At 40.7% G+C, this 142,622-nt stretch overlaps 1 protein-coding gene and 1 long non-coding RNA gene across 2 annotated transcripts; one reads left to right on the plus strand and one right to left on the minus strand.

Moving 5' to 3' along the window:
- The first annotated feature begins 5,718 nt into the window (after window positions 1-5,718).
- Window positions 5,719-80,543, plus strand: lbhd2 (LBH domain containing 2). Its single transcript, XM_062968513.1, has 5 exons — window positions 5,719-6,197; window positions 50,740-50,846; window positions 64,042-64,129; window positions 74,678-74,873; window positions 76,161-80,543. The coding sequence occupies exons 1-5, from the start codon at window positions 5,739-5,741 to the stop codon at window positions 76,226-76,228; spliced, it is 918 nt and encodes a 305-aa protein (XP_062824583.1). The 5' UTR covers window positions 5,719-5,738; the 3' UTR covers window positions 76,229-80,543.
- Window positions 80,544-89,519: 8,976 nt separating this feature from the next.
- LOC103279630 (uncharacterized) lies at window positions 89,520-114,864 on the minus strand. Its single transcript, XR_506898.3, has 3 exons — window positions 114,713-114,864; window positions 111,787-112,044; window positions 89,520-90,459 (listed from the first exon to the last, which is right to left on the minus strand). It is a non-coding gene; the product is annotated as an uncharacterized LOC103279630 (long non-coding RNA).
- Window positions 114,865-142,622: the final 27,758 nt, after the last annotated feature.

The raw sequence follows: 142,622 nt of genomic DNA on the forward strand, positions 1-142,622 counted from the left end.
GCTCCTGGCTGCCCCTGCCATTTTCCTTCCAAGACATTCAAAAAGGCCAGAGATGGTGCCACAGCAGAAAGAGTAAAGGGGTCAGTGTATCTTTTCTGTTCTCCTAAGATAGACTACGTTTTTGCCTTTCGCCACTCTACTCAGAGGAGATGATTCCTTTTTTTGAGAAGAGTTAAGGTATAATACTCACACAGATCCAGGTATTTCGGTTTGAGTCTAAAATGTTTAGACCTATACATGAGTATATAGGGTAATTCTTTGCAGACCTTTCCTAGCTGACACTTCAATCCCCCTGGATGGCTAAACAAGGTGCCTCTGGGCTAGAGTGCATATGCCACACCATTGAGCGAGGACAGCAGAAGATGGATTCCCAAGGGCTATATAGCGCAGAAGCAAAGAAAATAAATGCAAAGGCTTAGCTGTGTTTTCTGGAATCAGTATGCAAAGGGAAAACAGAATCATAGAATTAGAGAGTTGGAAGAAACCAAAAGTGACAAACCCTTGCCATGCAGGACCAGCCCCCACCCCATGGCACCTTAAATACTATCCCTTTCTTTGTTCTGGAGACCAGGAAATGGAGCAATGGATTCAAACTTCTGGAAAAAAGATTCCACCTAAACATTAAGAAGAACTTCCTGCCAGTAAGAGCTGTTCAACAGTGGAATATGCTAGTTTGAAGTGGGTTGGAGTCTTCTTCTCTGAAGGTTTTTTAAGTAGAGGCAAGGACTCCAAAACCTATCTGCCTGGTGGCAAAGCTATATTCTAATATTATTTGACCCTTGAAATGACAATCTGAAAGATCAGGTTCTACTCGGAAACTGCAGTTAGTGCAAAGGTTGGCAGCCAGATTAACAACTGGGGCAAGCTTTAGTGAGCATACCATTCCCCTTTAAAAGCAGCTCCACTGGATTCTGACAAGTTTCCAGGCCCAATTCAAAGTAAAGGTGATTACCTATAAAGACCTCTACGCTTTGGGTCCAACCTATTTTCCAGACCACATCTCCTTCTATGAACCAGTTTGGGCATTTAGATCTGCTGGGGAGGCCCTTCTTTTGGTCCTGCCACCATCTCAAATACCGTTGGTGGGGATGAGAGCGAGGGCCTTCTCAGTGGTGGCTCTGGAATACCCTCCCTAAAGAAATTAGACTCACCCCCGCCCTTCAAGACTTTCAGGTGGGTTTAAAAACATGACTCTTCAGGCAGGCCTTTGACCCTGTGTAATCTGGTCAGCTCGGTAACCCACTGATTGTGCCACTCCGCACTTTGTTACTGCAGATAGCCAGCTCATTCGCAGGTTCTATTAGGAAATGTTAGGGTACGTTAGTAAAGGTAAAGGTTTCCCCTGACTTTAAGTCCAGTCGTGTCCGACTCTGGGAGTTGGTGCTCATCTCCATTCCTAAGCCGAAGAACCGGCGTTGTCCGTAAACACCTCCAAGGTCATGTGGCTGGCATGACTGCATGGAACGCCATTACCTTCCCATCGGAGGGGTATCTATTGACCTACTCACATTTGCATGTTTTCGAACTGCTAGGTTGGCAGAAGCTGGAGCTAACAGCGGGCGCTCACCCCACTCCCTGGATTCGAACCTGCAGCCTTTTGGTCTGCAAGTTCAGCAGCTCAGCGCTTTAACACACTGCGCCACCGGGGGCTTTAGGAAACGTTATAAATTTATAATTCTTACAATTTTCTTCTGGGATTATGTGTGCATTTTGGCTTTTATACTTATGTGTGTATTGTCATTTTTATGCGGCACTCGCAGTGCTTCTGTGAGCCGAGTCCCTTTGGGGAGATGGTGTACAAGTAAAGATTATTTATTATTATTTGAAACACAACAAGATGAGTCCACAACAGACACTCTGCTGGCTGTTGTATTAGATCACACTTTGGACACTTCCCAAGTGTCTAGGACTGTGTGATGTATCGGCGAATAATGCGTGCAGATCCCAGTAAGGTGGCCTTCTGCAGCTGGCAGGTGGTAATTTTGTCAGCGCCGATTGTGTTCAAGTGCAGGCCAAGGTCCTTAGGCACTGCAGCCAGTGTGCCGATCACCACTGGTACCACCTTGACTGGCTTGTGCCAGAGTCTTTGCAATTCCATCTTCAAGTCCTCATATTGTGTCAGCTTTTCCAGTTGTTTTTCTTCAACCCCGCTGTCCCCTGGGATTGCAACATCGACAATCCATACTTTGTTTTTTAACACAATTGTGAGGTCAGGATTATTGTGCTCCAAAACTCTGTCTGTCTGAATTCCGAAGTCCCAGAGTAGCTTGACATGTTCATTCTCTGTAACTCTGTGTAAAGATTATGTGTAATTCTGTGTAAAGATTATTTATTTATTTATTATTGTTATTATTATAAGTATGAAACAGCAAACAAGATAGCTATGCTGGATTTGGTTTCACAAAATCACAAGTCGAACACTTCCCAAGTGTCTAGAACTGTGTGATGCATTTTCTGATGATGTGCCAGTTTTCACATGCTCATGCTTGATGTTGTCCAGCTGTAATATGCCCAGATATTTATAGGCCTCTGGCTGGTGACACTGGGGGGGCTTAACCACTCCAATGATGACTGAGGGCTGTGCTGGTGGTAGTGTAACTACCGGCAGGTCCAACCAAGCCAGAGAGGCCTCAGCTGAGGAGTGGAACTAAGTGCACCTAAGCCATTAGCATTATGGAGAATCAAACCCAAACGAAGTCTATACTGGCTCGGTCGTCGCCCAGGATAAAAAGGGTGGATGCTGCTGATTCTGGACATCCATCGACAAGTGGGCTATGGAATCAAAATACAAATGAACAGTCACAGAAACAGCAGAAATGTACAATGCCAGAGAACCGCACAATTGCCCCTCCCCCCCACCACGTCAAGGTGGCACCTCCATCGACAAGTGGGCTATGGAATCAAAATACAAATGAACAGTCACAGAAACAGCAGAAATATACAATGCCAGAGAACCGCATAATAATTATTATAATTATTATTTTATTATGACACAGCAAACAAAATAGATATGCTGGATTTCGTATCACAAAATCACAAGTCGAACACTTCCCAAGTGTCTAGGACTGTGTGATGTATTTTTGGATGATGTGTGCAGATCCCAGTAGGGTGGCCTTTTGCAGTTGGCAGATCGTAATTTTGTCAATTTCTATTGTTTCCAAATGCTGGCTGAGATCTTTTGGCACGGCACCCAATGTGCCAATCACTATCGGGACCACCTGTACTGGTTTCTGTCAGAGTCTTTGAAGTTCAATCTTGAGGTCCTGATAGCGGCTGATAATAATAATAATAATAATAATAATAATTCTTATTATTATTTTATTATGACACAGCAAACAAGATAGATATGCTGGATTTCATATCACAAAACCACAAGTCGAACACTTCCCAAGTGTCTAGGACTGTGTGATGTATTTTCGGATGATGCGTGCAGATCCCAGTAGGGTGGCCTTTTGCAGTTGGCAGATTGTGATTTTGTCAATGTCTATTGTTTCCAAATGCCAGCTGAGATCTTTTGGCACAGCACCCAGTGTGCCCATCACCACCGGGACCACCTGCACTGGTTTCTGCCAGAGTCTTTGAAGTTCAATCTTGAGGTCCTGATAGCGGCTGAGTTTTTCCTGTTGTTTTTCGTCAATGCGACTGTCACTTGGGATGGCAACATCAATGATCCAAACCTTTTTTCTTTCCACAACTGTGATGTCTGGTGTGTTGTGTTCCAGAACTTTGTCAGTCTGGATTAGGAAGTCCCACAGTATCTTTGCGTGTCCATTTTCCATGACCTTTGCAGGTTTGTGATCCCACCAGTTCTTTACTGCTGGGAGGTGGTACTTGAGGCATAAGTTCCAATGAATCATTTGGGCCACATAGTTGTGCCTCTGTTTGTAGTCTGTCTGTGCAATTTTCTTACAGCAGCTGAGGATATGATCAATGGTTTTGTAGGTTTCCTTGCACAGTCTGCATTTTGGGTCAACAGCTGATTTTTCGATCTTGGCCTTAATTGCATTTGTTCTGATGGCTTGCTCCTGTGCTGCAAGGATCAGGCCTTCTGTCTCCTTCTCCAGGGTCCCATTTGTGAGCCAGAGCCAGGTCTTCTCCTTATCAGCTTTTCCTTCAGTTTTGTCAAGGAACTTTCCATGCAATGGTTTGTTGTGCCAGCTGTCAGCTCTAGTTTGTAGTGCGGTTTTCTTGTACTGTTTTTTTGTCTGCTGTGCTTTGAGGAGTTTCTGAATTTTGACTTCAATCAAAGCAGGTTCTTCACTTTGCTTTACATATTCTGCCAGGGCATGTTCTTCTTCTTTGACTGCTTGTTTTACTTGCAAGAGTCCTCTGCCCCCTGATCTTCTAGGCAGATATAGCTGGTCAACATCACTGCGAGGGTGCAGTGAGTGATGAATGGTCATGAGTTTTCTTGTTTTTCTGTCCAAATTGTCCAGTTCCGCCTGTGTCCAATTTATGATGCCAGCAGTATATCTTATGACAGGTATGGCCCAGGTGTTTATGGCTTTGATGGTGTTGCCTCCATTGAGCTTGCTTTTGAGAATTTTTCTGACCCTTTGCGTGTATTCTTTGCTGACCACAGTTTTCACATGCTCATGCTTGATGTTGTCCAGCTGTAATATGCTCAGATATTTATAGGCCTCTGGTTGGTGACACGTTATTGTTTGGCCATTAGGCATATTTATGCCCTCACTTTCAATGATTTTTCCCTTCTTCAATGCCACTGTAGAACATTTGTCCAAGCCAAACTCCATGCTGATATCAGTGCTAAAATTTCAGACAGTGTTAGTCAGAGACTGGATTTCAGTTTCCATTTTCCCATACAGCTTCAGGTCATCCATGTACATCAAATGCAGAATTTTGTGAGATTTCTTAGATGTTTGATAGCCGAGATTTCTTTGTTGTTGTTGTTGTTGTTGTTATTATTATTATTATTTTATTATGACACAGCAAACAAAATAGATATGTTGGATTTCGTATCACAAAATCACAAGTCGAACACTTCCCAAGTGTCTAGGACTGTGTGATGTATTTTTGGATGATGTGTGCAGATCCCAGTAGGGTGGCCTTTTGCAGTTGGCAGATTGTGATTTTGTCAATGTCTATTGTTTCCAAATGCTGGCTGAGATCTTTTGGCACGGCACCCAATGTGCCAATCACCACCGGGACCACCTGCACTGGTTTCTGCCAGAGTCTTTGAAGTTCAATCTTTGAGGTCCTGATAGCGGCTGAGTTTTTCCTGTTATTTTTCGTCAATGCGACTGTCACCTGGGATGGCAACATCAATGATCCAAACCTTTTTCCTTTCCACAACTGTGATGTCTGGTGTGTTGTGTTCGGATTCGGAAGTCCCACAGTATCTTTTCGTGTTCATTTTCCACAACCTTTGCAGGTTTGTGATCCCACCAGTTCTTTACTGCAGGGAGGTGGTACTTGAGGCATAAGTTCCAATGAATCATTTGGGCCACATAGTTGTGCCTCTGTTTTTAGTCTGTCTGTGCAATTTTCTTACAGCAGCTGAGGATATGATCTATTATTATTATTATTATTATTATTATTATTATTATTATTATTATTATTATTATTATTATTATTATTATTATTATTATTATTATTACCACAACTGCTGGGGTTCCATAGCCTTGAGCCAAGGCAGATTACAGTGGTGCCAAACTGCATTGGTTCTCATGTTGTGATGGGGGTAAGAAGAGCTGTGGCCACAAGGAAACTTCCCTTGGATGGAAGTGAAACTTCTTTGGGAGGGAAGGAGGGCTCCCCGCTTTGCCAAAGGCGCCTTGAGTGGGCTTCGAAAGGGGCGAAGGGGCGAGGTGGGAAAGTCCACTCCCAAAGAGGGGGGTCCAAAGGGAGGGAGGGAGGCAGAGAGGGAGGGGTTTGCGCTCTCCTCCCTGCGCTTTCTCTCTCCTCCTCCTCCTCCTCCTCCTCTTCGCTTTCCTGGAAGTATCTGCTTTGCATCGCCGGCGGCAAGGAGGAGGGAGGCAGCCCCAGGACCCGGAGATCGGCGGCATGAGGCGGCTCTGGTGCGGCTCCTTCTCTTCCTCCTCTTCCTTCGGCTGCAGCAGCGACTGAGGCTCCTTCCCTTCCCTTTCCTCCCGTGCATGGGAGCTCCCCGGCTCCGACCCGGCTCGCACCTCTGCTTCTGGGCTCCGCTCTTTCAGAAGCGCCTCGGATTCCAGCAGGTAAAACTCTCCGGCAACACAGTTTCCCCGAAAGCGGAGAGGTCGCGGATAGGGAGGTCTGGTGGGGACGCCCCGTGGCATCTTTGGGGGGCAAGAAGGGGGAGATCGGGGGGCAAAAGGAGGAGGGTGGAGGGAGAGGAAAGAGGTCGGAGGAAGCCGGGGCAGAAAGGGGATGGGATGGCTGGAAAAAATGAGAAAGGACTGAAAAGAAAGGCGAGGAAAAGAGGAAGCGGGCGAGAAAGAAACCCCTCTGCCGCTTCCAGTTGCCCCTCCAAAGAGAAGGAAGGAAGGAAGGAAGGAAGGAAGGAAGGAAGGAAGGAAGGAAGGAAGGAAGGAAGCTTCTCTTGAACCCATCTGGTCTACTGCTCTGTCCTGACGAGGGAGGTTCCCAGAAACGGGATGGAAAGAGAGAGAGGCACTTGGCCACTTTGGGAGGGAATTAATCCCATGGGCATCTTTCTCCCAAAGAGAGGGAAGGTCAGATTGAGATCCTCACAACCTCAGAGGATGCCTGCCATAGATGTGGGCGAAACGTCAGGAGGGAATACTTCTGGAACATGGCCACACAGCCCGAAAGACATACAACAACCCTGTGATCCCGGCCATGAAAGCCTTTGACAACATACTGAGAAAGAGAGAGTTTGTGGAAGGCTTTCATGGCCGGAATCACTGGACTGCTGTGAGCTTTCCGGGCTGCGTGGCCATGTTCCAGAAACATTCTCTCCTGACGTTTCGCCCACATCTGTGGCAGGCATCCTCAGAGGTTGTGCGGTCTGTTGGAAACTAAGCAAAGGGAGATTTATATATCTATGGAATAATGTCCAGGGTGGACTCTTGTCTGTTGGAGGCCAGTGAAGATGTTGCAATTTATCACCTTGATTAGTATTGAAAAGACTTACAGCTTCAAAGCCTGGCTGACACCTGCCTGAGGGAATCCTTTATTGAGAGGTATTAGCTGGCCCTGATAGTTTCCTGTCTGGAAATCCCCTGTCTTCCGAGTGTTGTCCTTTATTTAGCTAAAACCTCCCGGCAAAGGATTCCCCCAAGCAGGAAGCAGCCAGGCTTTGAAGCTGCAAAGCTTTTCAATACTAATCAAGGTGATTAATTGCACTATTCACACTGGCCTCCAACAGGCAAGAGTTCTTTCTCCCATGTGGGACCTTCCACAGATATATAAACCTCACTTGCTTAGTTTCCAACATGCCTCACAACCTCTGAGGATGCCTGCCATAGATGTGGGCAAAACCTCAGGAAAGACTGCTTCTGGAGCATGGCTATACAGCCTGGAAAACTCACAGCAACCCAGAGGCACCTTTGCTCTGAACTCATCATGGTATCCTGCTCCTTGCTATGGAGGTTCTTAGATAGAAGGGAGAAGCATTAATTCTCCTGCCAGTTTTGGGGTGACAATCTCCAGCAAGGTCCTTTGACCAGTTGCCCCTCCAAATAGAGGGAAGTAGAGAGAGAGAGAGAGAGACTCCTGTCCCCTGAACCCATGATGTTCTGCTGCTCCTGAATATGGAGGTTCTTCCTCAGGACTTATCCTAAGAGAGAAAATCTCACACTTTGGCTCTCTCGGAGAACACTGAATGGGTTTCAGGTGAACAGGGTGGACCTTACTTACTCCAAGTCCAAGAGTAACAAACATGACTTCTACACCACAGAAGTCATGCAGTTTGACAGTATTTTAACTGCCATGGCTCAAGGCTGTGGAATCCTGGGTTTTGTCGTTTTGCAAGGGCATTCACCTTCTCTGCCTAACAAGAGTGGTGATGCCTCTTCAAACTACAACTCCCAGAGCATGGGAGTGGTGTCAAACTGCATTCATTCTGCGGTGCAGATGCGCCTCAAGATCCAACAGCTAGAATTGGGTACAAGAGACAACAATCATCAGCCTAAGAGTTTGATTCCAGTAACATACCTGAGTGAAGCTGTCAGTCCTTCCAGAAACAATTTCTTAACAATCAACTTGGGATTTGGGTTGCATGGCCATGTTCCAGAAGCATTCTCTCCTGACATTTCGCCCACATCTATGGCAGGCACTCTCAGAGGTTGTGAGGTATATTGGAAAGCTAAGCAAGGGAGGTTTATATATCTGTGGAAGGTCCAGAGTGAGAGAAACAACTCTTGTCTGTTGGAGGCCAGTGTGAATGTTGCAATTGATCACCTTTATTAGCATTGAATAGCCTTGCAGCTTCAAAGCTTGGCTGCTGCCTGCCTGGGGGAATCCTTTGTTGGGAGTGGATTTTCATAGTTTCCTCCTTTCTGTTGAAATTATTGACATGAAATTGTTCACATGCTTGTGGATCCAAACGTGGACAATTTAAATAGAAAGGAGGAAACTATGAAAATGAACAAATCTGGCTACCCACTATTAAAAAAAACTCTTAAATCAGGACAGTAAATAAAGAACAACACTCTGAAAACAGGGGAATTTCAGACAAGAAACAATCAGGGCCAGCTAATCATCTCCCAACAAAGCATTTCCCCCAGGCAGGAAACAGCCAAGCTTTGAAGCTGCAAGGCCATTCAATGTTAATCAAGATTCACACCTGCCTGAAACAGACAAGAGTTCTTCCTCCCACCCTGGACATTCCACAGATATATAAACCCCACTTGCCTAGTTTCCAATAAACCTCACAACCTTTGAGGATGGCTGCCATAGATGTGGGTAAAACGTCAGAAGAGAATGCTTCTGGAATATAGCCATGCAGCCCGAAAAACTCATGGCCATACAGCCTTCGACAACATTTTAGGATTTCAATCCCATATCTTTGTGAGGGGTTGGGGTGTTCATTTTGTTGCTTGTATTTTTAAATAATGGAAAGCAAGAAATCCATTCTTATTGTACTGCAAATCAATCAAGAGATGTGCCAGCAGATCTTGATCTACCTTTTCTTCCTTGCCTGTTTGAAACAACAGCCATGCACTCTTGACAATGGCTGGAGCTGTGATGGTACTGATGGAGAGGCAGATTGGGACAAAAGGTAGCCACAGGAATTGGGAAGAAGCTTTCGGCCCATTGGTTGGTGTATTTGCTCAGAAGTTAGTCCTGTTGATTTCTGTAGAGTTGGTCTGAGTTGAAGGATGGAAAGAAAGGCAGTGAACAGGATGGGGGCAGAAGCGTGCTGGCAATGACTTGTTATGAATGGAAGGGAAGAGAGAGATGAAGCTGAAAAGCATAGACAGTGTCGTGCTCGAGTGTAGGAGGATGAAACCGGAGAAACGAAGAGCCTTCTCAGTGTCTTTAATCCAGAAATAGAGTTCTTTGATGAACACATTTGTTAAGGCACAAAGAGCTTAACAGTTAGGAATTGTAGTTTGGGAAGACACCAGCTCTTTTTGGAAGCAAAGGCTAAAGTGTTGTTGAAGGCTTTCATGGCTGGAATCATTGGGTTGTTGTGAGTTTTCCGGGCTGTATGGTCATGTTCCAGAAGCATTCTCTCCTGACGTTTTGCCCACATCTATGGCAGACATCCTCAGAGGTTGTGAGGTCGTTGGAAACTAGGCAAGTGAGGTTTATATGTCTGTGGAGTGTTCAGGGTGGGAGAAAGAAGTCTTGTCTGTTTGAGGCAAGTGCGAATGTTGCAGTTGACCAGTTTGATTAGAATTGAATGGCCTTGCAGCTTCAAAGCCTGGCTGCTTTGCAAGGCTAAAGACCTTGTAAAGCTACAACTCCCAGGATTCCATAGCCTTGAGCCATAGCAGTTCAAGTGGTATCAAACTGTATTAATTTTACAGTGTAGATTCACCCATTTACACTGCTACCGTAGTCCAGGAACCCACAGCTTAAGCCTTGCCGACAGGTGGCTGTGGAACCTTGTTTAAAAGTCTCCAACAAAGGAGTTTATCATCATCTAAGGCAGTCTGTTTTGGTATGAAATAGTGCTTTACTGTTAGGATTGAAGGAAATGTGGAAAGCATTAACAGCAGGAGAAAAACAATGGGATTCCTGGAAATTGAACATCCAGTAGATTAGGGGACTTCTTATTACTGTTGAGTTTCTTTTTGCAGCCAGATAGGAATGTTGTGGAATCTGTTCATTTTGTTCCTCCCAGTGCCTTATCTTTCAAAAAGTTAAAACAGCACAGTTTCCTTTTCTGATTGAATGTTGGGTTTTGCACTTCTGTGCTAATTTGCTGCATAGATTGAAGTGAAGTCAAAAGGTTTGCAGAGAATTAAAATTTCACCATTGCCCTTCAAGCAAAAATCCATTGGCATGTGACACTTTCCTTAAGAAAAAAACAACTGGAATCTTATATGCACTAACCTGGGAGTAAATCCAACTTAAAACATTGTGACTTGCCTTTGAGTAGACATATAGAGTGGCATTGCCCTTGGAGGTATAAAAGCCCAAAGCGGGCCATGGTAAGTGGACAATTGGAAGAACAACAATGTAGAAAACTTTGCATAAAACACGTGTAGCTTCTCTCTCCAGTTTCTGAGTTTATCCTTTCATTCATGGAAATAAAATGTATCAGTTTTCCTTTGGGTATATAAGGGTTGTGTATATCCATCTCTTTTCAGTAGGAGTGCTGTAGTGTTCACACATAACTTAAGAGAATTGTAACCTGAGCTGCAATCTATGACTTTTCACTCCCACGTATGAAATACCCTATGTACCACACAGAGAAGAAAGAAGAAACAATTTTCAAATCAGAAGAAATCTCTAGCAATGTTAGAGAAAACAAAATAATTACAGTTGTAAGCAGGGGAGGAAGCAATCACTGTCTATATGAATCTAGTGAAATGATTATATGCCTTTGTTTGAACAAGGGTTCCTCTTACACTCATATATTATGTTTCCATGGCCTTCTTTAATAATCCAGGATATTCATAAACCTGTAGGTAGAATTTTTGTTTTTTATATGTGGGAACAAGAAATCAAGCCAGGAGCCTCTGGTTCACCGGAAACAATGGTCAAGGGCTTTAAAGCTAAGCAAAATACAATAATATTGTTTAAATTTGGTTTCCAAATCCTGGCTTGCAAAAATGATCTAACAGAATGTTACAGTTAACTGTGGTTTTCTGGCTTTGCTTGCTTATGTGAAGGGAGAACTGAAATGGCAGCAAAAAAGTTGCCTGCAGGTATGTCTTGGTTTTTAGCCAGCATATAATGGACCAATATGACAATATGTACTCCTAAAAGTAGTTATCAGTTACTATTCCTGGTACCATATACCTAAGCCAAAAAGCTGACAATTTGTTTAATGGAGTAACTATTAATGAAAGTAGAATCATTGAGGTGGAAGAGACCACAAGGACCATGCAGTCCCAACTCCTTGCCAGGTGGGAACAAATATGCAGGAACATAGAATTATGGACCTTTTCTGAATGTTTTGTGTAATACAGGCTGTGCATTCCCAATGCTGAATTCTGAAACCCAAAATACTCCAAAATTGTCCACATGGGTAGATGATATAATGACATCTCTTCTCTCCGATAGTTAAGTGCATACAAACTTTATTTCATACATTTTTAAAAATTATATAAATTACTATCAAGCTATGCACATAAGATATATATGAGCATAATTGGATCTCATATTTAGACTTGAGTAACATTTCAAGGTATGAGATGTTATATATGCAAAGATAGGTACTGTATTCTAAAATCTGGGGGGGAAATCCAAAATACTTTTCAACCTGTATTCTTGAAGCTGCCTCCTGTTTGAGCTATTGCTTAGTGCTTGGATATTGTGAGGATCCTGTCCCTCTTTTAGCAGTGATTTAGTTGATTCTCTTGACTTGTGTTCTAGCTTCTTAGAGTAAGGTAAAGGTTTCACCTGACGTTAAGTCCAGTCATGTCTGACTCTGGGGGTAGGAGCTCATGTCAATTTCTAAGCCGAAGAGCCGGCGTTGTCCGTAGACACCTCCAAGGTCATGTGGCCAGCATGACTGCATGGAGTGCCGTTACCTTCCTGCTGGAGCGGTACCTATTGATCTACTCACATTGGCATGTTTTCGAACTGCTAGGTTGGCATAAGCTGGAGCTAACAGCGGGCACTCACTCTGCTCTGGGGATTTGAACCTGGGACCTTTTGGTCCGCAAGTTCAGCAGCTCAGTGCTTTAACACACTTCGCCACCAGGGCTCCTTAGCTTCTTAGAAGATGTGCTGTATTCATTATTGCACACTGGAGCCCCTGAAGGTTGGGTTGCTGAACTGAAGATTTGCAGTTTGAATCCGTGAGACAGGGTGAGCTCCCATTTGTCAGCTCTAGCTTGTGGGGACATGAGAGAAGCCCCCCAGCAGGATGGTCACACATCCAGGCGTACCCTGAGCAATGTCTCTGTAGATGGCCAATTCTCTCACACCAGAAGTGACTTGCAGCATGTTCTTAAGTCACTTCTGACATGATAAAAAAAACTGTTAGGTGTGGATAGAACATTAAATATCAAAAGAAAGAAATGAAGAGAATTACATCTTACTTGCAGAATGAGTGTGGGTGAGTAGGAAGAGGTAATTTTAATTGTAGAAAATGGCATTAGAGGTGGTTATTCTAAGAAAAGAAAAAAAAGAATTAGTCACCTGGAGATCTCAAGTACAAAAATTCCTACAGTGAGTAACCAGAGATGTTTAAAAGGTGACCTTTGATTATATTTTAATGTTAGGTATCTGAGAAGCCTGTCTTTTGACCCCTCCAGATGATTCAATACACCCTTCTCTGGTCACAAAAGGAATATATATTGGGTTGCCAGGTGAAATAAGGGAAGGTACTCTATAACAGTTGTTTAGAAGAAATTTCAGCAGTTGTTGCTTGTTTGACAATTCCTGCTACTTCACAGCTATTAAAAGGCCATTAGTGCTTCTATCGATCCAGCCTATAGTGGTCACATTAAGATAAGCTGTAGAGAAAAAAACTGATGTGATAGAAGAAAACTAACTAGTTTTGAAATTAGCATACCTATTTAAGTCCAAAACAGCTGAAAAATCAAACTCAATGGAATTATGTTAAAAATGTTCCCCAGTTATCTGTCTCTTGTTTTGCTGTCTTGGGATCCATCTACATTGCCATATAATGCAGTTTCCAACTGGATTATATGGTCAATATAGGTTCATATAATACTGCTCCATACAATTAAACTGTGTTATGAGTCTACACCAGGCATGGGCAAACTTCAGTCCTCCAGGTGTTTTGGACTTCAACTCCCACAATTCATAACAGCCTACCGACTGTTAGAAATTATGGGAGTTGGAATCCAAAACACCTGGAGGGCCAAAGTTTGTTCATGCCTGGTCTACACTGACAATATAATGCAGTTCCAAACTAGATGGAACTTCTTTATATTCTTACATATATATACATTTAGAGCAGGGGTCCCCAAACTAAGGCCCGGGGGCCGGATGCGGTCCACCGAAGCCATTTATCCGGCCCCCACGGCACAAGGGCAGAAGGGACTAAATGACCCAAGGGTTCTCTTCTTCTCTTACAACCATTTTTATTATTATTATTATTAACATTAAGGCTGGGTGGCCATCTGTCAGGGGTGCTTTGCTTGTGCTTTCGGTGCACAAAGGCAGAAGGGGATTGGACTCAATGGCCCAAAGGGTCTCTTCCAACTCTCTTTTTATTATTATTGCTGTTATTGTTGTTGTTGTTGTTGTTGTTGTTGTTCGGTGGCCAACTATAGTCCGGCCCTCCAATGGTCCGAAAGATTGTGAACTGCCGCCCTGTTTAAAAAGTTTGGGGACCCCTGATTTAGAGTATAAGAGTTCACACAACTAGGTTGTATTGTTTCCTCCTTTCACACTTAGATGAAATTAGACAGATTCAGTCTGAGATAGTTTTCCATATGAGAACAGCCATAATTGTGTCACTAACTGAACTACCATTGCACCTATATTTAGTAATAACTTGTTCCACCTTTTCCCAAGTTTCCATTGGAGACTTCAAAGAATCCACTTTTTTTGGTATGCCCAAGTTTATCATCACACTCTTCTCTTTGCAGTGAGGCTGGTGGTGTGATAGAACAAGCCCTATTTGTGTGCTTCACTGTGTGTGAACGTTTGACGTTTTTCCATCGGGTTGGTTAAGATCACACCTACAATTACATTTATAGAAATAATGAATCCATTATGCCTAGCAAAACTGGCACATTGAGAGGAACGTGTAAAGTTTCCTTCCTAAGTTTGGGAGTCTGATTGGCAACCAGAAGCACTGTAAGGATTTTCATGTTGGTGAATGTAGAGATTTATTTGAATATTTCTCTCTTTTCTTTTCTTTTGCTAGGGGAAAGGGTTGTATTTTTCTCACGAGATATAGGGAAGTTAGTGGGTGGAGGATTAAAATTAATACTTATTAAGAATTAATGAGGATTTGAGTTAATTGAATTTAATTGGTAGGATTTAAAATCATTAAAACCAAGTTGCAGCAGTTTAATTCTGCTTAATTGAAATAATCAGGAACCATTTCTGTTTCTTCAGCTAGAGACGGATGAATTTTTCCCCCTTTTGTACAACTGAAAGTAGCATGAATGAGGCATTGCTAAGCATGTTAAGCACACTAATTTCACTAAAATTTAATCCTTGTATTTTCAACCATGTGAGGCCTTAATTAGGGTTGCAACTTGTTTTTTTTTCTACCACCTTTACAGCAAACAAGTTCAATTGTGACTCTTTCCAGGCTGGGAATAACTATGCAGATTAAATTTGACTCCATGGGCCCCATCTAAACTGTAGTTTAACTGCATTGTATGTACAGTAAAGTCTCACTTATCCAAGCCTCGCTTATCCAAGTTTCTGGATTATCTAAGCCATTTTTGTAGTCAATGTTTTCAATATATCATGATATTTTGGTGCTAAATTTGTAAATACAGTAATTGCAACATGACATTACTGCGTATTGAACTACTTTTTCTGTCAAATTTGTTGTACAACGTGATGTTTTGGTGTAAATTTGTAAAATCATAACCTAATTTGATGTTTAATAGGCTTTTCTTTAATCCCTCCTTATTATCTAAGATATTCACTTATCCAAACTTCTTCCAGCCTGTTTAGCTTGGATAAGTGAGACTCTACTGTATCTATCCCAGGCATGGGCAAACTTTGGCCCTCCAGGTTTTTTGGACTTTTACAATTCCTAACAGCCGGTAGGCTGTTAGGAATTGTGGGAGTTGTAGTCCAAAACACCTGGAGGGCCAAAGTTTGCCCATGCCTGATCTATGCTGACCATATAATACAATTTCAAAACTGAATTCTATGGCAATGTGGATGGGGTCGTTGAGAAGTAGTTTATTTCAGGACTTTTTGGCAGAATTTACCAAAATTTGCAAATTTCTTCATATTCAAGATGGAAAGAACTTGGATTTGGAAACTAAATCTGAATATAGTTATTAAAATGTTAGAAACAGGTTTCCCCATCCCTAAAATTTAGTGGCTGTCCCACCCAGTGTCTGGTATGTCCCCAGTCCCTACCTTATTTGCTGTTGCTAAAAATCCACCCTTTAACTAAGCACAATTATATAATAGCTGTTTGGCAGGAGCCAGGAACCCGAAATAACAGTTTTCTCCACTGAAGTGCCTTGGGAGAAGAGGAGGTGGAGGAAAAGAGCAAGGAAGCTTGCGCCTTGCCCACCCACACATAATCTGGACAAAGGCAGTGTTTTATGTCCTTGAGCTTGGCAAGCGGTACATTTTCGCGCTTGGTGGAAAAGGTGGAAAAAGTTCCACACAGTATAACCTTTTAATAACTAATTCCTGTCTTTAAAAGGGGAGAGAGAAAAAGACCTGGAGCTAACTTTAGAGTCAATATTATGGGTACAGAGTTAGTTGGCAGTTTGGTGTTAAACAGCTTGGTTGGTTTTTGTGCTCTCCAGCCCAACCCAGCAGCTATAGCATGGCGAAACGGCCAATTTAACATAAAGATATGAGGCTTCATTTATACTCAATTGGGGCATGCCCATGTGTATGTGCTGTCAAGTTGCCAGTTGACTTAAAGCAACCCCGTTAATTTGATAGGATCTTCTTAGGTAAGGAATAGTCATACTTTAGACGACCTGTATACCAGAGCTTTCCAACCTGTGCGTCACAACACATTAGTGTGTTGGCTGAGCCCCTGATGGCACAATGGGTTAAACCCTTGTGCCGGCAGGACTTCTGACTGAAAGGTCGGCAGTTCGAATCCAGGGAGCAGGGTGAGCTCCCTCTGTCATCTCCAACTCCTTCCAGGGATATAAGAGAAGCCTCCCATAGGATGATAAAACATCAAAACATTTGTGCATCCCATGGGCATTGTCTTTGCAGATGGCCAATTCTTTCACACCAGAAGCGACTTGCAGTTTCTCAAGTCACTCCTGACATGGAAAAAAAAGTGTATCATCTGCAGCGTGTAGGTGTGTTGTACAACCATAACGAGAAACCCCTGAGTCTATGTGAAATAAGCAATGAATGACATACATACAATATATATGTATGCAGGCCTGTAGCGAGGGGTTTTTTTAGGGGTTCAACCCCCCCCCCCGAAATTTGTCAAGTTATAAAAAAAATCTCGTTTACTCATGAATTTTAACTGGTTAACCAAATCCCCATGCTAAGTCTATGAGACACAAAACATTAAGAGTCCCTCCAGGCACTATCTCAAGCAGATATTGACAGGTTTGTAGCGGGGAGGGGTATGTGCTAGAGGTTCAACCCCCCCCCCCCCCGAAATTTTCAAAACCCCTCCCGAAATTTTTTTCTGGCTACGGCCCTGTATGTATGTATGTATGTATGTATGCATGTATGAAAGGTTTTCATTAGGTATGTTGTGTCCCCATACATTTCATCATGTGTATATATCTCTCAAAGGGGTTTGTTTAACTCCATTTGCTCATGAAACTGAATTACCGTGTCGCAAAATGATGCATATCTAATAAGTGAGTAAACCAACATAAAATGTTGGAAAGCTCTGCTGTAGACTTTTATATGATTCAATATTCTGTTCTTTGGTTTCCAAAGGCATCTTTCTTGAAATTCTTTCATTAAAAATGATGGAATTTGAAATTACAAGTGAAACTTTGCAGGGTATATGATCCATCACTGATTTGTGTAGCTATTTTCATTTTACCAGGCTTCAAAGGGTCATTAAATCCATGGATGGAGACTCCATGGATACAGAGGGCCAACTAGATTTTTTTACATAGTAATTCATGCTCTTTAGTTTTTACCCAAATTGGGTCCCCAGATTTATTGAACAACTACTCCCATCCCTTCTGCTTGTCCCCCATGCAGACTGGAGATGATGGGAATTGCAGCCCAACAGTACTTGTGACTTTGAGATTTGGGAAAGAACATTTTAAAGTCACGCATCATATCCATAAGCCTTGTATCTACGTTCTAAGTTCACTCTCCTGATTAAACAGAACAAACTGTTACATATGCTACTGTATCACAACTCCCATCAGCTCTAGTCATGATATCTAATGATGAGGAATATAGGAGTTGTAGTCCTGCATCTGGAAAGCTGCACAAAATGACATGAAGGGCCATAGTGTGCCCCCGGACCTTGTGTGTTAGTGTGTTGGCTGCATTGATTAGGTGTATTACGTGAAGGTAACAAGAAGCCTCTGAGTCTATGTGAAATAAGCCATAAATCGTATATTTTGAATAATACAAATGGGATATGTTATGTCCCATACATTGCATTATCACAATTTATGTTTGTGTCTGTATCACTTATAAGGGATTGGTTTAATCTCCACTTTTCTAGTAAATTTACTGTGTTGCAAAATTATGCATGCCTAAAAAGCGTTCCATCAACATGAAATGTTTGGAAAGCTCTGCTCTATATAATGGATCCACTTTGTATTTCACTGCTATCCTTCCTGCAGTTGCGTCAGTTTTTGTGTACCATATAGATTTTCTTTTATGCTGATGACATAAATAACTTCAAAATTGTCACATCATGTACGGTTTTTGATAAATTGCCAATTTAGTTTTGCAATTATTGCAAAATGTTGAAATATTTTTTTGCTCAAAAGTCGCTTGCATGACTTTTTAGATTGCTCATATCTTTAACAGCCATAACCAACATTATGTTACATATAACAGAGATTCAGTATGTTAAAATACCACAAGAATAAATTTCTGATCGCATAAAGACTTAATTGGGTATGCCAGAGACATGGACACTAGAGGATGAGGAGGTAGACGATAGTGGCAGTCAGATGCAGATGGAAGCTGATGCTGATCCTGACTTTGTGCCATCAACATCCAATGATCCTCATTTTATATCTGGTCAGAGATTTGGGTCTAGGCTACAAGGATGAAATCTTTTGTCACCCAGTATGTAAATCTCAAAATTTCTCCACCATGATGAAAATTTGAAAAAATATTTTAGCCAAGCTGACAGCCTGACCTTTTGCTGTGACATCAAAAGATTGTTTTGTGCTCTCAGATGCAACCACGACCCAACAGAATGGTGATTGTTTATTGACTCATCATTCATAGACTCATAGAATAATAGAGTTGGAAGAGGCCACATGGGCCATCTAGTCCAACCCCCTGACATGCAGGAAAAGCACAATCAAACACTTCTAACAATTTTTTTAAGTTTGAAGACTGTTTTGTTGCACAACAGCAATATCTACTCTTCTATACCTGTTGGTCATGCCATTCATATGAAAGAATCATTTGAAAAAATTCAACTTCTGCTGAACTGCCTTCAACCTTTGAAGCACAACTGCAATTTGTGTGGTGGACTTAAGGTAGCTGCAATTCTACTGGGTATTGCTGTTCCCTTTGTGAGTGTGATAGTCAAGCAAGAGATTTGAATTATATCAGAAAAGACTAGCCTCCCTGCAATAAATTGGTTCCAGGGCAGAAGAATGTTGCATATGACCTATTGGTTGATCCAAAGAAGACATTTCTTCCACCTTTACAAATTGCCCTCGGGCTGTTGAAAAACTTCATTAAGGCAATGAACAAGCAAAGTGAAGCCTATAAAGCACCTGATTATGTCCAACAAGTTGATAGTCTGCTCCAGACATACAAATCAATGAGGTGCAACATATTACTGAAGATACATTTTCTTAATTCCCACATGAGCTTCTTTCCAGACAATCTGGGTGCTGTGAGTGATGAACATGGTGAAAGGTTTCATTAGGACATTGCCAAGATGGAGAAATTGTATCATGTCAAGTGGAGTTAATCTATGTTGAGTGACTATTGTTGAACTTTGTGTTGTTGTATTGTTGGACTGCTATCCACAAAGCATCAGACAGTGATTACAAACAAAAATATCCAACAAAACATTATTATTTTTGTTTCCCAATGACATCATTACTGTCATAGTGTATGCCACTATAGACCTAGAGCAATGCTTACATTGTATCGCCTTTTTCTGGAGAACTGTACATGATACAGACATAATACATAGTCGTGTTCAGTGTGTTAAAATCTATTTGGTTTGCCCAAAATTGTGGAGAAAACAAAACATTCCCCAACATTTGTTGACCAGTGTAATGTAAGATATCCTGCATGTGAGATTCAGTCTTAAGGCTGCGTAAACAACTGTCATCACTTGAAGAAAATTTTGCCTTGTAACTCACATGTGAAATTCCTTCCTATCATTTGCATGGCCACTGTTTTGCCGTATGTTCCTATTGCAGCCTCCCTCTTAGGTTAAACCCTTCAGGAAATTGGCAAGGAGCGATGCTTGGAATGCATGAGTTAGAAGTAACGGATCCTGCCAATTTTTAAATCTTAATTATGTTTTATCAGCCTCTCTCACCTTTTACACCTTCCTTCCTTTTGAGAATTAGCAACCATTGTTGTTACTTGGCTCGGGACAGAAGAATATTGGCTTCAGTTCTCTGTTGTGCTTTATGTTGCCCATAAAAAGACTTGGGCAAGTGAGTCCCTTCAGGGTGATAGGGAGGGATATAAATAAAGTTGATTATTATTATTATTATTATTATTATTATTATTATTATTATTATTACTTTCCTGTAAGTAGGAGTTACTATCCTTCCTACAGGAGAAAATAAACAATTTCCCAGGCATAGTCATTTGCATGTGATAATTGAGATGTATGTATATGTGTGTGTATGTGTGTGTATATATATATATATATATATATATATATATAAATTATCTATTGACTTGCAGTGAAGAAAGATGTAGAATAAAGAACAAAAAAAATGCTGGCAGAATAAGTATAAAACAGTCCAGCTGGAAGCCCAGCAGGGTTTAATTTTCAAAAGAAACACAGAGTGCAGAAGAAAGTCCTATTGAGTTACCAGGCTGGGAAGAGAAGAATATAAGATTGTAAATGTAGTTGAGTCTAACTCTTGCTGCTAGTTCTGAGCTTTACTGCTCTATACAGTTTGAATCCTGTATCCATGGTACTTGTATTGGCAGTTTCATTTATCCATCAACAAAATATGCCCTCTCTGGAGGCGTGTATATGCACACACACACACATATTGTATATACATAGCATATGTATATACTATGTATATATACAAAGTATGTGCATCTCATGTACTACGGTGTTCTTGGTCTGGAAATTCTTCATTTCAATAGGATTCACTATTATTCACAGTTTTGTATATCTACGCAAAGTGCAGAAATGCATCATCTGCTCATTGTATTGTACGTGGTTTGGGAATCAGCGTAAAGGTTCACATAACTACCTCACTAATCTACTTCACTATTTACAAAACATTTTTCTTGAAATTGTTCGAATATTTCTGCTATCAGATAGTGATTAGTGAGAAGAATTTTATACTTCTGACATGTTGGTTTTGGTCCTCCCCCCCCCAAGGATCACACCTTGTGCCTCCTATGTTACCACGCTCCCAGCCAGAGCATTTCGCTGAATAGCTCTTATTATCAGGAAGTTCTTCCTAATGTTTAGGTGGGATCTTTTTTTCATGCAGTTTGAATCCACTGCTCCACGTCCTAGTCTCCAGAGCAGCAGAAAACAAGCTTGACTCTCCTCAATGTGACATCCTTTCAGATATTTAAACATGGCCATCATTTATTTTTATTTATTTATTTTGTTTATTTATATCCCGCTTTTTCTCTCCATAGGGAGACTCAAAGTGCCTACAACTAAAAGCATTTCAGTGCAATTTAAAATATAAAAATATTAAAACAGTATTAAACAATGCTGAAAGTAATGCATCACTCACTTATGGCCATGAATAGTTCCACTAGACAGTTCCAGGTTCTACTATTATGAGATCGTGAATGGTTGGTTGTTGTATTTTATTGCTTTTCATTTTAACTCTCCCTTTAATATACATTGTAAAGAACCCCGTATAACTCCTTGCCATGAAGGGGAATCAATACAAATGATTCAAATGAACATTGGGTGGAAGTGAGGAGCATGCGGACCATCATCCGCTATGTGGCAGTACTTTGTCCTGGTGCCATAGCAACCACTCAGCCTCCTTTGCATGGGGCTATAGGTCTGCGCCATTCACTAGGACTCATACTGATGGCATTGTATCTGAGCTGGGCCATTAAGCAAATCTACCTCCGAAGTGGTTTGTCATATTGAGCATGTGCTTTGGTTTGATTGAATTAGGAAAACTTGAGTGTGTTCTTGGATCTGGGTTTCCCTCCTTCCAGGTTTTTAATATATGAAAGCTATTCTAGGATGCCATCTTTCTTGTAAGCTACACATCTGTGGTGGAGGCTCCTTCTTTGGAGGCTTTTAAACAGATGGCTGGACATCTGTCGAGGGTGCCTTGAATGCGATTTTCCTGCTTCTTGGCAGTGGGTTGGACTGGATGGCCCACGAGGTCTATGACTCTGATTATTCACACAAAAGTTAGAGAAGAGTGAGGGATGTTGGCTGATGAGGAAATAACAGTCTCTAAAAGCCTAAAGATGTTGTTCCTCTCAATTATACGTCCCCTTTTCACCTTTCCTTTTTTTCTCTCCCTTCCTAATTTTCTTTTCTTTTCTTTTGTTCCCTGTCTCTCTTTATAGACCTTTCTTTCTTTTCTTCCTTCCTTCCTTCCTTTCTTTCTTTTTCTTTCTTTCTCTCTCTCTCCCTCCCTCCCTCCCTCCCTCCCTCCCTCCCTCCCTCCTTCCTTCCTTCCTTCCTTCCTTCCTTCCTTCCTTCCTTCCTTCCTTCCTTCCTTCCTTCCTTCCCCTTTATCACTTCTCCAGCTATGAGAGGGCCTGCCTTACAATCTTTCCATGGTATCACAGACGGCTACTTCTTTGTGTAACAACCTTTGTAGTATAGGCAGGCAAACAAACATATATACTTTGACTTTTAGATAGATAGATAGATAGATAGATAGATAGATAGATAGATAGATAGATAGATAATTTGACAACCAACCCTTTTCTGACAAAGAAGGAGACACAGAATCAGAATTGGAAATCTCATGGACCATTGAGTCTCATAGGCCAGTGAATCCAACCCTCTGCTCAATGCAGGATCTTCAGCTAAAGCAGTGGTTCTCAACCTGTGGGTCCCCAGGTATTTTGGCCTACAACTCCCAGAAATCCCAGCCAGTTTACCAGCTGTTAGGATTTCTGGAAGTTGAAGGCCAAAAACATCTGGGGACCCCAAGTTGAGAACCACTGAGATGAAGCATCTCCAGGAAGGAGCTGTCCACTTCTCTTTGAAGACATCCAGAGAAATAGAGGCCACCACATCTCTTCTAGATAATTGGTTCCATTACTAAATCTCTCTTTCTTCTAGACTTCAATTGAAATCTATTAATCTGTAACTTCAAATCATTTAACCTGGTCCTACCCTTTGAGGCAGCACAGAACAGGCCTACCCTATCCTCTCTGTATTAAAAAAGGTATGAAGCTGAACACGTCCTGCTCCTTCCACCTGTCCTCATATGTCTTGTTCTCCACACCCCTTCCCATTCTTGAAACATTATAATGTTTCTGCAGAGGTAGCTGTGTTAGCCATGCAGCAAAATACAAAAAATCTGTATGGGATCCAAAACAGATGACAACATAGATTAAAACCAAGTACAGCTAAAAACATAATGGTAAAACACTATAAAAGCAGCACTTTAGGATTAATATAGTTGGACACTGCTTTAATTGCCCGACTCAATGTTGCGCATCCCTGGCAGTTGTAGTTTTACAAGGTCTTTAGCCTTCTCCGCCAAGGAGTGTTAGTGCCTCATGAAACTACAACTCCCAGGATTCCATGGTAGTTAAACTGGTGTCAAACAGCATTAATTCTTCAGTGCATATGCACCCTAAGCCCCACTAGTGTACAGGTTGAATTCTTCAGCCTCTGGTGGTTTGATGCTGGAAGATCAAGGGAAGGAAATGGGATGGGATAGTTGGCACTCAACTATGGTGCTGGACTGGCTTAAAAGTTGTTTTGCACATTAAGCAGAATCAGGCCATAATGTAAAGCAAGGCTATATTGATACCAGTTTTGGAGCTGTTAGCTGCCAAATTCTTAGGAAAGAAAACGTGTGCACCGCTTTAACTGCCATTGTTCAATGCTATAGAATGATGGGAGCTGTTGTTTTGCAAGGTCTTTCGCCTGTTCTTGCAAACGGTGTTGGTGCCTCATCAGGCTGCAACTCCCACAATTCCATAGCATTGAACCATGTCAGTTAAAGTGGTGTTGAACTGCAGTCATTCTACAGTATAGATGCACCCCATGTGCTATTCTCTGGTACCAGAAAACACTAATTTTTGGTCCCCAACATCAGATAGCTAGAGAAACATAGGTACAAAAGTTGCTTTCTCTTTTCTTTTTCTTAACTTCTGCTTAAGAGGCCATTTTTGGGGAGAGCTGTTGCAGCTAGGAAGTCAAGGATTACATTTCTCATCTCTGCCCTCTGCTTCCTGCCCAGATCAGGGGCCCACATTTGCTTTTGAGGAAAGACGAGCAACAACATAGAGAACAGCATGTTATGCGTCTTACAAAAAATGAGATTTTATCTTAAAGTGGTAAAAATCTGAATTTGGACTACTCGCAACTGCAAAGACGTGTGTCATACTTCTGAACGCTTGAAGGCACACAACTACAAATAGTCTAGAACAGATGTGGGCAAATTTTGGCCCTCCAGGTGTTTTGGACTTCAACTCCCACAATTCCTAACAGCCTCAGGCTTAAGCAGCTGAGGAGGAAAGGGAAAGGACCTGAGGCTGTTAGGAATTGTGGGATTTGAAGTCCAAAACACCCAGAGGGCTGAAGTTTGCCCATGCCTGGTCAAGAAACTAAAAAGGGGGAAATGGGTGGCTGAGACAGTGATATCCTTGCTTTCTGATAGTTCAGTGTACACAATATTTGTTTCATACACAAAATTATTTAAAATATGTTGTATAAAGTTACTTCCAGGCAAGGTGTATAAGGTGTATATGAAACATAAATGAATGCCATGTTTTGACTTGGGTTCCATTTCCATTATGTACGTGCACGTATTCCAAAATCAGAAATGTGGAAGATGGAACCTTTCTGCTCCCAAGCATTTCAACTAAGCTAAACGCAATCTGCACTTAATTGTTTGTTGATGCTAATGTTGCAACCCTAATTATAGAAAATTTGAGTTAAGCCCTGAGATCAGAATAAACATGTGAAAGATTTGCCTATGTCTTCCATTGGGAGATGATCTTTGCAACTGTTTACTCCCCTTTGACATCCTTGTCCTCCCTCTGCTTTCCATATGCTTCAAATAGAGATGGCAAAAATAGCCTACTCCCCGTTCTGAATGGCCATCAAGATTGGAAAAAAAATCAATTTATATCCCCATACCAAAAAAGGGAAACGCTAAAGAATGCTCAAACTTTCGTACAGTGGCACTTATTTCTCATGCCAATAAGGTAATGCTCAAGATCCTGCAAGGAAGACTCCAGCAATACATGGAGCGAGAGTTGCCAGAGGTCCAAGCTGGGTTCAGAAAAGGCAGAGGAACGAGAGACCAAATTGCCAATATCCGCTGGATAATGGAGGAAGCCAGGGAGTTTCAGAAAAACCTCTATTTCTGACTATTATAAAGCCTTTGACTGTGTGGTGGTATGGGGATACTAAGTCACCTTGTCTGTCTTCTGAGGAATCTGTATAATGACCAAGTAGCCACAATAAGAACAGATCACGGAACAACAGACTGGTTCAAGATTGGGAAAGGAGCATGGCAGGACTGTATACTCTCACCCTACCTTTTAAACTTGTATGCAGACTACATCATATGATGTGAAGGGCTTGATGAATCCAAGGCTGGAGTTATAATTGCTGGAAGAATCATTAACAACCTCAGATATACAGATGATACCTCTTTGATGGCTGAAAGCGAGGAGGAGCTGAGGAGCCTTCTAACCAAGGTGAAAGAAGAAAGTGCAAAAGCTGGGTTGCAGTTAAACATTAAAAAAAAAGATTATGGCAACCAGGCAAATTGATAACTGGCAAATAGAGGGAGAAAACGTGGAGGCAGTGACAGACTTTATATTTCTAGGTGCTAAGATTACTGCAGATGCAGACTGCAGCCAGGAAATCAGAAGACATTTACTTCTTGGAAGGAGAGCAATGACCAATCTCGATAAAATAGTGAAGAGTAGAGACATCACACTGGCAATGAAGATCTGCATAGTTAAAGCAGTGGTATTCCCCATAGTAACCTATGGATGCGAGAGCTGGACCATAAGGAAGGCTGAGCGAAGGAAGATAGATGCTTTTGAACTGTGCAATTGGAGGAAAATTCTGAGAGTGCCTTGGACTGCAAGAAGATCCAACCAGGCCACACTCCAGGAAATAAAGCCCGACTGCTCACTGGAGGGAAGGATGTTAGAGGCAAAAATGAAGTATGTTGGCCACATAATGAGAAGACATTAAAGCTTGGAGAAGACAATTATGCTGGGGAAAATGGAAGGAAAAAGGAAGAGGGGCCGACCAAAGGCAAGATGGATGGTATCCTTGAAGTGACTGGCTTGACCTTGAAGGAGCTGGGGGTGGCCACGGCCAACAGGGAGCTCTGGCGTGGGCTGGTCCATGAGATCACGAAGAGTCAGAAGTGACTTAACAAATAAACAACAACAACCCCATTCAGTTGACAGCAGATTCTGCTAGATCATAGAGCCTGCGACCAGTGAAGGAATATGATCAGATACAACCCATATCCATGAAATCTAGAGCTAATTATGTGACAGATGTGCCATTAATTTCAGTGGATTGCAGTCTAACCCATCTGCCACTTCTTCTGTGTTAATGTGCAAGCTGAGCCCACACTACTCCCCCATATTCAATTTTGGTGATGTTGTTGCCAAAAACTTCTGTGTTTTTGGCATTTATGTGTTAGACTGCTCAAAATGTTTGTCCACGTTAGACTGCATTTTGAATTGTACGTAGCCAACATTGTCATTGTGATAGACTGCACAATATGATGGCACATCGGTGTCAGTGTGGCTTGCTGTGAGCTGCCTTGACCTGAATACCAACTGAGATTTGGGTAAGCAGAGCATTCATTTCCTGAACTGTCTCTTTCTATGTCTCTCTTTCAGGCTGGAAATTTTAAAAACAGGTTAGGCATTCTGCTTTGGGTGAATATAAAAGCCATACTAATTCAGTCCAAAGGCTAGTCTAGCATTTTGTTCCCATATTTAGTAATCAGATGCTTATGGTACAGTTGACCACCGTCTCCATGGATTCTTTATCCATAAATTCAAGCATACATGGCTTTAAATATTTCCACAAAAGAAAATTCCAAAAGGCAAATCTTGATTTTGCCATTTTATATAAGGAACACCATCTTACTACACCATTGTATAATGATGAGAATCCATGGAACTAAATCTCAGCAGATACCAAGTGTCCATTGTATAGTTATTTGCATAGTTATTGGTTATATCAGCAGGTTGTCACTTCATTCTTCATCCCTGTTTCCAGATTATTCATGACAATTGTAGACCTCACTGTTTTATGTTCCCTACTGTGAAAATTGTCCATTTATTGTACAACTGACCCTCCGTATTCAATCATCTATGGTTTGGAAATTTTCCATGCACAAAAATATTCCAGAGAGCAAACCTTGATTTTGCCATTTTATATAAGAGGGACACCATTTTACTTCACTTTTGGATTTTGGTGTCCAGGAGAAAAGGGGATGTTGGAACCAAACTCCAGTGGATATCAAGGGCCTACTGTAATTTCTGTTCTTAAACCAGTCTGTAGGAGGATCTTTCTTCCTATCCCAAGACTTCTAAATTTGTCTAGAAGTTTTAGGTGAGAAACTTTGTGGGAAGCCTTTTGAAAGTAAACAGTGTGTGTTAGAATATTTGTATCCGTCCACTTATATTGACACTCTCAAAATAACTCTGAAAGTTTAGTGAGAAGGACTTATTCATGCAGAAGCTGTAGTGATTCTTCTTGAGCAAGATTTTTCTTCTTTTATATGCTTGATAATTTTACTTCCAATAAGCTAACTTTTTCTAGATCTCTCAGCAGAACTTTAAAAAATCAGCATTCGATTGGCCTTTTGGGTGTGAACCACTCTTTATTTAATCAAAGCAGCCTCTTAATGTTTCATATTGTAGTTGTTGTGTTCCTTGGAGTTGTTTTCGACCTGTAGCAACCCTAAGGCCCTATCACACATTGTGCTTGGCAAGATTAGTTCAGAAGAAGTTTGTCATTGCCTTCCTCTGAGGCCAGAAAATGTAACTTGCTCAGTCCCCCAGTGGGTTTCATGGCAAGAACCGGATCCCTGGCCCCCAGAGTCATTTTCCAGTGCTTAAACCAGCACACCACCCTGGCTCTCTAATGTTTGATCTATTTGCTGATTATTTTAAATTAAATAATCATATAAGTATCAAGTTATTGGGGTTTTTTGTCATAGTCACTTAACATACATGAAAAAATATGCTGCAACATTAGAATACGTTTGGTTGACAGCAATGGGTTTTCCATCTAAGTAGAACCATTTAGGATTGTATTTTGAGATTCTAATCTTATGGATACTTGATAGAAAGATTCACTAAACCAAATGGACCCTGGGCTCATCAAAGGGGTGCTTTGAGTGTGATTTTCCTGCTTCTTGGCAGGGGGTTGGACTGGGTGGCCCATGAGATCTCTTCCAACTCTATGATTCTATGATTCTACATGTACAACTCTGGACTGGCTTCAGGAGCAGCTACATTGCCCATCTTCATCCCGGAGTGGTGGTGAGGCAGAGTACAGAACATTTAGCAGGGCTGAAAACACTTTGGCCCCACTGGACTATCACAGAATCATAGGATCCTCAAGTTGGAAGAGGCCACAAGGGCTTTCCAGTCCAACCCCCTGCCATGCAGAAAGACACAATCAAAGTACCCCTGACAGATAGCCATCCATCCTGTTTAGAAACCTCCACAGAAGGAGACTTCATCAGACTCCAAGGCAGCATATTCCATTGCTCAAGAACTGTTACCATCAGGACATTCTTCCTACTGTTTAGGTGGACTCTTCTTTCCTACAATTTGAATCCATTATTATGTGCCTTATTCTCCAGAGCAGCAGAAAACACCAGCCCCCAATGTGATATCCTTTCAAATATTTAAACATGACTATCTTTGCTGAAATAGCTGTTAGACAATGGGTGGTGGCTCTCATGTCTCCTCTCAGCCTTCTTTTCTCCAAGCTAAACATACCCAGCTCCCTTAGCTGTTCCACATGGGGTTTTCAGATCATTTTGGTCATTACCTTGGATGTCCTCGTTGCTGCTGCTGGACAGACATAGAGATTCAGAGACCTTGCCATCTCCACGTGCTTTTTCTGATACCAGCAGAGGGGCCCTGGCAACTAGGGATATGAGGTGTGTGATTCCCCCCCCCCCCCAATTTTCCCTGGTTACACAGGCATGTGGTTGGGCGATACCCAGCAATGTGTAATGGCCAGGAGCTCCCTGGAGCTATCTTCCACAGTGAGAAAAGGTAAATCTTGGCCAAATCTGTCCCCTTTTCCCTGTGCCAACAAAGTGCACCAGTCCTGCTGTCCGCACTAACATGACACTGGCTAAAACCAAGTTAACCCATTTTACCTCATGTCATGGGCTGGAAGTTCCTGATCATCATTTGGGCATTCAGGAGCAAGTTTTCTCAGTATCACACTGTATGCATTAAATGATCCAAATTTAAGCATTTTCAGGTGCCACTGCTTTGATCTGCTCAGCTTGTACGATAAATTAGTTGCACCGTGTGGGATGAACAAACAGGAACATTCTTTTCTGAAGTTTTCCTGGAAAAGATAGACAGACAGAAACATTTGGGAGTATCTCTCATACTTCTTTCTTTCTCCCAGTTTAACAACTCCCTCCCTCCCTCCACCCGCTGCCGCTGCTGCCGCCACTAATAATTGTCTGGTCTGCTCATGTTCTGTAAGACTTGCCCACACATCCTTATGTTAGGGGGAAACCAAGTGCACACATTTGGTAGTCAGTCTTCATGTTCAGTAAAGAACAGCTAGCATGCTTCTCTATTTGACGGATTGGGAACATTCAAATCTAAAACCCTGTCAGGAAAAAGTGGGGGGAGGGAGATGAAGTGGGGGAACTGGGTTCATGCCTGCTATCATTTCCCACAGCTACTAAAAAATGCAGCACTATACAAATGAAAGATATAAGACGTGACAGGTCAGTGCAGACCTTTATAATGGCACTAGATGGGGAGAGCATTAGTGCAAAAACTCAGCTATCCAATAGAGCTTGTATTTATTTTGAAACGCTTATACACAGAACCCATATGATCATGTGGGTAAAATTAATTTTGATGCAGGGCAATTCTGTATATATCTGCAGAATACTCTCGTACCTCCGGAAACCAGTATCTGAGGTTTCACCTATTTATTTATTTATTTTATTTGCAGCATTTATATTCCGCCCTTCTCACCCCGAAGGGGACTCAGGGCGGATCACATTACACATATAGGCAAACATTCAATGCCTTTTAACATAGAACAAAGACAAGACAAACATAGGCTCCGAGCGGGCCTCAAACTCATGACCTCCTGGTCAGAGTGATTCATTGCAGCTGGTTGTAGCTGGCTTGCTCTCCAGCCTGCGCCACAGCCTGGGCCCAAATTCAACAACATACAACCTCTCTAGGGATTTTCTAGGTCTTCCAAGTGCTTCTGCCAGAGGACCTAGAATACACATGTCAAACACATCATTTTATGTGGCCTGTGAGGCTTTCAGTGCCAGGAAAACACCCATACATTTATACAGTATTCTACAAACAGCCCATTGAAGGCAACCATAAGGCTAATGTGGCCCTTGATGAAAATCAGTTTGACACCCCTGACTTAGAATATTCCTTGGGAGGATGCTTCTCAAGGAATTTTTTTGGTCCTTCAAGGAGACACTATGATAACCTCTAGTAAAAGTTCAGGAATAGATCTTCTATGTATACTGGGGTCATACTGTATAAAGCTTTGCCATCTTCAATAACTTATTTCCAAATATATACATAGGACTGCAAACTTTGTTTGCTTGCTTAATTATTTCAAATTTGTTAAAGTGCTGAGCTGCCGAACTTGTGGACCAAAAAGTTGCAGGTTCGAATCCAGGGAGCAGAATGAGCACCTGCTGTTAGCCCCAGCTTCTGCCAACCTAGCAGTTTGAAAACATACAAATGTGAGTAGATCAATAGGTACCACTTCGGCGGGAGGGTAATGGCGCTCTGTGCAGTCATGCCGGCCACATGACCTTGGAGGTGTCTATGGACAACGCCGGCTCTTCAGCTTAGAAATGGAGATGAGCACCAACCCCCAGAGTTGGACACGACTGGACTTAACGTCAGGGGAAACCTTTACCTATACTTTCAGAATACATGCAGTAACACATATACATTCTGAGCACACATACCTATAAAAGAGATCTTGTGGCCTTGGCAATACTGTTTCTTAGAAAAAAAATTAGTTGATAACTGACATTCATACATAATTAGGCGAAAGAAGAATTTTGGTCAATACATACATATGAAACTAGACATCATAATTACGTTAAAGAACAGCAAATGTGGTAATAAAGCTTCATAAATGATATACCGTTCATGCAAAATACAAGTGTAATTTAGTAGAGCTCAGTAGCTTTTGCATGGGAGAAACATTAAATTAAATAGTCGCACTCACAAGGCTGTGAGGGTTTGGAGTTGCTATGAAAGGGGGGAAAGGAGGATTACAAAGTAGGAACAGTATATCTTCCATAATCCATGCATATGCCAGAGAAAGAGGAGGGAAGATTAGGGGAGCTGCAAAGTGCAGAGGAAATATAGGTGTCAAGAGTGTGAAAGTTACCTCTCCTTGGTCCTGGTGGAACGATGCAAAGAAAAGGATGACAGGCTAATCAAGGTGTTTTTTGCTATATGCAGGACTTTGAGAAAGAGAGCAAACAAATAAGGCTGCCTGATCAAAATTCCAGATTGTAGAAGGTCTAAAGAGTTGTTTCAGTTTGAAAAAAAGTACCGTAGTTAGTGATTAAGCAAGAGACCCCCATCCATCCCACCCGTAGGACAAACTACCTTTGATGTCTGGGATGTTTTAAAATGAATTTTTACATGGTTAAGGTACATTTTAGTTTGTGTATTTCACAATTTTACACTGCCTTAGAATGTGCTTACTAAAGTTTACTTGAGTTTATTATTTTATTCTAGCTGGAAGTGAAAGAAGTATTAATTTATTTATTTTATTTATTTCCAATATTTCTACCCCGCCTTTCTCCCCGAGGGGACTCAGGGCGGCTTACACAACTGGTAGGATCACTACCAGTACATCATAATACAATAAAATAAGAATAAAACAGTTAAAATAATTAAATAACATAATAAAATACAATATATAAAAATTTAAAACAATGCAACACCAAATATATATACCAATCATCCATCAGACCTTGTGCAAAAGCCTTAACCCGATCCATGTCAATGCTAACTGAGTTCATTCATTAAACGCTTGCGCGCATAGCCAGGTCTTCAGCTTCTTCCTGAACCCCAAAAGGGATGGAGCCTGCCGGATGTCACTGGGGAGGGAGTTCCACAGCCGAGGGGCCGCCACCGAGAAGGCCCTGTCTCTCGTCCCCACCAGCCGTGCTTGTGAGGCCGGTGGGATCGAGAGCAGGGCCTCCCCGGATGATCTTAAGGTTCTCGTGGGCTCATAGGAGGAGATGCGTTCGGACAGGTAAATTGGACCAGAACCGTTTAGGGCTTTGTAGGTCAAAACCAGCACTTTGAATTGGGCTCGGTAGCATATTGGCAGCCAGTGGAGCTGGCTTAGCAGGGGGGTAGTACGCTCCCTGTAAGCCGCCCCAGTTATTAATCTGGCTGCCGCCCGTTGTACTAGCTGGAGCTTCCGGGCCGTCTTCAAAGGCAGCCCCACGTAGAGCGCGTTGCAGTAATCCAAACGAGCTGTAACCAGAGCGTGGACCACCGTGGCCAAGTCAGACCTCCCAAGGAACGGGCGCAGCTGGCGTACAAGGCGGAGTTGTGCGAAGGCTCTCCTGGCCACCGCTAAAACCTGAGGCTCCAGGCTCAGCGATGAGTCCAAGAGAACCCCCAGACTGCGAACCTGTGTCTTCAGGGGGAGTGCGACCCCGTCCAACACAGGCTGTAACCCTATTCCCTGTTCAGCCCTGCGACTGACCAGAAGGACCTCTGTCTTGTCTGGATTCAGTTTCAATTTGTTAGCCCTCATCCAGTCCGACACAGCGGCCAGACACCGGTTCAGGACCTGGACAGCCTCCTTAGTGACAGGTGGGAAGGAGTGACAGAGCTGGACATCATCTGCGTACAGATGACACCGGACCCCGAAACTCCGAATGATCTCTCCCAACGGCTTCATGTAGATGTTAAACAACATGGGGGACAGTACTGACCCCTGCGGGACCCCACAAGTCAACGGTTGTGGGGCCGAGCAGGCGTCCCCCAATGACACCATCTGGGACCGACCCTCCAGGAATGAGTGGAGCCACTGCAGAACAGTACCTCCAAGTCCCATTCCCGCGAGGCGTCCCAGAAGGATACCGTGATCGATGGTATCGAAGGCCGCTGAGAGGTCCAGCAGAACCAGCAGGGACACACTCCCCCTGTCCAGTTCCCGGCGTAGATCATCGACTAAGGCGACCAAGGCTGTCTCGGTGCCATGCCCCGGCCTGAAGCCAGACTGCGCCGGATCCAGAAAATCAGTGTCAACCAAGAATGCCTGGAGTTGCGCAGCCACCACACGTTCCAGGACCTTGCCCAAAAAGGGGAGATTGGAAATAGGCCGATAGCTGTCCAATTGAGTGGGATCTAGTGATGGCTTCTTCAACAGCGGTTTGATCACAGCCAATTTAAGGCTCGCTGGAACAATGCCTTCCCGAAGGGAGGCATTCACCACCACCTTCACCCACTCGGCCAATCCCCCTCTGGCTTCTCTCACCAGCCAGGATGGGCAGGGGTCTAGGATGCATGTGGTAGCCTTTGCCTCTCCAAGCACCTTGTCCACATCCTCGAGCTCAACCAATTGAAATGAATCCATCAAAATAGGACAAGCAGGAGCTCGTGTTACATCCTCGGAAGCTGCCATTAATATGGTGTCAAAGCTAGAGCGGATCAGAGCGACTTTGTCCGCAAAGAACTGAGCAAATGCTTCACAGCGGGCTGCCGAGTTGTCAGGGATCCCATCTTGAGAGATGGGATTCAACAAACCTCTAACAACTCGGAACAGCTCTGCCGGACGGTTCTTTGCGGACGCAATATTAGCTGCAAAGAAAACATTCTTAGCAGCATCTATTGCCGCGGCGTATGCCTTTAAATAAAGGCACAGCCGTGCTCGGTCTGGTTCGTTCTGCTTCAAACGCCACACGCGCTCTAGACCCCTCTTCTTTCGCTTCATCGCTGCCAACTCCTCGGTGAACCAAGGAGATGGTTTAGCTCGGGTACTCGAGAGGGGACGTTCCAGAGCAATCGTGTCTATTGCCCTAGTCGCCTCCTTGTTCCAGAGGGCAACCAGAGCATCGACAGGATCACCAACCGAGGCAGCGGGAAACTCCCCAAGAGCCGTCAGGAATCCATCCGGATCCATAAGCCTCCGGGGGCGGACCATTTTATTAGGTCCTCCACCCCTGCGGAGGTTGGGGGGCACAGCGAGTCTAAACCTGATCAGGTGATGGTCGGTCCATGGCAAAGGAGTGATGGTGAGCTCCTCCACATCACCACCTTCCTCCCATCCCTGGCAGAAAACCAAGTCAAGTGTGTGCCCTGCTCTGTGGGTGGGACCAGATACCAATTGGGACAGCCCCATGGTTGCCATGGTGGCCATGAAGTCCTGAGCTGCGCCAGTCAGGGTGGTCTCCGCATGGACATTGAAGTCCCCCAGCACAATAAGCCGCTGGGACTCCAACGCCAGGCCCGAGACCATCCCCGCTAGCTCAGGCAGGGAGACTGTAGTGCAGCGGGGTGGTCGGTACACTAGCAGAATCCCTAATCTGTCTGATTCAGGATCAGCCTGAAACCCAAAGGTGCCCTTTCATATCAGTTCTGTTTCCTATCCATAATGCATTGCTTGCCGACTGCAAGATGTCATATTGGAGAGATAGGAGCTTGTCTGGGGATATTCAATTGTGCAATCTGTATTCATGACACCCCAGGTGGTGGCATTCATGAATCATATTCTTTCCAAAATGGGTGCTTGGCTACAAGAGTCTTCCAAGGTAACCTTTCTCTGTCCTTAGCAAAATGGTCAACAAACTCCCATGTAAGCACACATCAATATATGCATCTGTTAGGATTTCTTCTGTCTTTGAGCAGAGGGATGGGACCCCATGAGATCACATACACTGCCCTCACCCTTTACCCAGTAACTCAATGGGAAGATTCATTCTCAACATTAGTCAATTATAGCAGCATTGGCATTTTTTATCAAGTTCTTGTTATTAGTATAGGACTCTCAATTGGAAAGTTACAACAAATAAGACCCCTTCCCTAGTAGGCTTCTAATTTAGGAACAAACACAGGGCGCACAAAAAGGAATAGGTAAATGGGAGAATGCTTGATTATTCATTGCATGTACCCTGTTTCCCCTAAAATAAGACAGCCCCAGAAAATAAGACCTAGTAGAGGTTTTGCTGAATTGCTAAATATAAGACCTCCCGCGAAAGTAAAACCTAGCAAAGTTTTTGTTTGGAAGCATGCCCGCCTAACAGAACACCAGAGCATGCAGGATTAGTAAATGTACGTACCATAGAGTTTTGTACATGGAAATAATGGTAGTAACAAGAAATTCTTGATAGGATTCACAGTTTGACTGGTTATACTGATTTGTGATGACAACTGCTGTACAGTATATAATAAATGTTCATTTTTTTGTTCAACAATAAATGTGAATTCTTCGTCATGGAAAAATAAGTCATCCCCTGAAAATAAGACCTAGTGCATCTTTGGGAGCAAAAATTAATATAAGACACTGTCTTATTTTCAGGGAAACATGGTAGTAAGAGACAGACTAGATCAGAACATGGAAATGTTACTTTTTGAACTACGGCTTCCCTAATGCATCTATCCAGCATAGTCACTGGGAAAAAGTACTTTTTGGATTGCTGCTTTTTGAATCTTCCAACTACCATGGCCTTTCAACATGCTGGCTATAATAAAAAGTAACTTTTTCATAATTTGAATGATGTTAAAGCATGCAGTCAGTGCATGTGTCAGTTTTATTTCAGCTTTGTGGAGTTTGAAATGGCAGCTTTCAGCACTTGGAATTATAGAGGTCTAAACCTTGTATGTTTTGCATGAGAAACAAGCACTCTACCACTCAACTGCAGCTCTTCCCTATACACGAGGGAGTGGCAGTCAGAAGTAGGTGCCTGTTGGACACATGTTTGTGCTTCATCTAAAGTAGTGTTGGTTCATGAGCCTTCTACAGAGAGCTTTCAGATAAGAAAGAACATTCGTAGTCAATGGGCACTAATATGGCACCAGCTGCTGACATATTAGGAGGCAAACTTGCTATTTCCAACACGTGGTGACCCTATCACAGGGCTTTCTTGGAAGGCTGAGTGAGTGTGACTTTCCCATGGTCATGCAGAGGGTTTTTTATGCTGATTGAGGATCTTAACTCTAGTCTCCAGAATCATATTCAATGCTCCAGCCACCACACCATAGGTAAAGGTAAAGGTTTCCCCTGACGTTAAGTCCAGTCATGTCTGACTCTGGGGGTTGGTGCTTATCTCCATTTCTAAGCCGAAGAGCCGGCGTTGTCCGTAGACACCTCCAAGGTCATGTGGCCGGCATGACTGCATGGAGCACTATTACCTTCCCGCCGGAGCGGTACCTATTGATCTACTCACATTGGCATGTTTTCGAACTGCTAGGTTGGCAGGAGCTGGGGCTAACAGCAGCCGCTCACCCCGCTCCCGGAGTTTGAACCTGGGACCTTTCGGTCTGCAAGTTCACCAGCTCAGCACTTTAACGCACTTCGCCACCGGGGTTCCACACCATACTATCACCTATAGTTGCATAAATCAGTTGTGGTTATAAAAACACTGCTTTTCATTTAACATGCTAGTTTTAAAAAAAATATTTGCTGTTATTGCACAGCCAGCTCTTTAGAATAAAATGTCAAAAATTAGGACACCCACAAACTCTGATCACAAACCACTGAAGAATTTCTATGGTGGAATCAATCAGTTCTTGTATGAGACATGAATGGCATGATAGCACTGAATGGAGGATGTCATATGAAGAATGTAGGAATCAGAAGGGAAGAATTACCACAGTGTGGCAGCAGGTCATGGTGCATACAATATTATTGAGAGGCAAGGGTAAATGGTTGATGGAGAAAAAACATAGAAATTAGTCTTCTAAGTGGAAGCTATACAATAAAACATGGTTTCTTATGGAAATGAATGTAATAGCTTGGATACAAACCTGATATACCACCCAAGGAAGGCAATCTCCTAACAAAAGTGAGCTTGATCTACTTTCAGCATGTGAACTTGAAGACCGCTTCAATAGTAGGAAAGTGGGAGGGATATTGTCACTAATGAATCATGTTCAGAAGGTTCTCCAGCCAGGTTTATGTGACATGGCATGGAGTGGAAATTGGCCTTATTTTCTACCCACAGTAGGACTTCTTGGAATTCTTCTCCTTATAACTCTGAATCAAACTAGTGGGACGAATTCAGTGGAACAATTCAGTCACGAATAACTTAATTATTTTAGTAGCTCTGCTGTGAACAAGACTAAAACTAGCGGGATGTAACCCAGTTTTTTAAAAACTTATTTAAATCAGGCTCTGGGTCCCTGGTGACAAGCAAACTTTGCACTCTGCCATCTATTTATAGAAATCAGACCATCGATCGGTTCTTGGTTAGATTCCTTTTTTGTGTGTTTAACAGTTTTTCAAAAGAAAAAGGAGCATGTACACATTTTGAAATTTTATTTATTTATTTGCTGAACGTATATCCCATGTTTCCCTCAAAGTGAGATCTAGTATGGCATATACTAGGTTTCCCCTTGACATTAAGTCTAGTCGAGTCCGACTCTGGGGGTTGGTGCTCATCTTCATTTCTAAGCCAAAGAGCCAGCGTTGTCCGTAGACGCCTCCAAGATCATGACTGTATGGAGCGCTGTTACTTTCCCAAAGAAGCAGTACCTATTGAGCTACTCACATTTGCATGTTTTTGAACTGCTAGGTTGGCAGAAGCTGGGGCTAACAGCGGCAGCTCACTCTGCTCCCTGGATTCGAACCGCCAACCTTTTGGTCAGCAAGTTCTGCAGCTCAGCAGTTTAATCCACTGCGCCATCAGGGGCTGCATACACACATACACATACATATATACATATATATATATACACACACACACACACACACACACACTTCTATTTCATCTCTGTACTCTTCTGAAAATAATCCTATAGTTTTTAAAATAATTACCAAATTGTTTGAAAGTTTGCACAAAGGACTGAGTAGGCTCATTTTATCCCGTTCAGTCTTCGATTTGCCCATCATTTATGAAATATAATAAATTTATGAAATATAATAAATAAAACAATTCTTGGCATAAACTTTTAATAGAAAAAAATCTTTATTTATGTAAACAAGTTTTTACATGGCCCCACATTCACAATTATAGAGAATGATTACCATAGTTTTGTAGTTTAAGATGGTTTTGCAGATTCAGCTTCATTCTTCAGAAACAATGTACTATCAGTATAGTTTCTGTTAAAAACAGATAGTTTGTTTCATTTTGAAAGAGAAACCTTGTTTTTTATGCTGTTGTGCATAAGGTTTGTATTGTGTTCAGAGTATTTGAAATGTGCAAACTGTATTTCCCTATCGTCTCCAGGGAACGACACAGAATATGAAATCAGTGATGGGCTTGAAATATGTCACATTTGTATCTATATTTACATGGTACATAGCAGAATGCCTCCTCTGTGGAAAAATATGATATTGCCTTTTAAAGGCTTATTCAAGCCATGAAAGATCTGTAGATTGGTGCGGGGAGAAGCGTTTTATTTATTAATTTATTAAAAGCGGCACGTACTCCAGAAAGAGCAGCTTCCCACTCTTTCTCGCTCTCCAGAGCCTCATGCTGCGTTTCATTCGGAGTTGGCTGAATCTTCGCGTCAATAAGTCACTTTATCTCATTGCCTTTGGAGAGGAATCGACATCCTTGTAACTCGTGAACACATCTATGGAGAGGAAGGCAGCTCCGGGGCCCCATGGAGAACTCAAGTACAGCGTGGGTGGGAAGAGGCAAGAGCAGATTCTGGAAAGAAGGAACAGAATGGAACTCTCTAATTTGCAGTCTCTGACATGTCTCGCTTTCCTCAGTTGCTTAGGAGAAGCTGGGGGGAAAGAGAAATTTGATTCCAAACAGGAGTGGGTGGTTTTAAACAGGATCCTCACACACAAGCGAATCTTTTCTTTGATGGGTTGTGTTTCAAGAATAATTTCTACATTTTGTGTTGTACCACTGTTGATTTCAGAAACACCTCCACATTTGCTAGGTTTAAGGAAAGAGGACACCTCTGAGAAAGTAGGGAAAACATGAATTAAAAACTACTTTTTAACCTGAGAGCACACCTCTCCATGAATGCCCAGGTTCTCCAGTGCAACTGAGTGGTCAATGTCTGCCAGATGGAGGATCTAGCAGTGGTTCTCAACCTGTGAGTCCCCAGATGTTTTGGCCTTCAACTCCCAGACATCCTAACGGCTGGTAAACTTGCTGGGACTTGCTGGGAGTTGTAGGCCCAAACACCTGGGGACCCACAGGTTGAGAACCACTGATCTAGAGAGATCATATTAATACAATCCATGAATAATCAAATCTGCAAGAACTAAACCTGTAAATGTGGAGGACTGACTGTGTTCTAGATCTGAGGTGAGAGACCATTGTTCTATCAAGTGCCAGGTTCCTTCAGGGACAATCTTTTGCAATCATATGTTAACACTGGGCAGGATTATAGGAGCCACGGTGGTGCAATGGGTTAAATCTGAAGGTTGTGTTGCTGACCTAAAGGTTGGCGGTTCGAATCCACAAGACGGGGTGTGCTCCCGTCTGTCAGGTCTAGCTTGCAGGGAAATGAGAGAGGCCTCCCAGCAGGATTGTAACACATCCAGGTGTCCCATGGGCAATGTCTCTGTAGACAGCCAATTCTCTCACACCAGAAGCGACTTACACTATGTTCTCAAATTGCTTCTGACATGATTAAAAAAACTGAGCAGGGCTGAAGCCAGTAGTGCTGAGGAGGAGTGTTGGGTGGCCCTTGTGGTCCTTTCCAACTGTATACCTCCAACAACAACAACAACAACAACTACTACTACTATAACTACTACTACTACTAATACTATTTTCCACTTTTATCAGAGCACACGTGGCCAAACAGCATCAGACTGTGGGCAAGATGGCAATGGTTACCAATGAGGAGGAACGCACAGTTTGCTTTTGCTTGAGCGAACTGGGCAAGATTCCATCCTCTCCTCATCCTCTTGTTCAGTTAACTGAATTCAAACTACTTTTACACTTTCAACTCATACAAGCAATAAAATCCAGTTGAAAGCTGTCCCGGGATTGGGACGTCTACACATCCAGTCCAAATCAGCATAATAAAAAAAACTCACTGGAATTTCCAGAATAAGCCATAAAATCAGCTGTGGCCAGTCAATCAGAGCTGGACTCAAAACGGAAAAATGTGGAGCACCCGTCAGGACAGGGCTAGCACTGAAGCATGAGGGAAAAAACAGAAACACAACTCACCAGAAGGCAAAAAAACAAAAACAAAACAAAAAAACACCTCCCTGCATCAGAGAAAACCATAGCATTCTCATGCAAATGCCCACTTTCCACCCCATTGTTGCTATGCCCTTCTTGATTTAGCACTGATCCCAATTGGACATGCTGCTGCCCATCAGCACATCCTACTAGACTCAATAAGAAAAAATATATATTCCTGGATTCCAATCGATCCACAATCAAGAGATCTTTGTGACCACTGGCTTACTTTAATCTGCATCCTTACTTGACTTAAATGGCTGTGTAGAACCCCTCTTGGTTTGCATTACTTAAAATAAGATGAGGACAAAGGGGGAAATGGGAGGTGGGAATGAAAACTGGAAGATTTTAAAAGCATCTGAAAACATGGGATTACAGAAGATTGAGACTATCCCTGAGAAATCAAAACAATTGGAAATTAACCCTGCATTACGAGAGTTTGCTAACACTCCAGATTTTCCCTGAATATAGACACCTGGGCTGGCTCTAATTCAAACCAGTGCACTGTCCACACACAGCCAGGCACCTTTTTAGCGGACTGTTCTCTCTAAGGCCTCATCTACACTGCCATATAATCCAGCTTCAGAATGCAGATTAACTGAATTGAATTGGATTATATGGCAGTGGAGACCCATCTAATCCAGTTCACTATGATTCAGTCTGCATTATATGAGTCTACACTGACTATTATAATGCAGTTCAAACTGGATTATATGGCAGTGTAGATGGGGCTTAAATAGGCACAGCTGCAGCATAACTAATACAATATGTCAAGCAACTCCGAGCTTTCTGCAAGTGTAGTGCGTCATGCTTTCTGCTTTGATCCTTGGGTACTACATCAGTTTTTACGATGTATAAATGCCCATCTGTAAATTTGAACAATTGCTTTAAATTACGGACCTCTCTAAAGGTACATGCCACAAGGCAAAGTCCTCTTTCATTGAAAGGATTTCTAAAGTGTTATGCTAATGCATCCGTATGTTACACAGAGAAATTATTAGCTTCAGGCATTTGAGCTGTGAGTCAGATTCTTGCCATAGAATTTGTTAAAAGATCAGATACTCCTAAAGGCAACTAGAGCAAGTCAAGTTATTTTTCCAGGCACTATAAGATGAGACAGGCTGGGTACTGGGGAAATGTATTTTATTGAAGAATATAGAGGGCTAATACAATTATCAGCTTTTTCTAGAAAGTATTCTGCTGTATGAACGGAACTAATCCTTGTCTGTCTCTGTTGTATGTGCCTTCAAATCACTTGTCAACTTTACCTTGAGTGGAACATGCCTCATGATATAGTGATCTATACCATATTTTGGGTAGTTTTCAAAAGGAATAAAACAAGTTCATGAGAGAACAAGTCTATCAGTGGCTATCAGACATGATGACTGCTGGGGCTTGCATCCACCAGTGGATAACAAGGTTTTGGATGCTGAAGTCTCATTATATATAGTGATGTAATGAAATGGTGTCCCATATATAAAATAATAAAATCAAGGTTTCCTTCTGGGAATTTGGGTGGAATGTTTTCAAGCTATGGATGGTTGAATCCACAGTAGCAGAATCCATGAATACAGAGGGCCAAACAACTCTATATATTACTTCCAGAAATGTAAAAACATATGATGCGGATGAAGCATTAAGTCTCATTGAGGGCAATATGTGGGGTATTAATGATGGAGATTTAAAAAATGATAGGGGTACTGCTTCATTCTCAGCTTCTGAAATTCCTGAGGGAACTTGACTGGGTTTTATTTGGGTATGTGTGCATGTATATTGTAGAATAAATGATGTCTGATAACACATTAACTGCCACATCTCAGTGCTCTGGAATCACGGGAGTTGTAGTTTTACAAGATCTTCGGCCTTATTTACCAACGAGTGCTGATGCCACACCAAACTTCAGATTTCGGGATTCCATATCATTGAGCCATGGCAGTTAAAGTGGTATCACTCTGCATTATACAATTAATTAATTAATTATACAACCGACCCAGGGAACAGGAATTTGGGGTAGATAGATCATTGTTTTGATCCAGCAGGGATCTGCTCAAAGCTCAGAAAGCAGAAGTAAAGTTGGAACTCCAGGATGCAGGAAGTTACTTGGAACAAATGGCTAGTAGGATCCAACATGAGTTTGTCAAGAACAAACCCTGCCAATCTCACTTTTTATCTTATTTGATTGGATTTAAGAGATTATGGGAATGCTTTGAATATCATTTATGTAAAATAATATTTTCACAGATCGCTAGTTTGGCCAGAAGAAAAATGGGACTTCATTTAGATCTGACATGGGCAACTGAGCCAGCAAACATCAGCACTAGATATGCCCAGAATTCAAAAGGACATTTGGCGGGGGGGGATATTTGGCTCAGAGTACTACATGTGAAAAAGACCTTGGAATAATTACTGATCATAACACAAGCCAGCAGTGTGATGCTGTAGCAAAGAAGGCAAATGCAATTTTACCTCGTATTAATAGAACCATAGTTTCCAAACTGGAGAAAATAATCATCCCACTAAGTTTTAAACTGGTCATCTGGAGCAGTTTACAGTTCCAGATGCCTCCTTTTAAAAAGGATATAGACAAGTTGGAGCAGGTTCAGAGAAGGGCAATAAGGATGATAAGTGGAATAGAGAACAAAACATTATGAGGAGTAGTTGAAGTTGGGCATGTTCAGCTTAATGGAGAGGTGACATGATGGTACTCTTTAAGCACCTCAAGGGCTGTCACAGAGAGGAAGGGATAGGACTGATCTTTGCTGTCACAGAACATAGAGCCATCTCCAATGGTTTGAAGTGACAGAAGAGTAGATTTCAATTCAACATTAGAAGGACCTTCTTGACATTGATGACAGTTTGACAGTAGAACCAATTGCCTAGGGAGGTGGTGTGCTTTTCTTTGCTATATCTTGAAAAAGAAGATTGACAATTACCTGTTGGGGATATTTTAGTTGGAGATACTGCATTGAGCAAGGAGTTGGACCTGATGACCTATACAGTGCCTTTCAAATCTGTGATATTGTGATCCAGAGCTTAGAACGAAAGTGTTACTTTGGAGGAATGGGGATGTGTTATGGCATCCTTTTGCAAAACAGTCCATTGACTGGGTAACTTACCTATTCTTCCTGCATAACAACTATTGTTAATTCATTCACTATGTGTATTTTTTTCTCCTCTTTGGAAAGGATTTTTCTTTCATCATGGGGAATATTGTTCTTTTTTAAAATCCTTTTTATATGAAGTAAAAGAAGAACTAAAAAGCAAGAAAAGTGACAAGTAATGCAATGAGTAATGAAAAAACTGAGGCATGAATAATCCTTGCTTTCTTCCTAGGCGGTGCCTCGTTGTCCGAGTATAATGGCCTTCCAAGTATCCTGGCAGTGGTCAACAGTGATACTGTTGAGTGGTCAACTACCATAAATAAAGTAAAGCAGAGAGCAGAGGGAAAAATGCCTGTCCTAAACCCTAGGGACTTAATATTGTGCATTATTTAGTCTCATTCAGATAGATTATTCCATATATAATAGTTGCTTTGCAACCGCTAATCTCCCCTCGCAACTCCCCAAAGAGTCATATGCAGTAGGCTGGATCAACTAGAATTTTAATGGATGTTGATATCATAAGCAGGGTTTTAGAGGGCAGAGTGATTCTTGCTAACACCTCCTTATCACTCACAGAGTATTTTGTCTCACCCCGTTTTCATCATAAGTGTGAGCAAATTGAACGGTGAGATGAATTTCATAAAGATAAAGGATGTCATAGTCGTTGATTTGATAATTGGAGATGAGGATGAAATTGCTTAAAGCTTTCAACTGAAATCCTGGAAGGGATGTGTGTGTGTGTGTTTCAAAGGAACAGCTTTCATGTTGGCAGAGAAATGCAGAGTTAATTGTCGTGCACCAGAAACGACCCTGAAACCACCTGTGCCCATTCTCTAATTATAATAGCCCCGGGGCTGGTCAGAGAATGAATGTTGGAAGACAAGGGACAATTTTGCCTAATCACTCTTTTTGAATGAAATCAGTGTGTCGTTAATCTACTATTATAAATTCTGGCAGAATGCCTTCCTCAACAAGGTTTGTTTAATCGCTTGGGCTGGGATCCAAGTCACCGGAGGGCAGGCGGCGCACATACTGCTGCCATTCACTTGGGTGAAAAACGCCTTTTTCATGTCGGAGGAAATAGCTGTGGCTGGCACAAAAATAAATCTCTGCCGTACCCAGATGTTTACTGACTTTCATCATGGCAATTTCTCAAATGTTTTTGCTAACGCGGACATTCCAGCATAACAGGACTTTATATATATTCCACAGAAGAGCCAGTGTGGAGTAGTGGGTCTGAGCATTGGACTAGGACTCTGGGGACCAGTGTTTGAATCCCACTTGGCCATGAAAACCCAGTGGATGTCTTTGGGCAAATCACATTCTCACTCTCAAAGGTAGGCCAGAACAAAGCTCCTCTGAACAAATCTTGCCAAGAAAGCCCCACAGCAGAGCTTTCCAAACTGTGTGTCGTGGCACGTTAGTGTGTCAACTGTAGTGTGTAGCTGTGTCATGCAAAAGTGACTCTAGGTCTAGATGAAATAAGCAATAAATCGCATTTTTTAAGAAATGCAAACGAAAGGTTTTCATGAGATATGTTGTGTATCCCATACATTTCATTATTACAGGTTACGTATGTGTCCCTATCTGATATGACAGATTGAGTTAACACCCAGTTTGGTAGTAAAACCAAATTACTGTGGCGCAGGCTGGTAAGCAGCTGCTGCAATAAATCACTCTGACCATGAGGTCATGAGTTCGAGGCCAGCCCGTGGCAGGGTGACCACCCGTCAATTAAAAATAAAATATAGCCCCTGCTCGTTGCTGACCTAGCAACCCGAAAGATAGTTGCATCTATCAAGTAGGAAATAAGGTACCACTTATGAAAGTGGGGAGGCAAGTTTAACTAATTTACAACGTTGGAATGAGGAAGTGAGGAAGTGCCGTCAGAGTGGATGATGAAGCAGCTGCTCCCCCCTATGGCCAGAATCGAACATTTCCTCAGGAGAAGGTTAAATTGCTTCTGCGTCTGTCTGTCTGTCTCTGTCCCGGTTCGATGTGTTTATGGGCATTGAATGTTTGCCCTATATGTACATGATGTGATCCGCCCTGAGTCCCCTTCAGGGTGAGAAGGGCGGAATATAAATACTGCAAATAAATAAATAAATAAATACTAGGTCACAAACTGATGTCTAAAAAGTGTCACCAATGAGAAATGTTTGGAAGGCGCTGCCCTTCGGTAAGTCAGACATCAAGAACAACTACAGATGCATTCCCTAGTTGTGTTAGGGAGAAATGGAGCATTTTCACTAACCAGAGGTGTGAAGAACCCATTTTATTTATTTATTTATTTGCAGTATTTATATTCCACCCTTCTCACCCCGAAAGGGACTCAGGGTGGATCACAATGTACGCATACATGGCAAACATTCAATGCCATTAGACATACAGACAGAGAGAGACAAAGACACAGAGGCTATTTAACTTTCTCCAGCTTCCAGGCTTCTTGAGGGTATGTTCGATTCCGGCCACAGGGGGAGCTGCTGCTTCATCATCCACTGTGACACCGAGGCCTTTGATGGATTGCTTCCTCATTCCTTTCCGCATGCTGCTGGATGATTTTTATGGTGTTATAAATTAATTAAATTAGCCTCCCCGCATAAGCGGTACCTAAATTTTCCTACTTGATAGATGCAACTATCTTTCGGGTTGTTTAGGTCAACAATGAGCTGGGCTATTTATTTTTTTAATGGTCGGGTGCTCACTCTGGCATCAAATTCATGACCTCTCGGTCAGTAGTGATTTATTGCAGCTGGCTACTAACCAGCTGCACTATTGTGTATTTCCTGCGGTACAAGATAGTGCAGCACTGGGGTTGGTTTGAGTGGTGATGTGGGTGTGGTCTCATGTACAAACCCACAACATATTTTCATCTACTTTTACCTTCGATCTCCTCCCTCATATACAAACACACTCACAGACACTCGAGTTTCATAAACCTATTCCCAATATAAATGCTGTTTTAAAAGTTACATGAGTATCTACCAAGGTTTTTTATGTAGTGTTCTTAGAAATGCCATTTATTACCCATCTAACTGATAACTTTTCAGCACAAAACACCCTACCAGCTCTTGAAGAGTAATAGCATTTAATGTATTGTATTGCTCACTCTAGTTTAGGGTTTAGGTTTGCTTTTATATCTGCAGTTGTTATGTAACCATGGTCCTTCAACTTTCCTTGTGCTTTTTATCTGACATTTCAGGTTTTATCATCACTTGGATATCACAATGCATTATTAAGGTGCTTCAAATGCTTTTTATAGCACTGTCACATCATCTATTATACAGTCTTATTGAATATGTTCCTGGTCTTTTGCTTGGATATGTGAAACCAAAAGAAATGAATGAACCCCATTCTATTGAATAGGATGAATGACAGAAATACCAAGAAGAGGGTATAACGTGTATGATAGGCCCTGGTGAATAACTGAATATGTGAAACTATGGATGACTTAAAACACATATAACAGTTTCGCAAACATGGGTGTTGTACTGTGTAGTCAATGAATCATCTTTCTTCTCACTTGGGTTCTGCAATTCCATTCACCATCATGGTTCAACATTGCCCACTATGGCCCCATCTACATTGCCATATAATGCAGTTTAATGCAGTTATAGTGTAAAAATATTTTCTTTCTCACAAAGGCTCTGTAATTATGGACCCAAGTGCCGTCAGCCCTTCTGTACTCAATATAAGCCTTTTCCCCTTTTAACTTGTTGTGTGGCAAACTATTTGACTATTGCACAATGGGTAAACTCAAGATGGTGGTATTCATGGCACAAACCACTTGCAACTGTGGGATCCAGCATAACAATGCTATTGTATACAGTGTAACCCCCATATCTGTGGGACTGGTTCCCATGGTTTCATCTACCCACATTCAACAAAATATGGCCTTTCTAGGAATTGTCTTGGTCCTCTAGGCCAGTGGTTTTCAATCTGGGTTCCCCAGATGTTTTGGCCTAGAACTCCCAGAAATCCTAACAGCTGGTAAACTTGCTGGGATTTCTGGGAGTTGTAGTTCAAAAACATCTGGGGTCCCCAGGTTGAGAATTGCTGCTCTAGACAATCAATTCTGGAAGTTACCATAGATTCTCCATGAAGAACTCCTAGGATACCTCTTTAGGAATTTGCTGAGTTCTCCAGGGCAATTCTATGGTAATTTTTGGTGGCAGTTTTCATTTCAATAGAGTTCACTATTATCCAAGGTTCAGGAGTGTAATCCCCATAGACACTGTACTGAAAGTGTATAGGTTCTTGGCCCCAGGTCTTCTTCATCAGTAATGTAATAAAAGAAATCCTTATCCTCTATATAATCCCAAACACCTGTGACTGCCCACTAGGCAAGGGCATGCATTGGGCTTTGGAATCAAAATCTGGAGATAAACAGAGTCATAGTCTTCTTGGTCTTAAATACTAGATTGGTGTACATTCCTTGATGCATTGGATTTGACTGTGGTGGTACATGATGTTTGGACTACAGTCTTGTGCTTTTCTTGGCACTGCGTTTGAAGAGTGTACAGAAACTTCAGCTGGTCCAAAGATCTGCTATCAGACTGCTGTTTTGGACAAATTACAGTGAGTGACCATACTATGCTCCTGTTAAAATAGCTCCATTGACTGCTAGTTAAAAGAGGTGGTTACAAATTAAAACATCTTCTATGGCTCTGGTTCAGGCTATCTGATAAATAGTATCATCCTGTATGAGGCAGTCCAGGCCTTGAGATCATCAGGAGACATCCTTCTCTCAGTCCCACCATCATTGCAAGGACATTTGATGGGGATATGAGAGAGGACCTTGTGACTGGCTTCTTCTAGACTCTGGTACTCATTCCAAGAGAGGCCAGAATGGTCCCATCCATGATATTCTTCTGTCATCATACAAACATATTTTTTATTCAGACAAGCTTTTAAAACAAAACAGTTTTAAATTAAGGAGTGTTGCATTGTTTTTAAAATTGAAGCTCTGAATTGTTTTTGTGCCGTGAATAGTTGTATTCTGTTGTAATCTTCACCTTTTCTGTTTCTTTCATTGTATTGCTGTTTTAATTGCAAGCCACTTTGAGCCCCATTTTTGAGGGAAGTGACAGGATACGAATAAATAATATTTATTTAATTGAATCACATTTATACTAGATGGTCATCTGGTGAGAGTCCTAGCCAAATATATGGGGTAAACTGATAAGCTGTTCCCAAGCTATGCATAGGCCGGGATGTGGCACAGGCTGGTTAGCAGCCAGCTGCAACAAATCACTCTGACCTCTTGGTCATGAGTTCAAGGCCAGCCCTTGCCTGCGTCTGTCTCTGTCTCTTTTCTATGTTATAGCATTGAATGTTTGCCTTATATGTGCAATGTGATCCACCCTGAGTCCCCATCGAGGTGAGAAGGGCAGAATATAAATACTGTAAATAAATAAATAATAAATTACTATATATACTTTGGGCGGGGGGGAGGTTGGAGGGGATTATGGATTTTTTTACAACCTGTGAATTATGCTGCAGAAGCACCAATGCCAACTCAGTAATTTCCCTGCTTAGACATTCAAAAAGTCTAGAGACAGCACCACGGCAAAGAGAAAGGAGAGGATTGATGCTTCTTTAAAGTTCTCCCAGGATAAACTACGCTCTTGCCTTTCCCATTCTACTCACAGAAGGGGATGGTTCCTTTTTTATGAGAGTACTCACATTGACCTATGGAAAATTCGATTGGGTTTTTTTTTTTTTACTAAAATGTCTAGACTTAGAATCATAGAATCATAGAGTTGGAAGAGACCTCACAGGCCACCCAGTCCAAACCCCTGCCAAGAAGCAGGAAATCGCATTCAAAGCACCCCCGACAGATGGCCATCCAGCCTCTGCTTAATACATGAGTATTTAGAGTAGGTGCTGTCGATTGTAGACTCCAACAAGGGGATGAGCAGCTGCAGTCTATACTGGCTGTAGTTTTCAAACCCAACTCAAAATTATCCTCAAATAGAACTCATTGCAATAATCCAGTGTCCACTTTGATTTTGTGTTCTCTATCAAGCTTATTTCAAGGTAATCTGATGACCTTCCCTCCTCTATAATTCCGGTGGTCCACTGAGATAATCTGGAAATGGTCTGTTATGTCTCCTAAACCCAGGTGAAGTTCAATTAGCAGAACAGCAGAGGAGAGACTTTTCACTTGCTCTAACTAGCTTTTGAAGTGCTAACTCAAAAATTCCATTTGACCCCTGTGTCAGTATTCTGTCATTGCTTAAGAGGCTTTTTTTGTCAGTGTGTAGCCAGGTGATTTTAATTCTGCTGACATTCTGCGATGCCCCAGGTGTGATGCTTAACCATAGCATCCCTCTTTAGTAATCTGGGACCTACACCAGGCTCCTGCGCTTCTTTCTATTGAAAGCCTGAGAGGGCTTTCAAGTGAAATGAGTTCTGCTTTGTAGCTCTGGAAACCTTTGAGTGGATCAGGAGCTCTTAGCATGCAAGCTGGAAAACATTTGTATAAAATAGGTATTTGGTATGCTGACTAGCAATGCTGTGTTTAAAATGGGAGCTCAGGTATCCAAACTAGCCAAGGTTTGCATGGCACAGGAGCTTTTGCTGCTTTAAGGATAGTGATTAACATAGACATAAAGGTAATGATTAAATATTTTCATTGCTAGCAACAAATAAATGTGTGGAATTCAGTAATAATCAACAAAATCACCAAATTCTGCCTCTGCTTTTAGGTGTAGTGCAGAATTCCCTGATTTAGAATACCACACATCACCCAAAGTTGCTCTAGATGAGGTTTTGTAGATAATAATAAATGCAATCACTGTACATGATGTTTTACAAGTGAAAGGCTTACAATCTAATTAAGACATGGCACAAAGAGAAAAACAGAGAGCGGTGTGAGTCCAGCAGATACTATCGCTTCTTATCCTCTGAGGCTACAAACAGAAGTTCCTTTCATCTTCTCCTGGGTCTAGACATGATGGGTCTGTACCGGCTTCTTCTTCTTCCCCACAGTGTCAATCATAATAGGATTTCTAGTTATGAAAGAAGTGCCAAGTCAACCAACAGCCTTCAGATGGTTTTAGGACCCTAACACCTCTTGTACTTTCACAGGAAAATCTAATCGCTTTTTCCTTATTCATGAATCAGTACTGGAGGTTTTATTTGGCACTAGAAATGGATGAGACTTCCAAAATAGGATTTGGGAGGGGTTTTTTTTCTTTGCTCTTTCTCCCTCTCTCTTTCTGTCAAGTTCATCATAACCAGTCATCTTCCCACTGTTCGCTTCATCCTCTGATTCATTCCAATGTTTTCTCTTTCAGATACCTTGTGTGTTTGACGCAATTTGCCCAACGCTTCCTCCCCAACGTGAACATTGCCGGCAGGCACAGGTTTTTCTGGAGACGGCATCCATTCATGTGCTTAGAAGGTAAATGTGGTATTCATTACACTGTCTCCTTTCCCTTAATTTGTCCCAGCTTGGATGCTACAGCTGGTGTCATGCACTCAGCCTCCTCTTCCTGTTTTTGTTGGAAAGATCAAAAGAGGTGGTGTATATGTGTGTGCGTGTGTGTGCACACATGCGTTTTAATTTCAAATCAGCTTTCATGCCCTCCTGAAATTTTATCTGTGTTGCTCTCGGAGAGCATTTGCTCTCAATTGAAATCCTACCTGCTGTGTGTAGAAAAGAAAGAGTGCCTCCTGACTCAGCATCAGCATGAACAAACCCCAGGCATTCATGTCTTCTTGTATGCCTTCAGGTTGTTTTCACCGTATGGTAAACCCATTATAGGGCTTTCTTGGTAAAATGTGTTGCCTGTGTGCAAAAACATGGCAAGCCCAATTAAGGCAAGTGATGGAACATTACTTGTGTCCATAACCATAGAGTGACTGCCTACATACTTGTGATTTAAAGGATGTATCCAGAAGAAGGCAGGAGGTATGTAGTCATGATCAGTCTAGTGAAGACAAGATGGAAGTATGGCATTATTTATTTATTTATTTATTTATTTATTGACAGTATTTATATTCCACCCTTCTCACCCCGAAGGGGACTCAGGATGGATCACAATGTACATATACATGGAAATCATTCAATGCCATTAAACGTACAGACAGAGACAAAGACACAGAGGCTATTTAACATTTTCCAGCTTCATGGGGGTATGCTCAATTCCGCCACAGGGGGAGCTGCTGCTTCATCATCCACTGTGACACCAAGTCCTTGATTGTCCTCTTTCAATATATCTCAAGGGTTGTCTCAGAGAGAAGGCTTGTTCTCTGCTGACTCTGAGATCTAATGACTTTAAATCACAGGAGGGTAGATGGTAAAAGTGTCTCCACAATGGAACAAATTCCTTAAAGAGGTGGTAGAGTCTTTTTTATGGACATCTTCAAAAAGACGTTAGAGAGCTACTTGCTAAGGGTGTTCTAGTTAGATTTCTTCCACTGAGCACTGGGTTGGGCTCAGTGGCCTATTGGCTCTCCTCCAACTTTGTGATACTATAATGATGATCACCTCCACCACCATCATTATGTGTGTGCTTCCTTATGTAAACCTTTGTGCAAGGATGCCTGTTGTACATATTGGAATCAAGTTATTTGGTCTGTATTAATTTATAGCATAGATTCCATACCACTGTACCATATTGTTCCACCAGGCCATTCTCAGCACACCTGATTTTGAAAGCTAAGGTTGGACCTGGTTGGGACTTAGATGGGAAACCATCAAACAATATCAAGAATCTCCAGACAAAAACAGGAGGAAATCTTGCCTGAAATCTTGGAAAACTGATTCTAGTTGGGAGTTGTCAATATTGTAATACGGATCAATGATCTGACTCTATAAAGCACCTTCTTGTGTTCCTATATTGCTTTTGAATAGGAAACATAATGCACTGTTAAGTCAATTTAGACCAGTTTTATTTGCATTGCTATGAGTGGGAAACATGATGCACGAACAAGGTCAGTGTCAATTATATTTCCTTTATAAGAAAACATTTAGATATAAAGAAGACTGTAAAAGGCATAAGGCAATATTAGGGAAACTGTGACCTGCCAGATCTTGTTGGATCCAAGTTCACATTATCTCCATCTGCTCCCTGGGGAGATTGTGAAAGGTAGGAGATCATCAATATCTAGAAGGCCAAGTTCCTCATCCCTTGTATCTATATATATAAAAGAGTGATGGCATCACGGCGATGGACAAAACAACAAATCTACAGCCCCCCCAAACTCGAAAATTGGCAACGCAATCCATCATCCCCGCCTCCAGTAAGATACAACAAATTTACACATAAAACACTATCACAACACCAAAAAATGCCAAAACTAAGTACGCATGCGCAAAAACACCATGCTTCAACCCTTTATGGCGCTCGCGCGGCTCCAGTAAGATTTATATGACAAACACAATCACAGGGCCACAAACGGCCAAAAACTGCAACAGGCGATGTGCGCCTGCGCGCACCCCCCCATCCCTTCCCGCGCGCGCACACACACACCTCGCCTCAGAGCTGAAGGAAGGAAGGCAGGAAGGCCGATTCCTTGCTGGGCGCGGGATGGAGGAGGCCGCGCTGGGAGGCGTGCGGGCCTCACGTCGCTCTCTGCCCTCTCCCCCTCAATGTCCTCCCCCCTCAGGGCCCATGGAGGGCCCCGGTTGCCGTTCAGGCCCCCTCCTCCCGCCCCTCTCCCCTCCCCCCAATGCGAGGAAGGCCCCGCGGAGCCCCCCCCCGCCTCACCCTCTCTCCTCCTCCTCCCTTCTCGGTTCTTCTCGGAGGTCTTCAAGCTCTTCAAGGTGAGGGGGGAAGAGGAGGGCACGGCCCTCGAGCAGGCCTGGACCTCCCCTCGAGTTGTTTAGGGCGCCAACCCCCGCCCTTCCCGGCCTCAGGGCCCTTCCTTTTCCCCCTCACCCGGTTAAACGGCTGATGGGGAAAAGGAAAGAGCCTCAGGCCAGGAAGGGTGGAAGTTGGCGCCCAAAACAAGTCAAGGGAAGGCCCAAGTTGGCCCAGGCTGAGCTTCCCCCTTTTCTGTTGTTGTTATTGTTGTTGTTGTTCTCACCCACAAATTACAACCCCTCCAATGCCTCAGAAGCCCCCCTTTTTCCCCTCTCAAACCCTATCGCCCTCACCTTTCCCTTCCCTGTAATAATTATTAATATAATAACTGATCATCAGTTAAGAATGTAATAATCACCAATAATAATACTAATTTATTATTAGTATAATACTGATAATCATTCGAGAACATAATAATTCATAATAATAGTCAGTTCTTATTATTATAACACTGACAATCATTCAACAATGTATTAACAAATCGTAATAATAGAAAATTATTATTATTATTATAGTAATAATCATTCACAAATTAATAATTATTATTATAACATTGATAATCATTCAACAATATAATAACAACTAATAATAAGTAGTTATTATTTTTATCACAATGATAATCATTCAAGACTATAATAATTATTATTGTTATAACAGAAGGCGCCTCATATAATCCACTTCTAAACAAATAATATCACATTATAAATATACACTAGAATCTCACTTATCCAACATAAACAAGCCGGCAGAACGTTGCATAAATAAATATGTTGGATAATAAGAAGGGATTCAGGAAAACCAATTACACATCGAATTAGGTCATCATTATACAAATTAAACACCAAAACATCATGTTATACAACAAATTTGACACAAAAAGTAGTTCCATGCGCAGTAATGCTATGTAGTAATTACTGTATTTGCAAATTTACCACCAAAATATCACAATACATTAAAAACACTCACTCCAAAAACATTGACTATTAAAAGGCAGACTCCATTGCATAATCCAGAACATTGCATAAACGAATGTTGGGTGAGATTCTACTGTAATATGAAATAATTACTGTGGTACAATAATACACAACAATATCATCTCAGGACAGTAAATAAAGATCAACACTCTAAAAACACAGCTATTCCATCCAGGAAACAATCAGGGCCATCTAACACCTCCCACCAAAGGATTCCCCCCTTCACACAGGAAACCACCCACACTTTGAACCTACAAGGCCATTCCGTACTCATCACTCTCTCATCTCAGCACAGTAAATAAACAACAACAGTCTGAAAACACACAAATTCCATCCAGGAAACAATCAGGACCACCTAGCACCTCCCAACAAAGCATTCCCCCCCTCTAACACACGGAACCACCCAAGCTTTGAAACTACAAGGCCATTCCGTACTCTGGGGCCAATTTGCAATATATTAATATATATAATAATACAATACATATATAATACAATACATTGTATATACATATAATACTACTAATAATATTATAATACACTACAATATAATACTAATAACAAAACAAAACAATATATATATATATATATTACTACTAATATTGTGAAATAGTCGTATATGTTATAGCGTAATATCCTATCATATGTCTTTAATGTAATAAATGAATAAATAATACTGTATAATTTTTGTTGACGGTCACAACAAAAATAAAACCCAATGTAGATTGACCAACATCACTAAAAAAAAGCCACAGCAACGCGTGGCCGGGCACAGCTAGTATAGATATAAGAAGGTGCTGGATGAGAAGCAAAGGTTCATTAGGCTGTTTTCTGTTGATGTATCTTATTTATTAATTAAAATATTCATGAACAATTTTTCTTCTAGCAAGCACCCACAATGCAATACATGGCTGCTTGTACTTTGTGTCACATCATTTTCCACTTGTAGTGACCCTATGAATAGGAAACCTCCCAGATCCCATCTCAATATATATATCATATACGAGTATAATTGTAGAAAAGGTCTTAGTAAAACAAACAAAATTCAGAAAAGCACAACCTATTTCAGGCATCTAGAGACCAAAACAAAACGATTCAGTCCTCATATAGAAGCATGGGATATTTCCGACCCAACTTGTAGAATCCTCATAAAAGTAGATCTATAAGATTGACTCTTATGACACTATCCCGAAGAGTTGTGAACAACCTTTCCAATTTCAACCACTTGCCATGTCCAAGATATATTTTTTTACATAAAAGAGCTGAGACAAACATTGTTTCAACAAATTTAGAGCACTTTCTCATTGAATACTTTTTTGTCCCAGTCACTGTAACCAAACAAAGAAACAAAATCAATTATGCCATTAGGTAAACAATGATGCCAACAGTTAGATATGACTTGAACCACTGAAATTCTCAGACAATATTAGAAGCATACATTAAGCCCTTCAGCTGGTTCGAACATTACTCCTTCGCTATCATTACAGCTAACCTTCAATACATTTCAGAGGAGCCAAAAATACTCTTAAAACTTTTACTGAAAGCTCGGGGTTTTTGTTTAGAATAACAATAAAATCCCAATGGATGATATCGAAAAACCCATTAGACTCAAGCTAAAAGAAAAAAAGGTTTTATGACCTGCCTTAATTTTTTTCTAGCCAAAGATGTGGCCAATCGGATATCTTTGGATTGTGTTTTCCATAATTAGGTTGCTACAATATTTTTCTTGTCCCCATCAACATAGGCTGCCTTTGTGGGGAACCACGCTAACAAGGATTCTAAGGAAGATAATAAATTATGGACATGTTCATATGGCAGGAGGCAGTTCTTTCTAGGTTTCTTGGGTGGGGATATAAACTAGGCAAAGCTAAAAGAACTCAGTCAGAAGTTTTTTTCCCCACCCAGCAATGTGACTTCCTTTTTAATGAGAAGATACCAGGAATGGAAGCTAGAACTGCCAATGTATAAATCTGTCATTCATTGCATTGCTGAAAATTTGACATACATTTTCATCCTGTTCCTGCTTCCATATTTGGCTGTGAGGCAGTATTTTCTTTGCACGTGGAAACTGTGCATATTTTTCCCACAGTACATACACCTTTAATTTTCCATGATATATGCATTTTTCTATTTATTTATTTACAGCATTTATATGGTATGGGCTTTTGCTATTGACATAAGTTTATCTTTACACATTAGGCCTTTCCTAAAATGCATTTTCAAGCCTTGGAAAGGTTTATATTTCCACAGTAAGTTTACTTTGTTCTATTACCAGTCTTAGGACTTGTCTATACTATCCTTATACCCTGCATCAGACCAAAAGACACTGCTGGATATACAGATGACATCCAGGGACTAGCACTGGGTAAAACCAATTAACTCAGTTTTACTCCATATTAAGAAAAGTCAAGGAATGCTTCAGAGTTTTTGGTGCAACTCTGGTACCAGTCCAGAGTATTATTACTCTGAATCGGCCTCAATTAAGTGGTTTGTATAGATGAGCCCCTAGAACGTATAAGACACTCAAATTTAGTTAGGCTTGCTAGAAATTTCTCACAGTTTCACTGGCAGAAAAATAAGATAGCACATAAACAACTCATCTGCAAAAGGAGAACTGGTTCCTTTGTTCAGTCAAACATCCTTTATTGCCTTGCTTTCCATTGCTATGGCTACTTGTAGGCATTGACAATATTTGTATGCAAAGTCCATGCGAGAGCCATTTGGAAAAATTGTTATTGAAAAAAAAAGAAATGTTTTATTATGAAGCAGCCATTAGAATCCAAATGGAAAAAGTGCTAAAAGAAATAAAAAGCATCTCTAAACAGAACTATTTGTTTTGTCTATACAAGGCTATGTGAAATCTGCACACTATTAAGCTGTAAAATTGCAGATTGGAATTTATCCCTGTGATTGATAGAGAGAGTGTATTATATTTGTGCTAACATCTTCTTCCAAACCTGCTTACTGGTCCTTTCAAGGATCTTCAGTCCCAGGCTGGTTGTGTAGGAAGATTTGTTGTTCTTCTATTAATTGCCATCGAGTTCAATTCGACTTATGGCGACTCTATGAATGAGAGACCTGCAAGGCACAAGGTTACTAAGAGTCTTGCTGTGGTCTTGCAAATTCGGGGCTGTGGCTTTCCTCATGGAGTCTCTTTACTTATAATGTGGTTCTTCCTCTTTTTCTACTGTCTTCAGTTTTATCAAAGCATTGTTGTCTCTTTGAATAAGTCATGTCATTTCAGTCTTTCAAATAATGTGGCAGGGCACACAGAGTTAACAAGGGAAGGTGAACACAGCAAATCTAAAAGACTCCTTAGTGTGAACATTTTTAGTATCTCGCTTTCTGCAATGCTACAAATTTGGAGACTGAAGGAAAACTTCATTTGGGAAGGCAGGCATTTTATTAAGGGAGTCAGCGACCTCAAGTAAAGGTAAAGGTTTCCCCTGACGTCAAGTCCAGTTGTGTCCGACTCTGGGGGTTGGTGCTCATCTCCATTTCTAAGCCAAAGATCTGGCATTGTCCGTAGACACCTCCAAGGTCATGTGGCTGGAATCACTGCCTGGAGTGCCATTACCTTCCTGCCCGAGCGGTACCTATTGATCTACTCACATTTGCATGTTTTTGAACTGCTAGGTTGACAGAAGTCAGGGCTAATAGAAGCTGGGACTCCCCGGATCCGAACTGCCAACCTTTTGGTTAGCAAGTTCAGCAGTTTAACCCACTGCGCCATCGGGGGTTTCCTACAACTATGTATACTGGTGCAAAAATTTTAAAAGATATATGTAATTTGAATATAATTACAATATATGCAGTCAGGTGAACTGTATGCTTGCTAAGGTTGCTTTCTAGGGGCTATGTGAAAGCGTCCTCCCAGTGATTCTTAAGTTTTAAATCAATCTTGCCCTTAGCTGCCAAAATATATAGAGGTAATATAGAAAAGATGCTTCTGGGTGTATTCAGAATAACCACAGAGTAGCTACAGTTAGCCTACAACAGTTTAGCTTGCAAATGGTACAAGAGAGAGTGCTATCTTGCAATAGTATAGTACAAGGAAGAGTTTCAAGGAAGACCTCACTCTGTAGAGAATTACATTTAAAATTTCAAAATCTTAGAGTCATAGAATCACAGCGTTGGAAGAGTCCACAAGGGCCATCCAGTCTAACCCCATTCTGCCATTCAAAGAAATACAATCAAAGCATTCCTGACAGATGGCCATCCAGCTTCTTGTTTAAAAATTTCCAAAGAAACTCTAGTACACACCAAGGCAGCATCTTTATTTTTCCCCCCATTCAGTTCCCTCATTATAGCTGCTTGTATGCATACCACATTTTCTGCTCCTGAAGCAATTAATTTCTTCATGCCAGTGTCTTGCACCAAAGCACACACCAAGTTACAACAGTTTGTGTTTTCTGGACATGATGCAAGTCAGAAATGACTTTTTTCTAAGCTTCTTGCATTTCCACAGCCCCTGTTTTGTCCAAGAGTTCCCGCTGCCTCCACTCGCAGCACCCTCCTGAGCGAATAGGATCATCTTGTGGCTGACCCTCACTGTACAACATCACAGTTGCTTCATCCCTTCTCTGTCTCTCCCTCTAGTTCTGAGATCTGGAATTTTAATTCTCCTGTTGATTGACAGCCAGTTGTAAAGAAATCATGATGTGCCTTGAAGCCATTTTTTATCTTTCAGACACATGAATGGGCAGCTGTGCTCTCACTCCAGCTTCTTGGTACTTTATTTCTGCACAGCACTTTTCAGGAGATGCTTAGATATTTAGGCACCACTGCTTTTTGCGGATGGCATTATTTATTTTTGCTTTCTGCCAGTTTTCCCCCTCCTCCCATTTCTATGTGGAGTTAGAGAGCAATTTTAATCCATTTCAGCTCAAATCTGGTTATCTGCCATGTATCTGGTTCTCTGTTCTTTCTCTTTAATGGCATCAAATACGATCTGTCCTGCCACCTTTGTGCCACAGAATTTTCCCCGAACATGCAATTGATGCAAGTGGGTGGGGAATGTTCTGATTTCATCAGCATAGAAGCTGATTTATTGTGACATTCATTGCCGCAGTCTCCACTTTTCCCCTCCAGCCAGAGCCCTTGTCTTTTTAATGTGGGCCACATCAACACAAGCTGATTCTTAAGGGTTGTATCCCCTTACCACAACTGCTCTAGATAGTGGCCCATCATGGGGTGCAGTCTTCATTTGTTCAGTTTCAGGTTTTTCTCCTTAAAAAGTTAGTGCCACATTTCAACCAGTATTAATGTCCTCCCCATGGAAGCAATCATCCTCCATTGGAAGGAAATTGTCGCTTTCTGTGTCATCAGGGGTCCAGAGCTATCGCAAGTTATTTTGCTACTTCTCTTCTACAAGTCAAGGTCCATAGCATGCAAGCATGCTCATATTATTTTTGTTTCTGCCTGGGGCAGAAAATCCTATACAATCTTTCTTTTTCCTGTTGTTGGGAAAAAAACGAACAACAGCAAATTAAAACACTAACACTATCTTGCTATTCCATGACACCCCAGCCTAAGGGAACTATTTTACCCTGCCTTATGGAAGATAATGTTGATGTCTCATCTAACTGAGGACAGTTCCTCTGTTGTACATTGCTTTGTTTGTGCAGCAACTGGTTGCACTCTAAGGAAACACACAGATAGCAACAGTGGTTTTAAGTCAGTTCCTATGGACATTTGAAATGTTTCAGAGTCAGGTTAATTTAGAGAATAATCTGCATCTACCAAAGCTTTCCCTTACAGTGTACTAACTTACAGGGGGGAAAGGGGGTGCTTGCCAGGCGTCCTGGATTTTAAGGGACAGTCCCATATTTGAATGAAATTTCCTGCATCCCATTACATTATTTCCCGGGATGTAAACTGTCCCATATTTCCACCAGTCTCTCCCCTTTCCCTTCCCAGAGTGACCCAAATGGTGCAAAAGGTAGTAGGATATGCTGCGGCGGCAGCAGAGTATTTGGGGGTCCCTTTAAGGGATGAAGTCCCTTAGAAGAGGCCACAGCCCAGACTTGGCTCTCACCCTCTGAATGAGCTCTGTCCCCTAAACCTTGCCTCACCTTGGACTTCTGATGTTTGCAGTTCCAACTTCCGGTCCCATTCTGCACCTGTCTTTTATTTTCATCTTCTGCACCTGCCAACCCTGAGCCCCACTGTTGAACCATCAGGAAAGGTCCAGATCTTCTGGTTGTTTCCCAATGTGTTGTCAAAGGCTTTCATGGCCAAGATCACAGGGTTGTTGTATGTTTTTCGGGCTGTCTGGCCATGTTCCAGAACTATTATCTCCTGATGTGTCGCCCATATCTATGTCAGGCATCCTCAGAGGTTGTGAGGTGTTTCCCGGTGTTTTTTGTAATTAGCTTACTCTGGGTTCAGTCGCATTAGCCTATGTGCATCATGTGGATGCACCAGCTAATGCAGTTCACAAACTAGATTATTGGGAAGAGCCAAGGGCATACCCAGGAACTGTTCTCCAGAAATCCTGGCTAGGAATTTGCTAGGTCCTCCAATGCAACTCCATGGTAATATCCAAGGGAAAGCGTATCATGGAATTACCAGGAAGACCTAGTAAATTCCACTTTTTACCTTTGTCAACTTGATATAGATACAGGGTCTATTCCCATCCCAATTTGCACTTCCAAGAATTTGCAGTACTTTATCAGTGACCTCGTGTTTACAATATTTATATGGTGCACCTTACCCAGTCTACTTTTACAACCTCTCCATTTTAATCCATGTTTTTATTAGTTCTTGTCATTTGTTTTTATTGGCTAATGTTTAAATTTTTATAATTGTGCATGTCTTTTGTCTATTGTTGTGTTTTATATTGCTATTGTTTTTATTCGGGCTTGGCCCCATGTAAGCTGCCCTGAGTCCCCTTTGGGGAGATAAAAAATAAAATATATAAAAAATAAAGTTATTATTAGTATTATTATTATTAATATACTGTTTTCCCCCAAGTGTGTGTAAATGAAGCAGTGAATAAGGGTTCTATGGTTGTGGGAGTCTTATTCCACAAATAATAAGATAATAAAATGAAATGTTTATTTTGAAGCAAACTCTACTGACTTTAAGGGGATTTATGTAGAGTGTTTCCATAGGGCTGCTACCTCAGTTATTCAGCTTGCATGACAGTGGAGACCCAAGTTCCAGATTAAGAGGGAGGTGGATATAGAAATGTTCAGTCCTGTTGATATGCTCCACAGAGTCAGCAGTGATGAGCTGGGTGCATATTATTAACACTGCAAAGATCACAGTAGGCGTGGCAGCAAGTATTCTTTCTACTGAAAACAGTTTGCAATTGGAATGGAAATGGAATAATTTTACAAATGCAGGGTGTTGCTTGGGAGACTAAAGGCATTGACTGGCTTGTGGGGGTGAGGTGAGGAGAGATGAGAAGAAAATGTAGTGTGTGGCTGTCAGTAACAATTTGACTATGGGTACACAAGAGCGTCTGTTGTTTTGGTGATGACGGAGGGACATCTTGAGGCTTTCAGGGATGAAGGCGGTGGTTGTGTTGCCATCTGGGGTCTGGATTCCTGCTGTTCAATGATAACTGGGAGATTTCAGTGCATTCCTGGCAAGATTCCCAATTTGAAGTCAGAAGGAAAAATTCTGTCTCTTGGTTCTACCTTGTTTCCCTAAATCAAAAAAGGAAGTTGAGTTTATTTGTGAAAAGGGAAGTTGTGGTGCTAGCAAAGGAAGAAAAAAGTGAAAGCAAAAGGATAAAGAAACTGGGACCACTGCTCTGAGAAGAAAAGCTACTGCGTTTGAGGCTCTTTAGAAGAAAAGTAAGGTGAGACTTGACAGAAATATATAAAATTGTGCACGGTGAATGAAGTTAATAAGAAGTTTTTTGCCTTCTCTCATAATATTAAAAGTTGGGCTCATCCTCTGAATAAAAATCATAGATTATTTTGAATAGATAAAAGGGCAGTAATCAATAAAACTGGGGTTGGTCACAAAGTGAAGGCCACCAACTTGTTTGATTTTTAGTAATTGGACATGTTCATGGAATATGATTCAGATGCAGAAGGCCTTTGGAGATCAGTGCTGGATAGGACAAGATAAGGAAATTGCATTCACACTCTTCTGGTGGGATTCTCATAGGCAGTTGCAGGTTGCAGGACTATTGGTATTTGATCCAAGAATGGCTGAGGGAGCTGGGCATATTTAGCATGACGAAGAGGAGATATGATAACCATGTTTCAATATCTGAAAAGACATCACATTGAGGAGGGGGCAAGCTTGTTTCCTGCTGCTCTGGAAACTAGGACATGAAGCAATGAATTCAACTTGAAGGAAATACATTCCACTGAAACATTAGGAAGAACTTCCTGATAGTAAGAGCGGTTTGGCAGTGGAATTTGCTGCTTTGGAGTGTGATGGAGTCTCCATTGGAGGCTTCGAAGTAGAGGGTGGATAGCCATCTGTTGGGAGTGGTTTGATTGTGTGTTCCTGCATGGGATGTGGTTGGACTGGATGGCCCTTGTGGTTTTCTTCCAACTTCATGATTCTAACTTCTAATGACTTCTTGCTGCAACTAGACCAATTGAAATGTATATGCCTATTGGCATAGGTATTAGGATGGCCATGCCCTACATCAGTGGTTCTCAACTTGGGGTCTGCAACACCCGAGAACAAAAATCTGGTCCTTCCTCTTTATTTGTTTATTTTATTTTATTTCTGCTCCTTGGATAGACCACTTCTAGATTATTAAATATGGTTTTCTGTGGGCGAGTAGATGGCGACTACCTGATGGCATATGTTCCGTATCAGAAACTAGAGCTGATGAGGTCTATCCAATTCAATTTTCTTAATCAGCATCCCAAATAACCAAACCGAATCTAAAGTTGACAAAACACGGATTCGTAATCCTTTTGGTACTAATGTTGAAGAGTGTTCCCTGGTCAAGTGGTCCCTGGACAAAAAACGGTTGGGACTCACTGTCCTACATTAAAGAGGGTGGTCCTCTGAACCAAAACTTGGAAAAGCTCAAAACAGCCTAGATCACTACAGTTCAAAACCTGCACTGTAACCAGGCATCCTTAAGGTTATTCATACAGCATTATCCATACTGAAGCAAAATCAATAGAAAACTGGTTAAAATCATTAATTATGAAAATAATGAAACCAACTTAAGTCTTTTCACAACATTCCATGTTATGGTCTTTCGAACCGTTTTAATTCAAACGGAGCTGTTTTGTGTACTTTTTCACTGAAGACAAGTGTTTGCCTAGTCCTTTGTTTCCTACGGGCACTTTTCAGTTCTGTAACTTCAATAAACTGTGTTGTACTCTATTTGGTGGCGTTCTGTCTATGACATTCCAATAAATGAGTACAGCAAGATTGCCTTATCAATATTCTTGGTCGGACTGCAGTTACCTGAAACAGCAGATATATCTGAACAACATTAAATTATCTGGGTTCTGGTCCCAGCATACTATGGAGTTACATTGGAGGCCCTAGAGATTCCTAAATAAGTATCCTTTCTAGGAGTTTGCTAGGGCCTCCTATGCAATTCTTGGTAATGTCACATGGAAGACCAAGAAAATGTCTAGAGCAGGCATGGGCAAACTTAGACCCTCCAAGTGTTTTGGACTTCAACTCCCATAATTCCCAACAGCCTATCAGCCATTAGGAATGGTAGGAGTTGAAGTCCAGAACACCTGGAGAGCCAAATTTTGCCTAAGCCTGATCTAGGGAGACCATTTCCCCCTGGGCTCATATAAATAAAACCATACTATAGATATGAGTTCTGCAGTTATGGGAGTCTTACTGTATGTTACTTGAATATTTGCAGCATGACGGAGGTGATGAACACATGTGAGCCTGTTATGGAGGAATTTACCTTGAGCCAGCCTGAAGAAGAAGGAGGCACTTCCAGCCAGGTAAATTAGACAATGCTATCCATTGATAAATACTGTCTCTTTGTATGTGTCAACATGATTGATTCCTTGTCTTAGAGAAAATAAGAGTTAGTGTATGTAGAGTTAGTTTATATAGGCAGCTTGGTAGCATAAGAAACTGGGAGGAAGGGTTAATCTGGGTGTTCTTTTACTGTAAATTCCACAGATTGTGGGTTTGGTGTGTATATGTTTTCTTATTCTTCTTGTGAAGCCTGGGGTTGAATTCCTTTCAACTCCAGAAGAAGCTAACAATGTTTTATGCAACAAAGCACTGGCAGAGCAGTCATGTGCACAAATGTGAGGTTTTTGGTATCAAACATGTGGTAAGTTAAATTTTATATTCAAGACCTAAACATGAAACAGAAAACATTTGAGACGGCAACCCATTATGCTCATTTGGGTATCCATTACAAAGCGATGCTTGATATGTTTGTAGTGTTGTTGTTCTTTTTTTACTGTGCTCTTTCAAGTTGTTTCTGACTTATGACAACCCTAAGGTGAATATATCACAGTGGTTTCTTTGCTTTCTTCTAAGGTTGAGAGAGTTTAACTTGCCCACAGTTATCCAGTGATTTGAACCCTGGTCTGTACAGTTGCTTAATGCTTAAGCCATTACTCCTTGCTGGCTATCTTACAGCATTGATGGATCTTCTGAAATTACCTTTTAAATATGTAATTCAGAGTGGCGGTTCCTGACAATTTGGAATTGAAAGATAGGTATTTATCTGGGGAAAGTACTCTCTTAAGGATTTCCCTACAAGTATATTTGCTATAGCTAGCCTTATTTCACTCATTAATATCTGAGGCCTAGAATGCAAATAGCAAGTCTCAGAGCAACAATTTGTGCATATTTTTGAATATTCTTTCTATCACTAGGTAACAGTGATACTTTTAGAGATAATGAAAATGTTCCCCAAACAGACTTTCTCGGGACAAAATGACAAATTATACTTTTTAAAATATTTATATCCTGCCTTTTTCCCACTGACTCAAGTTCATCTGATGACTTTTTGTGGCTGAATCTCCCAGACCCAACCTCAGAACACTTATTGTACCTTGTTAAATCATAAAATACATATCATAGGAATGAAAGGATGATATTTACATTTCTCAGCCCAGCTCTGATAGATTATTTTACAATTCTGATAGACTAAGCCCATACCCTTCAGAAAGAGGTTTCATTGGTGGAAAGGTTTAGGAAAGCTGATTGAATTTTTTTCCTATTCAGTATCATGGTATTTCTTTTGATGACCTTCATTTGAAGGAGATTTTATATAAATCCAGTCTAATTTGGACTTCAGTACTGTAGTCATCCATTAGGAGAATAAATCTCATTGAGAATCTGAGAATATCCTGACAGCACAATTGCCTACTGAAACTTCTATTGAATCAAATGATCATTACGCCCTGATACATTTTTGTAGGATTGCAGAGGTCTAAATTGTTAAATCACTGTATTTTAGGGGTCTTTTTGTCAAGGAACAAAAGTGGATGGTAAGAAGCAAAAGGAGTTAAGGTTTTGTTAAATCAGTCATTTCAGGAAAACTGGATATCCTCCTTTGGACAGTTACTTCTTTTGTGGGGTTTCACATATTTATTGGTGCCTATTTTATGAATGATAATAATTCCATCTTTTTTTGTTTGTTATTGGAGGATTTTTTCCACATGGTAGTATACAGTCAACCTCCACATTTGCTGGAATCTGTGAATGTGAAAACTGTGAATGAAAAAAATGTGTTTTTTAAAATCTTGAGATAACACATCTCTGGGAATCTCTAGGTCCTCTAGCATGGCTCTAGCAGTGGAAGTTGACCCTAAAAGTCTCACTAAAGGAACTAGAGATTCCTAGAGAAATTTGAACCAAATTTGCAAATAATCAAATCCACAAAAGTCAAACTGACAAATGTAGAGGGGCAACTGCACTAAGACATTACTTTCATTAACATTTAATTATAATTATTTTAGAAGACATGTTAGAAAATGTCATGCAGCTTGTTTTTAACATCCATACCAGAAAAGTGTGATAAGGAATATGTGATGAATTAAGGCCCCTATCTCTTTTTTGTTACCTTGTGATTCATAGTTTTTCCACACTTCTCCTTGCAAACCTCACAGCCTCGGTCTATGAGATGAGAGCTGTTAAATACGCCCACAAAAATCAATAATTTATCCTGGAATTTACTGATATTTGATGCTGAGCTTGCTTTGACTTATGGCCACCTTATAAATGTAAGACCTCCAAGATCTCATCAACTGCCTCTGAGGTCTTGTAAGCTCATAGCTGAAGCTTCCTTTATTGACTTTGTTTACTTTTAGTATGGTACAACTCTTTCCCAGTGCCTTCCACTTTGCAAAGCATTATCATATTTTCTATTGAGTCATGATATTCCCAAAGTATGGCAATCATTTTGGATTCTGGTAAGAATCCAGAGTTGATTTACTAAGTCACATTTATGTCTCTGTTTAGCAGCCTGTGGTATCCTCAGAACTGTACTCCATCATCATATTTCAAATGAATTGATTCTTTCTCTCAGCTTTGTTAGCTGTCTAGCTTTACACAGAAATCAGAAATACTGAGACATAAATTTATTTATTTTATTTATTTACAGCATTTATATTCCGCCCTTCTCACCCCGAAGGGGACTCAGGGCGAATCACATTACACATATAGGCAAACATTCAATGCCCTTTAACATAGAACAAAGACAAACAAACATAGGCTCTGAGCGGGCCTCGAACTCATGACCTCCTGGTCAGAGTGATTCATTGCAGTGATTCATTGCAGCTGCTCTCCAGCCTACGCCACAGCCGGAGCCCTGACTTGATGCGTCTGACTTGAGTATTAAGTAATTTAGCTTAATAATTTAGAATCTGTAGCCCACTTGAAAACACCCCAAATCTTCATACTGGTTGAAATCAGCTAAAGAAATCTATAAGTCAAAACTATTTTCTGGGTGCTATTTTTGAATGAAAATGGGGAAGTATGCCCTGCTATGAGCTCGTGAAGATGGAAAATTGCCCTACACACCAATCATAGCCTCTTATTTGCACCCATGGCATGATAAATATCTTCTAAAAGCAAATTTTTTAAAAAAAGTAATGTCGATGTTTGCTAAAAGCAATCTAGGGACTTTGAGATTTACCCTAAAGTTTTCTAACATTTCCTTGGTAGAGATGGGCTTAAATACCCAAGAACCACCATGAAGAAAAAATTTCTACAAAAATTATGAAACTGTGGCCATAGCTACAGGGCCAAACTAATGTGGACTTATTGCTCAGCTGCTGCAGGGAGTCCACGTGACACATGCCTGGATGTACAGCACAAGCATTGCTTCCAGCCATTAATCAGCATCAAGGAAACACAGGATTTCCTCTGGAGCGTCTTTGAAGTTCTGGAGTGATTCCACAGTTTCAAAGGTGTGGATAGCTAGATCAGGCTGAATCTGGCCCAATCTGTTGTCCACACTAGTAATACATCCGCCACTGCGGCATTACTAGCAAACAACACTCTTCCAGAAGCTTTCTGACAATGTCACATTTCTGGTGATGTATTTCTAGTACTGAGCCATATGACCAGAATTTTTTTCTAGTAGGTGTAGATACATTCTTATGGGAATGATAAAAGCATTCACAACAGTTATGTACGTATTAACATTTCAGCTTTTGAAGTGCTCTCGCTGAGTGCCACTCAAGTGTGGAAGATTCACATCATAACTATTCAAACAGGGAAAGGATTTATCATTTTGTGTGTTAAGAAGTTTTTAAAGTATGGTTCTGTTCGTATTCTTAGGTCCTGAGGCTGAGAATTACTATCATTGCTGCTTAACAGGTGGTGAGATAGACTATACACAGTTGTTTAGATTGGGCTAAGGCCAAGAATGCATTTGATGCTTTTGAGACATATTGAATGAGGCATCCTGTCTCTATCAGAGCTGGGTACATTTTCCAATTTAACATGATCCGACAAGTGAGAGTGAAAGCAAAAAGTGGAACATAGAGATACACAGTAGTGCTTACTGGTGTGACGACTTGGTCTCTCTGCTCTTGAATAGGAATGAGTGCAAAAGCCATTCCATCCAATTTTTAGGTCATTTAACAAATTGGCCTCTTGCAAGGCAGTGAGAAAGTCAGAACAGAACTGATCACTGAAATATGCACTTTCTCTACTCCTAAAAAAAAAACCCCCACAACATTGTGTGAGTTCTTCTGGGATTTTTTTGTGCATTTTCTCCACATCAGGAGAAAATGCACAAAAAGTCCCAAAGGAGCTTGCACAATAGCAAAAACAACACTCTAGAGTTACATCATTGGTTCAGTCTGCTTTTATTTATTTATTTGTTTGTTTACCCTATTTATATCCTGCCTTTCTCTACTCCGAAGGGGACTCAAGGTGGCTTACATACAGCAATTATTCAATGCCTTAAACACATACAAAACATTAAGCTTAAAATATTAAAATTAATACATATTAAACATTTAAAAACATTACATTCAATTTCAAAATCATGCCATCCAGAAATCATAGTCTAAGGCTGTTCCGTAGTCATTGCACATACACTAGTCTCACTTATCCAAGCTAAACGGGCCGGCAGAACCTTGGATAAGCGAATATCTTGGATAATAAGGAGGGATTAAGGAAAAGCCTATTAAACATCAAATTAGGTTATGATTTTACAAATTAAGCACCAAAACATCATGTTATACAACAAATTTGACAGAAAAAGTAGTTCAATACGCAGTAATGTTATGTTGTAATTACTGTATTTACGAACTTAGCACCAAAATATCATGATATATTGAAAACATTGACTACAAAAATGCCTTGGATAATCCAGAACCTTGGATAAGCGAGTCTTGGATAAGTGAGACTCTATTGTATTCCAAATCTATTATTGCACTGCGCTATTCTTCGAAAGCCTAATCTCGCAGCCTAGTTTTTACTTTCCTTCTGAAGGCTAGGAACTCCACATAGACCACGTTGCAGTAATCTTTATCATTAGTAGTTGTAGTAATAGTACAGTATAAACCCCATGTCAATGGGGGATATGTTCCATGGGAAATTGTGAATGATAGTGAGCCCTACTGAAATCATATATCCATAGAGTTGGAAGAAACTATGTGGCCCATCTAGTCCAACTCCCTGCCATGCAGGAAAAGCACAATAAAAGTACCCCTGAGCTTCCACCATATTCTGAGGGAGAGAGTTCCACTACTGAACAGCTCGTATGAATAAATAGCTTCCACCAGAAGATCCCATAGAATAATGCTGGAGAAACTAGAAAATGTGTGGAGAAATATCCTTTCAAGGAATTTGCAAGATTTTCCAGTGTGACTCTATGGGAATGTCTGGTGGAAGCATACCATAGAATTGCAAAGAGAACCCAGAAAATTCCTAGAGAATATATGTTTTGCAAGATGGGCATCAATCCCATGGTGTGAGGTGGGGGGGGGGGGGGGTAACCGTAGTCATTTTTGTTGTATCTTTATTTTTCTCCTGTCACTCTTCCAAAATTGGAAATCAGATTTTAAAAGAAACTACAAAGCTAGAAACATTAAAAGTGAATATTATAATGCAATTTAACTGTTCACGGTATTAAAATAGTTTAATATATAAAAAGGTAAAGAGCAATTAAAAATTCAGGTTCAGGAAAGAGTAGCTTCAGGTGTACAAACCTGAGTTTATACCGATATTATGTAGAATCTTTGATTTGCCAGTCACTTGAAATCAAGTTCTTTACCTGTGAATGGAAGCCCTACTCACAAGAGCTCAATTGCTTCCGTAGCTGGCTATTCAAAACAGGTTCTAGTTCTGTCCATTAATTTATCCTGGGCTTCTGCCAGGTATTATTCAACTGACAACCCTTTATATGTGCAGTCTTTCTCCTCTTGGATCAAGTTGAACACAAGCCAGCAGTGTGAAGCTGCAACAAAGGTGGTGAATATCATTTTAATCTGTTTTAATAGAAGTATAGTTTCCAAGTCACAGGAAGTAATGGTCCCACTTTATTCTGCACTCATCAGACCTTATCTGGAGCACTGCATTCAGTTTTGGGTACCTCAATTTAGAAAGGATATAAACAAGTTGGTTTGTTTTTTTTGGTTGCATACTGCCAGTCGCTTCTAGTGTGAGAGAATTGGCCATCTATAAAGATATTGCCCAGGGGACGCCCGGATGTGTTACCATCCTGCGGGGAGGCTTCTCAATTCACTTTTGACATGATAAATAAATAACAAGTTGGCGTGGTTTCAGAAAAGAGCAACAAGGATAAAAGATAAAAAGAACAAAACATGAGAAAAGGTTGAAGGAGCTGGGCAATTTCCGCTTGATGGGAAAAAGACTGAGGAGTGACATACTTAACGCTCTTTAAGAATCTCAAGGCCTGTCACCGAGGAAAGGAGACTAGTCTGTTCTCTGCTGCCTTGGAGAATAAGATGAGGTCTAATGGTTTTAAGTCACAGAGGATAGATTTTGATTTAACATTAGAAGGAACCTCTTGACAGTGAGAGCAGCTCAGCAATGAAACAGTCCCTAGAGAAGTGACGGGGTCTTCGCTTCTGAACATCTTCAAAAAGAGGCTGGACAGTTACCTGCCAGGAATTCTTGCTCTCAAACAAGATCTATAGGTAGAGAGAGATGTCTCCATCATCCCATTGCTGGGAACTTATAAATGAGAAAGTCATGTATTTTCATGCATTAGAGTTTCTCTGTGTCTGAAAGCAATTAAAGAGACAGAGTAGCAAAGTGTGGATATACTGTAGTTGGCCCTCCATTCCACAGATTCTGTATCTATGAATTCAACCAGCTATGATTTAACATCAACATGAAGCCACTGGGAGAGATCATCCTGAGTTTTGGAGTTTGATGTCATCTATACACAGATGACGTCCAGCACTATTACTCCTTTCCACCTGCTACTAAGGAGATAGTTAGGTCCTGAACTGGATTTGGCAGCTGTGATGGTCTGGATGAGAGTGAACAAATTGAAACGGAATCCAGACAAGACAAAGGTACTCTTGGTCAGTCATTAGGCCGAACGGGGTATAGGGTTACAGTCTGTGCTGGATAGGGTTACACTCCCTCTGAAAACGCAGGTTTGAAGCTTGGGAGTTCTGGATTCATCACTGAACCTGGAGCCCCAGGTCTTGGAAGTGGCCAGGAGAGCTTTTGCACAATTAAAACTTGTGCGCCAATTGTGCCCATACCTTGAGAAGCCAGATTTGGCCACAGTGGTCTATGTTCTTGTTACATCCTGAATAGGCTACTGCAACATGCTCTACGTGGGGTTGCCTTTAAAGACTGGAAGCTTCATGTAGTCCAAAGGGCGGCAGCCAGATTTGTCACCGGAGTGATGTACAAGAAGCACATAACCCCCATTACACCAGCTCCGCTGGCTGCCATTCTGCTACAGAGCACAATTCAAAGTGCTGGCTTTAGCCTATAAAGCCCTAAATGGTTCTGGCCCAACTTACCTGTCCGAACGTATCTCCCTCTATGAACCACCTTGGATGCTAAGATCTTCTGGGGAGGCCCTGCTCTCGGTTCTACCTCCTTTGCAGGTACAGTTGGTGGGGATGAGAGACAGGGCCTTCTCAGTGTTGGCCCCTCGACTGTAGAACTCCCTCTCAAATCGGATCAGCTCCCTCCCTCCAGACCTTTAGGAAGAATGTTAAAACCTGGCTGTGGGATCAAGCCTTCAGAGAGTAACTCAGTTCAATAAGTGGATATGAAATAAGCACAACACAATTGGAATGGCACCTGAACTATGACTATGGATTTGTGTGGTTTTAATAATTTATTTTTAATGTATTGATTTTATGGTTTTAAAAAATTTCTACTGTTTTTAAGGTATATGCTTATTGTATTTATAGGTTGTTTTATGGCATTGAATTGTTGCCAATTTGGAAGCCGCTCTGAGTCCCCATTGGGGTAAGAGAGGGCAGGGTAAAAATATAGTAAACAAATAAATGATTTGAAAATTTGGGGGGGGGGGATTCCAAATGGCAAACCTTGATCTTGCTGTTTTATATAAGGGACGCCATTTTACTATGGCATTGTATACAATGGGATTTGAGGATTTATGGAGTTACGTATCCATGGCTAATCTGGGAACAGCCCATTGTATGAAGTCATATAACATGGGGTTTTTTTTTCCATTCTAGTGTGGAGTTATTAACCATAGGTCTTTCACACAATAATATTTGGGGACCTAGTGTTTATTGAGGGATACATTTCTTTGAATATAACCTGTCAAGGGCTGTTTCCGGCATCAGGCAGATTTTAAAGAGAATAAGGAAGCACACACGCACTCCTCCTCCTCTGCCTCCTCCTCCTTCTCTGTATTTTCTCTCTTTCTTTTCTCCTTTTCTCTTTCTCTCTTTTTCCCCTTCTCCCCCCCCCCCCCCCCCCCCCGCCCAGCAATCTACTATGAAATGGACAGACTGCTCTTTCCAGTTCAGATTGATTAAAGTCAGACCGATGGCTTTTGTATTTTCAAAGCCTAGCCCTTCTGGAAGTCTTCCTGTTTTCTTAAAGTCTCACCCCACTTTGGACTATGCATTGAACTCACCTTGAACAGTATCATTAACTGAAATTGGCAGTGCCTTTCCAGAGCTTAAGGTTTTCTATAGTTTGGTCTTGTCCATTCTCTGTCCTCTAAATGGAGACATTCAACCCTGAACCTGAAAGCACTTCTGTCAGTCTTGACATATTTTCCGCTCAAAACCCACACAATTTACAGTTTTAAGCTCACTGCATTCTGCAGAATATTTTTTTGTCAATTGAACACAATAGTCTGACACTGTGCTGTGGGTTGGGATTGTATCCCATTTTCACAGTAGGTTATTAAATATTGGATTTTTGCATTGCACAATATTATTCATCAGAATGATGAGGCGTAAATAACAACATGTCATGGAAAATCACTGTCTTCCGAAGACATCCTGAACAAACCTCAGCCCAGCAGTGCCAGGGAAACATGAAGATTTGAAGATGAAGTTTTTGATTTAGTCCCATAAATGTTGTCTTTTGTTTTCAGAAATCGACCGTGTTAAACCATTTTTCTTTTTTCACTTGCCACCATAGCAACCACATCTGATCGGCAACTTCTTTAACCAGCAGGCCATGTTAAGGAGGCAGTGAATAAAGAGGAACCAAGTTCCCACTATATCTGTTTACCTCCACTTTTGCAGGTTTCACACTCAGGAATAGACACACTCAGGAAGAAAAGGAGCAAGCAACAGGTGCCACTTCATTTGCCTGTGGATCTGCCTCCTTTTTTCTGTGTGCCATGAGTGTCTGTTTCATCCAAGCAAAGAAAGGAAAGTAGCCAGCAGAACAGAAATATCTGGCACAGGGGAATAGTAACAGGAGCCAGGATCTTTAGGGTAAATGTTTTTATAGGTACGTACAGGCCCATTTCCTACCGCTCTTCCTGTGTGCCATGTGTTTCTATTTTCCCTGCTACCTTCTTTCCTTTCTTGAGTAAAACAGACACTCGTGGCAAAAAGGAAAAGGAGCTCGGATCTGTAGGCAAGTGAAGTGACCTTGGGCCTGCTCCTCCTCCTTCCCTGGGACCATAGCAGGGCGAACCCTATTCATCCCCAGATATATTATTGGTTTTCCCACTTTTAACTGCCCCAAAAGTGGAGGGACAGCTGAATCATGTTGTCAATCCAAGAAATGTTCATTTTAAAACCATGGTTTCTCTAAGGGCCCTTTTATACATGCAGTGAAACCTGGAAGTAACCAAGATTAAAAAGGGAAGTGGCTAAATGACATTTGGGGAATGTTAACAGCTGAAAAGCACGTGTATAAAGGGTAAAGGTAAAGGTTTTCCCCAATGTTAATTCCAGTCGTGACCGACTCTGGGGGTTGGTGCTCATCTCCATTTCTAAGGCGAAGAGCCGGCGTTGTCTGTAGACACCTCCAAGGTCATGTGGCTGGCATGACTGCATGGAGCGCTATTACCTTCCCGCCGGAGCGGTACCTATTGATCTACTCACATTTGCATGTTTTCGAACTGCTAGGTTGGCAGGAGCTGGGGCTAACAGCGGGCGCTCATTCCGCTCCCGGGATTTGAACCTGGGACCTTTTGGTCCGCAAGTTCAGCAGCTCAGCGCTTTAACACACTGTGTCACCAGGGGCCCCACGTGTATAAAAGGTGCACTTAAAACTCGATTCCACCCAAAAATGCACACCTTCAAACAACTGTATATCCCTGCAGTCATGCAAAACATGTAACTTCCTTTCCATCCCCCTGTGTGGATTGCTCCATTGCACACATCCTAAAAGCCTGAAATAGCTTTTAGAAGCTGACAACCATGTCAGTCTTAATGCCACTTCTTTCACTGTCACCAATGGTGTCACTACATCAGTAAACCCAACCAGATTCCTGACTTTAGTTTCTAGGTATTATCTTGAATGCTGAGTTTTCAAAGCAACATTACATTTTTTTTTGCTTCTTTTTAAAGATACTTTTCTTGTATTGTTGACTGAGAAACATTGAAAGTAATAACTCAATGTCCCCTTAGGCTTTTCCAGAAGCGCATGAAAAGTACCCAAAGCTGTCAAAAAGATTGCCATCTATTGTGGTGGAGCCATCCGAGACGGGAGATGTTGAAAGTGGAGAGCTTCGTTGGCCACCTGACGATATAAAATCGCTGGAGGATAAGAAGGCTCTGGCTGCTCAGAGAGCTTGTGCTCAACAGCAGCAAATGGATCTTGAAAGTATGTATTCTTACCATTAACTTCTGCATGGGGAAGGGAACTGCATGTTCAGAAAAAGTGTTAAGAATTATTGGAAGAAGATGCGTAACACAATAAATAGTATCTTACAATTAGAACTAGAATTTGCAGTGTAGCTGTGTCTTCTCAACATGATAGATTAATGAATTAATAAGCCTACAAAGAGAATAATCATGTATATGATTACAATAGCAAGGACAATACTAGCAAAAAAGTGAAAAACAGCTTTTTCCATCCATAACTGGCAACTGAAATTAAGAGACGCAATGTTGACAAGCTGGAATGTGTCCATAGGAGGGCGACTGAAGTGATCAAGGGTCTAGAGAACAAACCCCATGAGGAGCGGCTTAAAGAGATGGGCATGTTTAACCTGCAGAAGAGAAGGCTGAGAGGAGACATGATGAGAGCCATGTATAAATATATGAGAGGAAGTCTAGGGAGAAGGGAGCAAGCTTGTTTTCTGCTACCCTGGAGACTGCAACGTGGAACAATGCCTTCAAACTACATGAAAGGAGATTCCACCGGAACATTAGGAAGAACTTCCTCACTGTGAGAGCTGTTCAGCAGTGGAACTCTCTGCCCTGGAGTGTGGTGGAGGTTCCTTCTTTGGAGGCTCTTAAACAGAGGCTGGATGGCCATCTGTCGGGGGTGCTTTGAATGCAATTTTCCTTCATCTTGGCAGGGGATTGGATTGGATGGCCCATGAGGTCTCTTCCAACTCTATGATTCTATGATTCAATGGAAGTGGACAAAATGACTAGGATAATGAAGGAGAGCTATCTAAACAAGGTGTAGCAAGAGTGGGAGAAAGTGGAGAAATATTTTAAGGAATATGTCTTGCAACAGGAAGGGTAGAACATTTCTACCGATAAATAAAATACGATTGGGGAATTTATGGGAACAATGAGTAACTATATAAAAAGAATGACTTGAAAAGTCTTAAAAGCTTCAAAGTTAGAGGTAATAAGGAAGTAGTAATAGTCTCTTAAACATTAGGTCTTTAAGTTTTCTTTTCACCAAATGGAATGCAAGAAGATTAAGGGAGAGCCTCTCTTTCAAAGGGAGGGAAGGAAGTCTAGATAAGACACTGAAGTAGAAAGGGCGAAGGGATGAAGGGATGAAGTTATGAAAGCTTTAATTGATTTTTTGATATTGGATTCAGTGTTGACCAGAGTCAGAAGGAGGAGTGGGTGGGTTTTGAATCAGGCAGCACAATGACACTGATAAGGCTCTATGAAAGTAAACATGCGGAAAATTCTTTCTCTCCAGGTGCCCCACCACACAAAGACATAGGAGGAAGCACAGAGCCCACCGAAACCAGAATCGAGGATGACTAAAGGATTGCTTTCAACAGACCAGAAGTCAATGTCTCGGCAAGAGGCTGCCTGGAAAGCTAGAACATTCCGAAGACGTGTCAAAACGATCTATTTTAAAACCTGAAGAGGTTTTAGTTTTATTTTCCTGATTACGTTAGCAAGGACGAGGAGTTCGTGGGCTTTAGAACTGTTCCTTTCAAGCGTTTACCTTTTTCAGGCTGGGGTTCATATCATTTAAATTTCCTTTTGGGGGGAAAGTGGAAGATATTAGGAAGCACACTCCCATTTCAGGGAAAACAAACCAGTACTCAAGATCACATTAAATTGGTCTCAATTAGTACTTCTAAATGAAATTGCCATAGTCACAATAAGGATGCCACCAGGTATCGGCAACAATGTCAAGGGTTTGCTTTGCTATAGAACACCTTAAATCAATAACCTCTCTCGTTTTAGCCATTTTAAAAACTAGCACTGTGATACTCTCGATAATAGATGTAATATAACGTCACCATCTGACTTTGTACCTTTTTTTGTATAGAGACGCAAGTTTAACTTTTGAATCCGGGCTATTCGGAAATTTAAGATTGCCTTTTAGTGGTGCAGAACAGAACCTCTTTGCCCTCTCTCCCTCTCTCTCTTTTTGTGCAAATTTAAATGAACCAGCCTTTTATTAACGCAATGTCTTCTAAAGACAGTGAGTTAAAGTCTAAGGAGCTCTTGTACTGATGTATATTTCTCGAACAGAAGTAACAATTATTGTTAGTGAATCAAGTCAGTTTTGTGTAACTTTGGCCAGGCTTTGCTTATATTTGTACACACAAATCTGTGGTCCAGATCCCACCCTGGTATAATCAAGCGCATGTCTCAAAATAGGAGACACTCTTTATATCAGGGCTGAATTTGCTCCAAAGTGTTAATATTGTCGCTATTTTTATGACATTCAAAGATATAGATATATGCCCTGCTGTATTTTTTACATATAGTTTTGGGTCTGAAGTCTGGGCAAAACTGGCTGGAACAGATATGGGGTGCCTTCTTTTTGCTTAATTAATATTGCTTCCCATACATAATACTTGCTTTGATCATTCATTATCTAAGGCAGAAGCAAAGATGCCAAAAAAGCGCTACAAATGTTGGTGGCATTGTCTACGTTATAAGCTTTAACTAGAAAAACAAATACTTATCTGTCCAGGGGACACTAGCAGTTCTGTGTAGTTTTTTGAGTTGAATTTATGGATAGATCATGCTCTTAAGTATCATCCTGCAAACTGAATTACCATTCCCAGAATTTTGTGGAAGAAGCCATTGTGGTTCAAGTGATGGGAAGCCAAAAGAGGTTTGTATAGTATATATTTCAACAGCTGGCTCTAGTCAACCTGATTCAAGCACTAGTTTTCATGTCACAGGGTGACTTCCCCCTGCTGTTTTGGTACAAAGAATACTATATATTCTTCTGAATGTTATTTTATTGCTGTAGTATCTCAAAACCCACTGAAAATTAGCATTCTTCAGGTCATAGTTGGAACCAATGGACTCCATCTGCGTATTTTGATAATGAAAAGTTTATCCCACACAAACGATGTGGAGAAGGAGACAACTATACACTATGTCAGGAATAATAACATTAGTTTAGAATCAGGCTGCATTCTCCTTAGACAGAAATATAGTAAATTATTTAAATGTACTGGGGTTTTTAAAAAGCTTATTTTCTTATTGAAATTTCTGTGCTGACTTGAATATTTCTAGATTCTTAAGCTAAGACATTCAAGTCCTTGTGAGGGCAGAGGCCGTAGTAATTTTGACATTGATTCAAACTTTGTGCCATACACTCACGCCCTTAATAACTGAGACTAGGAAAACCACAAGTATCAACATACTGAACAGAGCTTAGAAAGTGTACTTTAAGACAGTAACTCCTTGAATCTTGCAGCTACGCTGCTGGCCATGGCATTTAAGGAGCTTTAGTCCAAAATGCACCTTTACCAAACTTTGATGCTAAGCTTAATCTGGTTGTCCAAGTCGAGCATCCAGATGAAGCTGAATTCATAGGCCATTTATCTCAATCTTACCATGGAAGTGTTCTGGAGTTTTAAATGCAACTGTTCTGTTGACCAAGCGTATAAATTCTTAATTTGATCAGAATGCAAGAGGTTAATATAATACCCTCATATTCTTCCTAAAATTGTCCCAAGGTAAGGGACATGCATAGGAAGCTGCCTTATACTGAGTCACACCATTGGCCCATCTATCCCAGTTTTAGCTACAGTGATTAGCAACAGGTCTTCAAAGTTTCAAACAAAAGTTTTTTCCCCAGAGTTACTTGGATCTGATAAGGAATAATAACAACAACAATAATAATGAATTTATTACCTGCCACTCCCTGTGGCTCGAGGTGCAATTAAACTGGGACCCAGTACATTGATACAACAATGGCTCAAAGCCAGTGTAGACAATGTTGGAAAACAATGATGATCCCAGGGGCTAATGGGTCTCCACCAAAGATATTCCCTTCCTCTATAAGGCATCCTTGCACAAGTGTACAGAAAAGTGTGAGTACTACTGACCCAGAGTTTGTTTTTACTGTCACTGAATGGAGGATCTATTTATTCCAGTGGGAAAGAGTTGACAGACAGCCTTCCTGTGTTTTTCCATGGGGCAATATGGGTTATGAAGGAGGGTCTGAAGCCAAGCCTTACATGAAGCACTTAGGGAGAAAAGAGACCGCACAGCTTCTAGTTAGCATCATGCATTTCCATGCTGAGGCTTGGAGCTGCCTGGTTTTCTTGAAAGCGATATCCCTAAAACTTTCCAACTCTCCCTGTGCCTTTCTCCCTTCTAACCTCCCTGTGACACTTGAGTATCCAAGAAGGCCTAAGCATTGCTTTTGGGAAGGAAGCCTTTATCAGATTAATCACTTCTGTCTCTGATCCCCCTAAAATGAGTTGTGACTAACATGCATGTTTATCTAGAGCGAGGCTCCATTTGTTCAGGTCAGCATGTGTAGGATTGCAGTCCAGTTCTTATTGAAACCAGTAAGAATTCATTTAGCTGAATGTAAGACATTCACATGTAGACAGCTGAATCTGACAATACCTTTTCATATAGTTCCCTGTGTATAGTAGGGAATACCTTACATCCCTCCCTGTCAGGCACCTTGAAGGACGAGTGAGAACTACATTTCAGTTATTTTTAATGAGAATTTAATGAGATGTGAAAAATTCAAACCAAATCAGACAGAATCAACTATCCAGACCTAGGGCTTTGAATGGTTAACTCTTAAATACTTGGGATTGAATCTCAGTCTGTTCAAGCATATTAGAATTGCACCTCTTCTGTTATGAGATTGTCCTAAATAAGAGACAAGCAATTATAGCCTACTCAATTTGGGGAAGAGCCATCTCTATTGGCATTAGCCAGAGTAGTTGCCAGATAAATGTGTTAGATTTTGCAGAATTCAAAAAAATTTGCCAGTTCCGTCATGTTTGGGACAGAAAGAACTTGAGATCTTAGAAATCCGAAGGTGGTATAGAGGGGAAATGAGAAATCTCACCATCCATTCTCACCTCCAATCCCGCTAGATGTTCATCTAAGTATATAACATTTGAATGGAGCCCAGGCTTGTACTATCCATCGCAAATAAGCTCAGTTTGCTTGGTTGATTTGCCAAAATCAATCTTGAGTCATTGCTAGGCTCTAGATCAGTTGACTTTAATGTGTGTGCATGTGTTTCTCTTGACAGTGCATGAATATTGGAACCATTTTTACACACTTTTCTATGTTCAAGATGGCGCAGTTTATATTTTATCCCTCTAGCACCACAGTTTATATAACGATGCTGGATTAGTTAAACGTTTTATAACTAAACTACTTTTTTGCTCCCTCTCAGTGGCAAACAGTTTTGAGTTTGCAAAGCGGCAAATAGCATGCACAAGTGAGGAAGAAATGAGGGAACACTATTTTTTTAGGAAAACAACTGCATATTTACGTAGATCATCCTATTCTATATGTGTAAAGCGGTGTTGTTTTGTCCAATAAACCCTATGGTGATTTGTGTATTTCTTTTGTTCTGGGTTAAAAGCTTTTGTAAAAAAAATGGGAAGGATGTTGGGTGAGTATATCCCCAAGGTGGCTGATCATATTTCTGTTGTATATTACATGCTGTGAGTAGCAAGAGGGCAGTGGGCAGAATTTATGGAATAATATATTGTTCGATGGATTCTTCTCCTTTGTAGTTCTTTCATTTTGGGGGTAAATACCTTCTGTATATAACCTTTAATTACTGTATGTCCTGTAGATGTATCTGGTCAATTAAAAGCCTATGATGGACCTGATTGGATCAGATGGTATATTTAATATTTCTTTTTGAAATGTCTTTCCTGTTCTCAACATGCAAGATATTAATTCTGGGTGTTCAAAGTGCTGTCGTATGTTAAAGTGTTATACACCTAAACCAGAAGCGCCAACTGTGGGAAGCTGGAGGGGGAGTATTTCCTGCAAAAAAAGTGGGGGAAATTGGTCTCCAAATGCTTCCAAAACACCTTCTGAGAGTGTGGAGGGGAATTTCATTGTGCTTTTGTCACCCAGTACATTTTAGGTCTAGGAGAGGCATTTTTTCTGCTCACTACTTATTTTAGAAAATGGGGTCTCATGGGTATAAAATGGCCCCAGAATGACTTTTATTTTGTTTTTTTTACCTTTGGGAGCCTTGGTGGTCATAAAATGGCCCAAGAGGCTGTATGTAGCTCATAGGCTGAACTTTGGCCAGCTCTTTCCTAAATGTATTCACTTAAAGCAGGCAGAAAGCAAAGCAAGGCATCTCCTGTCTACTGCATCCCTCTGTAACTTAGCACATCTTGTTTCAGAGGATCTCCTAACACTTAAGAGCAGCTTTGAGGAGGACACTCTCCTGCTAGAAATTTTTAGCCTTTGAAATGGGAAAATTTTAATAATATAATAATAAATCTTTATTTATACCCTGCCACCATTTCCCCAAGGGGACACACAGAAGCACTCCAAGTGCCGCATAGAAACAATACGTAAGTATATACACAGTGACAGAAGTATAAAAACAACAGCACATGTAAAATTCCAGCTAATAAAATTGTAAGAACTGTAAAAATTATAAAATTTCCTAAAACGCCGTAGAACTTGCGAATTAAGCTGGCTGTCTGCAGTAGCAAATCAAATCAAAGTATGGAGTGACACAATGGTGGCTCATCGAGCTGACCATAGATCACACAGGGTCAAATACATGTCTGAAGAGCCATGTTTTAGCCTTTCAAATGTTGCTGGCAACTCCCACAATCTGCTTATGATTCAAGATGAAATGCAGGCTACCTGGAGGCCAAAAATTCTCCACTCCTCCAGTAGTGTGTTGCAAATGGGGAAATGGGTTTTTGCCATAGAACCCTGGATGGCCTCAGATCAGTCACACTCTTTCAGCCTTAGCAAGCCTTTTCAGATTCAGCCTCCTCAAGAAAATGCCAGGGCATGATTTTTATAATTTAGAATTGACTTGAAAACATAACAACACCAACAGTTTTTAAAGGCATAGACATTTGTATCAGTATAATGTGTCCTTGATATCTGCTGGAGTTTGGTTCCAGCCTTCTCACCCCTCAAATGGATACGATACTCTACAAATACTCAAGTCCCATTGTCTAAAATTGTATAGTAAAATGGTGTCCCTCGTGTAAAGTCAACATCTGATTTTTTAAAAATCTTTTCAAAGATTTGTAGAAGTGCAAAAAATATTTAGGAGGAAAACAATCCTTAGGAAAGGAAAGATTAAAGCAGTCTGGTGAGAACTGATCCTATCCATGGGCCAGAGAATCCTATCCATTGAGGTAAATGAAGAAAAGAAAGAAACCGAAGTGGGAGTTTCACAGTACGACCTGAATCTTGAACGTAACACCCACACTGCAATATCACCCTGTCAACAAGTGAAAACACAATTGCTGGTTTTATCTGCTACACTTGCCATAATGGTACCTCTAGAAGGGAATTTTGGCTGGCATTCAGAATTTCAGTTATGAATTCAAAACCTAGAGTTACGGATCTATAACTAACTATTCTGTCTTTCAAAAGATTATGTCGTATTGCTGTAAATCTTCATACATACCTTCCCCAGTTCACCGTAACAACCAGCACCTGGATCTGGAAAATGAAGTCTGTTCAGCTGGCCAGTACCATTACATTACACCTCATTGCAATTCACTATCAAGGTTTCCTAGCCACTCTGCTAGGTATATATAACATTACTCAACATAAACAAATTTCAGCCTATGTTCCAAGAAAAAGCCAATGCCTAGAATTACATTCAATTTTTGGGACACCACATCACACTGTTTACCTTGTCTACTAAGACCCTTAGATCAGTTTCTTTTGTACTATTGTAAGTCAGATGCTGTCCAACTTATAGTAGTGTATTTCCTTTTTGGTGCCTAAATACAGTGCCTTACATTCATTCAGGGTGACATTCATTTTATAAGCTCTGACCTAGCAATCCAGTCCTGGTCCTGTTCGCTTTAGGTGTGTCTAGACCAGGAATGGGCAAACTTGGGCCCTCCAAGTGTTTTGGACTTCAATTCCCACAATTCCTAACAGCCTGTAGGCTGTTAGGAATTGTGGGAGTTGAAGTCCAAAACACCTGGAGGGCCAAAGTTTGCCCATGCCTGGTCTAGACACAGACACACAATAACCCATACTCACTCTAACCCTAGAAGACACACTCAGACTTCCGGTATCTGAAATTTTTAGCCTTTAAGCCGATAAAATTACATTTTCCCCTTTTCCCCAATATGGAGGCTTGAGATGGCTTGCAAAATATTAAGACCAATGCCAACTGAAATGCAAAAAGAAGGAAAAAGAGGACAGGGAAAGAGGAATGAATTTTTAGACTCATATGCCTCTGAGAGACTGCGAGAGCATGTCCCTTCCATCATAAAGGACATGTGCCTATTTTTAAACCATTCAAAATTAGCACACTATATGAGGTTGTGCCAGTGTATCAGGAAGTCTATTAAATTCTGACAGCCCATGAAAGGAAGCCAAATCTTGGCTTTCCGTCTTTTTTTAAAATATCAAATTGGAACAGGCTTGGCTCCCCTTTTTTTAATGAATGAACTGGCAATTTAATTTATGATTCATGTAAAATATCAACCAGTTGCCTCCATATTGTTAGACATATGTACTGCATTTGGATGTTGCTTATGAATATGTCAAATTTTTAATATAAATTGTAGATATGTGCAGGGGGTATTGTGCTCAGCTCAAGCAATTATTTTGAGTCCAGATTTTTATTTCCTGATCCTCTCAAATTAATTCCAATAGATCTGTCTTGTGGATAGGTAGCATTTTCTAGACTTTGAACCTTTTTATTGTCAAGGAGGGAAAATAGATAAACAGTGGTATTATGGTAAATTTTATACTACATCATGACAATTCGGGTAGCTATTGGCCTTCAATAGCCTCAAAAAATCCAGATGACTGCATTGATTTATACCAGTGGTTCTCAACCTTCCTAATGCAGTGACCCCTTAATACAGTTCCTCATGTTGTTGTGACCCACAACCAATCACAACATCAGGAGGGCTTTTGGTGGGAGGATTCACCTTCTGTTTCCAAAAAGGAAGAGAAGGACAGACAGAGAGATCTTCAGCCTTCTCTGCCAAAGGGGTTCCTAAGACCATCAGAAATATGTGCTTTCTGATGGTCTTTGGCAACCCCTCTGACACCCTCCTCACAACTCCCTGACTCCCAGGTTGAGAAACTGATCTATACAGGATTTTTAAAAATAAACTCGATCAAGAAAGCTATTTTGCAAAAAGTAATGGATCTTGCTCACTCAAGACGCAGTGTCCTCCCAAAATACTTTGGATTGCAATAAGGATACCTCATGACTATATACCCGTATATACTCAAGTATAAGCCAACCTGAATATAAGCCGAGGCACCTAATTTTACCACAAAAACTGGGAAAACTTATTGACTCGAGTATACACCCAACAGGGGACTCAGGGAGGCTTACAAAAACACATATATAAAAATTATACAGTGCAATATAAATCAGTTAAAAAAATTATTATTAACTTACATCAGCATTCATAAAACACATTATAAAATACAGATAGGCGTGTTCAGTTCAAAAGACTGGGTCTGTTGATTGAGTTCCAGCGTACATAATAATAATTAACACTGCCAATTGTTATTCGAAAGCCTGGCCCCACAACCAAGTTTTAACCTTCTTACGGAAGGATAGGAGGGTAGAAATAGGATAGAAATGCAGCAGCTATAGGTCAATTTCAAAAATAAAAATAGATATTAATAAAATTACATTATTTGAGGCATCAGTAGGTTAAATGTTTTTGAATATTTATATAAAACTGTAATTTAAGATAATAATAAGACTTTAATAAGATAAGACTGTCCAACTCTGAATGCCTACATACTCAAGTATAAGCCGACCCGAATATAAGCCGAGGCACCTAATTTTACCACAAAAACTGGGAAAACTTATTGACTTGAGTATAAGACGAGGGTGGGAAATGCAGCAGCTACAGGTCAATTTCAAAAATAAAAATAGATACTAATAAAATTGCATTATTTGAGGCATCAGTAGGTTAAATGTTTTTGAATATTTATATAAAACTGTAATTTAAGATAATAATAAGACTTTAATAAGATAAGACTGTCCAACTCTGAATACCTATATACTCAAGTATAAGCCAGCCTGAATAGAAACTGGCCAGGACCCTCACTCGAGTATAAGCCGAGGGGAGCTTTTTCAGCCATAAAAAAGGGCTGAAAAACTAGGCTTATACTCGAGTATATACAGTATTATAACCCAGAAACCACATTTTAGATTGCAGCTAATCTCAGAGGAAAGGGAAAGTCAAAGGACTCAGAGGAAAGGGAAAGTCAAAGGACTTTGGGCTCAGGCTGTGGCGCAGGCTGGAGAGCAGCTGCAATGAATCACTGCAATGAATCACTCTGACCAGGAGGTCATGAGATCGAGGCCCGCTCGGAGCCTATGTTTGTTTGTCTTTGTTTTATGTTAAAAGGCATTGAATGTTTGCCTATATGTGTAATGTGATCCGCCCTGAGTCCCCTTCGGGGTGAGAAGGGCGGAATATAAATGCTGTAAATAAATAAATAATAAAGGAGCTTGCTGCTGCTCCCATTGCCCTTGATAATCCCCAAACCCTGGGACCTTGGACCTTGTGGATCTTAGTGTCATGACACCACTGTAGAAGAAGATTGGAAACTGCTATGTACTAATAGGAATCACCTAAAAAAAACATATGGATGTATAAGGGGCTTGCAAAGGGTCTGAAATTTAAAAGAGGTATATTTACAAAAGGGTGGAAAATGGCAAATCAACAGGAAAGAGCATGAACAAATTTTTGGAGAGAAGATGACAAGAGCTCAAGATCAAAATGAACTTAGACTTGCAAGAGAGGCTAAAAATGATAAAAAAGAAGCCCAAATTCTGTTAGTTGAGAACCCACGTGATGTAATGGTTTGAGTGTTGGGATATGGCGCTGGAGACCAGGCTTCAATCCTTGTTCTGCCATGGAAACCTACTGAGAAATATTGAGCAAGTCACACACTCTCAGCCTCAGAAGAAGGCAAAGGCTCCGCCTTAATGTCACCACAAGTCAGAAATGACTTGAAGGCACACAACAATGAAGCAAAAGCTGTTACTGAAAGTGATACTGAGCCTTCAACTCTTCCACTAACTTCTCCAGCTGTATTCATGGACTACAGCTAAAAACCTTTGATTTTCTCAGTGGTGCCAATCACAGGAGTACTATATCTTTGGGTTCACGGAATCCTATTTTGATTATTTCCTCCTTCTTTTATTCCCCAAACGTCATAATCATGCAGACTCCAGCCAACAACCTCTTCGTGCTGATACAGCAGATTGCGCCCTAGATTTCCTTTTGAATCACTTTGGGAACAAAACGGGGAGGCTTTGCTCTGCGGCAGCAAAGGAGGGGGAGCAGCTTGAGACACATACCTCTTTGTCCTCTCTGGAACTCATGCAGAATCTCAACGAAGAATAAGTCACTTCATTTAACTGACTAAAAATAGGCACATGTTTCTTAGACATTATTCAATTTACAGGGCCCTCCTGACACATTTCTCAGTTTTACTGCCTTCCTTTCTCATATTAGAATTAAAATAGGAGCACATGTAAAGAGACTGGGGGCTCTTTGAAGAATTGTTTAATAATTGTTAGACATTCTTCTCCTCTATGTAGGCCTCCCATGTTGTGATGGGTTCAGAAATGCCCCAAGATATAATGCTGCTTGAAGTGAAGAGGCAAGATATCATCTCACTTTCTATGTACAAAAGGCTAAGTGCTAAGGACACTGGCCCACCCTTCCTAATGGGAGAGCCAGACCTCATTTTGGGTTGAAGAGACTTCATGGACATGTCCATTTATTTGCAACTGATGCATAAAAAGAAGAATAAAGCAGGGGTACCAAATGACTAACATCACGCCATTGCACTTTGAGATGATAGGACCCACTGAAAAAGACAACAATTTTTGGTAAAGTAGAAGGCAAGAGAAAAAGGAGCAGACCACATTTCAAACACATTGAGTCCATCAAGAAATCCAGTGTCCTCATTTTAAGTGATGATGATGATGATGATGATGATGATGATGATGATGATGATTGTTTATATTGCCAGGACTCTGTGAGGTCTCTCATTCATCATTATAGTTATGAATTCTCATCAATCTAGTTTTGATTTAGGGCAGTGGCAAAAGAAGAAATAGGTCTTCATATGCTTATTGATATTTGTATTTTATTCTTTAAGCAATTTTTTGTTTCACTGTTTTATTAAAAGTCTTATATTAATTACCTCTTTTATCATCTAGTATATGGAGAGGGATTTTCAGCAGATCCAGAAATTTCTGCCGTTAGACTGAATTTGCAGTCCCTGAGGAAGACCAATCAATGAAATAAAGGCCAAAAGACATTGGGAATTTTATAAAACATGATAACAAAATGTGTTTTAAACAGTGGTTCCCAACATGTGTTCCGTGGACCACCAATGGTCTCAAAGAACTAAAATATGGTCTGTGGCCTCACCGTTACTACACCATTACAATGAGAGTGACTGGTTCGCAAAACCCTCTTATGGTGCCAAGGCAACGGGGATGTCGGCAAGGGAGAGGCTGACTACTCATGAAAGATGTGAAAACAACCCTCCTGACTACTGCTTCTCCTCCTTCTCCCTCCCCCTGTGCGACGCTGTTCCATGTGGTGCCTGGAAGCAGGGGCGCCTTGGTGTCTTCGTTTTTAGGCCTGTTCCTGGGGTTATTTGGGATGCTGACTCAGAAAATTGCATTAACTAGACCACATCATCTCGAGATTGCTGTGGTGCTGGCTGGTGAGCAAAAAATCACTCTGACCATGAGGTCATGAGTTCGAGACCAGCCCGTGGCGGGGTGAGCATCCGTCAATTAAAAAATAAAAAATAGCCCCTGCTCGTTGCTGACCTAGCAACCCAAAAGATAGTTGCATCTATCAAGTAGGAAATAAGGTACCACTTATAAAGTGGGGAGGCAAATGTAACTAATTTACGACGTTGGAATGAGGAAGTGCCGTCACAATGGATGATGAAGCAGCTGCTCCCCCCTGTGGCCAGAATCAAACATCCCCTCAGGTGAAGGGTTTTTTTTTCCTGTCAGGAGCAACTGGAGTTGCTTCTGGAGTGAGAGAATTGGCCGTCTGCAAGGGCATTGCCCAGGGGATGCCCAGATGTTTTGATGTTTTACCATCCTTGTCTCATGTCCCCGCATGGAGCTGGAGCTAATAGAGGGAGCTCATCCGCGCTGTCCCCGGGTGGGATTCGAACCTGGCAGCCTTCAGGTCAGCAACCCAACCTTCAAGTCACAAGGCTTTTATCCCCTAGGCCACCAGAGGCTCCATAGGAGAAGGTTAAATTGCCTCTGCGTCTGTCTCTGACTCGGTTCTATGTGTATATGGGCATTGAATGTTTGCCCTATATGTATATAATGTGATCCGCTCTTCGGGGTGAGAAGGGCGGAATATAAATATTGTAAATAAATAAATAAATAAATAAGAATTTCTATGGGTGAGCAGATGGTGACTACTAGATGGCATATGTTCTGTATCAGAAACTAGAGCTGATGTGATCTATCCAATGCAGTTTTCTGAATCAGCACCACAAATAACCAAACTGAATCTAAAGTTGTCCAAAAACTGATTTGTAACCCTTTTGGTTCTAATGTTGGAGAGTGGTTCCTGGTTAAAGTGGTCCCTGGTCAAGTGGCCCCTGGTCAAAAAAAGATCAAGAACCACTGGTTTAAAGGATAAAATTCAGCTATCAGTAAGCATATGGAGACCTGCTTCTTCTTTTGCCTGCAGATCTTTTCCAGTGCCAGTCCGTGATTTAGGGCAACCCTATGAATGAGAGCTCTCCAAGACATCTTGTTATTAAAACTGCAATATAATTCCAGACTAAGCCCCTGTGTGGGTATGTTATGGGGCCTGAAGTCTTATGCTGGGCAATTCCACATGTAATCATTTTATATACATCTATTTATTTGAATACATAGCTTTAGGACAAGTTAAGAGGCAGGGTTGTGTAAGGTTACGTTATTTTAAAAAAGAAATCTAGTAAATAGTTTTTGCTTTGCTTTCACCATCAAAGTTCTAGAAATAATCTGAAACTTTAGCAATGAAACAATGTAGGAGTGAGAGCATATTCAGGGGTAGCTTTTTTGACCATACAGCAGAAATTGGCCAACACACCTACAAAAAAGTGGCAACTTTATTTTTGGCCTATCAAAATGCAAAAATCACTTCATGCAGGTTTCTGAAGTTTCACTGGCCTCACCAGACAGAAAGCATTAAAAATAATACAAAAGAAAGTAAAAGTGAAGATGCTATGAGTGGTAGCCCTGTACATCAGATATTGTAGGAGAATTTTATGAGAAATATTCATCCCCACAAAGAGCCATTCAGGGAGCATATCTGGCAGTGTGGACTCATATAATCCAATTTAAAGCAGAAAACCTGGGATCAGATCCTGGGATAAAGGGCCTGTCTAGATGGGCCCTAAAAGAGTAAATTCCCTTTCCATTATTTCTACAAAAGTCAGTAATTATATGCTCTCCCCCTCCTCGAATCAGGCTATTTGAATTTTTCAGACTTGAAAATTGAACATGTCAAGACTCAGGAACGTAAGAACACGTGACTGAGTTGAATCCATCAGAATTTGAGACACAGCTGTGTACAAATGATGAACATTTGATGGGTAAGATGTATAAACTTTCGTTAAAATTAAATTGGAAAAGGATGAAGCTAAAGACTGTGTGATAAAACATGCTCAGAGTTTTAGGCATATTACACAGATGGAACAATGGGGGAAATGTCATAGGGATTGGAATTAACGATGCTGTGTTCTTAAGGAGAATTTTTATAAGATGAAGTATTGATGGTATTTGACACCAGAAGAATTTGCCAAAATACATAGAGATGTTTCCAATCTCTGCTGGAAGTGTGAGAAACAGATTGGCAGATCTTTTTTGTCCTGTGTGGTGGACTTGTAGGATTGCCAAAAATAAAATAAAATCTGGACTCAAATGCGTTGAATGATACAAAAAACTGTTAAAAGTCTATGTTCAATTGAAACCTGAACTGTTTTTGCTGAGTTTTGTGGATGATCAGATGGAGAAGATAGGAAATTAATATGAAATAGGACCACTGCTGCAAGATTATTGTATAACCAGAAGTGGAAAGATGCAGCAACATCAATGAAACCACATATACTGCAGATATGGGAGCCATATCTATATGAATGGTAATAATTGGAGAAATTATTTAATATAGTTACAAATAATCATTGTTAGGAAAGTTGCAAGTCAAATGTAAATTTTTTCTTTCTGCTTTTTTGTTTACTCTTGTGTTTTTAATCTTTTAATGTACTAGAACATGTTTAATCAAAATTATCAATTTAAAAACCTTACATGAAGTTGGATGCAAGACTAGCTCAAGACATTTGGAAAAATAGTGACCCTCTGTAACAGTTCCAAGGCCCTGATCCATTCTGATCCAGGTCAACCGAGTCTGAAGATTAGACAAAATGAAATGAAGTTACAGTGCAACAGTATAGTGGTTTCTTGGCTATATTTTCAAAGGGATGCTGCAATAAGATCTCAGGGCAGGATAACTCACGTGTCCTTCATCTCAGCTGCTCTCCATCAGGCTCTGCAAAATAGACCAAATGATGACCCATGGACCACATTTCTGGGTTTGATTATGCCAAAGTAGCCCTCAGGGCCAGACCATTTACTTTTATTTTCCCCTCTGATCTTTCAATATCTTTAATATCAATTGTTAAATGAGATATAAGAACCATGACAAGCTAGAACATGTCCAAAGAAGAAACACCAAAATTGTCAAAGGTTTGTGATCCAAGCCCTATGAAGAGTGGTTGAGGGAGCTTGGTATGTTTAACTTGGAGAAAAGAAGATTGAGATACAGCTGTTACTGAGATATGGTTCTTCTTCATAATGTTTAGGTGGAATCTGTTTTCAACATAATGTTTAAATATTTAAAAGGCTGCCACATTGAGGAGGGGGTAACTTGTTTTCTTCTGATCTGGAGTCTAGGACATGGAGAAATGGATTCAAATTTCAGGAAAAAGGAATTCCACCTAAACATTAAGAAGAACTACCTGATGGCACAGTGAGGTAAAGCGCTGAGCTGCTGAACTTGCGGACCAAAAGGTGCCAGGTTCAAATCCCGGGAGTGGAATGAGTGCCCGCTGTTGGCCCCAGCTCCTGCCAACCTAGCAGTTCAAAAACATGCAAATGTGAGTAGATCAATAGGTACCTCTCTGGCGAGAAGGCAACGGCACTCCATGCAGTCATGCCAGCCACATGACCTTGGAGGTGTCTACGGACAACGCCGGCTCTTCGGCTTAGAAATAGAGATGAGCACCAACCCACTCATCTCACAACTGAACTTAACGTCAGGGGAAAACCTTTACTACCTGATGGTAAGAGCTGTTTGGCAGTGGAATATGCTGCCTCAAAGTGTGGCAGAGACTCTTTTTTTTAAAAGGTTTTCAAGAAAAGACTGGATGGTCATCTGTCAGGGATGCTTTGATTGTTCCTGCATGGCAAGTGGTTGGACTGGTTGGTCTCTACCAACTCTATGATTCTTTGACTCAATTTATAAGAAAAGAGATTTCATTTTAGAATGAACTTCTTTACTGAAAGAACTGTTAGGCAATGGGGGGTGGTCATTCTCTTTGGTGGTCTTTAAGGAGAGTTTGGTGGACGTCTTTCAGGAGTAGCTGTGCATTTCGCCATTGTAGGACTTTGGACCAGATGGTCTTTGTGGCCCTTACCAACTCAGGATTCTATGTTTCAGTTTTGGCAGTATTCACCATTCAGTATTCCTTACCATTGGCCATCTTGGCTAGGCTATGGGGAATTGCTGTTTGAGGACATCAGGAAGATTTCATGTTCCTACCACTGAGATAAAGAAATGCTACATCCAAGTAGCATCTGATGGACCTTTTCAGCCAAGGTAATAAAGCTAACAGGTTAACAGATACTATGACTTTTTCACTTGGAGTGAGAATTGTGGCTCTGAAGTGCTAAATCCACTTTCAATTTTAGGAGTTTTTTCAGTTGCATAACCCTACCCCCCAGATGGGCTCAGCACTGCAGGTGTCTCCTTTAAAGTCTGGACTAAAGTCCAAAGCAGATTTCCCTTGCCAATGACACCAAAGGCTTTGACCTCCCTAGCTCCCTGACTAATGAAGCTCTTTTCAAATATTTATGGTCTTCTCCTTACAATTTACAAAGTTCACACAGAATCAGACCGGCAAAGAAAATGCCAGCAAAATTTCTATGCTCCCCAGGACCTCAACTTCCTTGCAAGTCTTAATAAAAATAGCAGGCTCATGCTGTGCAAGATGTCTTTTAGAAAGCAGAGTCATCTAAGACCTTTCTTTGTGAAACTTTAATATGAGTACCTTCAACACCGGTTGTGTTAAAATAAAGTATGAGCCAAGAGAGGTGTTTGCTACAAATTAGTCTTCTGGAAAGCTTGGAAAAAATGCTCTTAAGCTGCAACTTCCTATTTAGTAACATAAAAATGCCAAACTGGGAAAATATTGACTAGAATAATGTAGCAACTACTTAGTTAAATATACAAAAGTACTTAGTATACATTGAACAAGGGTTGTGTGCTTATGATTGTGGTAGTAGTGTCACAATAATGATTAAGTAACAATCATGAATAAGGAACAATTACCTAGATTTGCACATCAATAACCGTTTTGTATTTGCTATCACTACTTAGTTACAATTTATACTTTTATCACGGTCGTAATTCTTGTGCCCCTTTTTCTGCAGGGTAGGAGGAAGACTATTCTGTTGGCAACTGGAGCACAACTGAATGACATTATTATGAAGTTTGGAGTTAGGAGAAGTTACTTAGTTGAGTATGCTTATTTAAGTAGCTGGTACAGGATTCAGGCCAATACCTGCATTTTGCACATTGCCTGTACGAAATGAAAGAAGGAAGCAACAGAATCGTGTGCTAATAATATTTTCCAAAGCCTGGAAAAGTTCCTCTTTTAAACTACAACTCCACAAAGTGTGATCTTAAAGAGTACCTTTTTCAGCTTGTGGGTTTCTGGGAATTGTAGACCTATTTATTTATTTATTTATTTCAATTATTTATACCCCGCCCTTCTCACCCGAGGGGACTCAAGAAAAGGTTACTCTTTTATGATCTGCCATTGGGTTTCCAGTCCTTTGGCCACTAACTATTGAGGATTGTATCACATGAGGCTGCCAAAGCACAAATCTGACATGAAAAAAGTGCCTGTTGATGACGCTTACTGCACAGTGTCACAAATGTCACATAGTCTAATTGTGCTTGATTCATAATTGGACAGTCTCTTTCATTAACTTAAAAACCCATTAATAAATCAAATATTGCTGTTATTCCTTTGTTCTTCTCTGTATGATAATCTCCTTCTGCTACAGTCCTATTATTGTGAAGCTTAGGAAGGCCAACTGCACACAAAAAACAAAGAAAAATTAAATTGATCTTGAGAATTGGTATCAATAAAGTGCAAGCATTGTGCAAATGTGCCAAGAAATGAAAGAGATCTTTCCAATAATAGAATGTTTCTGTTTGCTTAAACAATGCAATTTTGTGACAAGGCAACAGGCTGGTGAGTGGGAGCTTGACAGGTGCTATCCTTTTTCAATCTCCTACTGAGATATGACCTGGCTCTTGTTTATAAGGACCATGGAAAAGCAAACAATAGTTAAAAATCACTATCAGGAAGAAATGGAAGAAAACACTATATTTAATTGCATTACTTTTCCCTTTTCAACCTAAAGCTAAGCAGCAAAGAGTTTTGTGCAACAGTTTAAAAAAATTAATAGACCTACAGAGCAATCCCTGTAATGACTAGATAATGTGACATGGAAACTTTGCAAATTAGGAAGAGTCATTAAAGGTGATGTAGGAATAAGTTCACAATGGGAGCATTATTACCTGTGATTCTCACAAAAGACAAAAAGGCAATTTTAAAGAACAAGACGTACTTGGCAGACCAATTAATATGACTAATGTTTTCTAAACCATACCACTAGTGTTTGTAGATCTTCACTTCAAAACATTTGTTGTGGTTGTGCTCGCTAGTAGATAATCATAAATGGGTGTCTGTTCAAATGAAAATCAATTTCTTTAAAAAAGAGGACTGAATTATTTCAAATAAATTCTATTCAAATCAGTATGGACAGAATCCAACAGAATAAAAAATCATAGAATTACTGATCTGAAAGAGATTGGAAGGGTGATATAATCCAGCCCCTGCCACACAAGAGCCTGCAAACTCCAGTGCGCACAACTTCATGAACATTTGCAACCCTATGGTTTGCAAAATATATTGAGGTTTGGTTTGGAGAGGATTGGGGGAACCAATAGGATCTTTGAAGATTATTTTGATGGATGTAGCAGAGTGGTAAATGGGGTAGAAGTAGAGGAATCCTTAGGTGGGGATGGCCATGTGCTCCTGGAGTTTTGATACAGAGAAAAGGGGAATCTAAAAGAAGTTGGACATGTATTCTAGATTTTAGGAGAGCTGACTTCAGGAAATGTAAGGAAATACTGAGTGTGATCTCATGGATAGGAATGTTTTAATGAAAAGGGATTTAATGATGGATGGGAGTTTCTTAAAAGTGAAATACTGAAGACACAAATGCAAACAGTGCCAACAAGGAGAAAAATTAAGAGAAATCTAAAGAAACCAGAATGGATGTCCAAAGAACTTTCAAGTGAGCTAAGACTTAAAAGGGACATGTTCAAGAAATGGAAAGGAAGGGAAACCACCAAAGAGGAACTCAAACAAATTAACACAAGCTTGCCAGAGAGCTTAAAAACAATAAAAGGGAATTTGTTGGTTATGTCAGTAGAAAGGGAAAGAAAAACGAAATGGTAGGGCCTCTGTGTGGAGAAGATGGTGAAATGCTAACAGAGGATCGGGAAAAGGCAGAACTGTTTAGCACCTTCTTTGACTCAGTCTTCTTCCAAAAGGAGATTGGTATTCAACCTGACTAAAATGGAGTGGATGAGGTAATAGGTGAAATGCAATCCAAAATAGTTAAAGAAGTAGTCCAGGAATTCCTGGCTAGTCTAAATAAATTCAAGTCTCCAGGGCCAATATGAACTACATCCAAAGTATTGAAGGGACTAGTAGAAGTTATTTCAGAACCACTGGTAAATAATGTTTGAGGATTCTTGGAGGCTTTTTAACAGAAGCTGGATGACAATCTGTCAAGGGTACTTTGTGCTTTTCCTGCATGGCAGGGGGTTGGACTAGATGGCCCATGTGGCCTCTTCTAACTCCATGATTCCAACTCTATTTGAGGAAATAGTATGATGTGAGTTAAATAAATAGATAAATATAAATACATCTATTCCTAATCTCTACTGCCTGGTAGGTTTTCTTTGGAGTTTTTGGTGAAAAGCTTCATCAAAAGCCAGTGGGAGAAAATCATTATTGATCCAGTGCTCAAGTAAGAAGAAACCATTGCTCTTTGTATGCCTGGCAATACCTGCTTTTTCAAGCGGAGTTTATAAATATCATCTCACATTTAGTCATGGGCATTTTCATAGGTGCCTAGGTAGCCGTTTTTCCTGCTTTTTCACAGTTTGGATAATTATACACTGCACTGAGCAAAGTCATTTGAAATGTGTTGATGGCACAGAAATAGCAGTTTGTTTCTAATAGGGTGCTTGCAACAGGGAGAGGGAGAAGAAGAGAAGGGGGAAAGCCAGTAATAGCTGTAAGACGGCTGGGCCTCAAGTGGTGCTGACCTTTCAGTCAGACGTAGTGGAAATTGTTAGCACAAAGACATTTCCACGGAAGGTGCCTGCACCTTGCTTCCTGCAATTCCCACATTGAGGTCCAAAGAGCGGGTAATAGCGGGGGATTTACCAGGCAGCATGGTAAATCCGGTGGGCAGCGGAGAAAATTGCTTGGCTTCCCTGCACGCTCGCCCCATTCTTGTCTATGGGAACACGGGAAGCCTCCTGCATTTTCTGGGCAGTGTCCTAGGATGCTTCCAGGATGCTGGAAACATGGAGCCCCACCAGAAGTAGCTCAGTGTCATCTGACAGGTTGACACATCGATGTCATGAGGTTCTAAGTCACCTGTGCAAATAACCGTCAGCACTCAACTCTTCTGCTATAAATCCCAGAAACTACAACTCCCAAATGTCAAGGTCTATTTTCCCCAAATTCCCCAGTGTTCACATTTGGGCATATTGAGTATTCATGCCAAGATTGATTAGTCCAGATCCATCATTGTTTCAGTCCACATTGCTCTCAGGATGTAGGTGAACTACAACTCCAAAACTCAAGGTCAATGCCCACCAAACCCTTTCAATATTTTCTGTTGCCAATACTATATGCCAAGATTGGTTCAATTCCATCGTTGGTGAATTTCAGAATGCTCCTTGATTGTAGGCGAACTATAAAACCCAGCAAATAGAACTCCCAAATTACAAAATCAATTCACCTCCACCAACCACACTACGATAGTATTCAAATTTGGGCGTATTAGGTATTAGTGCCAAATTTGGTCCTGTGAATGAAAATACATCCTACATATCAGATATTTACATTACGATTCATAACAGTAGCAAAAATACAGCTATGAAGTAGCAACAAGAATCATTTTACAGTTGGGGATCACCACAACATGAGGAACTGTATTAAGGAATCGTGGCATTACGAAGGTTGAGAACCACTGTTCTAGCATATTTCTTCAGTTAGCATCTGCTTTGTGAAAGTGGATTGTGGCTTCCATGCCAGTGAATTGATTAATCCGCTCCAAATTTTGAAGGAGCCATATGAACGCTATCCCTAAAATAGCTCTTTTCAAGTTAAGACTAAACTCCTGAGTAGATGTAGCACTCCATTGACATAGGAGTCCCTGACTGGTTATTTAGTTGTTGAAGCCTGTAAACAAGAAACCCAGAGCAAAAGAGACATCACTTCTACCTTCAGGTTTGAAAACCTTGAAAAAGGTTTGTTCTGAGGCAACAAAAGGGTAAGTAAGCAGCATACACAAACATGCAAAAATGAGACAAAGAGACAATGAACAAGAAATAATAAGGTCAGGCTGTTTTGAAGAAACATAATTCATAATGCTATTATGTTTTGCTTTCGCTCAACCTTGAAACTGCTAATAGGTTAATATGTGTTGTTGTGTGTCTTCAAGTCGTTTCCAACATAATGATAACCTTATAATAAACCTGTCTCAGGGTTTTCTTGGCTTGCTGATATTAACTTTCCTCTGAGGCTGAGAGGGCGTGACTTATCTAAGGTCACCAGTGGGTTTCCATAACCGAACAAGGATTTTAACCCTGGTCTCCAGAAATATAGGGTGCATCAATACTGCATAATTAATGCAGTTTGACACCACTTTAACTGTTATGGGAGCCCCCGGTGGCGCAGTGGATTAAACTACTGAGCTGCTGAACTTGCTCACCAAAAGGTCAGCGGTCTGAATCTGAGGAGCGGGGTGAGCTCCCACTGTTAGCCCCGGCTTCTGCCAACCTAGCAGTTCAAAAACATGCAAATGTTAGAAGATCAATAGGTATCGTTCCTGCAGGAAGGTAATGGTGCTGCATGCAGTCATGCCGGCCACACAACCTAGGAGGTGTCTATGGACAATGCTGGCTCTTTGGCTTAGAAATGGAGATGAGCACCAATACCCAGAGTCGGACACTACTAGACTTAATGTCAAGGGACCTAACTGCCATGGTTCAGTGCCATGGAATCATGGAACCTGTCATTTTACAAGCTCTTTTGCCTTCTCTGCCAAATAGTGGTAGTGCCTCATTAAACTACATCTCCCATGATTCCATAGCATTGAGTCCCGCAGTTAAAGTGGAGTCAAACTGCATTAATTCTACCATATAGAGCCATCCATAGTTCTGTGTTCAAATCACTAACACCGTAGTGGTAATAATAACAATTATTACATATCTGTGAGTCTTTTCATTTTATGAAAAACCGTGATCTCTGTCGAGTCTTTATGTGGATTGCATCCAAACATTTCAGTCTTTCTTGTCTTATTTGCTGTATAGCAAGATAATTTTGAAGCGAGATTGCAAGAGCTCAAGAGCTAAGCCTTTTGGGAACACACATGTGCAAACGGCAACCGAAACCAGGTTGATATTTAAACAAAAAGCACTCAGGAGATGAATTAAGACTGACAGGGTTGTGTCACTGTGGCAACAACTTATGATTAGCAGGATCAAATGCAGAGAGTGCATCATGAAAATAATGAGTTTCTAATCAAGATACATGTGCGCCATTTCCCCCAACGTTATCTCTCGCGCTGAAGAAGGGCATGGATTTCCGCAAACCCACAGATTTCAAAGAAAAGTACAGAACGGACATATAAAATCAGCAGTGGGTATGTACAATCTTATCTTATACATCTCATTTTCAGATGGGTTAGTAAAATTTTCAGTAAGGGCTGTTACATCTACACTATATATATGCAGTTTCAAACATTTCCTGTTTGACACAACATCCCAAACCCAGGAAGTCAGATGGGTTTTTCAAGTGATTAGAAGCATAGGGTTGCAAATCCATTCACAATACACTATTATAGTACTACGATTCCGCTTTAACTGGCATGGTTCTGTCCTATGGCATTCTGGTATCTGCAGTACATGGAAGAGCATTTAGAATTCTCAACAGGGAGCTCCAGTTCATCACCAAACTACAAAACCCAGGATTCCATAGAACATAGTACAGTAGAGTCTCGCTTATCCAACGTAAATGGGCCGGCAGAACGTTGGATAAGCGAATATGTTGGATAATAAGGAGAGATTAAGGAAAAGCCTATTAAACATCAAATTAGGTTATGATTTTACAAATTCAGCACCAAAGCATCATGTTATACAACAAATTTGACAGAAAAAGTAGTTCAATACACAGTAATGCTATGTAGTAATTACTGTATTTACAAATTTAGCACCAAAATATCATGATGTATTGTAAACATTGACTAAAAAAATGCGTTGGATAATCCAGAACGTTGGATAAGCCAGTGTTGGATAAGTGAGACTCTACTGTAGTTAAAATGGAATCAAAGCCTCATACTTATGTAGTATGAAAGGGCCCTTGTAATGAAGTACGAATTTTTGGTTTACAGATGTTATGTTTAATTGTGTGTTTGTGTTTTAAAAGGGTAAGTATTACAGTAATTTCATCTCAGCACTCAGAGGCTGGTTGCCATGGAGAAGTAAGCGGAGCCAACTGCCGTTTAGTTGAAGAAGTAAAGAGTTTAAAAAAGAGAGTCAGTCTGTGCTCTGATGAGGCACAGGGAAGATTGATCCTAGGTTGATGGGATCAAGGAGACTCAATTGTTCATTTTGAGTCAGTTTAAAATAAGTTTGGTGACTTATTTAATGTAGTCTGTGTCCTGGTAAGGCACAGAGAATCTGTGATAGTATATCACAGGGGTGACTGCGGTTTAAAAGTAGCAGAGAAAGAAGTTTTAACTACTTTAAGTAAAAGAAGTGACACTTTAGAGAGTTTGACTCATCTCATTCTATTATTGTAACTGTTAATAAAAATACCTCTAAGTGAGAAACAACATTGTAACCACTAAGCTCTGTGCCTGAATAAACTTGTTATTGTTCTTCCAACATCTAAGCCTCTGTCGCATATATTCTAAACCAAGTTACACTACCATCTAAAGTGAATAAGAAGAAGAAAGAAAAAAAATAAAAGGTCTCCTCCCTGAATCTTTGGTGGTTGCATCTTTACAAATTGGTGGCAGTCATTATTAGCTCTTTACAAATTGGTGGCAGGGGTGGGATAAAAGATTCCCCCTGCCTGAAAGAACCTTAGTCATTCATAGACCCCTTGACAGCCCTTAACCACATATGCAGATCTTGGGTGCATCTATACTGTAAAATTAATGCAGCTTGAGACCACTTTACCTTTCATGGCTCAATGCTATAGAATCATAGGTGTTGCATGTTTACAAGTTTCTGGCCCATTATTTTAATTAAGTATTAATTACTCAAAAGTAGGGTAAAGGTTTCCCCTGACGTTAAGTCCAGTCGTGTCCGACTCTGGGGGTTTGTTGCTCATCTCCATTTCTAAGCCGAAGAGCCGGCGTTGTCTGTAGACACCATCAAGGTCATGTGGACGGCATGACTGCATGGAACACCATTAAGATCTAACAACTGAAAGGTGGCCAGTTTGAAGCCTGCTCGGGGTGAGCACTCAACTGTCAAGCCCAGCTCACTGTTTACCTAAGCAGTTTGAAAAAATCTTGCAGCTGTAAGTAGAGAAATTAGGTACTGCTAATTAGCAGGAGCCTCCGGTGGCCTAGGGGATAAAAGCCTCATGACTTGAAGGTTGGGTTGCTGACCTGAAAGCTGCCAGGTTCGAATCCCACCTGGGGAGAGCGCAGATGAGCTCCCTCTATCAGCTCCAGCTCCATGCGGGGACATGGGAGAAGCCTCCCACAAGGATGGTAAAAATATCAAAACATCAGGGCGTCCCCTGGGCAACGTCCTTGCAGACGGCCAATTCTCTCACTCCAGAAACAACTCTGGTTGCTCCTGACACAAAAATTTTTTAGCAGGGTAGGTATTCTGTGACACCATAAAGAACAAGACCAGAAATGCGATGACCAAAAAGAAGGTGGAAGGAGGAAGTCCTGATAGCTCTTTGTCATAAAGAATGGATCAACAGCACCCCCTGTGACTGAACTCAACCTCCGAGGCATCGAAACTGGACTTTGAGACAACATACCTCCTTTCTGTCTGTTCTGTTCTTTCCTGCCTATCCAAATGGCATTGAATGTTTGCCGTGTATGTGTACTGTGATCCATCCTGAGTCCCCTTGGGGAGATAGGGCGGAATATAAATAAAGTGTTATATTATATTATAACTATTCTTAAACTTTACCTATAGAAGGCCATCTGTTTTCACTGGATTTAGGGGCCCAAGTCCCATGCAAAAACTGTGAATTAAAAAACAAATGTTTTCTTTACCTAGGAGAACACTTCTCTAGGAATTTTTAGGTCTTCCAGTACAAACTGCTAGAAATTGGTCATGGAATCACATTGGAAAATCTCAAGATTCCTTGAGAGAACATATCAATCAAACCGACTAATAATCAAATCTGCAAAGGCTAAACCTACAAATATGGAGAGTTGATTGTATATGTTTTTAGAAGAAAAACAATGTTAAGGAGCAGGACTCTCCTCCTCTCCCCGCTCCTCCCAAAAGCTGAAATTGTGAAATTGCTCTAATTTTTTTAAAAAATTAAAGCATTATGGTAATATAAGAAGGCAGGGTTATGATCGTATGTGGAAGTACTAATGCAAGTTTACAAATTGATGCAATTGCACTACTGAAAAAATATCAAATAAACAACTCTATATATCTATCATCAATGATAGTGCAACTGTAGCGGAATAGCAGGTCTGTGCAATAAAGTCCTTAAAAACAAGTTTTATTATACAAGCTTTTCAGCATCAGATTAGAACCTCGCACTGTTTGGTTTTATGGGTGCATAAAGCAGCTCTATGAAACCCATCCTTTGGTGAAAAGAAAAGACAAAATGTAATACTTTAATCATAGAGCAGGAACAGCCTTCAAACAAGCCCTTTCAACATTTGCTAACTACTGATGTAACTGTAAATAATCATTTTGCCTTTACACACTATTGACACAGCTGCTGTCCTTTATGTTTTGGCCTTTGCGATTGCAATTTAAATATGAAAAGAATGTTCTTTAGCTCTTTCTTTCGGAAAAAAAACCTTCATAACCTCAAAACACTGAAACAATTTCTACTTAGATCACAAAATGATAGTGTTGAGCAGTGTGCCAGTTTTCCAGCTCCTCTTCACCAAGTTGCTCAGTCCTCAAAAGAAGATAAAGGAAAAGCAGAAAACTTTGGCTGCATTTACACATGTCTTCTTGATGACTTTGGTACTGAATTTAGAGCAGGAAGTACTCCTTCTGCTTCCAAGTATGCAGACGCCTTCTTCTAAGGACTTTCCTGTATCAAACTGGTATTATATGGCATTTTCGTGAACTTAACGGTATGCACCATTGCTGGTCTTGCTCGACTGCAACATGTTGGCAAAGCAGTACCCTGCAGCTTCTTTTCTAGGTGGGCTGTGTGTGTAATTTTGCCCTCCAACTATCCTGATTCTGCCTTTAATATTTTTTAATTACATGAAGTGTAATTTTTTAAACAAATTCTTCCTTTTCAATGAGAAGAGATTGGAGGTGAGGAGGACTATCCTTTGACACAGAATCATAGGATCCTAGAGTTGGAAGAGACTACAGAAGGAGAACTTAAAAGTCTCCATAGAAAGAGACTCCAGCATACCCCAAAACATCATATTCCACTGCTGAATATCCATAAAGAGGTTCTTCCTAATGTTTGGATGGAATCTCTTTTCCTGCAATTTGAATCCATTGCTCCATCTCTCTAGAGCAGCAGAAGACAAGCTTGTCTCCTCCTCAATGTGACATCCTTTCAAATACTTAAGCATTGCTATCATGCCCCCTCTCAGCCTTCATTTCTCCAAACTAAATATACCCAACTCCCTAGGCATCACCAGTATGTTGTCACTGAAGTGTCTAGACCCCTTGCACACATTAAGTCCCAGGACCATGGTGTGATCAGTGGCTAGTGATGGATTTTGTCCATCAATAGCAAAGAACAGCTTCATTGCAGCAGACCAGAAATAAATATCACCAAGTGCCATGCTTCTGCGCTGATCTGCCACCTCCATACAATATAGTCTAGGACAGTGGTTCTCAACCTGTGGGTCCCCAGATGTTTTGGCCTTCAACTCCCAGAAATCCTAACAGCTGGTAAATTGACTGGGGCTTCTGGGAGTTGTAGACCAAAACACCTGGGGACCCACAAGTTGGAACCACTGGTCTGGGATATCCAAAATACCTATCTTTTCAAGGCTTACAAACTCCTTGTTTTTCCTCTCTCCGTCTGGTGCTCCATTTCCCTCTGCTCTTCAACTTCATTTCCCCTTGGTTTTATTTCTTGCCCTCTTTCTCTGCTTCCACTACATGTAAATTCTCCTTTTCTTCACTTTCCTCCACACCTCTTATAAGCAACAAAGTGCTCTTTTCGCTTTTTTGGGTTCTTTAAACTAAAGCCATATCCACATTTATACAGGTACAGCAGTTTGACAACACATTAACTGCCATAGCTCAATGCTATGGAATTCAGGGAACTCTTGATCAACCCCTAGAAAATTATATAAATTGCATGAAATTTCATCTGGCACCTGGAAATCAGTTACAGTGGACCTTCATTATCCATTGTCGTTTGGTTCAGGAACCCTCTAAGGCAGGGGTCCTCAAACTTTTTAAGCCGAGGGCCGGTCCACAATCCTTCAGACTGTTGAGGGGCCGGATTATCATTTGAAAGAAAATACAAAGAAATTCCGATGCACACTGCATATTTGTCTTATTTGTAGTGCAAAAACAACAACAACAACAACAACAACAACAACAACAACAACAACAACAACAACGAAAGAACAATACAATATTTAAAAATAAAAACAATTTTAACCAACATACATTTATCAGGATTTCAATGGGAAGTGTGGTCCTGCTTCTGGCCAATGAGATAGTTAAGTTAATTAGGGTTGTTGTTGTTGTTGTTGTTGTTGTTGTTGTGTGCCTTCAAGTCATTTCAGACTTTGGGTGAGCCTAAGTCTAAAATGTATTTATTTATTTATTTATTTATTATTTACTGCCTTTATTTACTACATTTGTATCACACCTTTCTCACCCCAAAGGGGACTCAGAGTGGCTTACAAATTATATGTACATACAATATATTATATTATTAGCATAGCACAATATTAGCATTATATATTACTATATTGAACTATACCACTATACTGTAATATTATTAGTAATATTATGTGTAATATAGAATATATAATTAATATTATTATATGGTATTATTATTAGTGTTATATTGTATTACATTATAATATTATTATCAATATTATATGTATATACAATATATTATATTATAAAACTGATGGCGGGGGCCAGGTAAATGACCTCGGAGGACCGCATCCGGCCCCCGGGCCTTAGTTTGGGGACCCCTGCTCTAAGGTATCAAAATCCAGAGATACTTAAATCCTATACAATGGCATCACAAAATGACTTCTTTCATATAAAATGGTGAACAGCACAAATGAGTGCTGGATGGTTGCCTTTTTCTGAATATTTTCTAGCTACGGTTGGTTGCATCTGTGAATACATGGATACAGAGAACTGAATGTACCTATAATGGCCATTGTTGAAACTAACTGGCAGTCATTCTCTAAGTTTCTGGTGAGATTATTTCCTACCTCTACCAGGAGAGGCTGGGGATTGAACACAGAACTTTCTGCATACAAAGCATGCTCCTGCCACAAGGCTAATTATAAACCGCCATATTAATTTTATTTATCTGTGCCAATGTTATTCCTAGAGGTAGGATCTGCTCACAGTCTGTGGCTCCGGCACTTTGTAGCTTGGTACTGAACTTGAAAGACTGTGTGCTCATGCAGACCTGTACCCACCTGCTCAGACGTACATCATTTACACTGCCACAATGACAGCCGAATCTCACCTAATCTGTCCTGCTAATGCAGTCCCTTTTCTTCATCAATTTGAGACTCAGAAGTAAAATGAAAAGTCTTCTCTCCAAGCGCCATGTGCTCCCCTGACCTCTTCCTTTGTTGTGCAGACCAAAAGGGATTGAAGATGAGTGTATAAATAGGAGTCCAACACAATAGAGAAGAGCATCTAAAATAAATGCTTAGTGACAGTAAAGAGAGATCTCATCCCATCAGAAAGCTGGTGGTGTTTTCTGCATCTATGCGACTCAGATGCCGGCTTTTTACCACTTCTCATGCCGTTCTCTGTACCTCACCAAGCCACACAAGGGGCTAAATTTAAAAAGCCAGCGGTCTAGCAACAGCAAAGGATCATACTGGATTAATATTAATTATTTGTAAAGGGCAAACATGAAGATTAAAAAAAACTGAATAGCAAGCATTTTCATAGTCATCACAAGATAAAGATGAGCAGAGCATGAGGGCACGGCCACGTCCTTAATTCCTAGCAAGACAACCAACAGGTTTAACTCTTTCCTCTCCTTCTATCATTCTGATGAACATCTTCCCTGAATCCTCTGGCAGAGTTATGATGCTAAATGTGTGGCTAACATCACTTTAAGCATCATACAAGTGTATTTATGTGTGTGAAACCAGGGAAAAGAAAGACTGTGGTGGGTAGGGAGAATTCCTCCACATGTGACACTGTTGGGAAATTTGAGAAATAGTAGTGTATCACACATCTAGAGTAGTTAAGATGCTAAGCAACAGCCGGTTGCATACTACCACCATCATCACTATACATCAGTGGTTCCCAACCTTTGGGCCTCCAGGTGTTTTGAACTTCAGCTCCCACAGTTCCTAACAACTGGTAAGCTTGCTGGGATTTTGGGAGTTGAAGTCCAAAACACCTGGAGGCCCAAAGATTGGGAACTGCTATACATGGTTTAGAAGAAAATAACACAGGGCTATACTTCTTTGCAAAAACATATGAAGTAATGTGTTGTCAAAGGCTTTCATGGCCAGAATCTCTGGGTTGCTATGAGTTTTCCGGGCTGTATGGTCATATTCCAGAAGCATTGTCTCCTAACGTTTCACCCACTTCTATGGCAGGCATCCTCAGAGGTTGTGAGGTCTGTTGAAAACTAGGCAAGTGGGGTTTATATATCTGTAGAGAGTCCAGGTTGGGAGAAAGAGCTCTTGTCTGTTTGAGGTAAGTGTGAATTGTGCAGTTGGCCAGCTTGATTAGTATTTAATAGCCTTGCAGATTCAAAGCCTAGCTGCTTCCAACTAGGGGGAATCCTTTGTTGGGAGGTGTTAGCTGGCCCTGATTGTTTCTTGTCTGAAACGCTCCTGTCTCTGAGTGTTGCTCTTTATTTACTGTCCTGATTTTAGAGTTGTTTTTTTAAAAAATATTGGTAGCCAGATTTTGTTCACTTTCATGGCTTCCTCCTTTCTGTTGAAATTGTCCACATGCTTGCGGATTTCAATGGTGAAACATCAGGAGAGAATGATTCTGGAACATGACCATACAGCCCAGAAAACTCACAGAAACCCACATATGAAGTAGGTTTACTTATAAATACAAATAGTATCACAACATTCATGCTGAAGATAGCTTCAAAGCACCATTTGTTGTCTCACTATTGTGAGACAACAAACTCTCACAATAGTGTGATTCTTAATGTGCACCTGTGATCTGTGTAACCATCATCCCATCCAGACCCCAAATTGGTTTCAAAATTTCCTTTGTACTCATCTATACAGTGAAACAATTTTCTTCAATACTGATATGAAAATGACTTAAGTGGTCAGTGTAGATGTGCCCTTAAAAAGCATGCAAACTTGCAGATATGGATGACTTCAAGTGTATTCTTTAATAAGCATATAGGCTTCATAATCAAATGTGGTTGGCAAGGAGTGTGATAGTGATGGAGGATGGAACTATTGCATGTGATCTTTTTGTGAGACTCCTTCACTTATGCTCTTGATATGTAAGGGGCCTTTCTATAGTAATTCCCTTGAATTTTATTGCAGAGTGATGACGTCAACTTTAATTCAACAGGGGCAAATATGCACACCTTTCCTGTTTTGGTAGCCAAAGATACATGCTTAATATCTCATTCCAGTCAGGTGACCATGAAAAAGAAAAGTTGGGACCTCTGTTTAGACTCAACAGAGATGACAGTCCTCCAAATCTGGACATCAAAAGCCTGACTTATGATGCCATAATAGGATGCCACTCTAAATAAATGAATTGCCTTATTCATTAATACTCCTCCTTTTGCACGCTTCTACCAGTCCAATTTTAAAGAGCCGAAATGAATGAATGCAACATTGCTACATCTCATTAGTTTCACAATACAACAGATAAGTATTGCAACCAGATACGTGGAGAGAGCAATGAGGTTGCTTGATGTAAGATGTTTTAGACTAAAGATGGCACAAATTGAATTTAAAATTCCTGGTTTCCATAAGCAGAACATTGTGCTCAATCTCAATCTTCGCAGGCCGTGCTTATTGATTGGGAGAGGGGGAGGCAGAAAAAAAATGCTCTGTCTGTGTTTCGAAGCTCTCAAACCAATTTTGACTAAGATTTCTACCTTCTTGATTCACCAAGCGATCTTTGCAGCTATCCATTCATTGCTGTACTTGTGGTGGATCAGTGTCCTCGAACTAAAATGAATCATTTCTTATTAACCTTTAACAAACAAGGCATTTGAAGCATGAGGAAATGCGCATGCTGATGGAGGTAGAAAGAATTTAGTTATACATTGATTTAAAGAGATTATAAAATGAGTCGCTTTGTCTTGTTGGGTTATCTAAGCTATCATGCATGCATTTTCAATGTGGGATGGTTTATGTAGTTTTGTTTGTTGCTTAGTAACCTGAATCCAAAGCTGCATTCCAGAGTTGATGGCACCATTTTAGGGGCTGCGCATGTGAAGTAGAAAAGGGGAGTATCCTTTCTGGGGACACACAGGAAGTGATGTACACCTTTAGAATTTGGGGCATAAAAAGGGGAGACTCTCTTCCTGTTCCCTCTCTTCCTGCTTCCTTGATCCAGCCATGCCATGCTGTTGTTACTTCTTTGTTAAGAGATATGTAGTATCCTGAACTGTATTCTTTTGGGAACTAAGATGTTTTTACCTGTATGACCATCATCATACAAGATTGTGACTAAATATATTTTTACTATTTTACTTTTGATGTCTCTGATGCTTATTTTATGCGCATGACTCTTTAAAGGGAAAGGGAGGCTGGCTATTTTTGCTTTTTTCTCACCTCTGCTCACATAAACCCCTAGACTTCTGCGTTTTTGCTACTTTGCACCAATATCTAACCATATTGGTATCATAATCCTAACAGGTTATGAATATATTCCTAATATGCCTTTTCCAACCCGACAGTTGTCAGACATGTTGGACTACCAGGCAACATTCATATGATTGGCTTTATAGTCCACCCAAGAAAAGAAAGTTCCAAGCTGGAGATTTTAAAAGGACCCCAAAAAGTTATTTTGAGCCCAAATGTACTTTGGTGTCATTCTGAGAGTCCATCTATACTGTAGAATGAATGCAGTTTGACACCACTTTAACTGCCATGGCTCAATGTTCTGGAATCATGGGTGTTTTAGTTTAGTGAAGCAACAACACTGTTTAGCAGAGAAGACTAAGGACCTTTATTATTCACTTATATATTTGTTTACATCATTTCTATCCCGCCTTTCTTACCCGAAGGGATTCAAGGCGGCTTACAGATATGGTAAAAATTCAATGTCAATAAAAACAAAAATATAATACAATAAAACATAAATCAGTTAAAAACAATTTGCTTTAGGCATTAAAACACATGAGACAATATACAAAACTTTTAGTTTTAGTTAAGCAAATGCTCCCCTGATCACCACCAAGACCTGGGATTCCAGGTTCAACGATGAATCCTGGAAAGCACCCAAACTGCAAACCTGTGTCTTCAGGGGGAGTGTAACCCCATCCAACACAGGCTGTAACCCTATGCCTTGTTCAGCCTTACGACTGACCAGGAGGACCCCTGTCTTGTCTGGATTCAATTTCAGTTTGATCACCCTCATCCAGACCGTCACAACTGCTAAGCACCGGTTCAGGACCTGAACAGCTTCCTTAGTAACAGGTGGGAAGGAGTGACAGAGTTGGACATCGTCTGCATACAGGTGACACCGTACTCTGAAACTCTGGATGATATCTCCCAGCAGTTTCATGTACATGTTAAATAACATGGGGACAGTACCGAGCCCTGCAGGACCCCACTAGACAATGTTTGTGGGGATGAGCAGGTGTCCCCCAGTGACACCTTCTGGGAACAACCCTCTAGGAAGGACCAGAGCCACTGCAGAACAGTACCTCAGAGTCCCATTCCAGCAAGCTGATCCAGAAGGATATCGTGGTCTACGGTATCGATGGCTGCTGATGGGTCCAGCAGAACCAACAGGGACTCACTCCCCCTGTCTTGTTCTTGGCGTAGATCATCTACTAAGATGACCTTATAAAACTACAACTCCCATGAGTCCATAGCATTGATCTATGGCTGGGTGCCATGCTGCATTTGCAGCAAACAATGTACAATGCACACCAGCAATTTGAAATAAGAACCACTGCTGTATGGGCCACTCTGTTATTAGAGTATATCCGATACGCTCTACATGCCAGCACAAACTATCTGTTTGTCACAACAGGATACTAGTCCATGATTCCACCATAACTACAACCTATTTAATCCTAAAGTTTGTACTTTGGTGAAACAGCAGAGCTTTCTGAATGAGATAGGAATGGAAAGGCTGTATGAATGTTTGAGGAAATGAAAAAACTGGCTTTTTGAAAGTTCAAAAAACTCCTACAAATACTCAAACATTATTTACCATCTCCTGGGACAATGCTTGTTGTTGTTGTTACATCCCTCAATTTGGTTCTGACTTAAGGCAAACCCTATCCTAAGGTTTTCAGGGCAAGATTTATTCTGAGGAGGGTTGCCATTGCCAGTGGATTTTCATGGCTGAGCAAGAATTCAAACCCCAGTCTCTTACAGTCATTCTCCAGCATTCAATCTGCTGTGCCAATTTTGCTCTCAAAGCATGTCAAGTGTATTCTCACTCACATTGAGGCCACTGTGACCAACCTGACTCAAGCACATCTATACTATTGGAATGAAGAAATGCTTCCTTAGGATTGACTGGTAACATCCAGGCAGAACGGAGCCACCACAGAACGCTCTCACCTCCGTTCCAGACAAATTAAATTCTGTTTTTTGTACTCTTCAAATGCCTCGTGAACTTGACAGCACAAAAGGTACAAAAGCTTCTACTCAAACAACTGGCACTGAGGAATAAGAGAGTAAGAAGGGTGACTGTTTTGAGGACTCCTACAGAGCTATATTCTGTGAGACATACAACTGCAAGCAAAATATCCATTTTTGGCACTTTGCTAAATGTCACCCTCATCAGTTTCCCCTATTAAACCAGCTCAGCAGAGCTCACCATGATTTTTTAATGCATCCAATTACCCATGGCCTAATCCTGGCAAGTCTCCATGCCTGCGGTCTTTCCTTTTTTAAGGTATGCCTCAGTTAATGAAATAAATGAGTTCCTGGGCTTAACTTCTTTAACAGAAAATGTGGTGCCAGAGGCAGAAATCATTTGGGAAGAATAGGACCAAAAAAAAAAAAAACAATTCAACATATTTCAGCAAAGTTTTTATTCAAAACTAACTATAGGTTTAGGTAAAGTGAAATAAGACAATTCTCATATATGTAAAGAAAATAATTTCAAATCTTCTAAAGGTCACTTGAAGGCTTCTTTCAAAAGGCCTCTCTCTCAATAGCTGTTTATCTTACCGGTTGTAGGCAGGCTATCACAGGTCCATGCCCTCCATGGGGAAAGACATCTCAAATGTCCCCACTTGCATGACCTCTTAAACATATTTTGAGCCCCCACCCACCCCAGTAGGAGGACAATGACTTTATTTAAGCTCAGCAGGTCCTTATCCAAGTTAAAAAAAGAACTCCAGCACATCTCTCAGTAAGTACTGTATATAATAGGTTTAGGTAAAAGTTTTCCCTTGATATTAAGTCTAGTCGTGTATAACTCGGGGGGTTGGTGCTCATCTCCATTTCTAAGATGAATAACCAGCATTGTCTGTAGACACTTCCAAGCTCATGTGGCTGGCATGACTGCATGGAGTGCCATTACCTTCCCGCTGGAGTGGTACCTATTGATCTACTCACTTTTGCAAGTTTTCTAACTGCTAGGTTGGCTGAAGCTGGGGCTAACACTGGGAGCTCACCCCTTTCCCCAGATTTGAACTGCCGACCTTTCAGTCAGCAATTTCAGCAGCTCAGCAGTTTAGCTCACTACGTCACCGGGGGCTCAAGAACCGTTTTTCCAAAACAGACATGGCACCCCTGATCTTCTAATGAACTTTCTCAATCAAGGTGCAAGGTAAACATAGATGAATAGGTGGAGCCAGGAATGGAACGGTACATGGGGCTTTCTTAAGAGTTTATCAACTGTCTTGATTGCATCCTATGGCATTATGGGATCTGTAGTTTGGTGCAATACTTAGAATTCTCCTTGTCAGATGGAGGGTGTAGTTGCATTTATGTACTGCTCTCATAGGCATCTCCTTAGCCACTGAATTTTGCATTGCTTAGGTTTTTGGTCCAATCCAACATGGCTCTTCCTTTGTTCCTATTCTGAACACATTCCATTCAGAAGTTACTTTTGGAAACATTACACAAACAGCACAAAAGCTATTCTTTCCTTTTACAGGTTCTTTTTCAAGGTTGACATCACTCTTTTCAATCTCCTTTGCTTGCCAGCTAACAACATTGACGTTGTGGTTATGTAAGTTGCCCTTGCTGACTCCCACCCCCATTCTAAAACTCTGAACACTTACCCAGCCTTTATGACTAAAATGTCAAATTCTAAAGAACGATATTGTACAGGTTCTTTTGCTGCCAGGGTCCTCTTGTGGATTTTATTCCATTCATCTTCCTAAAGTGGTATTTGCAGTTTTATAACACTCATATCCTTGGGGGAAAGACTCCATTTTGCACTCTACTTTGACCTCTTTGGTTAGATCTCCCCGAAGCACCAATGGAATAGAATAGGAAAAAAGGTTCCTCAATTCTATTAGTTCTTCACAAGCTGCCAACACCAACTGTTGCTGGGCTCACCAAGTTTCCATGAACTAGAATTAGCAGAAATTTCACTTCCTCACCCTTGGGAGACAAAAACTTCACAGCAGACCACACACATCCTCACTGAGCAGACAATGTTATAAGTGAGGGAAGTCATAGTATTCTGCTTTGGTCAGAACCTTACCTGGAATATTATGTCCAGTTCTGGGCATCACAATTCAAGAAGGATATTGACAAGATGGAACATGTCCAGAGAATGGCAACCAAAATAGTTAGTGGTCTGGAAGCCAAGCCCTATGAGGAGTGGCTCAGGGAGGTAGGTATGTTTAGCTTGGAGAAGAGAAGACATGATAGTTGTGTTTAAATATTTGAAAGGATATCACATTGAAGATGGAACCATCTTGTTTTCTGTTGCTCCTGAAACATGGTCACCAAATTCAACCTATAGGAGAAGAGATTTCATCTAAACATTAGAAAGAAGTTTCTGCTAAAAGTATTCAACTAGGAAATATGCTGCCTGGGAGTATGATGGAGTCTCCTTCACAGAGGTTTTTAAGCAGAGACTGGATGGCCATCTGTGTGGAGTACTTTGACTGTATGTTCCTGCATGGCAGAGGATTACATTGATTGGCCAGTTTTCCAACTCTATAATTCCAACTCATGATTCTATAATTCTAAGGATCATGACAGCAAAAAGTATCTTATACAGCAAGGGCAACATGGAAATCTGCAAAATTATTACAGTCTTAAATAATATTGTAACAAGGCTGGAAGAAGGGAAAACTCTAATGCAACAAGTTAAACTTTTCTTGTTTTACATTCACAGTGATGTTGACATTCAGACTCCAGATGTTTCTTAGGGGAATTTGGACTCTTATACTCTGTCCAACCTGTAATACCTTTGTCAAGGTACAGTAAAGTAAGCTACTCCCATAATTGGTCCCAGGAAGTCTAACTTTGTTTTTTAAGTGGAGTCCCATGTTTACATAACTCCACACCTTTAAAGCATACAGAAGTTTTACTATCTTCACATAAATGGGCTATTTTATAGGGTGACTATCTCTTGCAGATACTATGGGTGTTGTTCCTAAATCCAACGAAATGCTAATATTATTAACCTTTTGATTGCTTAGAAGGAAGCCCATTTTCTACAAGCTATGTTGCCCAAGATAATAGCAGGATTCTATTATCACAAAAAGTAGCCCAAGTGATACAATAAGAAAAGACAAGGGGTATCATTCAAACCAAAGTTAAGCCTGTTTAAGTGCTGTAATTTTCAATGTGTGAGTAGGTGAGTGATGGTTTCCCAGGTAATATAGATGATATAGATCATAGGTTGACAAATCTTAGTGTTTGCTTTAACAACAACCCCAAGAGGATAAAAAATAACTATACTTGGTAAGGCAAACACTACTCCAGCTTTGTGCTTGAATAGTGACTGTGTGGGTAGACAAAACATTTTCATGACATTCTATGGGTACTTCTTGTCCAACCTAAGAAATTGCTGTTTTTGTTTTTGTGTGTCTTCAAGTTATTTCCAACATATAACACCTCTATCATGGGGTTTTCTTGGCAAGATTTGTTCAGAGAGGTGTTGCCTATGGCCCAATCTACATTGCATTTACTGTATTTTATGAATCTACACTGACCATATAAGGCAGTTTCAAACTGTGGGATTCCATGGTTGAGTTGAAATTCAAACTTTGGTCTGTAGAACATTGGTTCAATGCTCAAATCACAACACTATGCTTTAAGTCAGTGGTTCTCAACCTGTGAGTCCCCAGATGTTTTGGGCTATAACTCCCAGAAATCCCAGCCTGTTTACCAGCTGTTAGGATTTCTGGGAATTGAAAGCCAAAACATCTGGGGACCCACAGGTTGAGAAGCACTACTTTAATCTCAAAATGCATATTACTGAAAGCCAGTCAAGTTATTTGGTCACATGAGGGAGAAAATCCCACAAGATCTCTCCATATCCTTGGTGGTAAAAAAAATGAGATAATGATAATTTAACAAACTATTTCATGTGCTCTCATAATAGCAAAACTCTGCTTCTTGAGGGCAGTCAGTTCATTCTACATGACGTCGCAATCAGCCTTGGTGCACCAAGATCTGATAAAACTATCTCCAAATTCTGGTCTCTTCATTACGATGGGTTACTCATAAACCACTTTTTTCATTTCTGCATGGAACTGCTTGTACCTTTTACAAAGCTGAGTTTTTATGTTTTTCAGAGAGTGAAAGGACTAGTGGGAATTCACCACCTTGAGCCCATTTGCTGCTAGATAGAGTAGATGAATAAACTCACTCACAAAGGTTGCAATATTGTAATGCCAACCAGAAACATTTCTGAATTGGCTGGGGTGCATGATTCACTTACACCACTCCTATAATGGGCTTCATTATCTGGAGCCTATATATGTGTTTTTAGGATTAAAATCAAATACCACCCTGAATGGCATTCTAAAAGGGTAAGAATTTATACTGAAAAAGTACAAATAAAAACATAAAAATAAATTAAAAGTGCAATTAAAAACAAATCAATGATGGAAGAAGAGGAGGGCATAGTTAAGATTCCTTTGAATAAATCTTGTCAAGAAAGGGCTAGGATGAGGTCTTTAGAGTTTGGAGTCAACTTGAAGGAAACAAAAGCAAAGGCAAGGAAAGTAACACCCTTTAGCTCTACTTTAATAGACCTTCAATTTTCTAAATACTTGAAACTGGATCTCTCCGAAATGCACTAAAATGTCCCAAATTGTATGCAAATGTAGTAATCTGCTTTCTATCTCCAGAATACCTCACTCTTTAGCGATACAGGCACACACAATGTGCCCAACTCTATAGGTGCAACCCATGGTGGGTTGGGAGGAAATAAAAGTTATTTTCCCTCCCTACCCCTATCCTACAGAGTAACAAGCATGTTGTGAGTTTTATTTATGGATTGATGTATTGTTCTGCATAATGTCATTTTATTGTGTTTTTACTCTTTGTAATGTTTTAATTGTTGTAATTTGGTTATTGTTTTCGGGCCTTTGTCCCGTGTTAGCCGCCCCGAGTCCCAGCCAGGAGCTGGTGGCGGGATAGAAAAATAAAGTTACTTACTTACTTACTTTTAACATCCACATTGTTTCATCAGATCTGGATATCCAAAGTCTTGCTCCAAATCCAGGATTTTGCTAGATTGAAGTGACAACTCCAGTATATTTTTGGCCAGGCGTGACCCATTTAGATCATCTCCACAGAGAAGCTGCTCTGTGCAGTACCCATCCTGAAATAGAAGCCTGGCTGTCAAATTGTGATAGATAAGCATGGGTTGGACAGAGTGCAAATAGTCTTCTCGGTTCTCTGTCCTTCAGCCAAATTAATGCCATCCGAGCCTCACACCAGCTGAGGTTAGAATCATAGAATCATAGAATAGTAGAGTTGGAAGAGACCTCATGGGCCATACAGTCCAACCCCCTGCTAAGAAGCAGGAAATCGCATTCAAAGCAGGTTGGAGAATAGGCACCAGGTTGTTTGTGAAAAATTATGATATTCTGCAGTACAGAAAACTTCCTGAGTTAGGGATGGACAGCTATAGAGGGAGTGGGGCTCGTCCTTTTGCCCTTGCTTTACTCTGGCAGGCTTTGCGTGGGTATTTGCACACCTTCAAGTTGCTTGTTGACTTATGGCAGGCAACTGCATGAATTCCATAGCATTTTCTTAGGCAATGCATACTCAGAGGTGATTCTTCCCTGAAACATAAGCTATAACATCTGGTATTTGTTGGTGGTCTCCCAGCTAAGTACTAATCACAATGCACAAAGTATTACCATGGAGTTGGGACTAACCAATAGAATTCTGGCCCATAGCTGCACACACAGGCAGACAAACGTAATTTGTATTATACCCTGATTTTATTTAATTTGGTGCAAAGTGGCTTGGCTTGCTTTGTTTTGTTTTGGCCTTACCTTCTTGAAACCCTTGTTTCCTTGTTTTTTGAAATGGAAGAATATTCAGCTCCAGTCTCATAGAATGGGGCATGGGGCAAAAGCTAGCCATAGTTGCCCACCTCTGACCCAGAGAGAAGATTTGCAGCAACTTAGGGGTGATAGGTCTGCAGCCTCAGGCACCACATTCTTCTCTCTTACCATCCAACCTGTTTTCCCCTCTGCTTGTTTGTTATGATGCAAACTGTTTTGTTTGCTCCAACAAGAGGGTTTCATTCTTGAAAAGGAAAGCACATTGAGATATTAACCACACAGTCCTTTATGTCAGCTATATTCACTTAGTGTGGTTAAAATAGTGCAATCATTATACAATGTATTGCACCATTTTAATCACATTAGGTGAATATATGGAATTAAAATGGTGCAATCCTTGTACAAGAGGAAAGTATTTCCAGGCTGTAAAAACTCCAAAGTTTACAAAAGTTAAACAAAACAAAACATTATGGTCTGGGAGAGGAGTTGCGGAGACCCAAACCCCATAGCTGTAGGAATATTCTAACTCTTAAAATGGAAAACTTGAAAGGCAAAAGAGAATGAAACAGAGTATCTCAGAGACGAGCATAGCAAACTGGATGGATGGCAGTCTGAACACAAGTAGTTGACAATATAACACTTTGTGTTACCTGTTTTTTCTAATATATTGCTAATGGGTTTGTTAATGTGATGTGTTAGACTAGGTAGACCAGAATTTAAATCCTTGCTCGGTTATGGAAAGGTGTTTTGCGTTATTATACGTCACACTGTCTTAGCTTTAGAAGAAAGTGATGATAAACTTCAAATGAATAGATCTTGCCGAGAAAACCCTTTTGTCTGTTTACCAAGGAGAGAAAGAAAATATGTCATAGTGCTTTAAATGTTGGACTAGAATTCTGAGTTACCAGAATTTGAATCCTTGCTCAGCTGTGGAAACCCATTGGGTTGCCTTGGGCAAGTCACTCAGCCTCAGAGGAAGGCAATGGCATATTTTTTCTTTATAAATATTTCCAAGAAAATCCTAGCATAGGGTTGCTATAATTCAGCATTGACTGGAAGATACATAATAATTTAGTTATTAAAAAAAACTCCTAACTGGTTCTCACTGAGAATGTTTTGAATTTGGATAGTATGCAGAACATGCCCATTTTTTCTTGCTCTTAATCCAAGAACCCTGATTCATTGAGCTGCTCCTATTTGAAGAGGCAACTGATGCTTCCTTAAATTTCCTCCTCCACCTTTCTTCTTGGAATAAGTATTATTAGCAGGTACCTTTTCTTATAACATTTCCCAGCTATAGTCTTGCAACTGGCATCTTTGGCAGCTAAGTGGATCAGGGTCTTTGCCACACCTAAGTCACTCCACAGGAGTCCTTGAAACCTTGCCGCTTCTGCTCCACATGGTGCCGTGGGAGGGTGGCCTTGCCCACCACGTTCTTAGCGGTCTAGTCCCTGGTGCTTTGAAATGAAATAATCACTGAAGTCGAGAGAAAGGCAAGTGGGCTTTTGTTTGCCTCCCACATGATCGCTTTGAATCACCATCTGGTTGGCGCATCATGCCTTTTAGTCCTCTAATGACACACCAAGTCCTGGGAGTTAAATAGGATTAAATGCACCCCATTCAGAACTGGCAGGAGGAGGCTCCATTAATCAGATGAATCACAAGGGGGAAAAGAAAAAGCACTCTCTTTCCTTGTATGGTTCACGCAAAAGAGAGAGAGAATGAAAAGAATAAACTGGCCTTTCGTTTATTACCCCCCACAAAGTTCCCTATAGTCATTTCTCCAAGGAGACAAAAGCCCACACAGGCTGCGGGTTCTCCATCTCCTCTTCAATCCAGCCCCATTTCCATATGTACATAATGAATTCGGAAAGCAATGCAGTTGAAAAGATTGGGCCGGGGTACAATTTCTTCATCTATTGGTTTGTATGTACAATGATGCCATTGATCTGCAATTCAAGGCCATTGCCTCCTGCAATTCCTTTGTTGTCGTGCTGGAAGTAAAAGCGGCAGCATCCTTCACAACCACATAATTTATGATGTTGACGCAGCAGCTGAAAGTAAGACTTGACAAGCTTGCTCAGAAAACTTTAAGTGGAAATAATTTGTTAAGTACACATACACACACACAGTCTAGGTTAGCCAAATTCTGCACCTAAACAGGTGGATTCTGCAACCTGCATGCAAATGAAACACATAATCCAGTTGCTCTTGGGACAGAAAACATGGGAGGTCCTATATCTCTTTCGACTTGCTTGAATTTTGAGCAAAGTTCCAGTATCATCAAGACCTATAGGAGGGATTTCAATGTACATGAGCAGCATGTGTCTGTATTTTGCTTAAGTTCAAAGGTTCAGTTGCTAGCCAGCACTGTTATAACCAAGGATTAGGTCAAAATTCACTATCTAAAACTCAGGCAGTCTCATTTATGCATGAGGAGCCCCCGGTGGTGCAGTGGTTTAACCCCTTGTGCCTGGAGGACTGCTGACTGACAGGCCGTCAGTTCGAATCCAGGGATAGCAGATGAGCTCCCTCTGTCAGCTCCAGCTCCTCATGTGAGGACATGAGAGAAGTCTCCCACAAGGATGGTAAAACATTGAACATCTGGGTATTCCCTGGGCAAAGTTCTTGCAGACAGCCAGTTTTCTCACACCAGAAGCGACTTGCAATTTCTCAAGTTGCTCCTGACAACAACAAAAAATTATGCTTGAACGCCACTAAACCTACCTGTGAGTTTGCACACATAGTTCAATTGATCCCACCTGCTGGCCAAAGTTTACAGTCAGTGGTCACACTTGTTTTCAAGTCATATCTACAGACAATTTCACGGTATCATCTGCCTGTCCTAGACATATAAGAGTCCAAAGTCTAACCATCTTGAATTATATAAACAAAGCAAAACAAGAAATCACAAGGGTTTTACCTGCCCAAAATGCATAGTGACTTGGACAAATAAGGAAAATGAGCATGTTATCCTAACTCCTTGTTACAATGGTCTGAATCTTGTTGGTATCTTCTACATAGTTCTATTATGAAGTGGTTGGGTGTGACTAATGCATATGGCCCCATGGTGCATGAATGACCATGTATATTGTGTATGGATAACAAAGTGTCTCTCCCCTTTCTTCCCAGGTAACCCACATCTGGAGATGACCCATTCGTTCTTTCAATTTCATGATGCCTCCTATCTATGCATTTTCATCAACAGTTTTCTCAAGCTTACATTTTTTAATGTCAGCTTACTTTCCTCCCATTTAAAGATTTTGATATATATATATATATATATATATATATATATATATATATATATTACAGTCGATGACCAGCACCAAAAATGTATAAGCACCAGAATAGATTAGAAACATATACATTTGGGTATTAGGAAACACTGTCATATATATATATATATATATATATATATATATATATATATATATATAATGAACAAAATAATAGTTTTAGACCTCTTCTCTAAGAAAACTCAGAACGATACCTGTTACAAGTAGAGGCATACTTCAGTTAACAAAGCACGTATGTTCCTCGGTATTATTCCTTTAAGTACCAGAGGCAAAACCCGGTTGTACCTGTTTCAATAAAGTTTTTATTCACAACTAAATAATATGCACATATGAAATGAGGCAACCATTATGAGCCTTCTAGAGGCAACTTGAAGCACTGAAGCATTCTTTCAAAATGCATCCAGGGATTATTTCTTTTTCCTTTTCCAACCCCCATCCTTTCTTATGATTTCCATTTCGTTGGACAAATCTGTAGATCTATGTTTTTTTAATGTTCTGGCTGTGTGGGGGTAATTTGCTTTCCCATTTTCTCTATTTTGCTGTTATACATGTTCAATAAGGGGTTCTGGAGGCAGGTGTTATTGGTTGAAGTAGATCATTAAATTGCATTTAATTCCATTTTCACAGTAATATGTTTCCGTAATCCAACATCAGTGTGTCCCTTAGCTCTTGTTCATCATCTTCCCATTGTTGATGTTGCCAATACCTCCAGCTAGGCAAAGGAGATGGAGAAAAACAAGGGACTATGTGATTGTTAAGAGATTTTGTAGAAAGGGTCTCCTTTGACAGAGGTTTTGTGAACTGAGATATATGGCTGTACAGTGAGGATTATACCTGCTTGCTATGTAGCACTTAAAAGGAGGACCAGTGAGCCTGATTTGGTACAATGTGGTTAAGTAGGTAGGAACTGAAAGGTCATCTTGAAGGAGTTCAAGCACTCTAGCTGTCGGTAAAGTTATCTTGGGGGAGGGAGACCATGCCCTTCAACTACCACATACGATTCAAAGGTTTTGTGTTACACTATACTTAAAGAGTTGCTGTCCCACTTTAAATCCTGTGCCTGCCTCCTGCAGAATTCTGGGGTTTGTAGTTCAACGAGGTCCAGCTCCTCTATGGCTGAGCAGTTGAAAGGCCCCTCTTGAAACTACAAACCCCTGAATTCTACAAGAGGCAACCATAGGATTTCAAGTGCATAGACCAGGGGTCCCCAAACTAAGGCCTGTGGGCCAGATGCGGCCCTCCAAGGTCATTTGCCTGGCCCCTGTCCTAAACTTCAGACTTAGGGTTGACCTAAGTCTACCTGGTCTTTGGAGGTCTCTTTGGTTACCTATGGTCTTATGAGATCGTCTAGATGACCTTTGAGGGTCCCTTTCCTTACCTATGGTCTTATGAAACCATTTAGATAGTCTTTGAGGGTCCCTTTCCTTATCTATGGTCTTCTGATGGCCTGAAGAGATAATCTAGATGGCCCTTGAGGGTCCCTTTCCTTACCGATGGTCTTATGAGACCATTTAGATGGTCTTTGGAGGTCTCTTTGCTTATCTATGGTCTTATGAGATTGTCTAGATCAGGGCTCCCCAAACTAAAGCCCTCCAAGGTCATTGACCTGGCCTCTGTCCTAAACTTTAGACTTAGAATTGACCTAAGTCTGAAATGGCTTGAAGGCACACAACAACAACAACAATCCTAATTTTGGACTATTTCATCATAGTCCGGCCCCCCAACAGTCTGAGGGACCGTAAAGCGGCCCTCCACTTAAAAAGTTTGAGGACCCCTGGCATAGACACTCTGGTGCAGTGGTTCTCAACCTTCCTAATGCCGCAACCCCTTAATACAGTTCCTCATGTTGCAGTGACCCCCAACCATAAAATTATTTTGCTGCTGCTTCATAATTGTCATTGTGTTATTGTTATGAATCATAATGTATATATCTGTTATGCAGGATGGTTTTTCATTCACTGGACCAAAATTGGTACAAATACCCGATACACCCAAATTTGAATACTGGTGGGGTCTTGGGGGGATTGATTTTGTCATTTGGGAGTTGTAGTAGCTGGGGTTTATAGTTCACCTATAATCAAAGAGCATTCTGAATGCCACCAATGAAAGAATTGAACCAAACTTGGCACACAGAACTCCCATGACCAACAGAAATTATTGGAAAGGTTCAGTGGGTATTAACCTTGAGTTTTGGAGTTGTATTTCATCTACATCCAGCCATCTCTGCCAAAGGGGTTCCTAAGACCATCAGAAATATGTGTTTTCTGATGGTCTTTGGCAACCCCTCTGAAGCCCCCTTGCAAACCCCTCCCAGAGGTCCCAACCCCGAGGTTGAGGAACACTGTTCTAGTGTGATGTGGTGGGGATTGGCTGCTTGGAACCAGTTTGGGGCATTCTGCTCTGGACTAACACTGGATTGTTGGCAGTCATATGCATTGGAACAAAGTCTCTTTGGCACTATTTGGTGTCCAGATGGTGTTGCTGCTGGTGGTCCTCGCTGGCCACAAAGCTCTCTCCAAGTGCCAAGGTCATCATGGTTGCTGCTGAGATTATAACAGGATACCCATGTGAACAGCAAGGAGATGGTACAACTACTCTCTCTTTCTTGCTGATTGCATATCCACCCCATTCTGATCTCAATCAATACGTTCTCAATGGCCAAGAACTTGCAGGAAGCTCTGTGGCCAGTGAGAAGCAGTGATGACATGGAGACGACCATCCCCTTCCCTACACAGATCAGTGTGGAGGAAGGATGATGGTGGTAGTGTCTGTGTAGACAATGGAACAGGCTGAAATGGAGCAAAGTTGGGTTATGGGCTAAAACCTCCAGATAATTACTAGAAGCCCCTGTGCATCATGAAAATGGCTAGCACCTTATTTGGGGTGAGTGGTTTGTGTATGTGTGTGTGTGTGTAGACATAGCCTTCTACCATCAGCACGGAAAGTCCCGTAGATGGTGTCTCACTCCACATGTTCATTTTGTCAAAATGTAAAGAACATTTCAAAACCAACCATTTACACACATTTTGACATAATAATTGCTGATCAGGACCTTCATTCTATGCACCAGCAGCAACTTAGCAATAGTAAGTTACCATGCCAACTCACCGGCTACCTCTGAGAGAGTGTGTGCGCATCAGTGTGTACATACAAAAGCTGGCAGTATTCCCTTGAGATTTTGAGGAAAGGTAAAGGACTAGAACAGCCCTGCCAATTCTCAGTGCATTTCTTCTTTTGCAAGCAACAAGGGGGAAGTGCCCATTTTTGTGGGCAAACATGGGCACTCACCATTCATCCTTACCACAAGCTAAAGCAACTGCTCCTTTTAGTATTTTTTCAATGATTTGACATCAAAAACTGCATCATTCTGTAAATTGCACTGTGGGTGGACTATGAGCAATGTTTGGACAGAGCATGACATATAGATCCATGCATGGGCGAAAGAGACAGAGAGAATGATAGCAGAAAAATAAGGAAATGCAAGTGAAGGAGTGTGTGTAAATGACAGAGTGGGGAAGGTATTTCTGACCTTGAACATGCCTGCCTCTATCCCAGAACTTTAAACCAATATGGCATACATTGCACAGATTAAAACATAAATCAGAGTTGGTTAAAAGGTTGCAGCTAGGCAACATTTATTGATGAGGAAAAATATCCAAAACTACTATTTTAAGCAGAGAAACTCTGGAGTTTGTGTAGTGACTTTAGGAAAGACGTGGCTCCAGATCTCCCCTCCCCTCCCTCCAGCAAAATTAAATGTAAACTATTTCATGCTTTGAACTCAATAGGCAACAATTGAAATAAGTTGAGAATCAAGGGGGAAAGTAGGAGAAGAAGAAAGAAAGAAAATCATCTCAAATACTGTGGGGAAAGTGGGACTGCAGAGGATTAATGGGGGGTGCCCCTGTCCCATGGAGAGTATGCCACAGTGGCTGTGGAGCAGTAAATAAATTCCAGCCTCTAAGAAAAATGGGATGAGCTTCTTTTCTGCTGTTCTAGAGACTAGAACACAGAGCAATGTATTCAAATTGCAGGAAGACCTTTCTGATGGTAAGTTTTGTTTGGCAGTGTAATGTACTGACTTGAAGTGGAGATTTTTAAGCAGAGCTGGATGGCCATCTGTTGGGGATGCTTTGGTTGTGTATTCCTGCATGGCAGGGGTTTGGACTCAATGGTCCTTGTAGTCTCCACCAATTCTGTGATCCTATATAAGGCAATATTGCCCAACCTAAGTTTTAAAGCATATCTCACAGACCACATATCATCTTATGAATGTGCCCGGACTCCCTTCTCAGGGAGTCTAGGGCTGGATCTACACTGCCATATGATCCAGTTTCTGAATCCAAATTATCTGCTTTGAACTAGATTATATGGCAGTGTAGGTGGGACTTTAAATGGATCTGACCTTGTCCTTCTGTTAGCTGCTTAACATTTTTTTATTCAGAGAGTCTTTTAAACTGGAGGCATTTAAGGAAAGGGCTTGGAAAATATGCTGTATTGTTCTAAACTGTCCTCTTTTAAACTCCTTTTTGTCCCCTTTTAGTGTAGCTTAAATGGTATAAAAAGGTAAAGGTTTCCCCTGACGTTAAGTCCAGTCATGTCTGACTCTGGGGGTTGGTGCTCATTTCCATTTCTAAGCCGAAGAGACGGCATGACTGCATGGAGCGCCGTTACCTTCCCGCCAGAGCGGTACCTATTGATCTACTCACATTGGCACGTTTTCAAACTGCTAGGTTGGCAGGAGCTGGGGCTAACAGCGGCCGCTCATGCCTCTCCCGGGGTTTGAACCTGGGACCTTTCGGTCTCCAGCTCAGTGCTTTAATGCACTTCGCCACCAGGGCTCCTTAAATTGTATAGTTTAGATTTAACTATTACAAATAACATTTTAATAGTTAGATCCTAATTTAATGTTTACTCTGTGTACATCTTTGAAAAAAACGTTCTAATCATTTTAATTTTTTACCAGTCTTGAGCCAGGTGATGATGAAGACAACAATAACAACAACATCCTCCACACATGTTGGACTATAATCCCCAGTATCTCCAACCAGCGGAGCCAATTGAGGGCACTGCCTGCTTTCTAGCATCATCACAAATTTGTATTCCATGCTGGTTCACCCTTAGAAATAATTTTGCAAAGTGGTGGAATTTGGCCACTGGGGAATTTCCACCATCATTATAGATCAAAACTCTGCTTGTGTGCTGAGCCCATCTCTCCCCACAGCTAGCCGTTAATAAGCAGCAAAACAGTCGCTCCGTTCAATCTTATGAAATGCTTTTTGGCAGCAACCCTTGAGGTTTTGGCGCTGCACGGAGCTTGGAAGCTGCAGAGGTGGCTTATGCCTCCAAGTTAGACAGTAAATGGTGTCAATAGTTCTATTTATATTCATAAGGTGTACCTTTAAATGGAAAAGCGAGTTCTGTTCTGTCACTCATAAGTAGAAGAGTGATTTTTGGTTAAAAGTATGGGGTGGGATTGCAAACAAGATGGTAGACTGTGCCCTGCTGTGAAAGGTTTTAATAGATGTAGATAACACCTGGTGAATTTCCCAAACTCAGATGTGGCAAAATAGCAAGATTATGAAGGAAAATACTTCAGCTACATTGCTAGTTGTTATCATAAGCTTTCAAGTCATTTCCAGTTTATGGAGGCACCTAAGACAAACCTACGATAGTTTTCTTAGCAAACTTTATTCAGAGTAAGTTTGCAGTTGCCTTTCCCTGAGGCTGAGTGCCCTATGCCCAAGAGCACCCTGATCTCCAGAAGCTCAACCACTGTGCCACATTGCCTATCATATATACACCAACACTGGCATCTCTGTATATTTTCTTAAGCAGATTTGCCTTGAACCTTGGACTAAAAGTGAAGTTATTTTTAAAGCTACTAAGCAGTGTACACTGAGAGCAAAAAGCATCACCAGTGACAGGCAATTTAAAGACCATGAAACTAGAAGATAAATATCATTCTCCACTCTGTCTCTCCATTGCTTGAAATAGCTCAGTGAGTGCTAAAATTACTAGATTACCCACCTTGAATGTGAAGTGTCTTAGAAAGCACTTCCTCCTACCGAGTGAATTCTGACTGAGAAAATTCACATAGCTGTACCTGGTCTCCAGATCTGTTGGAAATGTTGCAATCGTGAAATGGGTTGAAAATCAGATCAAACTCCAGAGAATAAGGACCTTATCACACAGTCTTATACCCCATTTCTGACACTCTTTTTCTGCTGTCTGTGGGTTCTATCACATGACGCAAGGTCTTTTTTGTTGGAACTTGTAGTAAAAAAAATCTGCCATGAATACTTTTTATAAAATGGGAATCAATCGACTTCATTCATCATTAATTTCTCCATGTATGCCAGAAGCATTTTTTTCTGTATGATGGGTCGATCAATCTGCAGTTCATCCTGTGTCAGTGACGTGTCTTTTGGGGCATGTTTTGGGGGTGGTCTTTTCATCCTGTTCAATTTTCCATTGCTGAAATGGTCAGTTGTACACTTCTGGTGGCAGTCAGAGAAAGACCATTTTCCATTTTTCTACTGTTGGTTTGCTTTTTTTTTTTAAAAAAAAAAAAATGGAACTGTGCAGCTCTAGAGGAACAAAATGTCTCCATTACATTTCTCTATTGGAACGAAATTCACAGACCTGCATGGTTACATAAGGTTTGCCAAAAGAAAATTCCAAAAAAGGAAATAGTAACATAGGGGCATGGATTGGGCAGAGCCATCTCTTGGCAGTGTGATAAATCTGATTTATAATATACGACCTTTAGACGGGCTAAAATTCGGCGGTGTATAGCAGTCCATCTTCAGTTTTGTCACAGAGCCTGCGAACTTCCACCCAGTGATGTACATCTGCTTCCAGTGGGGTATAAATAAATATAATCATCATCATCATCATGAAATGGGCAAAGAATAAGGATTCTATTCCTAATAGTTTTCTTCAAATCAATAGTTGACAGTGGACTGCATGGTGGATCCAGGACATCAGGAATATAGCTGGGGGCATGAGAGTATTTCTCCCACAAATAAGAAATTCTGCCTTTCTTTGTAAGAAATTGTCCTTCACTCCCCAAATTTGTTGCACTCCAACACTGGACACCCTTTCACCCAACACCACACCAAAGACCAGTAATCCAATAAAAGAATGTTTATTATAGAAAGTTTATAAAAGGGAAAAGGGAAAATCCAAAATGGTCAGTACAGTAGAAAATGCAATTCTTAAAAAAAGCCAAAGTTCAGTAGCAGTAATCCGCAAATGCCAGAAAAACCAAGCCAAGGAATCCAAGAACACAGAATTAATCCAAAGGTATATTCAGGAACATGGAAACAGGAACTTCTCCAAGATAAATTCTCCAAAGAAGCATAGACATACACAGGAACAAGAAACGGGAATCTTGACAATACATGAACCAAGTACTTGGGATCTTAAACAGGAGACTGATGTCCTTTAGCAATGTTGCATCCTCTGAAGGCCTAAAAGCAATCCACTTAATTTAAGACACCCATGACATCATGCCTAACATATCTGGACTTTGAGGTCTTATCTCGAATCTTCTGGGAACATCTAGTTTGCCAGCTTTTCACACCCTGCGTTCTCAAATCTAATCTATTCTCCCTTGAAAACTCCTTGTCTTCCCAAGGCCTTTTCTCAAGGGAACTGGTACTTTCATTTCCCCCTGTTTGAGAACGAGCTGAAGAATCCAAAACATCACCTTCATCTGCCTGCCTCATCAAATTTCTCACTTTAAAACCCATCCTCCTCCTCATCCTTTGAACATTCAGAAATATCCTCTAATGCTTGCCAGACTACAACAAAATTTCTAGCATTGCATCTAAAACCACTTGTAAAGCAATTACAATCAGCCCATCACAGTTGTGGGTTTGACTTTTGTGGGTTTCATTATTCATGAATTAGATTAAATTGTCCCTCTATGAATGTCTAGATTTTCCAGTGTGAGTCTATGGTCAGCTTCTTCCAGAGATTGATCACAGAGTCATGCTGAAAGATCTAGAGCAGCGCTTTCCAAATAGTATGTAATGACACATTAGGGTTTCGGCTTCAGTGCATACATGTGTTGCACGAACATAACAAGAAATCTCCGAGTCTATGTGAAATAAGCAATAAATCATATATTTTAAAAGTAATTCGAATATTTTCATGAGATATGTTGCATCCCCATACATTCTGTTATTGTAATTTGCTAATAAAATTGAATTATTGTGTTGTGAATATTGCATGTTTAAAAAATGTGTCACCAACATGAAATGTTTGGAGATTTTTAGAGAGAACAGCTCTATAGGAATCTTTGGATTCCCAAGTGCAATTGTATATAATTGTGCAGGAAAACCTAGAGATTTCTTGAAAGGTGTTCTCTCAGGTTAATACAATATGATTTTTTTATTTGTGGTTTCTGACTTTCATGGGGATCCTGTGCATTTAACCCCTGCAAATGTGGGAAGCTGATTCTACAATCATCTCTTTACATTCACTGGGTTAGGAACATAGGATACCATGAAAGTAGAAAACCGCAAATTTAAAAATGCTATTTTTTTGCCAGAGATAATATCTCTCTAGGAATTTCCAGATTTTCCAGCATAGTTCTATGGTGAACATCTGATGGAAACTGACCACAGTCATTGAAAACCTAGAGACATCTAGAGGTATGTTTTCTATAGAAATCACTAAGTCCTGCAGTGTGAATGGAGGAAGTTGACCATACATTCACACTGAAGGATCTATATTTTCATAGATAAAACATTTTTCATCAAATCCATGAATAGTCAAATCTGCAAAAGTCAACATTGCAAATGTGAAAGGATGACTATGCTTTAGTACAAAGTACTGCAAAGGTTTTTTGTAGTTGCTAACAAGGTTCCTGATTTGCATCGTGATCAGCCATATGATACATACTGTGTAATTCGTTTGAAGCTGTGTACCCAGTAACTAAACACCCGTTATAATCCCAGCATTAGAGAAACATTAACAGATTTTAAAAAAATCTTTGTGTTTATTTAAAATCTATACTGAAAAAACAGACTTCTTTATGTAAAAAAAACTGTTTGTCTCTACTCATGTTTCATTACAGACTGAAACAAATTGAACTTATTTAAAAGGTACATTTAATGGATCAAAGAAACTAGACAGGGATGAGAGTTTTCTGTGCTGTGACGAAAACGTAATCCTCCTTTGGCTGAGCATGTCTGTTGAACAAATTAAGCTCAAATGAAAGAGCAAAGCAAGATTTTTTTTTAAAAAAAATGTACATTACACATAGAGATGGCTTTATTATTTTAGGCAAATCTGTCTTATACAACAGTCTGCTGTTCAAGTGGGTATAACTGGTTAGTTGTTGGTGACTTCCTTTGCATATTAAATGCTTGCTTTGGTGCAATATTTAAATTCCCTTTTAACCTTCTTGCATCAAGATGGGATGTTTTACTTTCCCCCAAAGGTACACTTTGCTGCAGACTTAACTTTTGGTGTCGTGTAGGGTAGGCAAAGTTTATCCCCTTCTACACTGCCATTTAAAATCCAGATTATCTGATTTGAACTGGGTTATATGGTAGTGGGTTAAACTGCTGAGCACCACCTCCCGCTATTAACCCCAGCTTCTGCCAACCTAGCGTTCGAAAACATGCAAATCATATAATGTGTATTATCTGATTTGAAAGTAAAGTTGCAAAATATAGTCTTAGATAATAGTTCCATAAATCCCAAGGAATAAACAGGGTCCCAATAGAGCATGACAAAGTCCCAAAAACATGAATACATGAGCTGCAAGTTAATCCAGGAAAACGAGAGCTTGCTTCTTGGTAAAGCAAAACGTTGCTTTGACAAAGGTTTGTCTCCAACACACTTCTTTAATACCCTTTGCAAAGCATGAAAGCATTCATTTGGCCTCTGACCTCCTTCTTATTTGCTATTCTCACACTCCTTCGAACCCTGAATTCCAAACGGTCAGCTCAAGCTAAAGATTCCGTTTCATCAAGGTCAGCCTGCTCGTTAGCGGCCTGCTCGCTAGCATCAGCCTGCCTGCTATCAGACTGAGAACTGTCCTCCTTTTCTCAGTCAATTTGCACCTGGCTAGTTTCAGTATCAACATCATTCCCTGCTGTGGGGAAAATTCTCTGTTCCTCATCTTCTACAACAGGGACATTCTGAATCTGATTTTGAACCTGAATCCCAAAATCCCCATCAGAGTCACTCTGAGGTTCCAACTGAGTCACAACGGCCCCTGTGATCTAAGATTCAAGGGAACCCTCGCTGAGCAACACTGGCTTATAAATAGTATTATGAGAGTAGAAACTGTGGTTTACTACTGTTTTATTTTAGTTACTACAGTCATGACAGGTATCAAATAGCAGCAGATGGGCTGAGGAAGTAATTCTGCTGCCTACAGTTCCCAACTGTCGTATGTATATTTTTTTTCTGAACACACCCAAGGGATGGGCAGCATCCACCCCTATGTGGGCGATTCATTGTGTCTCTGTCATTTCTTATGATCAACCAAAACCTCAGGAACAAGAAAACTTGTGTCATGATAATAGCACCTGTTATTTCTCCTGTAATTAAAGCTCAGTCGTAGTCCCTATGCACACACCCAGAATTTTAAAACAGAACTGTATATATCTTTTTGAATACAAAGCTGGTGTATGGCCCTCCCTAGGTTTTTTCCCCAGAGACTTGAAAACACAAAAAGAGTGGTGTGAGTCATGGCCAATCTCTCCAGATGATATAGTCTGAGCATCCCAAAATATTCCAGAATCTGAAATTGTCCACATGGGTTGTTAATATGGTTAGTTACACCTTGCTTTCTGATGGCTCAATGGACACATATTTTGTTTCATACACAAAATTATTGCAAGTATTGTATATAAAATTACCTTCAGGCCATATAGATAAGCTGTATGTGAAACATCCATGAATGTTTTGTTTAGATTTGCACCCCATATCCAAGATATCTCATTTTGCAAGGACAGGTATTCTAAAATCAGGAAAAAAATATCTAGATTCAAATGACTTCTGGTCCCAAGCATTTCAGACAATGGTTACTCAACCTCTACAACAGTGGTTCTCAATCTGGGGTTCCCAGATGTTTTTGGCCTACAACTCCCAGAAATCCCAGTCATTTTACCAGTTGTTAGGATTTCTGGGAGTTGAAGGCCAATAACATCTGGGGACCCCAGATTTAGAACCGATGCTCAACAAGAACAATGGCTGGAACCCCATTGGTGTCTTACACATGTGGGCATTCCCCACACAGAAATAGTTGGACATTTTTCCCAATGTGCAACATTTGCATTCAGTTCAAATTCATGGAAGTGGACCTTTAGCATGCTTTTAACCAATGCATGCACATTCTTAACTAATGAATATCTGGGTTGTTGTGCATTTTCCGGGCTGTATGGCCACGTTCCAGAAGCATTCTCTCTTGATGTTTCACCCACATCTATGGCAGGTATCCTCAGAGGTTGTGAGGTATATTGGAAAACTAAGCAAGGGAGGTTGATATACCTGTGGAAGGTCTGAAGATATATCTGTTTGCCCTTTTCTGAAATTGATGATAGTCTTCCTAGTTGGGTATTTATTCGGGTAGACATCCGATTGTACAACATTGCCATTCAACACAAGGGGTGTAGAACTCACTTTGTGGAGTTTTACAAGAGTTTATACAGGCATTATTTGTTTGATAGTTTTGATTATGCATTCATGTGAAGAGGGGAGTATGTTGGTCCTGGGGCCCATCCACACTACAGCATTATATTGCTAGTATCCTATGTATAACTGGCATGGTTATGTCCTATTGGATCTTCAGACCTGCAGTTTAGAGAGAAGTATTTATCATTCTCAGCCTGAGAGCTCTAGTGATTAACCAAACTCCAAACCCAGGATTCCCTAAACTACAGCCCAACTGGAATAATAGCACTATAATTATGAAGTGTGAATGGGCCCATCTTCCTTCTGTTGTCACTTCAATTTAAAGTTCTCAGAGTAGATAATACAATGACTTAGAACTTTATCACATTACCCAATTATAGTACAGTGTTCCCCCACTTATCGCGGGAGTTAGATTCCAGGATCACCCGCAATAAGTGAAAATCCGTGAAGTAGGGACACTATATTTATTTTAATATTTATACATTATTTTAGTAGTTATACACTATTTTAAGTCTTTATCAACCAATTGTGTGTTGATAAATCGCCTCCTTCTCCTTCTGTTGCCACTTGGGCTCCTTTTTTCTCCCTTTGGCTTCTCCTTCCTCCCTTCCTTAGGCTGTAAATTGTAATTTTTTATGATTTATAATAGTCTTTTAGAGTCTATTAAAAACTGTGAAACAGCGAATCCGCAAAAAGTGAACTGCAAAGTAGTGAGGGAACACTGTACTATGATTCTCCTTTACATTGCCATGATGCATCCCATTAAATCTTGCAATTTGCTATGTTCATAGAGTATTTACAATTCTCAGCCAAATCTATGTAGTGCCATACCAAGACAAAAACCACAAGGTTTTATCGGATGTTGCCATGGAATCATAGTACTATGTAGTAGCAGTGTGTAATATGAAGGGAGCCCTAATACATCAAGGGTTTTTTTTTTATCTTGCACTAGTAAAATGTCATAAATGTAATCCTATATCTACCCCTCTTGACAAAACCTTCTTTTGATTCTACCAAACTTACTTCAAAGGAGAGGCATAAATGGTTCATAAAAACCATGAATGCTAAATTTAAGTCTTCTTTCCCCAAGAGCCACCTCCAACCTTTTGCCATGTAGGAATACATAACTAAAGAACTTCTGAAATATTCAACCTCTAAGAACTCTAAAGAAGGAGAATCCAACACCTTCTGAGGAAATCTGTTCCACTGTCAAAGGACACTTACATTAGAAAAGTTCTCCTAATGTCTATGTGGAATCTCTTTTATTGTAATTCAAATCTAAGTACATGTTGTTAAGCCAATTCAATTGCCTAAAATGTTTAGAAAAGCCCTTGCATGAAGACTACAAATATAAAAATAGTACTCTACATTATACAGTATGGACAGTTGAATATATATGCTATATACACTTGTATTCGCATACCAATCAAAATGCGAACAGAATCTTCAGGGTTGTGCTGAATTCAGGTATAGGGTGTGCTGGTTTTTTATATTTCCCTTGACTTGACACAGGAGGGGGTAAAGTATGCAATTCAAATAAAGTATGCTCTGTCTGAAATGCAATGACCACACCTGGTATTAACTGGTAGTCTCCTTTCCAAGTATTTACCAGGACAAGTCCAACTTAACCACTGTGACCAGACGGAATTTGATTCTTTCAAGGTATCCAAATAGACATTTAATTAGACTGCTCTTCATCCGAGATCATCTTTGAATGTATTATAAGGATCGTAATAATAATCATCGACATAATCATAATCATAATCATAATAATTTATGTATATTCCGCCACCATCTCCCGAAGAAACTCGGGGCAGCTCACAAAAGCACTCCAAAGTGCAGCACACATAAAATACACAATGCATAGCATATAAAACAATGAAAATATACATTTACACAATGATTTTACATAAAACGATATACACAATACGATTTAAAATGATATAAAACGCATCAGTGCCTGCGGATATAAAATAGACTGTATTTTAAGTATCAGACCAAAGTAGAAAAGTCCTTGCATTTCTCCCTCAAAAGGAAATGTGACTACTTTACTCTACTTCTTTGACCATGGAAAAAAAAACTATTTAAAAGAAGTCATTGCATTGAGAGAATGGCTCTATTAATTTTTCCAGACTAAAGGCAATGAGGTGTTCAAAGATTATTTTGTTAAGAATCTAGCAATTTCAGCTTATATTTTTGATTCCATGGCTCATGTCATCTGCTTTCACTCAGTAAATTGATGAACAAATAGATTAGGGAAAAAATTAAACACCACGGAGGAGCTCTTGCATTGGACTTGTCTAGCACAAGGAATTATGGATTAATTGTGCAGGCAACTGTTGTATATAAAGGCGACATTGTACAACTGAAGCAAGACACCACAATGCAATTGACCGTATAACCATCGATGAGCAATGCCTATCTATGTCCAGTAATACCATATTTCCACAATTTTGAAATCAATTCAGCTGTACCACATTAAATGAAAAGAAGTATCCACTTACTTCTACAAGGGAACTTATCTGTAAGACAGCAACAGGATTCTAAACAATATATTTCCAGTGTTCTCTCCTCCAGGAAATAACCCCGAGTTTTCCCCTTGTGAAAACTGGGGCTATACATAAGGCACTGATTTGATTTGGAATCTGATTTGGTGATGTGGAACTAGTCCAGTTTCGTCTGGATCCAGTCCATTCTTATCTGGACCTTTAATCTGAATTCAGATTTAGGAATCAGGAGAACCATATTTCCCTCATTGGTTTGGACTGGCATCAGGTACAAAAATAAGAAAGCACTAAAGGGTGTGGAGGGGGGAAATGCTGTACTGGGAAAAGAAGAAATTGTAATTCCGATAATTTCTGCCCCTTTCCAGAATTAAGAGCAAGAATTCTGTTGGGAAAGTATGTCTTTGCAAATGAATGTATGTGTTCAGATATCAGAATTCGGAATGTCCACATTGCCCATATTCAACAAAGAGCCTCTGTTAAATCTGCTGTTACATTACTAAGAAAGCCAGCAAAGTGACCAATGTGCATTAGAACCAATGCACAACAGAGCTGATGTGCCTTGGTCTTCATTGAGCATTGGTGCCATTATGCACTGGGACACTGCTAGAATAAAGCCTGATGTGCATTGGGATACTCTTGCCAGAGTCCTAAAATACATCTCTGGAATTCACCATCAGCGTTTATTAGTGCCTCTGCTATGTTTCATAAATATTCATTAACTTTTGTAATTCACAGGCCGTTATTTCAAATACCGGTAGTATCTGCCCACAAAATGGGTAGAGAATTTCAAGAAGCAATTCATATAAAGATGTAGTTTTAATGTAGGGCACTTCCAGACAGTGCCAAAATCTGCACCCCACTCCCAAAAGCCTCAGCTTTCAAGGAAGTGTCTAGATGCCATCCCAGTAACTTTTTCTCATGTCAGGAGCAACATGAGAATCTGCAACTTGCTTCTGGTGTGAAAGAATTGGCCGTCTAAAAGGACTTTGCCCAGGGGATGCCCCTATGTTTTGATATTTTTACCATCCTTGTGGGAGGCTTCTCTCATGTCCCTGCATCGAGCTTGAGCTGATAGAGGGAGCTCATTCGCACTCTGCCCGGGTTGGATTCAAACCGGCAACCTTCAGGTCAGCAACCCAACCTTCAAGTCATCCGTCCTGCTAGCACAAGTGTTTAACCCACTACGCCATTGGGGACTCCTATCCCAATAACTACTGGGATGGCATCCAGCCACCCAGAAGCCCCCCAAAGAAGCCTTAAAGTTTTAAAAACTTACTAGGCCATCATTAAGGTGGTTCTTCAGTCCTTCTGGCATGTAGAAATTATGCGCCAGAAGATGGGAGAGAGGCCGAGGAAGAAAAAAGCTCCTTGCCACCCCCGTCTCCTATGTTCCAAAAGGAGCGAAGGGCCTGCTTATTGGCAACCCGGTAAGTTGTTTTTTTTTAATTTTAAGACTTGTTTTGGGGAACTTCCAGTTACTTTCAAAAAGTTACCTTTCTAAGGGTACTTTTAAGAGGCATTTTTGCAAAATATTTCAAATTTCATGTCATTCTCTTATCAGCCCTAAGTTTTACACTTTTCAAAAAAGTAACAGAAAGTAACAAGCAGTGATGCAAGCTTGTTCAATAACGTGACAACTGTTTATTTGGTTTTTGAGTAACAGTAGGTATTCTCAAATACCATAATAAAATTTGAGAAGTACTTGGATAGGGGACCACCAATGATTACTAGATGCTGTAGACTGTATTTCAAAAGAAACTAATTGCAAACTACTTCTGAATATGTTATGTAAGAACATCCTTTAGAATCCAGGGAGCTGCCATGAATTAACAGGAATTCAGGCACATAGCACAAACACACAACACAGAGAAGGGTCCTACTAAATCAATGGGGTTTTGTAAGTCAACAATTATCCATGTTTTATTCATTCAGTGGCTCTGTAGTTATTGTGATTAACAATTAAAGTTAGCCCTTTGGAAGGAAATAAATAAAAGTATGCTACTTTTTGAGCAACACAAAATGAACAGTTGCCAGTTGTCTGAGCTTAGTCCAAAAATCTGCCGTCTCTGGCAGTTTAATTGAAAGAGATGAAGAGTGATGATGATGAAGAAGAAAAAGAAATTTGATGGAAATGGCAGGACTCCTAACACATGGCATCTCTATAATATACAAAATGCAGAAGCCTTCAAGATCTGTTTCACCAACTTGTCAAAGAGATGCAATCAAAGCACTTTTCCCAGTGGGATGCAAAGTGGCAGAGGGTGCAAACCATTCTGTCAAAATCATTTGGATGAGCAAGGCAGGAAGGTCATGTTCTGCAAAAAAGCAGACTTATAAGTCACGCTTTACTTGCAAATTAGCAGCTTGACAAATGCAGAACCCAAACAGTTCAGTTAGGTTACCCCATAAAAGGCCGTTCAGGACTGTTTGCTCATTAGAAGCAACACAGCGTGATACTCCTTTGAGTAAATGATGGGAACAAAAAGTGCTTCTCCAACCCTCCCCCATAAATTTCTTGGCATGATTTACAAAAATGCCATGTTTAATGGCTTCTCTACCAGGTAATCTCAATTGCTTGAATACAGCTACGGTTGCCAGGTCAGAACATGGGCTAGAATCCTGTTGGTATCCTCTTGTGAGTAAGGTCACCCAAAGAAAAAGTTAGACATTTTCGTTAACACAAAACAGTTTGAGACTGGGTATGTAGATTTGCACATGTGATAATATGCAGATATGTAAGCATGGTGAACTGATTTCCTTGTGTATTGTACTTGGGTGTGCATTGAACAAGGATTTGGTTCTTCATGGGCACACATAGACATTTGGTTGTGCCCATCTTGTATATTAGTTCAGCTGGATATCATTGTGATTCAACACAAGGTTGTGCAACACACCTAATGCATAACTCCACATGTTGAAATGTAAAGTGCAGCATCTTGGCCTCCATGTACTTTGACTTTATTGATGCAACAAGAGATATGGACTAGAAACTGATACATCACTGGTTCAAATATTGCCTCAAACAACAGCTTCACTTGATGGCCTTAGATGACCATTGTCCTCTCATTATGTGAACAACAGACACCAGAGACTAATAGAAGTTGGAAATCTCTTATCCCAGATGCTTAGGAACAGCAATACTTTGTGTGTTGTCGAAGGCTTTCATGGCTGGGATCACAGGGTTGTTGTATGTCTTTCGGGCTGTGTGGCCATGTTCCAGAAGTATTCTCTCCTGATTTTAGGTTGTTGTTTTTTTTTTTACAGGTTTTTGAATATCTTCATATACATAAATAATGAGATGTCTTGGAGATGGAACCCAACTAAAACACAAATGACTTTGCTGTTTCCTATACACCATATATACACATACCCTGAAGGCAATTATATACACAATATTATGATAATTGTGTATATGACATGAAGTCTGTGTACAATGAAGATCAGAAAGCAAAGGCTGTCAATATGCCAGCTACCCATGTGGACAATTTTAGATTTTGCAGTCTTTTTTAAATTTCAGAATTCTGAATATGAAATGCTTAATCTGTAATACTGGCCTGCCCTTTGTGTTGTCACGATCAAGAGATAAGGTTTAGTCACATATTCAGGAGAAGATCTGAAGATACTAAGGAAGCAGAAGACTAGATATGAGATTTGCCTCCAGAACTCATTCTGCAACACACTGCTCTGTCAAGATGCTCTGTGAAAGGAGAATCTCTGGGATTATTGATACTGTATGTCCTTTGTGGACTGAATAAATTATTCTCCCCTTCTCTTTGATTCTGAAAATTCTACAATTTCAGTATCCACTATTTCACTTACCCTTCAGGCAATATTACTCCCCAGAAGTGTTTGTGTCTTCTCTAAGTCCTCCAGTGTGACTATGGTATACTTATACCCCTAGTTTTAAAAAAGCTGATTTGTTATTATCCATGGTTTCAAGTATCTATGTGGGGTTGGGGTTGGAACATATCCCCCAAAGATACGGGGGATCATACTGTATAAATCTTTGCCACACTCTCTGCAGACTCCGCCTGCAACAAGATACAAAGGTTTTTATGAAGGTCGCTGAGATAATGTCTGTGAAGTGCCCTTGATTGCTTCAATTGCTGTAATTACACACATGTGAAATGCACTCACTTTCATCAAATGAAGAAAAGAAATAGAAAGTCCTGTGTGAGCAAGATAATCCTGTTGAAAATAATAAACCGGTCGTGTTGAGGAGAAGCTGGCAATCTGAGTTCATCTACTTCTCAGCTTGGCAAAAGCAAAGCCAATACAAAGCAGAATACTTGCTGTCCATTTCGAGATACCATCAGCACCTGGGAGATGGCTTGCTGCTTCAACCACCACTAAGTACTGGCTGATGCTCTCAAATCTGCTTATGGGAGATGAAGTGAGGGAAATCTTTTCATTGTTCGTGTATTTGTGAAATGCACAGGCTGAAACTACTTGAAATCAACCCACCTACTGCAGTGCATTCTGCACAGAAGTAATTGCTTGAAAGCTTACACTTGATTTCATCAAGAAAAAATGGCTCTGCAAATAATATTGCCATCACTGTGCTTATTATTGTTGGAAGGACTACTAATTTCAAATCTTAGATGGGGGAACTAATGGAATTGTATACCAGAGACCCACTGGGTAACCTTGGGCAAGTCAAACCTTTTGGCCTCAGAGGGAGGCAAGGTCCAACCCTCTCTGAACAAATTTTGCCAAGAGGATTCTGTGAAAGGTTTACTTTGTTGTTGTTTTTGTTGTGTCTTAAAGTTACTTCTGACCTATGACAACCCCTAAGGCAATCTTATCATAGGATTTTCTTGACAAAGTTTGTTCAAAAGAGGTTTGCCATTGCCTTCTTCTGAGTTGAAAAGAATGTGGCTTGCCCAACGTCACCTAGTAGATGTCATGGCTCATAGAATCATAGAATCATAGAATAGTAGAGTTGGAAGAGACCTCATGGGCCATCCAGTCCAACCCCCCGCTAAGAAGCAGGAAATCGCATTCAAAGCACCCCCGACAGATGGCCATCCAGCCTTTGCTTAAAAGCCTCCAAAGAAGGAGCCTCCACCACAGTCCGGGGGAGAGAGTTCCACTGTCGAACAGCCCTCACAGGGAGGAAGTTCTTCCTGATGTTCAGGTGGAATCTCCTTTCCTGTAGTTTGAAGCCATTGTTCCGTGTCCTAGTCTGCACGCTAGCAGAAAACAAGCTTGCTCCCTCCTCCCTATGACTTCCCCCCACATATTTGTACATGGCTATCATGTTTCCTCACAGCCTTCTCTTCTGCAGGCTAAACATGCCCAGCTCTTTAAGCCGCTCCTCATAGGGCTTGTTCTCCAGACACTTAATCATTTTAGTCGCCCTCCTCTGGACACTTTCCAGCTTGTCAACATCTCCCTTCAACTGCGGTGCCCAAAATTGGACACAGTAGTTGAAGGGAGATGAGAGATTCAAGCCCTTGTCTCCAGAAATGTAATCCAACACTGGAGAGAGGTGCTTCAATCTTTATGATACCATAAAACCTGATTTAATCCTTCTTATTTTAGATAAAAGATCCCTTTCCAAGCCAATCTGGTAGACGTCATGGATACTTTGACTACTCAGCAAATAAGAATCAAACTTACCCAAGGAAAGAGAAGGGAAAAGTGGATTTGTTTCCACTTATTTCTTACTCCATTTTCCAAGGAGCCCCCAGTGGCACAATGGGTTAAGCCCTTGTGCCAGTAGGACTGATGACTTGAAAGTTGGGTTGCTGACCTGAAGGTTGCCAGTTCGAATCCGGGAAGAGTGTGGATGAGCTCCAGCTGTCAGATCCAGCTCCTCATGGGGGGACATAAGAGAAGCCTCCCACAAGGATGGTAAAACATCTGGGCGTCCCCTAGGCAACATCCTTGCAGACAGCCAATTCTCTCACAGGGGACATGGGAAGACACACGAGAAGGGATGAAGAGCTCCTGGCTGACTAGATCTCCCTTATTTACTCAAGAGCTTAGGGTAGAGCTTGTTCTGTGCTTCCCTGGAAACTAGGACATGGAACAAAGGGAATACCAGGGTATTTTAATGACAGTATGACCCCCATATCTATGGGACGGTATCCGCTGTTTCATTTATCCACATTCTGCAAAATATGCCCCCTCTTAGGCATTTTCTAGTTATTCCAGCATAAGTCTATGGCAGGGCTTCTTAAACTTTTTCCACTTGTGACCCTTTTCCGCCCAACAAAATTTTACATGACCCCGGTATACAGGTATAAAAAATAGGTATAAAAACCAAATATTGACTGATATTAAATCAGCATTTGCAAAGCTTCCTAAACAGGTTGACTTTCCTTTTTGTGGAGTACAGCTGAAGCATTTTCTGCCGAGTCCAATGTAAACACTGCACGTTGTTACTAACAGATTTGTGTAAATGGGTGGGTTTCAGAAACCGTTTACTGTTGCCAAATTTTGTGACCCCGACATTGAGCTGAGGAGACTCCGTTTAGGGTTGTCATTGCCAATGTTTTATTATGGTATTCTTGGTGCAGAAATCCTTCATTTAATAGGGTTTATTACTATCCACTGTTTTGCATATCTATGCAAAGCCCAGGAACGTTTCCCCTGCAGATACAGGCATTGTGTTTTGTTTCTGCCTCTGCTCTTCCTTCCAGGATATATCACTTTTCAGGCATACGTGCACTACTCCAGTTCCAACAAGTAAACTTACTGGTATGCAAGGGGGAAAAAATAGTGCTGAACAGAAGATATTTTGCACACAACTCTCTGAAACCTGTAGATAGTAGTGGTAGAGAGGATAAAAGAACAGTACAATATATTTTAAAGGCTCATTGAGAGTTGAATTCCCTGAAAGTTGACATGATTTATGTCTTCAATTTGCAGAACAAACAAACAAATCATAACAATAGTAACAACAATAATAATACCCCTGTCTTCTATAGGGGATACATTCCTGAACTTATGGAAATAGGAAACCATGGATAATAGTAAATGAATGATTTCCACTCAAAGTTGTTTATTGGATGCAGGTAGGTGAAATCACTGGTATTGGTGTCATGTGTATGGGAACCGGACTGTGGCAGTAGTAGTAGTAGTAGTAGTAGCAACAACAATGTCAACAACCAAACAAAACCAACCAAAAACCTCTACAAATATACCTTCTTTAGGAATCTCTAGGTCCTTCAATGTGACTATATGGTCAACTTCATTGTTTTTCTGTTACAATTACTCTGTTTTCCAGAACCAAGCTAACTATAGAGCATAATCAAAACAATTTTCATGGAGTTGACAGCCACTCAACACGGGTGACTTCTTTGGACTAGTCAATATACAGGTTCCTAAAAATTGATGTGTCAGAAGCCTACAGAGAGCCTGAATGTTAATCGGCTGTCAACACCACTGGACAAAAGGCTTAAACAGTGGCCCCCTTGTTGGAAAAAAGTCCGTTCAATTCAATTCAGTTCACACAGTAGGAAATAAGGCTGGTGGATGTGATAATTAGTTGTCTGACAGCCACCATTTAAGATTTCCTTTGACTTCGGCCTCAGGGAGCCAAATGACAACTCTGCTTGTGAGAAAGAGATAATGGGAATAATTTCCAATGGAGCTGCTATGTTAGTCTATTGAAGCAAAAACAGCAAAGGCCAAGATCTTATTTGACTTCTGATGAAGCAGAAAGCTTTGCCAATAAACCAGTGGTTTGGGGGATAGACAAAGTCTTCTCAACAAATCATGGAGTTAAAAGAGTTTACCAGGGCCATCTAGTCCAGGCATGGGCAAACTTCGGCCCTCCAGGTGCTTTGGACGTCAACTCCCACAATTCCTTAATGTATATTAAGTTAAAGTTTGTATGGCAAAAATTTGTTAATTGAATGGATGTATCAACAAAATAATTTTTAAAACTACTCATTAGGCTGTAAGCAATTGTGGGAGTTGAAGTCCAAAACACCTGGAGGGCCAAAGTTTGCCCATGCCTGATCTATACTATGCAATTTCAGCAGCCAGTTTGTTAACAATTCTGTTTTCTTTGCTCAAAACAAGGAGTTTCACAAGAGAACTCTGCCTCCTGGTGGCTTCTAGCAGAATGATTTTCTGTTGTTTTTTTCCACACCAAAATTGTGATGGGGAGCAATTGAGGGTTCCCAAAAGTGGTGTGAAACATAAAAATGGCCTTAGGTAGCCACATGATTTCTATCTCTGGTTTAGAATTTTGGATGAGCTCATCAGTCACCCATAGGACAGCCACCTTCTCTTGACTTCTCCTGTTTCATAAGGTTGTTGTAGTAGCAATAAAACGAGGAAGGAAAGAACCATACATTTATTATTATAACAATTATTATTATTATGTTTATGTTTATTTATACCCCACTTTTTCTCTCCACAAGGAGACTCAAAGCACCATACATTAAGAGCATTTTAATATAATTTAAAATCTACAGAAATAGAAACATTCAAACAGAATTAAATATCATTGCTACAGTAGAGCCTCACTTATCCAAGCTAAACGGGCCAGCAGAAGCTTGGATAAGCGAATATCTTGGATAATAAGGAGGGATTAAGGAAAAGCCTATTAAACATCAAATTAGGTTATGATTTTACAAATTAAGCACCAAATCATGTTATACAACAAATTTGACAGAAAAAGTAGTTCAATACGCAGTAATGTTATGTTGTAATTACTGTATTTATGAATTTAGCACCAAAATATCACAATATATTGAAAACATTGACTACAAAAATGGCTTGGATAATCCAGAAGCTTGGATAAGCAAGGCTTGGATAAGTGAGACTCTACTGTATTTAAAAATATTCATTATTTATTTACTCTTTTTATACCCTGTCTTTCTCTACCTCAAAGGGGACTTACAACAAAATCCATAAAAAAAGTATTCAAAACTAAAAACCACTTCTTCAAAGTAGACCAAGCTGTAGGTTCGATACATTTGGAAAAGTAAGATAATTGTACTGGAACAGATTCCTTTTTCAGAACTGTTGAAATCGGGCAATGATATAGAGCTAGCATTTAAAAATGTATCAGGTTATACATATAGGGAGCATCCATAAAGATCTATCTACACTGCTATATTATGCAGTTTCATAACGTAGTTTAACTACATTATATGTCAGTGTAGACTCATAACGAATGCATTATGAAACTGTGTAGATGGGGTCTTACATTTACAAATGAAAGTCAGCCATTAGAGGATCTTAGAATCATAGAATCATAGAGTTGGATGAGGCTTCATGGGCCATCCAGTCCAACCCCCTGCCAAAAAGCAGGAAATTGCATTCAAAGCACCCCCGACAGATGGCCATCCAGCCTCTGCTTAAACGCCTCCAAGGAAGGAGCCTCCACCACACTCTGAGGCAGAGAGTTCCACTCTTGAACAGTTCTCACAGTGAGGAAGTTCTTCCTAATGTTCAGGTGGGATCTCTTTTCCTGTAGTTTAAAGCCATTGTTCCGCATTCTGGTCTCCAGGGCAGCAGAAAACAAGCTTTCTCACTCTTCCTTATGACTTCTCCTTACATAATTATACATGCCTATCATGTCTGTTCTCAACCTTCTCTTCTGCAGGCTAAACATGCCCAGTTCTTTAA

This window comes from Anolis carolinensis, chromosome 1, assembly GCF_035594765.1.
Source record: "Anolis carolinensis isolate JA03-04 chromosome 1, rAnoCar3.1.pri, whole genome shotgun sequence".
NCBI lineage: Eukaryota > Metazoa > Chordata > Lepidosauria > Squamata > Dactyloidae > Anolis > Anolis carolinensis.

What these genes read in the sequence shown, in the direction of transcription:
- lbhd2 (XM_062968513.1), top strand. Translation starts at nt 5,739, where the DNA reads ATGGAAGTGAAACTTCTTTGGGAGGGAAGGAGGGCTCCCCGCTTTGCC. An exon ending in AGCGCCTCGGATTCCAGCAG is followed by an intron (nt 6,198 to 50,739) that starts GTAAAACTCTCC and finishes TTTCTCTTTCAG; the next exon opens with ATACCTTGTGTGTTTGACGC. An exon ending in TCCATTCATGTGCTTAGAAG is followed by an intron (nt 50,847 to 64,041) that starts GTAAATGTGGTA and finishes GAATATTTGCAG; the next exon opens with CATGACGGAGGTGATGAACA.